Below are 126,916 nucleotides of genomic sequence, written 5' to 3'. Positions count from 1 at the left end.
AGCCACGAGCACAGCAGGGACAGAAATGACTGAGAAGTCTTTCTCTGAAAGGCAATGTTTAGAGCCATGCGTCTAGGGTGAGAAGCTACAACTCAGGAAGGGGCAAAGGAGACACATGAGAAGAGTGAAGAAAAGAGTCCAGGGAGGTGAGATTTTTCAGAAGAGGGAAACTCTAAAGTTTCCTCCTGTCATCTCTGAAGAGCACATTGTGTGAGAAGACGCAGATAGTTCCATCTAGATGATGGGATGGGGCCTCAAGAGGAAAGAAGGGGTTTGAGGGTGCAGTCAAGAAGCACAGAATGAAGGTTTACATGCCTGTAAGGAAGCTGCAGAATGAATGAAGAAGGGATAGCATGATCAATTAATTGTGATTAGATAAATCAGTCTGTGAGTGCAAGGAAAACAGATTGCAGGAGAGACGGTCAGTTTCCCCTTCCGGAAGGGAGCGAGCAGAGAGCAAGTGAAGGAGTTTTGTTTATCACACAAGTGTGGCTACTGAAGCACCAGCAGACACTGAATGGGACAGGCGAAAACAAAGTAGAAGGCGAGGACTGACATTCAGTTATTCTATGACATCCACATCTACATGTGTTTGTGGCAGACATGCAGCTACACACACACACACACACACACACACCACTTTTCTTTTAAAGACAGAATGATGCAGAGATGGAAAGGTTAGGGGAACCAAGGGGAAAGGTGTTTACCAGCACTGAGGACTGTTGACTAGCACTGTGCAGTGTATACAGTTCTTGTGTGGTTTTCCAGCACTGTTTATTTAAATTTTTTATCTGAGGCTCTATCCCAATAATCCTGATTGGTGTTCCACAATCCCTTCTGGATCTTGCCTCTTGGCTTGATGATTCCTCAATACTAAAGAATTGCAAATGGAATCTCAACAGTAAGTGATTTGGGTACTGGAATCTAATGTACATGTTGTTATATTGTTACTGTTAGATTACATTTTCACTGGTACTCTAGTAAAGAAGAAAGATGTATGTAGACACAAGTGCGCTAGGAGAAGCGGCAGAAGGAATGCATCCACATTGGCATTATCATTCTCAATAAATGATAGATCATCGGCAGAAGTCAGTGGAGGGGACACATAAAAATGAAAACCAAAGGGAATTGGTGACAATTTGAAAAAGTTCTGGAAAATAAGAAAAAGGAGCTTCAGTAGCCCAGATAAAATGTAAGACTGGCACCAAGCAATAAAGCAAAGGACTTTGACTTTTTTGTTTTGTTTTGTTTCCTTTGTAAGTAGTCCTGGGGAATGGATGCACTCAGAGACTCAGTCACCCCAGTCAACTGTTTATCTCAAAGATACTCTCTGTTTCAGAACTTGTATTTTAGATAGAGTCTTGTATTGGGTTTTAAATTCTTGCCAAAATTGCTTATGAAATCGGATATTAGCTTGACCTCAGAGGTGGCTGGGCTGATTTAGGATCTGTCTTTTGATGTATGAGTATGGCAATACAGTAAAGGCAAGATTTATGGCTATAGACAAGAGAACTGTTTAAGAAACTGGAGCCCTAATTACCAAATAACAGCAGGTCTTTTTGACTAAGTTTAAAAAGGGTTATAGGAGTGGGTATCAATCAGTAGATGCAATGGGTCCTGGAAAGATAGGAAGCTGATATAGAGACTGAGATAGAGCATAGAGTTTTTCAGTAATAAAAGTCTTGACCTATAAGAAGCAGCGGATTTGGCACGGGCATAATGGTGGTGGCCAAGAGGGAATGGAAGAAAGCTCAATGGCTTTGACAGCTCCAAGGAAACTAGACACTAATTTGAGCATGGAGTGCACAGCCTGTTTAGAAGATCTTAAAAGGCCCTAATCCAATCTCAATCATGATAAATCTTGGCCAAAGACCTGTCATCATAATAGAGTCACTCACCTAGACTTAACCACTTATTGCAAATTCTATAAAGCATGCCCGAAAAATGTCAGTTTTGTATTTAGGCAATGGTTATTTGTAATTTCTTTTTAAAATTTTATTCCAGATGATGAAAAAGGAGTTGACAAATAGTGGATACTTTGATTTTCTCTTAGATAAACATGGGTGATTGAAACTCTTGGAGAGTCACTCTTTATTGCTTAGGCATAAAGTTAGTGGTTTTATCTTGGGTTACATTACTTCAAGTTGCTCCATTACCCAAGCTTTCGAGCTCTACATCCCAAAGCTCCATCACTCTCATGTTAATGGAGTTTGGTGTTTATTATGGCATCGAACATAATTTGGAATCGAATTAACATGGCTGTTCCATCTGCTATCTTAGCATCAGCTGCTGGTATAAAAGCCTCTTTCATTTCCTCTCCAAAATGTGTCAGAATCTAGAACAAACAAAAAAACCCTTTCATTCCAGAGGAAGAAGTGTCATTGGCTCTGAGGACAGAGATCAATAACAGGCTCAATGATTTACAGACAACTGAATCCAACCTTGCAAAGGGGGCTACTTAGTAGGCATCTGAACCTAAAATTTCCTTAGTTTTTAGATCCAAGCCTGTGTTCTCCACCCCCCCAATAAAGTCCTGAATCTGAGAGCCATGATGTGATCAGTCAGATGCCAACCACTTGCCTAACTGTCGCTTTGCTTTGCACTAGGCTTCCCCAGCTGTCCTTAGGGTGTTCTGCCTGTTAGTCTCCTCCACTCTTTTGCAAAGTATCTGAAATTAACCTGTGACTTAAGATTGGGTTTGATGTTTGGATATGTCCTTTGCTGAAAGAGATTAACAAGAACAGAGCAATAACTGTGAAACCCAACCCAAACCTTATAGGAAGAAACACACACCAATTGGATAATGTGTGAGATTAGGTTTTAAAATAGTTAAGCATTGTTACATGTCCAATCCTATTAGTGCATTTGCTGTATAGAAAGTCATTACTATGGTAATTTGTCTTCCCCTAAAGATATTGTGTAGAGGTTAATGCATTACCATTTACTTCCAGGAAGCTGTAATCTTTCATTTTGACTACTACTTTTTATATATATTTTTACTGTGGTGGCACACACGTTTAATCCCTTCACTCAGAAGTCTGAGGCAGGTGGATCTCTGAGTTAGGTGGAGGTGAGCCTAGTCTACAGAAAGACTTCTAGGACAGCCAGGGTTACACAGAGAAACCTAGTATTAAAAATTACACACACACACACACACACACAGAGAGAGAGAGAGAGAGAGAGAGAGAGAGAGAGAGAGAGAGAGAGAGAGAGACAGAGAGACAGAGAGACAGAGAGACAAAGAGAACATAGAGACAGAGATATGCACAGCTTGTAGTGTGGAGGTACTTGGGCCATATGCATGTATATAGTGGAGTTCTCTATTTTTGCCTGTATGGGGTGTTTCCAAGGATTGAAATCAAGTTATCAGAGGTTTGTACAACAAGTGCCTTTATCAACTAAACCATCTCAGTGGCTTTATTTTGATTTTTGAATCAGGCTCTCTTTTGAGCCCAGGCTGTCTTTGGCTTGATCTTCCAAGTATCAGTTTTCCAAGTGCTGAGATTGCAGGTACCAGGAATGAGCCAGCAAGATCTCCTTTTTGCTATTATTCTTGAACCTGGTGTCCATCAATACTCCCAGGTATTTTATTATGGATATGCTAAGTGGGGAAAAAAAGGTTTCATAAATTGGTTTTCTGTCTGGGAATGTAACTCGGTAGAGTATTCACCTAGCATGCAGAAGATCCTTTTCAGTCTTCAACACCATATAAAATGTGTAGTATTGGTACATGTCTGTAATCACAGGACTCAGGAGGTGGAGGAAGGAGGTGAGAGTTCAAGGTCCCTTTCAGTTACCTAACATGTTTGAGTTCCAATCATGGCTACACAAGACTTTAAACATTTGCTATATGCTTATATTACCAAAATTTACTCTGCCATATTTTCAAATGAAACAAGCAAACAAAAAAAGAAAAACCACATCTTATCTTTTTTGCACTAGCTAAGGTGCTGTAGATAATAGGTTTTTTCTTTTTTGCAGTTTTCATAAACCCAGAACAAGTAACTGTGAGTGTTATCCTTTTGTTAATCTAGTGTAGATTGAGTAAAAGGCATTTATACAAACTTAGTCTATAATTGAAGAAAGTTGATACCAACAGTTTTTAAACATTATATGACAAATGACCAGGGATAGAACATAGACACCAAAACTGGGCCTCCTTGGGAAAGTTACTAAATAGCTTGTGCAAGGCTGAACAGTGAAAAACCAAAGCCAAAAGGCACGTTGAAGTCCATGAGAAAACTGGCTTTTGTCCTGGTGGAGTGGTCACTTCCTTGTCATCACTAACTCTCCAGTCAGACCAAACAACTACAGGTTACAATGTGTCACACTCGTCCATAACTCAGTGCCTTTGACTGCAGGGCATGCTATTCTAAGATCCCCTCCACCCATTTTTGAGCTTTGTGAATTTCCATGATTTCTCCATGATTCACCTGAAACAATTCCCATGTGGAAACTCCCTTTACTTTCTGTTTCAAAAGGTCATTGTCTATACACATATTACAACAAATATTCCATTGCTTATTGAAACTGGGATTGTCCTCGTGAAAGCAGGGACTACGGTTTCCTCGTTTTCGTATCGTTAGTATCACATACAGTGCCTGGCACTTTAGAAACAGAAAACAATGTTTGTTTGTGTTTTAGTAAAGGCTGTACTTACAGCAGTGAGATCAAATGGATTACAATACTGACAAAGGAATATTATTTTGTGTCTTTATAAATTAAGAAATAAGATTTGATTATCTGTGACTTAAAATAAATAGAACAAATGACATCCAAACTTAAGAACATCAATCTACACCGATTAACAAAAGGATAGCAAAATGAGCAGGCATTATTTTTGTTTGTGTGTTGTACTTGCATACAACATATTGCAATACTATTTCACGTACCCCATTACTTTCTCTCATTTCTCCTTTCATATTGGTGGATTCCCTTTTATCTAAATAGTCCTTGGAATGTAAGATTAAAAGGCATTTAAAAAGATGGATGGTAGAAAATGAATGGTGGCAAGTCAATGGCTTGGAGAGAAAGGACATGAAAAAGAAGCTAGTGGAAAACTTTCTTTTAGAATAGCTGATGAGCATGTCAAATTTGCAATGTGAATGGATAGTGTATGTATGTATGTATGTATGTATGCATGCATGCATGTATGTATTTATTTATTTTTTACATTCCAGATTTTATTCCCCTCCTGGTCCACCATCTGACTGTTCCACATCCCATACCTCCTCCCTGCCCCCTGTCTCCATGTTTCCACCCCCATTCCCATCCCCAATCCAACAGGCCTCTAAACTCTCTGGGGCCTCCAGTTTCTTGAGGGTTAGGTGCATCTTCTTTGACTGAACCCAGACCTTGCAGTCCTCTGCTGTATATGTGTTAGGGGCATCATATCAGCTGGTGTATGCTGCCTGGTTGGTGGTCCAGTGTCTGAGAGATCTCAGGGGTCTAGGTTGAGACTGCTGGTCCTTCTACAGGGTTGCTCTCCTCCTCAGCTTCTTCCAACTTTCCCATAGTTCAACCAAGGCATCAGCAGCTTCTGTTCATGGGTTGAGTGCATAAATCTGCATCTGATTCTTTCAGCTGCTTGTTGAGTCTTTTGGAGGGCAGTCATGATAGGTCCCTTTTTGTGAGTGCTCCATAGCCTCAGTAATGGTGTCAGGTCTTGCAATCTCCCCCTTGAGCTGGATCCCACTTTGGGCCTGTTGCTGGACCTTTTTTTTTTTTTTTCTCTTTTTTTCTCCAGGCTCCTCTCCATTTCCATTCCTGCAGTTCTTTCAGACAGGAACAATTATTGGTCAGAGTTTTGACTGTGGGATGGCAACCCCATCCCTCACTTGATGGCCTGTCTTTCTGCTGGAGGTAGGAGGTTGAGGGGACTCTCCAGAGTGTGCCAGAGACATGGGAGGTGAGATGATCTAAGGACTCAAAGAGAGGAACCTTAGATGAAATTCCCTACATTGGGGATACTGTTTTATTAAAATGTTTATATTAACAAGGAAACAGGAAAACAAAACACTGTAATATTAAATTACCACAAGAACAATACCTCAAAGACAGCTACAGATGTGAATGATCAGGCAGATGAGGATAAAAAGAAGACTTCATCTCTTTTCAAGAGGAATGGATACCAAAAGCCAGAGTGGTAGGTGACCTTGGCATGTCTAAGAAATATAAAGGTCCACTTAATGAGAGCATATGCTATTCTAGAGGTTAAAACATTCAGGTTGATGTTATAACTTGAGTTGAAATATACAAAGGGTTCTATTGCCATAGGTCTTTAAATGTTTTTCTGTATGCTAACAGCAATGCAAATGGCATGTAACACGCAAGTAAATCTAAAGTTTTTCTAGGAGATACCAGAACAAGAACAAGAGGTGTCCCACAGAGATCACACCCAGAAGTACTTGTACTATGAACTCATACAAGCAATTAGATTGGCTGACAGGGATTCTAGAGCAGGAACAAAAGTGAGAATCATGGATAAAGACTATGCTTACATGTGGGTTTAAGAACAAATGCAAATAGTTTGCTTTGAGATTATGCTGGTTTAGTAAATTAGTGGTTGTAGATTCTCCTTCAAAAACAATGCCTGCACTAGTATTGATTAGCTAGCTAGGTTTTCAGTCCTAGGCATGGTTTTCCTCTTGTTGAACATTCCTAAGTCCAATCAGAGAGCTTTTGGTATTGATAAGGTATGCATGCCACTACTGCACCCATAGGATTATTGTGCCATGCTGGTAGCTAATGCAGTTTACAGACATTCTGGCTGAGTAGACAGCTGGCCTCATCTCTCCTCTGCACCTCATGACATCCACTACAGGAAATTACAACTAATAAAAATGCAGAGTTGTACAGGTCAGTCCCAATGGAAACATCTAGAAAACACACTTGCACCTAAGGCTCAGAGAGTGTTGTGGACAACAGGATAGAAAGGTTTTAAGACCCAGAGGATCAGGAAATTTGTTATGAGTGTCTCCTAGTAATATCAGAAGCTACATGATAATATCTCATCATGACTACTTGAACATGAGCCAAACAAAGATTACACCAGTGGACATGCCAAAGTGGATCAGAAAAGGGCTAGGAAGCATCAACTTGACACAAAAATCTATAGATAATCAAGGAAAAATGGGAGCAGGATAGGTAGTCTTCTCCAGGGAAGAGCATGCCAGAGGTTGTCCAGTGCTAAATTATCATTCCTGGAAACATACATACAAATATCATTATGCAAAATGAACAGGTTGTATCAGGAACACACACACACACATACATATATATGTACATATATATATGTATATGTACCCATACACATATATTTAAATATGCATGTAATAACAATCAGTGAAATAAGAGGCCATGAATTTGAAGGAATTCAGGAAGGGTATATAGAAGGGAGAAGTGTTATATTATAATCGCAAAAGTAAAATTCTGATATAATTAAAAATTCAAAAGATATGCAAATGAGCATGGTAGCAAAATGGCTCAGTGGGTAAATGTACTTGCTGTCAAGTCTGAGAACCTGAGTTCAATCTCTGGGACTTACATGGTAAAAGGGAAGGACTGACTTCAGTAAGTTGTCCTTTGAGTTCTACATATGCATCATGGAACTCTCCCATGTGTAAGTACATGCACATATACAAAATAATGAAATTAATTTTAAAATCTGGTCAGATCACATAGGCAGTATAGAACAAGCATCAATCTTACAGTCAAGAACTATATACCTAGTTTTCAACTGTTTTAATATTATCTAGTCTCCCTTTGTATTTTCTATAGGATGTGGGGACATTAAAGTGAAACTTTAAACTATAAGACATATAGAAAGATGATGTGAAAAAAATTGGGCATTTATTGTATAGAAATAAAAATATAAGTTAGATGAAATTTTACAGTGCTTTTAAAATGTTTGAAACTGAGCTTTTTTTTCTCACCTGTTCTTTCTCTACATCTTTTAGAGCCAGTGACATGAGGAATAATGGATATTCTGGGCTTGAATCAGAAAGCTGCAAATGCTTCATTTTAAAATTAAACAAATTTATTAAATTGGTCTTTCCCTCAGTTTAAAGTCACTTACAGCCAAAATCTATTCTTTACTCCATTATAACATTCACAAATACATGAGTAGCTTCTATTTGCCTCTCTTAGAGTATGTTAATACTTTTCTCACAGATTATGTCACCAAATGTTGTGAACATCATCTCAATGACACCCACTATGTAACAGGGCCTATATATAGTTGCCTTGATTTGATAAATCCAAAACCCAGGATAGCTAAAACTATTCTCAACAACAAAAGAAATTCTGGGGGAATCAGTATCCCTGACTTCAAGCAATATTACCGAGCAATAGTATTAAAAACTGCATGGTATTGGTACAGTGACAGGCAGGCAGATCAATGGAACAGGATTGAAGATCCAGAAATGAACCCACACACCTATGGCCACTTGATCCTCGACAAAGAAGCTGAAAACATCCAATGGAAAAAAGATAGCCTTTTCAACAAATGGTGCTGGTTCAACTGGAGGTCAGCATGCAGAAGAATGCGAATTGATCCATTCTTATCTCCTTGTACTAAGCTCAAATCCAAATGGATCCTGGATCCCATATTAACCTTTAAACCTCTGCTTCATTTGCCCAATTTCCCAACTTCACTCTATCGCAAATAATAATAATAATAATAATAATAATAATAAATGTGAGGTGTGCCAGGAAGGATTAGATCTGAAATCTCCTTAATACTGCTTCTTTTCCAGGCTCTTCTTGGCTTTCCTACCTAGATCTTTCTATTCATCTTTACACACAATTTTATCCTCATGAAATATGAAGTTTGGGTAAGTTTTGAATGCCTGACTCTTATCTAGGATTTCCTAGGGCTCTCCAGATAGCAGGCTACACTTCCAGCATCCTCAGTAAATGCGTGAAGCTAGATGACAGTTACATACTCAGAATTGAACACATTTCTTAGTACAAGATTCTTTTATAAAAACACAATTAACATTCGATGGTATTCTCACTGGAAAAGGAAAGAAAAACAAGATAGCGATGTCAGAATCATAACTGATCAAGTGGAAGGCAAAACAGGGCTGTGCATATTGCTTGACTGCTTAGAAATCATGGAGCTATGCCCCCACAGAACTGGCACAGTGCCACAGAGGGTACCATGGAGACCCAAAGGAAAGAAGTGTTCACACACTGGTCACCTTCCTCCCAATGACTGTATGAGCACTACTCCCTCCCTCATATTATGGACCTTAGACTGTTTAGACTGGATGTTTAGATTGTACATTTTTTAAATACATGGACATTTGCTCTAAACTTTGAATGTTTTAATTTCTAGTTGTCTTATGACATTGTCTTCAAAGCATCATTTTTAGATGCACACACACAAACACATGCACACACACACAAAATCTGTGCAAGTGAGTTACAAAACTTTTAACTTGTACAAGTAAAGAGCTAAGGAAGAAAAGAGCTAAGGAAGAAAATAGAAAATCCAGAGGCAGAAAATGAGAGCAAACAGAATGGGAAAATTGGACACTGTCAACCAACAGTACAGGATCTGAGCTAGATCACCCAACACCCATAAAAACCTCAGAATTGCCTTCTAAACCAGCACAAACTGCTATTTCCATCCCCTTACATTTACAAAATTTGCTAAGGCATCCAAATAAATGATTCCCTTCTCTTAATTTTCTGCAAAACAGCAGCAGGTGGACTAGGTCTTATTATCATTTAAATTCAGTTACAGAAAATGTTACAAATATCTAGAATCTACATATGGTTTACAGTCTAATTTTCTGGATATGTAGTTTATCGCCTCTCTATACTGTAACCACAATTGCTGGCAAAACGGTCATTTGGTTATGCACCAATGTGCTGGGTTAGATATTAACTGCTTGTTGAAGCTATGTTTCCTCTTTCTTGATATAACTCATGTGTTAGCAGAAAACCACAGGGATTGAGGAGAAGGAAGGAAAAACATTGAGTCTACATTATTGCTAAATGTAAGAAATTCTTAAGAGAGATTGTACATGAGAAAACTGATGTAAAATCAACTGTGAGAAAAATGGATGTATAAATAAAGGCAGCCCGAGTTGTCTCAGTGCCACCATGTGTGAACTCTACTTTTTGGTTCAAATATTTTTTTGCTGACTCCTCACACTCTTCTTTAGGTTTTGAACTGCACCAGGACTGGACTCCAGCATGAATCAATGGTACATTTATATAAGTAGTTTAATTCTTTTTCGGATATATATTGTGTAAGTTTTCTAGAGAGATGTAATAAAATGTCAATTCACCTCAGGTAGGGCACTGATGTATAATTTAGTCAATCAGTGACTTTGTTGGGGTTACTAACAACAGCATGGTGACCTGAAAACATCATCCAGAGTTTACCCTAATATGGCTGACAGCCCACAAATCTACATTCCCTATATAGCTTACAGACATCTTGGTGGGTGAATCTCTTGATCCCAGCAATTGTTGCTTATATACCTTGAGGAGCATCTTGTGAAACTTGTAATTTTCTTTCTTTTTTTTTTTCTTAATTTTTTTTATTCGATACATTTTTTATTTACATTTCAAATGATTTCCCCTTTTCTAACCCCCCACTCCCCGAAAGTCCCGCATGAGCTTTCTAAGCCTTGCATGTTTTGTTTACTTCTTGAATCTCATAAGCCTTTCTTTAATTGTTGAAACTGTTCTCATTGCCCTGGTATTTGTAAGTTCAATCTTTTGATTAAACTAGAAGACAGAATCAAGATTAGAAGTAGAACTGATAGTTTCTAACATGCCATTGGGGGTGCCTTCAGCACAAACAACTGCTGAGTTGAATGCTACTTGCAATTTACCAATGCCTTTAAGCCCAAATGTTCCCATTTTTCTATGAAAGCATAGAATTACGTGTACTTTTAGACACAATTCTGAGAAAAACTGAAGTACAATTTTCATAATAATATAGAATGCATGTTTGTAGTAGGTTAGATACTCTATTGTAGCAACTCTACAATCTATGCTACATAACACTATAGTAGTTCCTGAAATTAAAGAGTTACTATTTTCATAAAGGATGTCAATAACAAAACTCTTCTTCATTGCACAGATATTTAAAATTTACCTTTGCCTTAAATAGAAATATAATCTCAATATTGAAACCAAGGAATGGTTCCATAGAAACTATCATCTGAAACTGGGTAAGTAACACTGGTTCAATGAAACCTAAGTCAGTTCTGCTCATTGCAATACAGAATTATCACTCACACAAAGTAGGATATGAAAAAGTAAAAGTGATGGTAGAAGCTAAGTAGGAATATAATACTGCTAATTCTCTATAAGTCCGTGGAAAATTCTATATTAGTTCATAGATGAAACAATTTTCATACATGAAATTCCTCTGTAATATCAGAAGCATTGTAATTTCATGAGACTAATGTTGGTATTGGACTTATTAACTTACTTTTATTTAAAATCATAGTATATTTTTGCATGTGGTTGTGATTTTATCATTCCAAGCTTAGATTATACTCTTAATTAAGAACTCTTGTTTTATAGGCTATTTATATTATCAGAAAATTTTCAGACAATATGAATTCTTTCTTTAAATGCTATCTGCATGGCCCTAATGAAAAGATGCGATAATACTATCATGTGACTTTTTGTTTCCATATCTACAGATTTGTGCTACATCCTGGTGCTAACATCCCTAAGTCCATCCCACAAACACCCATGCAGCTGAAAACCTAACAGAGTTTGAACAATTTGCAGCTAGATAATCATGTGGGTGGTTTACCTGTGTGAACTTTGAGAACCTCTTACTAAAATGTGTCAGGAAAAAATACCTAAGTCTGCCAAAAAACAAACAAACAAAAAACAGAGCATGTCTACCAATACCAAGTACACTTCTCTAAAGGTGGGTAAAGTGGTCTTGCAAGCAGAGCAAGAAATTCTTTAAGGCTTATATTGAAGAGGTTTTACCAACAGATTTCCTGTAATTCCCCATTTCAACTCATAAGATTTTGAAAGTTTTGCCTTCATATTATTATTGATAATGATAAACACTGTCAAATGTGACATTTACAAACTTCTTTAATTACGGCAGCAGAGAAATTAATTGGTTATACCTTTTTTGTTTTTTTCTATTATTTATTTACATTTCAAATGTTATGCCCTTTCCTTGTTTCCCCTCCAAAATCCCCCTATGCCATCCCCCATCCCCTTACTCATCAACCCACCCACTCCTGCTTCCTTGTCCTGGCAATTCCCTACACTAGGGCAATGAGCCTTCACAGGTCCAAGGGCCTCTCCTCTCATTGATGTCTGACAAGGGCATCCTGCTACATATGCAACTGGAGCCATGGCTCCCTCTAGGTGTACTCTTTGGTTGGTGGTTTAGTCCCTAGAAGCTTTTTTTTTTTTTTTAATTTTCTTTTTTTTAAATTTATTGATATATTTATTTACATTTCAAATGATTTCCCCTTTTCTGGTCCCCTACTCCCATCAGTCCCCTTCCCTCCCCTTCATATTATTATTATTTTCCCACCCAACCCTTCCCACTTCCCTGTTCTGATTTTGCTCTATACTGCTTCACTGAGTCTTTCCAGAACAAGGGGCCACTCCTCCATTCTTCTTGTGCCTCATTTGATGTGTGGATTATGTTTTGGGTATTCCAGTTTTCTAGGTTAATATCCACTTATTAGTGAGTGCATACCATGATTCACCTTTTGAGTCTGGGTTACCTCACTTAGTATGATGTTCTCTAGCTCCATCCCTAGAAGCTTTTGAGGATCTGGTTGGTTGATATGGCTGTTCTTCCTATGAGGTTGCAAACCTCTTCAGCTCCTTGGGTCCTTTCTCTAGCTCCTCCATTGTGGACCCCACACTCAGTCTAATGGTTGGCTGTCAGTACCCCTTCTGTATTTGTCAGGGACTGGCAGAGCCTCTTAGGATACAGATATAGTCAGCAAGAACTTCTTGGCATCCACAATGTCTGGGTTTGGTAACTGTATATGGGATGGATCCCCAGGTAGGGCAGTCTCTAAATGGCCTTTCCTTCAGTCTCTGCTCCAGTTTGTCTCTGTGATCTCCTCCCATGGGTATTTTGATCCCCCTTCTAAGAAGGACCGAAGTATCCATACTTTGGTCTTCCTTCCTCTTGAGCTTCATGTGGTCTGTGAATTGTATCTTGGGTATTCTAAGCTTCTGGGCTAATATCCACTTATCAGTGAGTGCATACCATGTGTGTTCTTTTGTGATTAGGTTACCTCACTCAGGATGATATTTTCTTGTTTCATCCATTTGCCTAATATCACTAAATTATTACTTGTGCGTATTTTGCAACTTCGGTTCTTTGGTGAGACATGCGGGGGAGGGGGTGAGATATTCTGAGGATCAACTCAAGGCCTCAGTATGAACAGGATTTAGTAAAAGTCTGAGATTTGAGAGAAATTTTCACTTTCCTTCAAGTTCAACGATATAGTACCACTTGCTACTAATACAAACTCTTTCCAATCTGGATTATCAAAATTCTTGCCTTGTGCTATTAATGAGATAACACATATTACCAATTTAGAAGGAAAAAAAATCCCAGCTTTCATTTGATAAACCAGCTCTGGAAGCACTTGCTGCTGTAGACACTCTTTCTGAAAAGTAAATGAATAAATGCCTTCTTGCAAACTACTTCATTAGAGAATTTAGCCTAAGTATAGAAAATTTTATATCATCCTATTTACTAAAATTGGCTAATAGGCTTCCTGGGAGTTCAGGGTAGGGGATTGGTGGAGAAGAACAACAAAATGCTAAACAAAACAAAATAAAACAAAGAAACAATGATAAGAGTTGTACTTTACATTCTTAATTTGGGGATAGAATTTAAAGATCCATGTTGATGTACTTTAAAGAATAAATCCCTGCATTTAATTTTTATTAAATATGTTCTCACATTTAATACATTCTTTTCACATTCATATATACATACAAATGTTGGGAGGCCTTAGAAACACGTTTATAATGTAAATATACTTTTATATAATACTGTGAAATAAAATCTGAATAAAAATTTTATTCCAACAACATTTCTCTATTTTCAACTTTGTTTATTGTTTTAAGTTTCTTTTTTTTTAAATCACAGTGGAAATTAACTTATGCTTAATCATCCAGTTAGTGCCTATTGCCAACTTTACCAAATGCCAAAAGTAAAATCAACTCATTCATACACTCTATGCTCTGTTACCACCCCACCATTCATTGCCTGATCATTTTCCTTCTTGAACGGCAACATTGTGAAAGATTGTGAAAAGGTGTAACTGACAGGTTTGTATAGATACCATTTCAAGTATTCAGAAAGCAGTATGTTGTATGCATTGTGCATTAAAAAACTATTGATATTAAATCTAAGTATATGAGACTGGCTCCTGGTGGGAGTGTCACAAAGTTGTATGTCACAGTGTATGACAAGGATTTACAGCATTCTAGATTTTCCACAACTCTGCCATGTTAGTGAGTGACATTAAGTAAATATTTCATTTCTCTACTCTCAAGAGTCAAATATGGGATTTCCAACCACAAATAAATAAAGCACACACTCCGCATGTGTAGTGCAAATGCTCAGTAAACAGAGTGACATAGAATAAGCTTACAGTTGCCATTTAGTAAGTGGTTCAACAGGGAGGTCCTGAATTTATGAAAGTTGTGACTTGTCTCCCTGTTCCAAATAGATACTGTCATTGTCCCATGTCAAGCACAATGACCAAAAAGGCTACTGAGTAGGGTTGATGGAGTGAGGAGGGAATGCAAACTCATTTGTACAAATGGGTGGTACAATTTCTGTCACTTCTGTGTAGCATGTGAAGTCTTATTTGCTGACAAACCTCAAACTCCTGCAGCCAAAGCAGGTACCAAGGAAGAGAATCACAAATGTTCTGTTTAAAAGAATTATATGTTGGCACCTATGTACTATATTGTGACCCAGATAATAAAAAGGAATGAAAGGTGATTATTTTAAAGTTAAAATCTTAGAAGTGATGCCTGAATATTCAAAACACAAATTATGAAATATCCAAGTCACATAAGGATTTACACATGGCTCTGCTTCCAAGTGTTACTTAAGCAATAATCTTTAGTACTTTGAACAAATGTAAGAGTGCTATTGCTCTGTCTTAATTTGAAAATTCTTCCAGAAAAACATTACTGGTAGGAGAAAAATATTAGCAAAATGTGAAAATCCTTTCACTCATTTACTTCATTACATGTTTTTCTTCACAAGTATCCTTAGTTGGTAAGAAAAAAGCATATACAAAAGAAACAAATAAAAATGTCTATAATTAACAAAAATACAAAAATTGTGCCACCCATCTTTTCATTTGCCTCTTTACACTGAGTTTAGGAAACATTCTTTTAAATACTGTTACAAGCTAAATACAAATAGAAGCTAAAACTCAATGAAATAGGAAACATACACACATTCTATCAAGAGAAAAACACTATCCCTCACCTGCAATACATACATAACATTTAAAACTAAGGTCTGATGCAATCACTTAATTGATTTAAATAATTAAGGCTTCTAAATGGTTCATCACCAACTTTCTGCATCAGTATTAGAATAAAATACATTTTTGCATTTAGGGTTGTGCTCTTTACAGACATTTCCATGGAATTTCATTAATAAGATCTGATGAGGGCGTGTTAGGATTGTTTGCTGACATTTACTTTTAGTAGCTGTTAGACTAAAGAATAGCACTACAAACTCGATGCCATTGCCTGCGCTGTTGGCTCATTTTACCTTCTTTTCATGTTTGATATGACCATTTCCTTTGTATTTGCCATTGGGGATTCCATTTTGGTAATGTCCATTAACTGTGCTATGCTTATTTCTAGACCATAGACTTTTGATTTTTCTATAGATAAATTTTGTCACATAGGACAATATGAAGTAGAGCAAGACAGCACCAAGCAGAAGCACAAAGGCAATATCCAGTAGAAAATACTGACAGAAAGAGATCTGATGGACAGCCGAACGGAGGTGATGGGCTCCATCATGGCGAAGAATGTAGTCTATCCAATAGGTAGTCCGATTGACAGGGTGGCCAGGTTGATCCTTATGAATTTCCGATAGCTTCTGAGCCCTCTGCCGATAACTGCAGTGGGGACAAACATGACATGATCAGGTATACACAGGTTCTGTACTAATAGATTAATCTCTCAATTTAGAAATGTGGGAAATGACTGATAACCTCTATAAGCATGCAACTGTGCTCTGGTCACTGGGTTAAATGCTTTAAATACTTACAACATCTCCACATATTTCAAGCTGGTGAGAACAAGCAAACCTAGCAACATGAAATCATTCCACAGATGAGAGGTAGATTTGTATTTTCTTACCCAAGCCCTTCCCACACCACACTGCTCACTCTCCCCATCAGATGCTTCTAAAAGCTGTTAAGCAAAGTGTCTCTTCAGAAAAGGAACATTTTAAAATTCTACAAAAAGTATAGAGAAAAGCAGGAACATTCTTCTTACCAGTTCTTAAAAAAGTAGTGTCATTCGGTTATTTAATGTAAAGCCATAATAACTGATAGTGGTAATGCTATTTTATACGGAAGCGGTTGAGGTGCATGATAATGTTGGATGTAGTATAGATGAATGCTGGCTAGCATGTTCATGTTTACAAACCCTTCCTTACATGGCTGATTAAAAAAGAAAGACACAGGTGGGAAAGGGTCGGGTGGAGGGGTATACGTGGAGGCAGGAGGTGAGAGGAGGGGTTGGGGGTCTTTGGGGAGGGGAAAAATCGGGAAAGGTTTTACCATTGGCAATGTAAATTAAGACAATATTCAATAAAAAAGAATGTAAGAACTATAGAACAAGGGGGGGCGCTGTGTTCTGTGAAATGCTGCATTCTAAACATAACAGAGTTGCTCATGCATCTCTGGCTGGCTACACAAGACCTGTATAAGATCAAGCCAGTCAAAGTCTCAGTATGAATGGGGAGGGATAACACCATGGACCCATTCCTAACTTAGGAGCTACTGACAGTTGATGGCCGTTGAGAAATGGTCATTGGGGTGTGTGTGTGAATATAGCCAATAATTCAATAAATTGCCGGTCCTGCTCTATGCTCCCATTGTTAGGCACTAATTGAAGTTAGTGAGTTATTAATAACATTAGCATTTATAATAGAAGAAGACATGAAAATTGGGAGGAGGGTGGGTCGGTAATGTTCTGAGGGAGTTTGAGAGAGGTATTAAAGTGTGGCTTTGATTACAGTACATCGAATACATGTATACATTTTTCAAACATTAAATAAAATATATCTCCTTTAAATAATTAAATTTTAAAAAAGAAAGACAGATAAAGTTATATATAAGATGTAAACATTTAATTTTAATTTAAAATGCATGAAATTTCCAAATAATTAATCTAAAATGTTATGTTGGAGAATGTTTTTAAATGCATAACTGAACTGAACATTTGTGAGACAATCTGACAGATGTATATGGTCTTTGCCTAGACAAAAGAAACAAGTTCCACTTCAAGTGAACAAAAATATCACAGAAGATATGACTCTTACATGGGGTCCTACCAAGGAAGAAAAACTTAGGCATATGTGAAGCCCTGACATACTAAAGGAAGAGTGCAAAGAATGGAAATCTGGGAGAGGAGGTGCATTCCAAGGGTCAACTCGTTCACCGGCAGTGGGTAGTACAAGGGTGTCTGATCTACTGTTCAAGGATATACTGAACAACAAATTATGAGCTTAAATCACAGAACCAAACAGCCATTATCATAGAAATGGCTAGTTTACCAGAGAAGATAGTGAGGGTAAGAGGGGCATGACAAAGATCATAAAAGTAATAAAAATGAGAGTAAGACCAATCAGATTGGGCAGGGCGAAGTTAGCATGAAAGGGGTGGTATGAGTTGGTAAAGATCCTGGATTCAATGTGAAAGCCAGTAAAGGGAAGGTGGAAGCTATTACAATGCTTGCATCTTGCAGGACTCGGGCAGAGCTAGTGAACATGAAGAATCCCGAGGTGCAGAGCACTAGCCTTAGTAACGGCATGGGATGTGATGAAAGGAGAATGCAGAGGCAGGATGAGCTGTATGATGATTGTACCTCTACAGTGCAATAATAGTCTACAGTGCTATATGAACTGATGTGATGATCCTTTTATGATGGAGCTGTAGCTTTAAATATTTAGCCTGTAAGGAACATGGTAACAAGTAAGGGAAATGAATGGAAAGGAATTAGGACTGGGATCAGTGGCAAGCCAAAATAATCACTTGTAGGCTCTTTCTATATCCATGCTATGAGAAGACATAGCTTTTAAAGGCACATTTACTTTGCTATAACTATCTCCTCTATAACAGGTCCTGATGAAAATGACTTAAAATTTTCTCCCAAATTTTATGAGCCATCCCACATCTTGTGTTATATCACACTTTCTGGTTGATGGCAAAAGAAAGTGAAAGATTGGCAAAAGAAAGTGAAAGATTTCTTCTTACTCTATTTTATTTAAAAAAGAGATATATGGGTATATGGATTTTCCTTAAAACAAAAATGAAGCAGAATTTTTTATACATTTTTCTTATTGATTGTAATTAAACTACATTATATTTCACTAATTTATGAAAAAAACTTGAACAGTAAAATCTGACCATGAGTTAGATAAGTGTTATTATAAGGATCAGTTCACCTCTGTTTATTGGTTTACTTATAAGAAGGTACTAGGTTTTCATTAAGCAAAACCAAGCCTCTAGTAAAGGAAGTAGAACTGTAATAATAGCATGTAGGTTTTAGGTTTAAAAACCAACCAACCAACCAACCAACCAACCAACCAACCAACCAATCATCAACAACAACAATAACAAAAACTTTGTTTAGCCAGATTACCTGAGTTTATATAATGACTTTTAGAGAATGGCACAATTAACATATCTATGTGTACTTCAAGACTTCAGTTAGGATTACAGTGCAATGTAATGAGTGTAACCAATCCTTCTCTAAGTCATGCTGGCTCACACCTCAGAGAACGCTGCTAAACTGAGCTGGGAATAGAGCTCACGGAAGAGTGCTTGCCTGGCATGTGCAAGCCCTTGGGCTCAATCTCTAGTTCTACAATCAAAACAAAGACACAAATTACCTTGCTGAACTACTTTTTGTAAATGTTCTTATATAATGACCAAAGTTAGTGGATCTCCAACTTTACCACCCTGAATCTTTCCTTTAGATTTTGAAGGTCTGTGTAAAAATATTTTCCTAAGAACATTCATGTCTCAAAATGCATGAGATCTAACAAGAGAAATTAAATATTATAGAAGGGATAGTATTCAGGAGCTTGAGGCACAGAACATACTGTTCCACATGCCACATTTGTGTTCAAGACACTGGCTGATAGATGAGGGCTATCTCTAAGCCTGCAAAAGGCAGCATAATGAACCTTAGATGATTCCAAAATTTTATATGTAAGCTTCACTATTTTTTTTAAGAAAACATTTTTCCATCGGCATCTCTTATAATATAGAAGTGACCCTCAGCACAGTGTTCAGCTATTATCACCTAGGTATAAGGAGAAATTAGATTACTCTTTTCAGTTATTTAATGATATTTGAAGAACATGATAAACTAAACATCATGTCTTTAAATGAAGAAAATCACTGCTTTGTTTAAAAGTACCCAGGCCAGCTGCCCACTGAGACTCACTTGTGAAGTGGGTTAACTCAGGACACATCAACAATTTAAAAGGCAAAATAAAGATTCTAATTCATCATTCACATGAGCAAATACATCTCAGCAGCAGCTAGTGCTGGGAAAGCCAGGCAGGATGGAGCATTCTGATTAAGAATCAGATAGGTCTGTCTTCTGTTCATGTTTGAATAGCTGTGAGACCATAGGCAGAGTTTCCACTGCCTCATTTCTACAGTAATAGCAAAACCTCTGATACAAGGCAGCAGCCAGTGAGGGCTGATCAAAACTGTTAACGTAGGTGGATTTGGAATTCCCAGAGAAACATACAAACATACTTCTGTGTATGTGTGTGACAACAGTTCCAGAAGGGAACTGAGGGCAGAAACTATGACTATAATAGCACTGTTCTATGGCTGGGGACTTGGGCTGAAGAAAAAACAGAAATTCAGAAGGGTGGGGCTATTCCCACTCTGCTTTCCTGTCAAGATGTGAGGAAGCTCCCATAACCACAGCTGTAGGTACTCCTGCCATCAGGCCGTCCTCACTGTCAGCAGGTTATACTTCCAAACCAAGGGCCAGAATCAATCCTTCCTCTTCCAAGTCACAACTTGTCAAGGACTTGGTCACAGCTATGACATGTGTAACTAGTTCAATGGATATCGAAGGTAAATAACAGATACAAAATCAGACATACCAGAGAAACCCAATGATTCATTTTTGTTTCTCTGTCTGAAAAATCTTGGTGGCAAAACCTCAGGGTCACATCATGGATGGCTAAATGACTGTTACAATTAACTTCAAATTTTAGTAAAACATACATAAGAAATAACAGTGATATAAGAGATATCTTTCCATGCTAGAATTACAGACATCTTACTGCCAATATACTGTGTAATTAAATATATGCATCTATGTGAATAAATGTGATACACATACTATCATCTATCTGCTTTATATGAGCTGAAACCTTACCTGGGATTATTGATAACTTTCACCAGTGCATCATACAGCTCTTCTTCAGTGACTGTATTCCATTCTAACAAGATCCCCATACCTTTTGCCTGTACTCTTGTCATAGTATCATAATGGTCTCCAAAAAGTGGAATTCCCACTACAGGGACACCATGATACATAGTTTCAAATATACTGTTCAAACCACCATGGCTTAGGAAGGCTCTGATGTTTGAATGGCCTAAAGGATAAAAAGGAAACAACTTACATTATTACTCCATATTTATCCAGAACTTCCTACAAGACCAACACAATAGTAAGTTACATTTTAGTAAGTGAATTTTTAAAGAGGTAATTTCATTGATCCATTCTTTCTACCAATTAAAATGATTGTTCCATATATCAACTGAAATCCATTTTAGGTAATTTAAACATATAACATTAATCATGAAAAATAAGACATTCCCTCAAGCACAAATTTCACATAACTAGAAACACACACTTTAATTGCTAAAAATAAACAGAAAGTCAGTTAGGACATCAACTATAAGAGATGTAGTATTGTAATATTTAGTTGTCATAGGAATGGAATGGTTAGCTGGTCAAAATTTTAATGAGGTAGTCCTTTTAATGGGCTGTATTTCACTACAGAGATGAAAATTTTGCATATAAAGTGAAAGAAACAAACTATGCTTAGGAAATATGTTGCTGGCTAGTAAATAAATTCTATAAGGATGCAGAAATTCAAATCTATTAAGTATACTTACCAGATACAAAACTGCACAAATCATCATACTAATAGGCTCTTGGTGCATTTGTCTCTCCTAGTGCTATATAGTTAGTGACTAACCCTTACCTCATACTAACAAATGATTAGATTTAAAAGTATTTTTGGTAGCAGGATTCCTATTTGAACAAAACCTGTACTACCAAGTCCAGCATTAAAAAATACCAAGTAGAGCTGGCATATGAATAAAAGGGGCACTACAGTTTATTGCCTACTTCTAGACCTGAATGAATCTGACTACAGGATTCATGCCAGCACCTGCAGAGGTGTTGCTCAGAGTACTAGGAAAGGACTAATCTTGGAAAAGTCAGAACACCGAGACAAGGAGAACCTGAGGAACCTATCTATCACTCTGTTGCACTGAGCTAGCTGATGGTCAATTTTGCTGTGGATTTTTTCCTAGCTTCTTCCTACCTTATATAGATTCTAAAGTCACAACAACAAAGACAGAAAAGAAAAGGAAAAGAATTCAAGTAATGGGAAAAGAAGATTGTGTTTATTTTTACTCAGTTTCATTTATTAGATTTTGAATGGGTTAGGTAGAAAGGAATTATGTATAAAAGTTTTTTACCATTTTACAGTGAAAAACTGAAATAGCTGGATTTGTGGGTAGAAATGGTAATGGCAGAGTGCTTGCCAATCATGTGAGGTCCTGTACTCAATCCTCAGTGACTGAACACCCCCCCCCCATTATTTAACTATTTGGTGGCATACAACTGTGATTTCAGCACTAGGAAGCTAGAGGCAAGACTTCAAAGATATATAGTTGAGTACAAGTACTAAACTGTTTTTAAATGAAATAATAATAATAATAATAATAAATTAAAAAAGAGTCTGGCTCTTAAGATCATTGTAGCATCTAGAAAATATATTTTAAAGCAAGTTTAAGGTTGTTACTAGTATGTTAAGATAATTTTAAAATGTCATTTTATTTAATATTTAGAATTAATTATGCATAAGTGTGAGTCAATATTGCTCAGAGCAACACCTTTCTAATCATTTCTTTATTACACAGTAAGGGCTGACATGGCATTTAATGAGTAAATTTAATAAAAAATTTAATTTTTACTGTCTGTACTCATTAAACAAAGTAAAATAATTTATATTTAGGCATACTTAAAAGATAAGCATATAATCAATATAAATTTTGTGTTTAAGACCAAAATTACAATAAATAAAAATTTAAAACAAATGTTTATTTACCAAAACTACCTAGTAATTTAGGAATAATTAAGGCCAGTGATCAAATTAAACTTAAATATTTCCCTGACTTTCAGCCTTTTTTTGTTTCAGATAAGTGAATAACTCCAAAATTATCTATGATTTAGATATATCTGTAAATTAATATAAGATCAGTTTGATTTTGTTTTTAATTTAACTGTTGTTATTAACTAACCTAATCAGATATAGCTTTATATATTGCTACTAGCTTATAGAATTTAATGTATGTTTTATGGACATTAAAATTGGGTGATTGTTTAAAATATTTCATTATAGATTTCAGTAGCTGCATTTTACAAATGATTTTATAACAAATAAAATTCTAGATCAGTCTGAATTTTGAGAATTGAAGTACTAGGTAAGAATGACACCACACACACTTTCCAAACCACTCTTGTACTAACATCATGTTCACGTATCAGTCAAGCACGAGCAGCTACTGACTTACCAAGCAGGTCATTTTGAGGCAACCATTCTATGAGCTTAGTGTTGTTTCCTAGGTTCTTTGGTTTGGTTCCAGAAAATCTAAAATAGATACCATACAGGAGATCTTTCAGAAATGAAGCTTTATAAGATGCATTTATTTTGTAAATTTACGAATGTTAGGTTGTATGATAAATTACTGATACTCTTCTGAGTAAAGTTTTGGTTTAGTATCAATAAAAATATACCACATATAGACAGATAAAGTCTACTTATTCTTCTAATAATTCTAAATACATATGTAATTATCTTCTAATAATTCTAAATATATATATAATTATATATAATATATCACATATATATGATATATATAAATTATATATATATGTATATATATATATACATACATATATATATATGAGATGTGGGGACCCAAATGAATATTTGCTAAACTCAATTCTACACAAGTACGCAGAGAGAAGAGAAACAACCACCACTGAGCTATCACTAACTTCCATCCTTGTAAGCCAGTGCCAGCACTGAAAGGCAGCAGAGAGTATGCTTCATTGCCTTGGATCCACAGAGAGTGGCAGAGCAAAGCAATAGTTAGGCTGTTTTCTATGTAGTGAACCTCAAATGTACCTGACAACTATGAAGACAACAAGAATCCTCAATAAGGTACAAGAATGCTCTGAAGTAACAAGCCTGATAGAGAGATCCCAATGGAACTAAAGTAAGAAGGGGGAAGTTCTGTTCAGTCAGTGCCCATTTCCTAGCCCAGCCTGACACAGTTTTTATAAAGCCTAGACAATTAAAAGTATATATAATGTCTTGGTAGACCCTTTTTACTTTCTGTGGAGTTGTATTCACTAATATATCCCCTGAGCTCCAGGATTGCAAATAAATTCATGCTCATTCAAGTATTCAGACTTGATTCCATGCTACAGGGCCTTCAGTGGAGGCTGGAATGTACCCCAGAATTTATCTTAGCCAATATTAATTGGCTGGTAAGGTACTGAGAGTTTTAGAAACTCAGTCTCTTAGATTCAGAGTCTGTAAATATTGATCTAGGTGAGATATTAAAGGGAGAGTACAAAGTACCTGGATTAATGAAGTATTTAAGTCATTTACTCATTCATAATTAACTACCTTATTCCAAACTGATTTGAAAAAAATATATATAGACAGGCATGAAATTACAACTGAATTTTAAAAATAAGAAAAAAATGGGGATTTCGGCTAGAGGAAACATAAAACTAAGTTCAACATAGATTATCTTATTCCACAACGTATTCTAAATATATTCTATGCCATTATCTTAGTAATTACAGACAGTCCTTTATGAATTAGTTTTGGATTTCAATGCAGTAGAAAAAAAATAAAACCTCAAGATCATCTAATCTAGCCAGTAAATCAATATGCCATGCTCCACAAGGGCAAGAAGATTAAATAAGGAGATACTGGGTTTCAACAGTAAAAAAAATCAACCTGAATTATCATGACCTTACCTCCAAATCACTTTCTGAGGCAATCTCCCCAGAGCTCCTGCCAGTTTGTTAGCAATGTCTTCTGACAGATACTTGACACCAGCTCCAAAGGACACCAAGACAAAGCCATGTTCCTGAGCACCATTTACCCACCTTTGCAGATCCTGAAACAAAAATATGGAAAATAGTTTTATGAAGACAAATACAAGTCAGCAAAATTAAAACTGTACTTTGAAAAATCTTCATATAATTTCCTTATACAAACAACAACAAAGTAAGAACAGCACATGGAATTTTCCTCTAAAAACTACAAAAGGTTTATGTCAGGGGATAGAGAAGTTTTTCAGCTATAAAGGACATTTACCACTCTTGCGAAGGACTTGGGTTCAGTTTCCAATACACACACATAACTGTCTATAACTACAATTTCTAGGATATGGCAATCTCTTCTGCTCTATGCCCATAATAGTTATTTATATACTCTGCACACATACATGTAAGAAAAACACTCATAGACATAAAACAAATGAAATTTAAAATTTATTTCTTCTAACAATGCTCACTGAATTAGGATGGCATATGTTTTTGTTCTTTCTCTCCCCACCCCATGTGTGTGTCTGTATGTCTTTCTTTCTTCTCTCCCCCTCCCCTCTCCCTGTCCTTCTTCAAATTGTATCAACTCAAAAAACAATAGCTGAGAGGACATTCTAAGTCCTCAAAAGTCAGAACATTCTAAGAGTTAATCCACCCCCGGTTAGAAATGTGAGAATACAAGCAAATGATTCAATTGACTATGTGCTGTCCCCTTCAGCTATACTCCTCAGTGAGTCTTTTCACATTTTGGCTGGGGTGGATGATATGCACAAAAATGAAAGCAGTTTCTTACATGGGTAGCACTCCTGTTAGTTATGTTCTGTAAGCACAAGTTTTAGGTTAATGGCAGGTCATCCAGGTGAATCAATCTTTCTCAAAGATGTAGAGGCGTTTTACTGTATGGACAGTAATGGGTCCAGCAACATTTGAGGGCACAAAACTCCCTTAAGGACAGCCCTACTGACTACTGAATGGTATGGTGTTGACAGTCATCAAAACAAAAGTGTGACTCAGTTTTGTAGTAGTATTTGTGGTTTAGGCCCTGCTGTCAATACCATTACACAGACCCTGCCTTTCTGTTCAGTATCAGTGGATTGCTGTGGTTTTACAGTTTCATACCACTTTTTAGAACACACTGATCCACAGCCAAGGACCCACTACATGGTAAGACTCATGTTACACTGGCACCACTTGCCTATATAAAAAGAACATGTGACATACAGTTTTCTTTATTTAATGATACTTGTTTAAAGGTGCTTTATGACATTGCATTCCTAGAGGAGGAATGGAAGAATCACAGTTTTTATCCCAAATTAATTAGAGAATCAAATACTGTAAGAGGAAGAGTGAATGATAGAGCCAGTGAACTAATCATACTTTGATTGTTGGGTAGAAACCTATCTTAGCATTACTTTCTAGGAACCTTGATTTAAAATTGTAAAAAAGAAACAACCTATCTTAATTTTCTATCAAAACTACCATTTTGTTACATTTACCAAGCCTTATCTCACATGATAAAAAACCCAAGCTTATCTCTAGATTCTAATCTCTAGATTCTAGGTAAGAAGGAGAAGCAAATCTATTCTCAATTTAATTTTATGCACAGTTCTGAGGCAGGCATATGTGAGATATATACAAATGCTTCATAGAGAATGCAGAAAATGTGGCACCTTTTCCCTGTCTTGCCTTCATGTAAGTTACAACCTACCACTCAATTTTAGGATCAATACTATTTGGAAAAAAGTTTATTCAGAAGCAAGAAGCTTCACAGAAATAATGTCATTTCTGTCAAAAAGATTTAAAAGTTCCAGAATTTTAGTAAAATTTAGTTTAAAAAACTAAAAAACACTTCTCAAGTTTTTATTTGGCACGAAATGAAATGAAACACACGCGCGCGCGCGCGCGCGCGCGCACACACACACACACACACACACACACACACAAAACTCAGCTATTAAAAACAATGACTTCATGAAATTCTTAAGAACACACATGGTATGCACTCACTGATAAATGGATATTAGCCCAAAAGCTTGGAATACTCAAGATACAATTCACAGACAACTTGAAGAAGGAAGAACAAAATGTGTATGTTTTGGTCCTTCTTAGAAGGGGAAACAAAATACCTACCAGATGAAATATAGAGACAAAGTGTGGAGCAGAAACTGAAGAAAAGACCATCCAGAGACTGCCTCACCTAGGGATCCATCCCACATACAGACACCAAACCTAGACACTACTGTGGATGCCAACAAGTGCTTGATGACAGGAGCCTGATATAGCTGTCTCTGAGAAGCTCTGCCAGAACCTGACAAATACAGAGGTGGATGCTTACAGCCAACCATTGGACTAAGCACTTGATTCCCAGTGGAGGAGTTAGACAAAAGACAAAATGAGCTGAAGGGGTTTGCAGCTAAATAGGAAGAACAACAATATGAACCAACCAGACCCCACAGAGCTCCCAGGGACTAAACCACCAACCAAAGAGTATAAATGGAGCCATCACTCCAGCCGCATATGTAGCAGAGAATGGCCTCAATGGGAGGAGAGGTCATTAGACCTGTGAAGCCTTGATGCTCCAGTGTATGGGAATATCAGGATGGAGAAGCTGGAGTGGGCTGGGTCGGGGAACACTATCATAGAATCAGGGGGGATGGGATGGGGGTTTTCAGAGCAGAAACCAGGAAAGGGGATAACATTTGAAATGTAAATAAAGAAAACATCAAATAAAAAAGAAACACACACAGTATCTTTTTCTCCCTTTTCCTTCCACAATTATTAACCATAATAAGGATGTATTTGCTTAGTCTTTACTAACAGGCAAGGAAGTAGAACAAGTTGGTATGCATACAGTTACCTACAACCTACAGGAAAAGTTGTCAGTATTTCAGTAGTACTTCCTTTGGCTTACAAGAGACAGTGTGGCTTCAGGGTGATATCCAAACTGGGTTGGAAGTAAAAGAGGTAAAAAGAATGTCCTGAGTACAGATGGGGAATGGGTAGACACCTGGCTTCTACTTAATTGAACCCATTCACCACAATGGTTTCTGATCCCCACAAGTGCACAGAATATTGACTTGATAGATGAACAATGGGACAACTGAAGGGATTGAGACTTGGATTTGGCTAGAGAGACACACAGAAAACACATTTGAGTTAGAAGTTACAAGGAGGTTAAGGCCGCTAAGCCTACAGCAAAGGCATAAACTGGGATTTCATGAGAAAAAGGTGTCTCTATCTCTAATGAGTTGGGAAGCTCTAGCTAACACCTCCCCTATGTATACACTGACAATATCTTCTAGAATATAAGAATTCATCAATGATATGTTTAAATGATTCTGTGAAGGTTCTTTAAGAAAATTAATTTCAGAATAACACGTGCTATATATAAAAAACCTGACTGCAAAATTTATTATCTTAAAATACAAAAGTACATTGAAACTTCCTTTCTCTGAGGAATGAGGACCGAAATTCAGATCCATAGCTGGGCATAAATCCACTATACTAATCCGTGTTGGGACCGTATATAGAGTGACCCTGGGTATATGCTAGCTACCTCTGTAGCCAAGTCAACCAAAGATCCTGTCACAAAATAAACTTGAGGCATGATTTGTCTGCAGCTGGTCTCTGCATGCATGCAATCACATGCAGGTGTATTGCACACATAACTACACACACATGGGCAAAAAAATCACATGTGCATTACACATATAAACTCATTTAAAAATGAAAATACACAAAAAGACTAAGGAATTTTGGAGAAGCACAGGCAGTTTACTTTTCCAGGTATTATTGTGTCCCCAGAGCCTAGAGCAATTATGTCTCTTAATGTTAGCTCACAGGACAGAGCAATGATGATGGCTGATGGGGGCAAACTGCTGTCAGATGTGAGCTTGAGATTTTCATCAGAGAGTAAAGGAGTTATAAAACTATAGGTCTAGGGAAAATACGTCTTCCTATACTTTCACAGATCATAAATCACAGAAGGATAAAAATGTTATACTGAATAAAACAGAAGATTTATTGGTAGACACAAAGGAATCTGTTTGTCATACTCCAGAATGGTCTTCCTGAGTCAGGGAGAACAGAAGTCACAAACAGATGGAGCTCACTAAAGATCAAACACACTACAGAGAATACAGAGTGAAACAATAAACTAGAAGGAATTTAGAACATATTAAAAGGGTTAGTATAAAAACCAAATAAACAGAAATATACATAAAACTGAGAAACCCAGAGGCCACTTATACATAAACAGTTTTCTTGGGAAAACTGCCCCCAGAGAATGTTAAACTGCAAAAACATTCCAGAAAAATGTTTCACCTTATTTCAGAGGAAAACAAATTCCAAATGTTCATATCATCTACAAGCATTCTATTAAATGCTAAGACCCAACAATGTAACCTTAAACATTAAAAGAAATTATTTTAATGTTCACCTATTTTATAGTTTTGCAATTTTCTTTCAATTTTTTTTCATAAAGAATACAATCTAAGTAGCCTCTGGGTTTCTCAGCAATCTTTTCCCACTGTATGATTCACACTCAAGTGGTATTTTCTTTCAGTAATTCAGCAGTATGAGCTCTTTAGTGTATTCCCTTTCCATCCATATAGAACTTAAGAGAATTTTATTTCCATGGATCTAGAATAATAAGAGAGAGTCCTATATCAGTTTTGTTTTAAGGCAAGATCTTGCTATGCAGTTCCTACAACTCTGTAACTAGTTATTTAGCTATGTATACCATTAATCCACAACAATACCCAGGCCTTAGCCTCTCATTCCTGCCTCCATCATTATTTTCAATCATCCCATTAGTCTGCTTGCTCAGTACAATGCATAGAATATTTCATCTCAAAGATTCAAACGGTCATCATCTCCTCCGTGATTCAAACTGTCACCATCTTGCTTTCTTTTTTTTTTATTCGATATAATTTATTTACATTTCAAATGACTTCCCCTTTTCTAGCCCCCCCACTCCCCGAAAGTCCCGTAAGCCCCCTTCTCTTCCCCTGTCCTCCCACCCACCCCTTCCCACTTTCCCGTTCTGGTTTTGCTGAGTACTGTTTCACTGAGTCTTTCCAGAACCAGGGGCCACTCCTCCTTTCTTCTTGTACCTCATTTGATGTGTGGATTATGTTTTGGGTATTCCAGTTTTCTAGGTTAATATCCACTTAATAGTGAGTGCATACCATGATTCACCTTTTGAGTCTGGGTTACCTCACTTAGTATGATATTCTCTAGCTCCATCCATTTGCCTAAGAATTTCATGAATTCATTGTTTCTAATGGCTGAATAGTACTCCATTGTGTAGATATACCACATTTTTTTGCATGCGCTCTTCTGTTGAGGGATACCTGGGTTCTTTCCAGCATCTGGAAATTATAAATAGGGCTGCTATGAACATAGTAGAACATGTATCCTTATTACATGGTGGGGAGTCTTCTGGGTATATGCCCAGGAGTGGTATAGCAGGATCTTCTGGAAGTGAGGTGCCCAGTTTTCGGAGGAACTGCCAGACTGATTTCCAGAGTGGTTGTACCAATTTGCAACCCCACCAGCAGTGGAGGAATGTTCCTCTTTCTCCACACCCTCTCACACACCTGCTGTCTCCTGAATTTTTAATCTTAGCCATTCTGACTGGTGTAAGATGAAATCTTAGGGTTGTTTTGATTTGCATTTCCCTAATGACTAATGAAGTTGAGCATTTTTTTAAGATGCTTCTCCGCCATCCGAAGTTCTTTAGGTGAGAAGTCTTTGTTTAACTCTGTACCCCATTTTTTAATAGGGTTGTTTGGTTTTCTGGAGTCTAACTTCTTGAGTTCTTTATATATATTGGATATTAGCCCTCTATCTGATGTAGGATTGGTGAAGATCTTTTCCCAATTTGTTGGTTGCCGATTTGTCCTCTTGATGGTGTCCTTTGCCTTACAGAAACTCTGTAACCTTATGAGGTCCCATTTGTCAATTCTTGCTCTTAGAGCATACTCTATTGGTGTTCTGTTCAGAAACTTTCTCCCTGTACCGATGTCCTCAAGGGTCTTCCCCAGTTTCTTTTCTATTAGCTTCAGAGTGTCTGGCTTTATGTGGAGGTCCTTGATCCATTTGGATTTGAGCTTAGTACAAGGAGACAAGGATGGATCAATTCACATTCTTCTGCATGCTGACCTCCAGTTGAACCAGCACCATTTGTTGAAAAGGCTATCTTTTTTCCATTGGATGTTTTCAAACCATCTTGCTTTCTAAATTCTGCTCTGATCCACTTATCTGTCATCCCTGCTAATTCTGAAATTTATTGCTATTTTATAATATAATTTAATGTTTGCATGGTTTAATTTTTCTTATTACATTTATTTTGCAATTTGGTTATTTCTACATTTGATACATTTTAATTAATTTTAAACTCAAAATAATGCTACTTATATGCACTGTGAATATTTATGCACATAGACATAGAATATGTATTCCATTTCACAGGAAATATAAATTTAGAAATCCTAACCATCCTTTATATCCAGTTGTCAGTATAGCACTCTATACCACCAGGTGGTAGAGCAGCATAGAGAAGAGATGCTTGGCTTCAAACATCACTATGTCTAAGACTGATACTCATACCTAAGGGTTCTGGGAATCAAACCCCCAAGGGAATAACTCTCCAATCTTCTAGATAGAAATGAAACCCAATGATCAAAACAATGCACCAAATATTCTACATAAACATAGTAACACAGATGTTAGATCATACCCCACTCTATGTTGAAAAATAACTTCATGTCTAAACAATATAATTGCCAGATTTGTGCCACCTTCTCTTCCTTTCTCTCCTCTCTCTGTGTATGAGCATTCTGGAAAGAAAACCTCACAATAAAAATAAACATATTATCTTCTTGCAGTGTTAAGTAAGTTTCCCTAAAATTTTTACAGTAAAGAATGCATAAGGAAAATAATTATGTTTGCTTATAATAATCATTGCTATATGTTAAAATATCTGCCTTCTTTAACAGCTACCACATAATTATATAGTTATTTGGTTTCTATTTGCCAGATTCCTTTCTCTGGATCAACTATATACCAAATGGCTTCCCTTGGTCATAAGAAACAGGAAGTAGGGAGTTGTGTGTGCTGTTCTCTTACTAGTCCACTTACTTTATCTAGTGCTGTTCAGCCTGGGCACTGTGACAGGAGACTGGGTACAATGGGAGTTAAAGAATATAGCAGAGTAGTGATCTAAAAGTATAACAATTTCAGTATTTTTTTGGTACTACTTCTACATGATGGATGTTGAGAAGTCATGGACAGTATAAGAACCTAGCTAGTTCTTCAACTTTTCAGAGACCATTACTGAATAATTGATGTTCCATTTTCTATCCAAAAGCAAACAGAAGACTACTATTAATTTTAGATCATTTAAACCCCTAGAGTTAACTCTTTCTGAACCAATAAAAGATTAACTAAATATTGGACAGTGCAGTTCTGCCTCCATCTTCACTGAGGTTCCATTCTGATGGTATCAAATCTTCCAAACTTAGAAAGGATATTCATGTCTGATACCTAGGAACAAACTAGCTCTAGGTATGTCCTGCTGGCACCCAGTGATACGAACTTATACCTCTTTCTCTACCCAAAACTGGGAGCCTGGAGAAAGGGTCAGCACAGGCAAGAAAACTTTTAACACTGCATCCTTTGTCTGCCCCATGCATTCTGAGGGAAAGAATGCGTGGACTGTGAGAGAGTCCTACACAAAGATGGCAATAGAAGAAAAGGGGGAGGGAGCTGAGGGCACTTTTGTTGTTACCAACACCAACATCAATAGGGCTTTTTTCCCCCTCTCTTTTACCATGTCTGATATAAAGAATGTTCTGCTTAGATCAGGTGGGCTGCAAATAATTGAAATATTTATTTTGTAAAATTTAGCAACTAAATAACAGCAAATATTTTGATATAAAATCTTTTAAAAAGAGCTCAGGCATCTTATGATTTTGAATACTACCAGAATAGTTTAACAAGACTTACTAAATAAAAATTATCAATAAAAAAATAAAAGTTAGGGTTAGGTAGAAGTAGAGAGCATGAGATAAAGCCCTTACTGCAAGAGGAACTAAGTTCAGAGTCTCAGCACCTCTGCAAAAGTCAGATGGGCTAGGACCTGGCTGTGACCCCAGGACTAGGGGATGAAAGTAGGCAAACTGTGGCAGTCAGCCCTGCCAAGATGGTGATCTCTGAGCTCTGTATCTCTAAGAGACCATGTATCATAAAACAAAAGGCACTGGATGTCAATCTCTGATCTCCGCATATCAGCACCAGTAAGCACATACAAAGACACACACACACACACTCCTCAAAATGAACATGTACTGACCACTGTTTTATGCTTATGAACAGATTTTCCTCAAAGTCCATTTCTACAACTTGCTATTTGATGATAATCAAGTCACTAGAAGCCTGGCTTCTTCTCTTCCATAAGTGTAGGTAATACATCACAGGACATGGAGATCAAATGGGATCAAATGTTTTTAAAGTACTCTGTCAGCTAAAAAAAAAAAAAAAAGCTTGCTCTTTTTCCTAGCTGAGATGTCTAATAAGCAATAAACAAATTAAGGGACAAAAAGACATGCATCTCAAGGAAAGGAAAGATAAGAAAAGACAGTCCTACTAAAACAAGGTATTTTCTTTACATTTTGTTACCATTTTACATTCCTCAGAATAAAGCTAGTTATAATAAATACATAAAGGAAAAATAGTACAATGTTTTTCATATAGTATAAAGTTGTCAAGTTTTTTAAAAAATTCAAATGCTTTCCAAGTTTATCTAGGAATTTAAGCAGCAACTAAAGATGCATTAGAAAGATCAATGTCAAGGTGATAGCTAATTCTTCCTAACACTGAACATTTGAGAGAATAAAAAACCCTGAAAGACATTCATTTCCACCGAGATACTGAAGTATCTTTTTTCCTTTCCAGTACGCTTTCAATTTTTACCAGCACAGTTACAATTAAAAAAGTAAGCAAAATTTGAAACCTTTTGAGGAAAGCTAGATTTTCAAGGTTCTTCAGACCTTCAGCAAACTGCAGATAAGCATTTTTGACATCCCAAGGATATGAGCATAGCAAGGTGTTGAGATGCTGTGGGAAGTACACTGGGTAAACAAAAGAGCAGATACCAAGCAAACAAAGGAAACCCACTAGAAAAGAAAGTCTCTCAAAATGATATGTAAATCTTTCTTATATTGCAGGAATATAAAAAGATGTACGGAGGCTAGTGATCTGGAAACAGATTTGAAATGAGCATGTGCACGAGAGAAGAGACCACGATGCATGAGTTACCTTTCTTCCTGAACGAGCGCCAAGTAAAGGTCTGCAGCCTAGAACACATTCCTTAATCTCCTGTCTCAGTAAACAGCAAAATTACGCTGTAAAACCATGGACATGTGTACTACTTATAGTTTAAAGGGAAAGGATACAATGCCTTTATTTACTCTCCAGGCATATTGATTTCATCAATGATGTAATCACTGTTAAACAAACTTGTATCGGCCACATTTTATGTGTGTGGATCTTTACGCCAGGAATATAAAAGAGCAAGATATGGTTTCCTGCCTGGGAGTTCAAAGTCCAACCCAGATTCCTGGCTTTCACTAACAGGGAATTAACACTGCCTTTGCTGTATTACTTCCTGTGCTAACCAAATGGATTCCTTGGAAATAATAAATTTAAATTTTAGAAAGCTCACTTATGTTAAATACTTGGGGGTTATATCTTACTTTTCTACTGATTTCAAAGTTGTATTGCCAGAGAAATAATTTGATGACAATCAATTCCAGGTTATAGGCTAAATCTTTCCAGAATCCATTATAAAAAATATTTAGACTTAAATAAAATAGTAAAAAGACAAAGCATAAGAACTTCATCATTAAGTATTAGACATGCTTTTTCTAGTATTATGACATTGGTATTTAGTGATTCTAAATTATAAGCCAGCATAGAGCAAAACAGAAAAGTGAGAACTTGTTTAAAACTAGTCTAACACATAATTACCAAGGTAATCACTCAAACAGATCTTTCTAGGTTGATGGTAACACATAAGTCAGTTGGTCTCAAATGCTTTATGAAATAGTCCATCTTCTGCTATACAAAGGCCAGATATCCATAGCTTCATAGATATTTCCACCAGCTCAAGTGTTCCTCTCTAATTATATGAACACTGTATAAACTGAAGGAAGCTGGAGAAAGCTTTGGTCCACTTTTTGGCATGAGTGACAATGTAATATATGCCCTTCTCCCTCTTACTCCTCATTTAAGTAATAGCTTTATCCATTTATACAGGAAGTAAATTATCTTATACAATAAAGGTAATGACCCAGAAGTAATGGTACATTGATTTCAGGATGAGTAGTTGGTCATCTCAGGGGAAGCATGTGTGCCTTGAATAGAAACATGCTGAACGAAAGTAACCACCTGCTGAAACTGTATATTCTTCCATGTATAACCTTATATAAAGAAAATAGTAAACCTCACTGTATTGGAAAAATAATATGATGATTAGGCAAAGAAAAGAATTCTATCTGGATTCTGTCATGGCTATATATGTAGAGAATGAAGTGTAGTTATCTAACACCACTTCAACCCCAACTAGCAATGCTAGATCCTCTAGGGAAATGGCTGGAAAGAACATCCAATCAATATGTACTACACTGCCAATTCTATAGCACTAAAATGTGAATTAGTCTCCTCTTTTTATATTCCATGACCAATTCATTTTGTGAATACTGTAGGGAAGGTAGAGAAGTCTATGGGAGAAATTATCTTTGAGCAGACAATAGTGATGGGCTTTCTCACCTATTTCCTTCATTTATTCTGGGCCTTCTTGTGAAAGATCACTTTCCGATCTGAAACACTATATTCAAAAGTTTTATTCAATCTTTAATCCCTACTTGATGCTCAAGTTCTCAACTTCTTTTTATTTCATTTAAAATTCCGATGGTTCGTCCAAGGATCACAAACCGTACTAAAGACCATCCATTCTCTTAGCTTATTCTGGTTTTGCTAACTTGGGCTCTCTGCTCACAGATTTTCTGCACATGAGAGTACTTTCATCTACCCAAACTCAACAAATCATTCAAGGTCAGCTCCCATGCTACCTACTGTACCAGTCCTTATCTGATTTTGCCAAAATTCATCATGCATTCTTCATTTTTCTACTTTGCTACACATATCTATGGCACTATTCAGACACAAACTGCTTATATATTATTTACATACATCATATCCTTTCAGAGACTTTATTTTTCTTGAACTTAAGACATCAAGAATAAATTTCATCCAAAATGTATCTTCTGTCTTAGATTTTTCTCTATTCATTTATAGAAAATCATTATTTTCTATAATCATTTTGTAGATGGATATACATTACCAAATAGTTAAAGAATTTATTCTAAAATCTTAGGTGTAGCTTCCCGCCCCCCCTCCCTCCCAGAAATCAATGTGCATTTTCCCCATATAATATTGCTATATCTGGTAATTTCAGACAATTTAAGTTATATTCCAGCATTTTAGGTATTATTGAAAGTTAACTAATAATTCAAAGGACACATGAGAGATGAATTTTTAGACATCAAATCATGTTCTCTCCACCAACTTCCAAGGTACCAGTGACCAATGCATTCTCTGCATCACTAAACAAATTCCTTTTTTAACAGTGAACATCTGAGAGTAACTGTTTAGCTGAGGCATACTTGCAGCAAACTCTAAAAGGAATCCCAGTTGGAGCATTTCAATGAGAGAACAGACATTTTATATCTATGTGTGTATCTATGTACCTATGCATTTATCTGTCATTGTTCCTGATTTTGAAATTGTATGTCACATTACCCAAGAAATGAAATGGCATCATGAGACTTTGAATTGGCACCAGACAAACATGACTAGAGAAAAACAGCTTTAGCATTCTAGAAGAATATTTTAAAGAATTCTCATTTAAGACAGGTTCAATCAATCAAAAATTTCAAATCTCTATAGCTCTAAATGTTCACAAATTTTTATGATATACTTCATTTCAGAAGACTATCCACTAGAATGTAAAATTAGAAGAAAAAGAATAATCATCATGTTCCTCTAAATTAATATCTATGATAAAACAATATGTGAATAATGATCTAAAGGCCTTGTCAAGTTCTGACAGAGTTATAGTCCTCAGGATCAATGAACTTAAAAGTTTCAGAGAGGTTCATTTCAAGCAGGGAAATTTATGTTACTAAATAGACTTGGGGGTAGAAGATTTTTTTTTTAAAAAAAGAACTATTTAGAGAAGAAAAGTATGTCCAATGTGCAATTATAAGAACTGTGGAACAGAAAGAAAATGCACATGTCCATGAAAATTGTTTTGCTATACCAATGAAAGAAAAGAGCATGATCAGTTAAAAAACAGCTTATAGAGAATTTAAAGTTTAAAAAATCCCTGAATTTATTAAATGAGTTCATTCTGGATCCCGGTACCTGACAAATAGATTTAAAACTCTACTAACAGAAGTAGAAAGTACCACCAGGACAGCAACTGTAATAGACCTATAAAATGCAATCATAGTAGTAGAAATGCTTGTCTACTACTATTAAGTTAAGAGCATATATTTTAATGTTAAAAATGATTTCATATATTTGTAAGAGATAGCAACAATGAGAATGTTTCAAAGAATGTAAGCTTTTAAAATACATCTCATAGGCACCTTAAGAAGTGCTCAACATCATTAGTCATTAGGGAAATGCAAATCAAAACAACCCTGAGATTTCACCTTACACCAGTCAGAATGGCTAAGGTCAAAAACTCAGGAGACAGCAGGTGTTGGCAACGATGTGGAGAAAGAGGAACACGTCCTCCACTGCTGGTGGGGCTGTAAGATGGTACAACCACTTTGGAAATCAGTCTGGCGGTTCCTCAGAAAACTGGACATGACACTTCCAGAGGACCTTGCTATACCTCTCCTGGGCATATACTCAAAGGACTCCCCAGCATGCAATAAAGACACATGCTCTATTATGTTCATAGCAACCTCATTTATAATAGTCAGAAGCTGGAAAGAACCCAGATGTCCCTCAAAGGAGGAATGGATACAGAAAATGTGGTATATTTACACAATGGAATACTACTCAGCAATTAGAAACAATGAATTCACAAAATTTTTAGGCAAATGGTTTGATCTGGAAAATATCATCCTAAGTGAGGTAACCCAATCACAAAAGAAAACACATGGAATGCAATCTCTGATAAGTGGATATTAATTAGCCCAGAAGCTCTGAATACCCAAGGCACAAATCGCATAACAAATGACTCCCATGAAGAAGTATGGAGAGGGTCCTGATCCTGGAAAGGATTGATCTAGCATTGGAGGGGAATATAAGGACAGAGAAAAAGGAGGGAAGTGATTGGAGAATGGATGGAGAGAAGAAGGTTTATGGGACATATGGGGAGGGGGGATCTGGGAAAGGGAAAATCATTTGGAATGTAAACAAAGAATATAGAAAATAAAAATATTATAAAAAAATAAAATATATCTCATACAAAAGAAGGGTTTGGATGTTGAACTGCAATGGTCCCAGAGGACATCATGCAGGTGAGATTAGAGACTATTTAGGCATGTCTCAATTCCAAAGGCAGTAAGTGTGACCACTCAGCTAATCACCACATATCCTTTGGCCCCCTGGGCAGAGGGAATCAATGATCCTAGAGCCTAAGGTCCTCCAGGGTATAATCTCTGTTGTGAACTCATCTTGGGAAAAGCTCTGCATACCAATCAAGTGTAGCTTAAAAACCCACTGGTCCAAAACACCACTGCTTTAAATGAATAGTTCACAATTTTGAACCATTACTCATTGAATAGATCACTGTTCACTGAATTTAAATAACTGTATATAAAAACAGTTCTCAAAGGGGAGGGAAACAATGTGTACTGGTGCAGCCATGACTAGGAAAACACTGAGAGCCATGAAGCTAGCACAGCTGTTGACACAGTCCAGCAAAGCTGAGTCCAATGTTGTTTTAGCTACTATGCTATCTTTCACTTTGGGTTTCTGATCTCTACATGTTGCCTTGTAGGGAACATTTTACATTATGATTCAGTTATGTTTTTTCCTCAGAGAATTATTTCTGCTCTCAGAAAGCAACCTTATCTAGCTCTACTCAGGAGTCTTCCTTGCAATGGGCACTATGAATAGTACAAAAAAAAAAAAAGATTACTCCCCACTTCTTTTTTGGCACACCAGCCCCTCAGCAAACTCAGAAACAAGAGATTTGGTAACAGATCAGATTACAGGCTTCTTCCTATGTGTAGTCCACAGGATATTGCCCCCAGAAAATAAAAACTTCATAACAAGGTTACTTTGCCTAAAACATTTGATAATATATAAATAATATAAAATTAATATAAAACATAAGAATTTGCCAATCATAAGAAGACTGGTAAGCTCCAGTGAGGTCTTTTAACTAAAATCGAAAGAGAAAACAAATGAGTAGAACAAGAGCCTACAGCCTGGGAGAGTTTTCAAACTTTTAAGCCAGGCTCTCACAAATTGTACTTCAACCACTGTGCACTGTTCAAGGTTTGGAAACTCATCTAGATGGACTCAGATATTTTTCTGTTTAATGGTTAACTTTCCTGAAGAGTAGAATATCGTATTGTCATAAATGCTCACGTAGTCTAAAATGATTTGAGATTGATACTACCTACTTCTCTGTACTTGTAACACTTGTCTAGCAACAAAATGGTATGATCTGTATTTCTTTTGAAATGAAGCTTGTCTCTCTTATAGAATCTGTATAAATAAAGAAACATCCTGGTTGCTAGTCAGTCAGATGCAAGATTCTCCCGGCCAGAGTCTCTGACTCATCCATCTATTACTCCCTTTCATCTGATCACTACAAGATAGCAACTAAAAGGAGGTCATAAGAAGATGTGTATTAAGTTCCTCACCAATGGCCTTTATTACAAAATGCTGATGTGAGCATATACTTTATGAGACAATCTAAAGGTCATTTAAAGTTTCTCACCAGAATAAAGTTCCCACTTACAATGATGAGATGATAACAGTACTGTACAGGAGGAACTCTCAGCCAGTGCTGCAGTGCTGCAGTGCTGCAGTGCTACAGTTAGTAACCACTGTTTCCTATGATACACTTGTTGTTGTTGTTGTTGTTGGTGGTGGTGGTGGTGGTGATTGTGGTTGGTTGGTTAGTTTTTTGGTTGTTTGGTTTTTTTCTTTAGTTGACTGTTTTGCTCTATTTTTGTCCTGCTTTAATCCATAGATATTATTTTACTTTCTATGCTGCTACTGGAGTCTAAACATTTGTTCCAAGTATTTTTTTAAACATCTATGAAATAATGAAATAAATTACATAAGTAAATCTCAGTTTTGTGCCATAATGGCAATATTTAAAAACTAATGTCTTTCCCTTAAACTGCTACACAAACTCTGAGTAAAAGTCTTATTATACACACTGGATCTAACTAAACTAAGTGGGGAAAATGAGGAAGAACAAACTATTTCACATAGGCTGCTACTCTATAAAAATGTATATAAATCATCTAAATACTATTTTCTTATTACAGGCAAGATATCTTCCTTGCACATAAATGTGTCACTTTGATCTGTTCAAATAGCTTCAAATGTAGCAATGACATTCCATCCTACATAGTGAAGAATAACAGTACTCAAGCAAGGAAATCACAGACTAGTCAGGAAAAGGCCTCAAAAGAAAGGCACCATTAAGGTGATGCTACAGATTCTTTCCAAAATGAGAAAAAATAAACAATACTAACTGATACCTACTAACTATTCTATTAAGAATGTCCTCTGAGATGCTTCAGCAAGATCTTACACAGTACCCAAATTTATTTCACAGCTTGTACATTCTGTCTTCTGCTTAAGGACATATGATTCCCTCTTCTGACCTTCAAAAACACCAGACATGCATCCGGTGTGAATAAATACACATAGGCAAATATGTAGACATAAAATGAAATTTAAAAATTAAACAAAAGAAAATCTACTGTTATACTTAAGCTAATCTACTAAGAGCCATAAAATGTTTTCTACCATCTAAGGATTAACATACAAAAACAAAGAAAGAAGTAGAAACTGGAGAAATGGTTTTTTCCAAGTAATAATAGCACACTAACTGGCTATCCACTGCCACATGGTCAGCCCTGAAAATATACATATGAGCAATATTATAAAGACTGAGCAGATTATATTTATGTACTTAAAATCTCTCTCTCTCCCTATACCCTCCTTTCCTCCTCCCTCTCTCCCCATTCCCTGCCATGGAGCCCTAGGCAATAAATACTATTGCTGGGAAACTAATTTGCTCATTAAAGCAGCAAAGGCGTTTTATGTGCTGTTGCTGTGGAGGACAGCAGTTCTGCTGTGCTCTGCACTTTTTATCTCACAATCAAGTGGAGCTGAGGTGTTTTGTACAACACAAATAATCTATGCATGCATTCAGTGCAATTCAATGAGAAGTTACCATTTTCCTAGTAAATTTCACATAGTTAATGTCTTTTATCAACTTTTTTTTTAACCAGTAAAAAGAAAAATAAATGGACTTTTTCACACTAAATGGCACATTTGTTTTAAGTCACTAATAAACTTCATGGGAAATTTACTTTTAATTTTTTATACAATGTCTTGTTTTATACAGCTTACCTTGTTAACCATACTAGTCTTAGATTCACAGCCTTACTGGTTCAGCTGCCTGAGCGCCAGAATTATAGATATGTGCCACTAAAACTGGGTAGTGGAAAGCTCTGTTTAAAGATCACATTACATGTGTATTTCTTCAAAAGTAGCAAGGAAACTTTGAAGCATAGCAGTAAGAATGATCAGGAACAATGAGCCACATGAGAGACACTCCAGGACCTTTCCTATAAATTTTGCCAAACAGTGAAATTTAAGTGTGTCTACCAGAGGCATCTCCAAGCTAACGCTTTTAGAGATCCATTGTGAATCTCTTGCAATATTTCTTTTTATTATTCATATTAAATATGACGAGGAACCTTATCTTTGCATTCTTGTGTGTTTACTCAATTCTCTCCTAAAGAGTCCTTTGGAGGAAATGTACTATTCTTTCTATATCTCTCAAACCCTGTAAAGCTCTAGCTCACAGGAAGAAATTAATAAACTCTTACAATGTTTCTTTGACAAACTGACAAAAATTATAAATGTATTCACTTTTTTTTTTTTTACTGAGTACGTGGTATGTATGTGAACAGGATTCAGAAATACACAAGGAAATAGAGAACTATACTCTAAAATAGTATTACCTAAAAGTCCTTTAATATTATTATCTTCACATGTAGTATAACATTTTTCTCTAAGCTTCACATGCTCCCTCTTTATTAGAACCAAATAGAAAGCAGAGAACTTACAGAAAACTTCTTGTTGCAGAATTTAGTGCTATTTGTCAACAACACTCTTGCCTATTCCAAATAAAAGTCAAGTGATTCACAGGTTGTATCACTGGCTATTATTTAATAACTATTAGATTCCAAAATATATTTTAACCATTGATTTCTGTCCTTTTGAATATGAAAGCCTAATGGTAGACAAAACCATTGTCATCATTTTATCTAAAAAATCTTATTTTTATTATTTAATATGTTTGTATTATTTAATATAAACAAATCAGAAAAAATATGACTCTTAGCAACAGAGTTCTGCCTTGAAAGTTTCTAACCTCAGATTGTGACTAAACATACAGAATAAAATAACACTGAAATAACAAGCACAAAAAATGGTGTTCTATTCCCATCCTTTAAAGAGAAAAATCTACTTTACAGTAATGCTTTGCAGTTTACATAACAAAATAGAGTAAGTTATAACCACAACGTGTAATGGCATGGCTGATACATATTAGTATCCCAATGTACAGATGATTATAATGTAGAGTGTAGAAGTTTACTGATGTTTTCTCTTCAGTATAAGGCTATTCTACTAATTCTAACCTTATATCACCTTGAGCTGTAAATATTTTGCTCCCTCTACTTTCACTTGACTGAACAGCTGCATGTTGTTGAATCACCTACCCAGCATCGACAGCTGAGTAAACTCAGTTCTGATCGTTTCAATAAGTAGAACTTCAATTTACTTGCCCATCCTGCCACAACTATTTAGTTTGTAAGCAACTGGATTAAAGCTTACTGTTTTACTTTTGTTGGTGTATGATAAAGAAAGTATTTATTTTAGTTCAAAAGGAATATATTGTTTTCAAGACTTTTTGGGAGCATATACTTCGTAGAAACATTTAATTACAATTAAATGTTTAAAATTGTTGTAAGAATAAACTTGTATCTGACATCAATTGAGATGTGAAGGTACTAGACTATTTTTTCTGCTTAAAAGAGTACACTTTTCCAAGTCTAATATTTTAAAATATAAAATAACTTTCACATTACTCCTACAAATTAGAATCTATGATTTATACAATATAAGTTAAAGTATGGATTTGGACTGAGCCAAGAGGGACCACATTGTGTTTTGAAGTAACACAATTATTTATAAAGCTATACTACCCAAAAAAAGAGTAGGGGATGGGGTTGGGGGTTGTGCCATCATCAACTGACAAAATTCATTACAAATTAATTTACCTCAAGTACTACCCTCTATTAAGTTAAGATTTTGCCTGTTAGGTTCTTTGAACAATATTCTAACATTTATTAGAACTCCTGCAAAGAAAATATGCTAATGAACAAATTGTCACAACAATCAGGGCTTTGTTTTCAAGATGTGCGTAGCCTATTTTTTGGTGATCCTATATTTTCAACGTTTTAAAGAAATTTTGGTAACATATAACCTGGAGTAATTATATGTTTTTAACATTTAAATTTTTAATTTTTGATGTGACTAGGTATATGATGTTACTAAAAATGTATAACCTCCACCCCCCAAAAATAGTTTGAAATTAGGACCATGAGGAATTCTCTTCTACGAAATATCAACCTATGATATTTTAACAGTGACATGGAAAGTGCACTAGTATGACGTGCATGTAAGCCCAGCAGAACACTGGCCTATCCCAGATCCCTTCTTCTATGTGACTGTCCTGCCATGTTTAGGAAAGAAACTACTTATCAGGCATTGAAAGACTCACTGTGCCAGTCACTCAACAGAACTCATCGTCTATTTTTACAACAGAATTGTTTTTCTTACTTCAGTGATAAAGGCTTCATAGATCAAGAAAATAAAGTAACTTTGCATGATGTACAACTAATAACAGTGAAAGTACTATTAAGCTCATGTTGGTCTGTGTCAGTCTATGCTCACTCTTGCACCAAGCAGTCTCTGCTCATAGAAATACTAAAAATAAATCAGATGCTGGTGTGGGGGTGGAATAAGACACATTAAAAGAGCAGGAACAAATAAAAAAATGAAAAAAACCAGGAAAATTCATGACACAAATTAACTGAAAATTAATAAAATCCCAGAATCTACCTGTTTTAGGTTTAATGAACCATGGACACTGGAAAGCCCATAAAGTCAGGCTTGGAGATAGTAGATCCTCCCCAGACCTTTTGGAGGACTATAGTTAGTTCCGCATTCAGCCAAGGCATCTGGACAATGAATATGCATCTGTTGATATTTAATGGATGGATGAAATGACTAGAATCTGGTAAGGAAGGTATAAGAGATGGCTATCTTTTATTTTCTCTTGTTTCTCTTCACAAATTAGGCCAACATTGGAATCCTAGAGAGTTAGAAACTGTTTAGATCACATGTGAATTGTTTGGAAGCTTCATGCACTAAGGCATCTTACTCTGTATTCTCAATATCTAGCAGTCTTTCATATGGAAGCCTTCAGCAAATATTGTTTATAAAAGAGACAGACTATTTCAAGGATGTATATATGAAGGACTGGTTATTTTGTTCTATATGTAGAAGCATCAGGAAGATCACCTTCAACAAAGACCATGGATTGGAAACTAGAAAATTTATAGTAGAAAATAAATGAGGATAACAGTAGACCTGAGAAAGGATGGAAAATATTGATGCCATGAAACCAACTAAAAACTCCCAAATGATAGTTTTAAAATCCAAATATCAGCTACTGAGAAAGATATACTTTCTAATAAAATAGAAAACTATTCAGCATGCAAAAGATTAGAATGAACTAAAATGTCAGCCATAATAGTAGCAGGAAAAACCCCTTGCTCTTGGTCGTGAGAGAGAGCTTTTAAATAGCAGAGTGCTGTACATGGTGACTTCAATGAATTATTATAGACAAGACAGAATAAGAAAAATAAAGAATGAGTTAGGATATAGCAACATCCCTAAAACCTGCTCAGGCTGGATATTTTTGTTACAACTTGGACCACCCCACAGTTATCTGGCAACAGCCAGGTATGCTCCACCCAGTTACCTGACAACAGCCAGGTAGGCCTGACCCACTCTAAAAGGGGCTGCTTGCCCCCTCCTCCCTCTCTTGCTCTTGGTTTCTTGGTCTCTTGCCTTCTTGCCCCCACATGAACTCAAAAAGGTCAACAAGCTGAAATGCCCAAGTAAGGACAACTCAGTCCCACTTGGGAGGAAGAACAAAGCAGTCACAAATGGGGAGGGAGGGAGGGAGAGACCTAGGAGGGAAAGCAGATGGAGCTGAAGGAGGGGAGTTGGGGGGGGGAGGGGAGCATGATATGGTATTGGGTGAGGGAAAAGGACTGAAGCCCTGAGAGCCAGCAGAAAGAATAGAAACAGGCAGCCTCAGGAGATAGGAGATTGGGGGGACCCTCCAGAATGCAACAGAGACCTGGAATATGAGAGACTCTCAGGATTCAAAGGGAAAGACCTTAGATGAAATTATGAACAGGAAGAGGGAGCTTAAAGAGTCCACCTCCAGCAGGAAGACAGGGCATCAAATGAGGGAGAGGGGGTCTATCCCACAGTCACAACTCTGACCCATAATTGTGCCTCTCTGAAAGAATTACAGGTATGGAAATGGAGAGGAGCCTGAGGAAAAGGTCCAGAGACAGATCCAAAATGGGATCCAGCTCAAGGGGAGGTCCCAAGGCCTGACACTATTACTGAGGCTTTGGAGTGCACACAAAAAGAACTGAGCATGACCATACTACAGAAGACCCAACAAGCAGCTGAAAGAGTCAGATACAGATATTTGCACCCAACCAATGGACAGAAGCAGCCGAACCCTGTTGTTAAACTAAGGACGGCTGAAAGAAGCTGAAGAGAAGGGCAATCCTGTAGGAGGACTGGCAATCTCATTTAAATGGGACCCCCGGGATCTCTCAAACACTGGACCACCAAATAGGCAGCATACATCAGCTGATATGAAGGCCCCAACATGCATACAGTAGAGGATTGCCAGGTCTGTGTTCATTCAGAGATGATGCACCTAACCTTCAAGACACTGAAGGCTTCAGGGAGTTTAGAGGTCAGGTGGGGCTGAGGTGGTGACATCCATGTGGAGTAAGGGGTGTAGGGAGTAGGTACAGGATATGGAACACTCAGAGGGTGGACCAGGGGTGGGGAGGAATAAAATATGGAGTCTAAATACATACACACACACACACACACACACACACACACACACACACACTATATACATATACATAAAACTTCAGAGGAATCAGAAAAGACCCAAATTAATAGATTTACATCATCTTCATGGACTGGGAAAACTCAATAATGCCAATTCTTTCCAAGTTGAATTACAGATTCAACACCATCCCAATTGAAAGCACAGTGAATATTGAATATTACAGAAATGACAAACTGAATAAAATTTATATGGAAACCTAAAGGACACAGGATGGGCATTGCTGATGAGATAGAATAAAATCAAAGTACTTAAAAAAAAAACAAAAACAAAAGCATAGGCTGTTTTTCCTATTTACAGCAAGAATTATGCATTATTTTATTCATATGCATACTCTACAAGATAGGTGATCTTGAGAAAAATGTTAGAGGTTTAAATATATATTAATCTTGTACAAATAATGTATAAGGCTATATATTTCAGCCTACTATTCTTTTTAAAATAATTGATTTAATTTCTTACAATGTATTAAAAATATAAAGATACTTAAAAATTATACTTGCATTTGTAATAGTCCTCCACCAAGAATTTATTCTAGAGAGTATCATAAACCTTAAACTACCCTCTAATCTATTAGCATATGTTCTTTCCTAAGAAAGAACCACCATAATAAATAATTAAACAGTTATCATCCTTTACCATTTGCTTTGCTTATGAATAGGGGGATATTTGAAAAATTCATAAAATATTTGTTGACTTCCATAGGTATTAAAATATTTTTCTGGATAACGTTGGCATTAAAATAATTTGTTGAGGGAGCTGAGAAATGGCTCAGTAGTTGAGGGCACTTGCTAAGAACCTGTTTTGTTCCCATACCCACTTGGAAGCTCACAATCATCTGTAACTCCAGTCACAGGAATCCCTCGCCCTTGTCTCATCTCCACAAGCGTTGCATAACTACTATACTGCACAGCAATACATATAGACAAAAGGGCTACACACATAAAAATGTTTCAAAACATTCTAAAGGCTAGCTTCAGTTTGTAGAAAAATACTCTGGACTTATTTTGATGAGTGAGTCTGGATTTCTTCACCTAAGTATGCAGCCTCTATGGACTGCCACAATCTGGATCCTTCAGTTTCTGAGAAGCCTGTGTGATAAGTAATCTTGATTGCCGATCTGATGAGAATTAGAGTCATAAAGTGGAAACAAGCCTCTTGGTAAGGTCTGTGTTGGGTTTCTATATTTTGTAGTTGGGCTGGGAATATCCACTCTAAATGGGAAGTGGCTGAGGCTTCAGACTGTATAAAAGTGGAGAAATTCAGCTGAGTACAAGCATTTACCTTCTCCTGAAAATAGAATCAATGTGGTCAGCTGCCTCAAACTGGTGCTATAAAGCCATTGCCACCACAGTAGACTCTACTCCCAAAATATGAGTAAAAACAACCCTTCCTTCTAGAAGTTGTTTTTGTCACACATTTTTCCATATTAACAAAAAAAAAAAAAAAGTAACTACTACAACCTATTATTGAGGGAGCACCTGTAGAAGGTGTGTTGTGCCCACATCCTTGATTGCTCAGAGTTCCAAGGTTAAGGATGTAACCTGTACTTTGCTCTGGGACTATGATACTAAATGATACTAAATGGCCCAAGTGTCTTTGTCCTTTTGAATCGTGTATATTTTTTCTTTGTTTTTTTAGAGGAACTTCTCTCCTTCTTTGACAATTAAATTGAATAGAAGCTGTCCCTTTGTTCTGCCTTCAGCATATCACTTTTTTATGGTTGCTGTTTTGATCTTTCCTGGGATTCAGAATAAAAAAGCTCAGATATTTAAAAGACTTACAATTACAACACACTAATTCTGTGAAAAGGCTTAAAAGTGGTTAGTCAAGGATATCAATTCTAGTTGCAACATTTATTTCAGTCTTTTGAATATTGTTTAGACATGCTTTTTAGTTCTTAGTTGTAATTCAAATAAGAGTTCTATAAGGTTTGCTATTGGACTTAGTAGGAGAAATATACTTAAATTCTAGATTATTTTCTACTAAATGTTTTAAAATGCAGCCTATGTGCACTGAGGAGATACTATATATTCATTTAAATAATGTTAATTCCCATTAGAACACTATTGTACTCCTTCATTCTTATAATGCTACAAAACTTCTAAGTACAAACATGTCAACTGGTCTATAACAAATGCTTTTAAATTGAGAAAAATCAGTATTTTTTCTTTGATTATGAAGACAACTTGGTCTAGAAACTTCTCATGAAAATGAAAGTAATTCTTGGTAGCAGACCTGATACTCAAACTCCTGCATCCATCCTAAGCTGATTCCACTCTTGTTTATAGAACACAGGTCAGGCAGTATCAACTAATGAAGCACAGCTAGTCTACAAAGGTAAAGTTCTAGGAAAAAAGAAAACAGTCATTTCTGCATACATAGCTTCTCAATGTTACATGTGTTTGGCCTATTTTCTTTTCAAGTCTTAAATGGAAATTTAGATCCACTGGTCAAATGCTCTGTAACTATGTACAATGACTCAAGTGTGAACTGCATATGCTGGAATTTACTTCCTCCAATAAATTCCACTTATTTCAGGATTAATCTCACCTGTAATCTGCCAGAAATACTGATATCGAGGACACTTTGAGTATTCTACCCAATTGTCCTGAACCACCATCTCCTACCTTTCAGCCTAATTGTGATGCTGGTATTGTTCTGACTCAACACCTCACTGTCATTCAAACTCAAATTTCAGCATAAAATATTTACTACTTCTAGAAAGGTAATACATTAAATTGTTCTCAGCCCTAACCAAATTCAAAACATGAATTTAATTATTGTTCCTTTTGCTATAACTTAGTGCATTCAAGGATGGAGTTTTGGTGCTTTTGCTGAAAGGAAAGGGACAGTGCAGCAGTTGGAAGTGAGGTTGCTTCTCTAGGATTATTGGCTTGTGGCTCTCTCACGAAGTGACAGAAAGGAGGAGAGATCAGTAGATAGTTTCCATGCATGTAAGAGAGCACACTGTTGAAAGGAAAATTAAAATATTGAAGGTAAAGGTCAAATACAGGCAGAATTATGGCTAAGGCTAGTTTTGTTTTAAAGAAAACATGGATTTCTATGAAAGGATTATAGTGATAAATTATTAATAGCAGGTTAAGATAAATTGTTAACATTTCTCTACTTTACACACCAGGCACAAATAGTTATTAATGAAATCCCTAATGTGTGAAGATTATTTATTTATGTTTCTCAAACAAAAATGGTATTGTATCCGATTCACTGGGTGTGCTTTGTCCGGTCTGATTTTCTCATTAGCAATTCTTTGCATGATTAAATGCTAAATACACAGCTGTGTAAAGCCTCAACTGGTAGTAACCAGTAGTGCCTAATACTGCTGTCTTAAAGGAATAACAATGGAGTCAAATACTGGATGTACAAGCTTTAAGGCCCCATTCAGCTGAAAGACCAGAGATTATCAATGTAAGTACAGATTTTATATATAAATATATAACATGTGAATAAAGCTAATGTAGTACTTTTCATCTCAGTTAAAACTTACATGGGATAAAAAGAATATAACTCCTTCTTAAGAACTTCCTCTGTAGGCTAAATCATAGTATGAATTCTATTAAATCATAATTTTGAAAGTGTTTAAATTTATTCCTAAGCAACTCTAGTGTAATGAACTATATAATTTATATTAAAACTTCATTATTGCTTTGAAAAATAATTCAGCTGAAAGGGGGAAAAGGCCATATATGTGCTAGTGCAGAAGTGAGTTCTTTTATCTTTACCTTTCTTCTTTGTAATGGCTACCACATCTCAGCTGTTAAAAATAGCATCTTTACAGGAGCAAGTGGTTCCAAATTACATATCACATTAAATACTATTCTAAAAATAAAAAAAATCTCATAAACAAGCTTTTTACTTTAACCTAAATGTAAATAACTACAAGAAAAATAAAATATGCATTTGAAATTTACCTAAATTATATTTTAAAAATATTGAAGCATTTCCCTGTATTCTAAAATTTATCTTAAAAAGAAAAATGTGAATATTTTACAAAATCTTGTTTTAAAAGGCCTCTATCATACAAAAATGAGATATAAATTTTTTTAAAAATTAATTTTCACATGTTTTCATATGTGTTAAAATTCTCTTTTAAGATTGATTTTTATTGTTATTTATTTCTAGATCTGTGTCTTTGTGAGTATACAGAATGTGTGTTCAGGTGCCCTAGAAGACCAGAAGAGGACACTGGATTCCATGAAGCTGAAGTTATAGGCTGTTTTACTAGGGTGTAATACTCATTCTTAACCACTGAGCTATCTCTTCAGTTGCTCTAAAACTTTAAGATCACATTTCAAGAAAAACTCACAAACACTCCTTGTGTTATAAAAATATAAAATTATTGTCACATCCATCATTAGGTACTTTCTTTTCTATCTCTGAGCTTGTGAAACTACTAGGTAGTAGTTCTCAACCTTCCCAATGCTGCAACCTTTTAATGTGATCCCCAACCACCCAGAGACTAAGCCAAAGAGCTGCATATGTAGCAGAGGATAGCCTTATCAGGCATCAATGAGAGGAGAGGCCCTTGGTCTTATGAAGGTCCTATGAAGATAGATGCCCCAGAGGAGGGGAATCAAGGGCTGGGAGGTGGGAATGGGGTGGGAGGAGGAACACCCTCGTAGAAGCTGGGTGAGGGTGGGGAGAGAGAAGATGGAATAGGGGATTTCCGGGAGGGGAGACCAGAAAAGGGGATAACATCTGAAATGTAGATAAGGAAAATATCCAATAAAATTATTTTGTTGCTACTTCATAAATGTAATTTTGGCACTGTTTAGGCACATGTAATATCTGATGCATAGGATGCCCACAGGTTGAGAACCAGTGTACTTGGGATTCTTTTGCTGTTGATTTTCTTTAATTGCATGATCATCACAGAGAATACACTTAGTTATTTCAAGTTCTCTATATTTATTGAGATTTGTTTTATGTTGTAATATATGGTCTGTTTTAGAGGAACTTTTATGGACTCTAGTAAAATGTATATTCTTTAGCTTGAGGTTTAATATTCCGTAGGTACCTGTTAGGTCCATTTGATGGATTATGCCCTTTAATTCTGTCTCTCCATTCACTATTGTCTAAATCACCTATTTATGGGGAAAAGTAGAGTATTGAAATCACTTACTGTTACTGAATTGGAATTAATCTGTCTTGAAGTCAAATAGTATACTTATTATGAAACTGTTTGCTAGAGTTTGGTGCATATCTGTTTTCCTAAATGTAATGTCTTCTTGGTTAACTTACTGATCTCAACTTGTAATTAGAGGGTTTTAAAATTACTTTATTTTCTATTTTAAAATTTTTATACAATAAATTTTGATTGCATTCTTCCCCTCCCCCAACTCTTCCAATCTACTTATCCAATGAATTTTATGTTCTTTTTCCCTTTCTCAAAGAAATACAAACAAAAACAAACAAAAATAAAGTAAAACAAACAAAACATAAGACAAAAATGCCAAAACAAAACAAAAGCATACCAAAATCATGAAGACTGCTTCAAGCTAGCCAGCTACTCCTGGTCATAGGGCCTGCTCTGGAGTGTGATTTAAGTATACCCTTTGGAATGAAGGAATTTTGCCTTTCCTTGCAGTTATTAATTGCAAATAAATTCTTGGTTATGGGTAGGACTTGGTGTCCATTCCTTCTTTACTATGTTGGGATTTTTGTCTGGTTGAAGCCTGTGCAGATTATGTATGCACTATAACTGTCTGAGTTCACCCTGAATCTGATAGACTTGTAGGGTAAATAGGCTTGAATTCAATGGCAAAGTAAAAGATATTCTGAATAGGACCCCAGGAGTACAGGCATTAAGACCAAGAGTTAATAAACTGGATCCATGAAGCTCAAAAGCTTTGGCACAGCAAAGAACATTTGATCAGAAAAGCAGCCTAGAGAAAGCAGGGGAAATCTTTGTAATTTACAAGTTATAGAGGGTTAGTATATAAAATAAATGAAAACAAATAACAAAAATCTGAACATCAAAGAAACAAACAATCCAATGTAAAAATGGTGTACTAAAGTAAACCAAGAGAATCTTGTCAAAAGCTGAAACACAAATGGCTGAGATAGCACTTAAACAACTGTTCAACATCTTTAGTCACCAGAAAATATAAATAAAAAAACACTTTGGGGTTTCATCTTAACCTGCTCAGGATGGCCTAGATCAATAAAACAAATTATAGCATATGCCGAACTGACCACAAGATTCACCTATACTACTCATGGGTAAATACCCAAAGAACTCTGTATCTTTCCACACAGATACTTGCTCATCTATGTTCATTGCTACTCTATTCATAATAGCCAGGTATTGAAAACAGCCTAGATGTTGATCAACTAATAAATGATTATTAGTTTTTAGCAAATCAATGCTTTCTAATTATTGCACACACACACATATATACACATATATATGTATATATAATTTAAAGCCTCACTAATATACAAATTATAAAGCAGTGTTTTCCATTCTCTTTGTCACTTTCAAGTTCTTTTATGAACTAAAACTATTGAACATATTCATGATTTTTGGCTTTGCCAACAATACATGACCAGAATAAGAATGTAAGTAAGGTACTCAAAATGTTCTTTTTTACATCTTATTTAAAGTAGAAGAAGCTTTAGAAATATGGACAAGAAATAAGAATTACAGGAAAAAAAGAAAGGGGATGAGGGGGAGCAGGTAACTATGGGCTAAGGCTGAGAAGTTCTTACATATATGACATACGGAAATGTCATAAAATGTCACTGTCTTGTTCATAAACTAAGATAAACAGACAAAACAATGGCTCAAACTTCACTACTGACTCATTTTCAATTTGATGATGAATAAATCAGACCTGGGTGAGACATCTCAGCAGGAAATGGCATCTGCTGCCTACCCTGGTAATCAGAGCTTTTTCACTGGGATACATACAATGGAAGGGGAGAACAACTCTTACAAGTTGTCCTCTCACCTTCACACATACAACATAGCATATGCATTCATGCTCACATAAGAACACACACATATACATACACTTAATTGTTCAATTAAAATAAATGAGATAAAAATAATTCAGTCCAAAATTGTAAACTGATTTTTATTATCCATTATTCTTTTTGGAAAATTAAAATAAAATGTAGATCCTAGTGTTTTTTTTTTTAAGGCAATATAAATTAAATCTTTAACTATTATAAATTGACCCTTTCTCTAAATGTATGCAAAGCTATTCCATTTTAGAGATATTTATTTAACAGTTGTTATATTCATTGAACTATAAAATCAGGTCAACATCAGTAAGTTTATTTTACTATATTATAGATCTAAGGAGTTAAATGAAAAAAATCAGAAGGAAATAAAGAGAAAATAGTATTTATGAAGGACAATTGGTTTCACTCTTGTAACAGAACATGATTCTCCTTAAGTACCCATCAAAACCAAGCCATGTGAAAGACTATATTTAAGTCAATGGCCCCTCCACAGAAAGGAAAGACATGCTTATTTGTCTTAGTATGAACTCAACACTCACTTCTCATAGCACTTTCCATAATGTATACTCCGTTAATCAAGTAATTAACTGACCACTGGCTGAATTAGAATACTTAAATCTCCCAATAAAAATGATTCCAACAAATACCTACCTATGCTGCTTTACTAATTACTCCTTGGCAAACCAGGTATGCCGGCTCCTCAAGAGACTGAGGCAGAAAAACCACAACGTTGAGACTACCCTGGGCTACACAATAATTTCTAAGTCAACTACTGACCCTTTTTACCCCACTACTACAGTAAGAAAACAGATATAGGGATCTAGATAGACTAAATGAAATAAAGCCATAGAAATTTACACTTTGCCCAATAAAGTAGAATTTAAGGTCAGAAGTTTAAAGAGAACAGTAAACCAAGAGTGGAATAAAGGGTTTAGGTCTTGACATTTAGATGCATATGTACATATTTTTGTATAGAAAAGCAAAGAAAATCTGTATCTAGCAGAAAAAATGACTCTAATAAAAAATCAGTAAAGAATACACAGATTCCATGGGTTGAGAACCATTGGTTCTCAAGAAGTAGCTTGTCTTCTCCCACCAATAGCTTTAGATCAGCAGGGATCGTGAATAAATTTTTTGAACATCCCAGACTTAGTAAGTTGCCTACTCTGGTATACTGACATGAACATCAAAGGATTCTGAGTGATCAATACTTAAGAGTTAATGAAAATATAAAGAGTATAAAAACACATTCTTGCATGGATGTAAGAACTCAAAATGTAAATTTGGGGTGGCTAATGAGTCTGCACCCTTAATCTTAATAAAAAGAATTATACTTACTATTTCTAAGGTTTCTAGACTAAAATAATCAGTTTGAATATAACGGAGAATCTGGGTAGGTCCCCTGTCTACATCATTAATGTGCATAAAGTTTATGTCAGCTCCCTCAGGACTGAGAGGCACAGAAATGGAGAAATGGGCATGTGTGGAGACAACAGAGAGGAACCTTAAAAATCACAGATCATGCCTCAGAAGCTAAAGAATCTAGCACCTTGTAGCACCATGCCATTACTCTCCCCATACTTAAGTTATTCTAGAAAGTTGCAGCTTCTGCTCGCTATGAAGTTATTTCTAGACAGCCTAAGGACAATGAATCTCATTTACTGTTTTTTTTTTCTTCTACTTCAGTAAGAAAAATGGATATAGGTTACTAGATAGACTGACTAAAAATAGAGCTATAGAAATTTATACTTTACCCTGCAATTCCTTGGCTATCCTTAGATTAATTCTATTTGCCATGGGGAAAACAGGAAGAAATTAATGCTTCAGTAGTTACAGCTTAGTACAGCAATAGTAAGAACATCAACAATCACCAACAAGTATGGCCATGGGTGGTTGTCATCTACTAAAGTGCATTAATGTGATACTACTGTCTTTGCACTAATAAAGCTGAAGACACAGCAGCAACAGCATTAAAACAATGGACCATTACCTACTGAAAATTTCACATTTTACACTTTTCTGTTTCTTACAATTCTGTCGAATAGTATCTGGGAACTTAGTATAAAGTATTCCTCAATCATAGCCAAAGAGTAGGTGGTTAGGCCGTGGTGGTACTGAGTTTTCACAAGCCCAAACTTGCTCTATTCTCTCTGTTAAAATATGAGCTGAAGGTGAAGGATATGCGTTAGTCTAAAACTTAGAAAGAAGACCTGAGCTGTGAAAGAGAATCTAAGGCAATTCTTCCTAGTTTCAACTCAATCATTTCCTTCCTTCCTTCCTGTCTTTGGGGGATATGTGAATTCAACTTTCAGGGTATTGAAGTAGCAAAAACACATTTTGTATTCTAAAATGATCAAATACGTGTCATTTCTGTGAGGCAGTGACTGTAAATTTGGGTTTTCTTTTAATTGCATTGACTATAAGTACCATAGAAATTAGACAAGACTGGTTACTAAGTACATTTGTCACATTGACATATTTAAGAAAATTTAGGAAATATTTGCTTTGGGGTTTTGTAATCAAATTGAAGAATATCATTTTCTTGTGTTTCAAACTCTAGTACAGTATTCTATTATGTTATTTAATATGTAAAGTGAAAAATATTCTTTTCATTTAAGAATATGCACTAAGAAATAAATGTATCAAACTCATTGACAGTAGTAACTTTAATTTAAAATTAGAAATGTTTGACTTGGTATAAGGGTATATGAAATATAGAGCCAGCATATGCTGTCAACAGAAAGTTTTTACTTTAACTAGTAGAAATATCAGTTAAAATACTTCCTTTAACACTGCCAGTGTTTGATCATAACCTAATTGAACAATTCTCAAGTGTACAATAATGGTTTAAGGATTTACATAGAGAAAGAAGACTTAAAAGCTATGCTAAATCTTGTGATATCAAAAGCAAACAGTGGAATCTGGTTATATAATTGGATCTCATATGTTAATACATTTAGTTTATAATGCTTACAGGAGCAAATAGCTTAAACATAGCTTGTATAATGTTACAACACTGTTCAGAAAATGTCTGTATCAGTGAACTGAATGGTAAGTTATTGTTGGCTCCCACTATTCCTGAATTACTTTCTTGATAGATTTTTATTATAGAAAACTTCTGGCTTATTGCTACAAAATAAATATCAAAATGTTATGATCAACTCAAAACACTGCAAAAACATGAATCTACCACTTTCTTCTGAACTCTCATTTTGTAAAAAACATCTGAGAACAAATGGAATCTAACTGCAGTCTCATCAAAAATTATGGTCCTTAACTTTCTGCTTTCTAAATATCAACAGAGCTGTATGAAAACATCTTATAAAGCCAATGGAATTCATATTTGGAGTCTAGTGACAGGGATTTTACATCTTGACTAAGTGACACTTACAAAACCTGGCATTTCAATCAATGTGTTATATAATGGCTATAATCTCATTTCAATCTTTAAAACAATAACATAGGGTCAGATGGTGGCATAGCATATTATTAAAACAGCCTCAATTTTAACAGCTACCTGCAACTTGATCAAGTCATTTACCAAAGGGACATCAGTAACAATACCACAGCCTAAATCCTTAATTCATTACTATATGATATCATAAAGATTCTGAGTCAATAGAAACTGAATACTGTTTATGAAAACCAATGCTCTTTCATTCTGCTCATAAATAGATAGCCTGTCAAACTACTCAGGAGGCTAATCTATTAAATCTGTTACTCAAGTCTCTTTCTCCATAAGGCAGTTAGTTCTGATAAATGGCGAGAAAACAATAAGGGGAGTGTCATGGCCCTATATTTGACACCTCCTTCTTACTTTTTTCCTGTACCCCTCCATGATTGTATTTCTATAAGTTAAAAAAAAAAAAACAAAGAAGTGGTAAAATGAAGAGAACAGTAGTATTTTCTAACTGGAAAAAAAAATAATGCTGAGGAGTACTTAAAGAGCAGCATACCAGACAAAGTCATCTGTCCAGACAGGAACTAAAGGTCTGTTTCATGACCAACCCTCTTTATGAGTGTGTCCCGCATGAGCAGAGAAACATTTTAGTTCACCAGTTGGGTGTTATCAATCAAAATAATTATCATGCCTATTTTTTTTTTCACTAAAACAAATTGGTCTAGAAGTTTTAGTTGCTTTGCAGAATAATATGTAAATAAAAATTTGGATAGTGGTTTTACTCTTTAACACTGAGCCATCAGCTGAATAATCTTATCTTATGGCAGCTATTTTAACTGGCTTTACCTAATATAAAACATCTATTAAGAGCCTGATACTGTTCACACACTCAGGGTACAAAAATGACACCATTTGAGGTATCCACTCTCATGTTAAAGAAACATAAAATTTGTCAAACTAACAATGGTCAAATAGTTAGATGCTGTTAGAATTCAGTATTGTAAAAGCTGAAAATTGACAGCTAGCAGCAGCCTGGCAGAACTAGACAAGTACTTTCAATGACAAAATGAATAAAGCTGTCATAGGAAACATTTCAAGTTAATAATAGATAGACTCCCAAAATAAACATGTCTATAGCATCCAATAAAAATACTACAAGCTGTATCCATTCCATATGTAATTATTTCATTTATATTTAATATTAAAGGGCCAATTTAAGTAGAACTCTGTTCAAAGACCTCTTTCTAGGCAAATACAAACTATCTTTTAGAAAACTGGCATCCATGTTTTCTATTGACTCAGAATAACAGCAGATAACCCTGGGTGAGAATGTGACCTAACCCAGATGTCCTCCCCTTAATCCAGATTTTTACAGCCCTTCTGTGGACAGCCAAGAATTGATGGTATAACAGAGGTAGTTTCTCTGACCACATTTCTAACTTCTTGAAAAACTTGGGTATCCAGGTAAACTATTTCTTCACACTACATCAACACAACATTTTATTACTTAAATTTTGTCTGTGTTTGTATCTATGATCAACATAGAATCTCTAAAACGTAAGAGTACAAATAGTTTCAACTGGTTCTCATACCAATCACCCAAAACCACTAATATCAAGTCAAACTGAAGAAACAGCTATCTATACAGTCATGTAGAAAGTTACATGTGTAAATGAATAATGTGAGTTACAAAAGAGTATAATCACTTTGACAAACTAATCAATAACACAGCAATCCATACTACAAGTGGATTGCCAAACTCTAGTCATCAAAGAGCCATTCAAACTCTTTAAATCTATCTGACATGGAATGAATTATTCTATTCTCTGTATTTTGAAGACAGAAAAATTTACTGAATGGAACTGGTCTATCTATACACAATAATTTATACAAACTCAAACATCATAAAAGTGTTGAATAATATCTTTTAAATTTTTTTCTATTTCTTCCTCCCACACTACAAAAATTCAAATCTTAGTGTCAAATCATTTCCAGACATTTAGAAAATGAAATGTATTCTCAATCTAAAATACAAAGGTAACCAACAGCTGGATAGTTATTACTGAACAACATTTCTCACCAGTTGTTTGTCAGACCCTCTTGATTTAGTGTCATAAATGTGTCTGTAACCTTATGAACACCTGAGAAATTCATTAACTTATATAACACTATTGTATAGCTTATCTCAGATATCAACTACAAAATTTTCAGTAGGAAGACATATTCTAAGCTCATAAAATAGGTCAGCTAGTGTTAATGAATTATGTCTAAAAACATTTTGACTAATACTTTAGGTAAAGTTCAAGAAAATCCAGTAAAATTGTTTTTTTTCCCCAAAGAAACAAGATGGCCTAGAGATAGTGGTTAAAAGCACTGACCACTCTTCCAAAAGACCATAGTTGGATTCCCAACACTACTTCATCTGTAATGAATGCATATAAAATTACAACAGAGTAAGAGACACCAAAAAGAGTGAAATATACATTTGTCAAAATATTCATACTATAGATGGTACATTGAAAGACTAATCTAGCAATTAGAATCTAAGCCTTTTATGCTACTAATGATGTAACAGTATATAACATACACCTTGTATGTTTAACTGTATGTGTGGCCAAACCAACAGACACAAGAAACTGCTGCTAAATAGAAGCACAATTTCGCTATAATCACTGTAGAAAACTCAATGAAGAAAAAAAGAAGTATTTAGCTCAATAAAGTAGGTCAGCTAGTGTTAACAAGTTATGTCTAAAAGCATTTTGACTAATACTTTAGGTAAAGTTCAAGAAAATCCCGTAAAAATGATTTTTAAAAGAAACAAGAAGGCCTAGAAATAGTGGTTATAAGCACTGACTGAGCACTCTTCCAAAGAACCATAGTTTGATTCCCAGCACCACTTCATCTGTAATTAATGCATATAGTACACAGACATATATGCAGACAAAATGTCCATACACATAAATTAAGTAATTTTATTTTAGATTTAAAAAGAAACACAATATTCAAGCTAGTAAGATATGAATGAACAGAGGGAACCAAGATAGTAACAATAAGCCTAGATTATTGAAAAATGCACATATATTTTAATATTTTAATAAAGAGAATGCACACAAAAAAGGAAACATAAATAGTCTTGTATACCTATAGTTGGTTGTTCAAGTTGATGCAACTTGAGAAGTATGCACAGAAATTGAAAGAGTGGAAGAACAATCTGCAGAACTTTCTCTAATCAAGAGAGTGAAGAGACAAAGAGAGAAAGTACTCAGACCAAAAGTGATAAACTATTCTCATTGGGAAATGATGAAGCTGGGGAAAAGAGCAAAGCAATGTCTGTGACATAAATGACCATCTTAAGGTAATGCCAGATTTGCTCACTAAATCCTCGAGAAGCTGCTTCTAAGATATGACTTTAACTATCTTTAGGAAGAGGAGTGATATGTCACCAGGTGGCATAGGAAATGTTTAAGGACTGAAATCGGAGTCAAACAAATTCATGACAGGCTGAGATAAGCTAAGGTTAATTCTCATCCTCTACAGTTGTTAAAGAGTGTAGCTGTGCCCTTGACACTCCAGTGGCTTCAGCAATTCAAGCTGCTAACACTCTACTGTACCTGAAGCCAACTATTTCTGTACTTCCATGTCACATAGAATATACCATATCATCTCAAGTGTCACTCAAATGATTCTCTTATAAAGTGTCACATCAACATTCCAGTCACTTGACTGCACTGTAAGAAAATACTACCTAGGGATCATTTTTATGTAATTCCTACAGAAGACAATATGGGTTTTCTCCCCACTGAGGGCTTGACAGACTTTTATACTATGGTCCACAGTAGAAACAAACCATTTGTGAAGGTGTCTATTTTCAGAGATGAGAGAAAAAATATTATATAAGCTCTAATACTGTTATAAGTGGTAGCAAGAACCAAGCTACCCTGAAGTTAGAAAAATTTTTAATTCATATGTTAGTGATCTATGCTAGTTTAAGTAGCTAACTAAAACAAAGTAGGATGGAAAAGAGATTTCTAAAGAACAATGACTATGTTGATGGTTCAACTAGCAAAAAAAAAAATGCAGGTTTGAACAGATGGATGCTTTTAAAAAAACATTAATTCTGTCTTTTAAATTAAACTGCATTAGGGAATGTTACATTTGTTATTAATTTAAAATAATTGTTTTTCCTACTATGAAATTAATACTCATTTCAACTATAGGATGGGAATGTTCTAGTCATAAGTTCTGAATAGGTGCTTTTCAGAGAAAATATATTTTAGCTTGCTCTGACTTGTTTACCTTAGAAACTACAACAGAAACTTTTACTAAATGCCTTTCAGGTGAAAGGTAAGAAAAATACTATAAATATGTGTTATTGCTCTCTTTAAAGCTGTACAAGGATCAGTAATTCTGAATACCCAGAAAAGTACCCTTAGTCTTTCAATTTTTATTGAGTTTACTAAACACAGACTCACCATATTATTTGAGAAGAACAGAGCATTTAATTAAAAGCAAAATAAGTTATGCTTGCTAAAACTACACAGCTACGCATATTCAACTCATAGACTATAGTTATTACTTTAAAAATCTAATTCCCATTCAATTTGTTGACTCTACAGGTCAGGGAGCCTCTTGATCCTACAGATACTCTCACCAAAGTATATGAATTCCAGGAAGTGAAGGATCCACAGATAAAGAGATCTGATCAGTTATGGGCTCTTAATGTGATACTAACCAATACATTTTCTATCAGAATAAAAATTGACCTTTGTAGTTAGAAAAAAAATTACCAAGGAGTTCAGCAAACCTTACTTCTGGCAGTGGGCTGGCCGGCCTTGTTAGGATTCCTCCAACGTACACAACATTAGGCAGCGTGGGTCTTGGAAACTCCAGTGCTACATCAGTACATAACATCCATAGGCTGGACCCATGAACCAAGTCATACATGGACTTTGCAGGCATCAAGTTGTACTTCTGCATTATTCTCTCATATTTTGGAAGAACCAGAAAGCTAACCCCCATTCTGGATATGAGGTAAACGCCAGTATTTTTCATCCTTTCCAGGAAGTTCATGCGGTCTGTGAGGAGTGAGTTAAACTCTGGGACATAAGCTAAAGGAGCAGGTGCTCCTACTTCAGCAGGATACCAAAGGCCAGTAGAAAATACAGCATACTTAACGCCTAAAAGATGAGCGATCACAAATCCACACATATCATTGGGATCAACCAGTAGCAGGTCAAACTTTTCTTTTTTCAAACCCTGGATTAGGGCTTGGTTGCCAACCATCATGTCACAATTCTTAGTATAGTGATCCAGTATGTCAACGAGTTCAACTGCTGTCAATCTCCCAGAAAATATATTCCGCATTTTAGACTGCAGGAAAGCATCTGAGGTGGTACTGTTGAAGATCCCTGGGTATCGCTGGAGGCTGTAGTGATTAGATGGAGCAATGTCTCTGCCTTCTGAGAGGAGGAACACAGTGTGATGGCCTCTCTCGTGCAAGGCTGATGCTAGAGTCTTGAAAATGTACAAATGGCTTTCAAACATAATTGGCGGCACAATGATGATTTTAGCAGCCCTTGCTATCCCAACAGCACTCCACAGGAGCATGAAATATGGAGTGTAAGACTTCATAGCTGCAAAGACAACCAGAAAATGACTTAGAACATTATAGAGGCTGGCCATTCAAAACAATCACAAATATTTTTTTTCCAAAATATCTAATGATTCAATTCTTATAAAAAATTAGCCTAATATGTTTTCCAAAGATGCCTTCATTTAAATAAACCAATATTATTATGTACAGAATTGGATGAAACTGATACATAATACATATTAAGACCAATCTGAAAATATATAACTTATTTTACCCACACAATAACTTCTGAAAGGCCTAAAGACACTTGATATTATTTCTTTGAATACTACCTGTGAGATAGTACTAATAAATTCTTATTCTTAATAAATGTCATGTTAATTACAGAAAGATTGGCAATTTTAATTTTCAGGTGTATCAGTACACAATTGTTGCTTAAATCATTTTAATTTAGTGGTAATACTCCAAATTGTGGTTAAAGGTTTCCAAGAGAGGACACACTTCAAAAAAATTAAGTAGTAGTTCAATGATTCTGTAGAATTTTACCTTACAGGTAAAATAACCTTTAGTATGTTTCTTATCACTAAGTACACTAAATATTCTGATGGTCTGTATTTATGTAACATTTTATTTGTTATACATTGTGTTAATTTAGGGCATCATCCAAATGAATGTCTCTTAAAAGAAAATTCCAACTAAAGAAGGGTTTGGTGAATGAGTAAGACCCAGACCATACTGTATATGTGCCACCTTCAACCAGAGTGTCAACCTCAAGGCAGATGGATGTGCACTTTAAGACAGACATTTCTCCTACCCTTTCTGGTTAACAGATTAAGTACAAAAGTCTTACTCCACATTAGTGAGAAATAAGCACATTATGTGTAGGAAAGGTAATAGCTGTACACAAAGTCTAATCAATATAATTAATCTAAGCTCTAGGTTAGACCCCAAACAGAAAAAGATTCTGAAGAGTTATGCACAGAAAGTGGACACTTTGATTTCAAGGAAAACACAAAATATATTAGACATACATGATGAATAATGGTTCACTTGTGTACTTGTGTCCATGATTGCATATTAGCCATAGTCTTTTGTCAAATTCCCACCATCTAAACACACTTGCAACAAATATGCTTTCCCAATATTTAAACTCTGCATTAATTTAAAATAATCACATGCCTAATATGCTAGATTCTTCTAATAATAAATACACTGTGTTTTTAGCTTTCTCCCCCTCATTCCCAGCAAAAATAAAAATGGTACATTCTATAAATGTCATGAATATTAAATGTTGCTTGAAATATTACATAGATTTAGAAACAAATCTGTAAGAAACAATGTTTCCACAGTGAAGTTTTCTCTAATTATAGGGTCTATATAGGATGAAATAAGTAGTCAAACCTGGAAGAAAAAAATGCTTTCTAGGTTTTTAATGTATTATGCTTTTGCTTCATTCTAGTGTGTGTCTCTCTAATGCTACCTTCTTCTAATCTTAAAAAAATTAGAGGTTTTGCATTCATTAAAGGTTATAAATTCTGGGGATGAAACTGATGTAAAAGCAGATATGCCATAGTGTCACAATGAACATACCCAACATCTACTTAATGATGCATCAATGGCAGAGAGCTACTCTTCTACTCTGCTGGACTGATAAGTCACATGTACTTTAATCATACTCAATGCCACGAACTGATAAATAACTAAATCATAATAATTAATAATAATAATAAGTAATAATAAATAGAATGAAAACAAACCCTTCCTCTGGTACTTTTCTTTATCTTAGTATTTTATTTCAATCTTACTAAAGATTAAGAAGAAATACATAAAATGTTTTGCTTTAATGAACTTCTATGTTCTAGAATGGTACTGTCCAGGAGAATATTCTGTGAGATGAAAATTTGTGAAACCCTGTTTTCCTTTTAGGCATCATCTATTCACCAGTAACTACTAAGCAGTTTTATAAGGCTAATAAAAGTGAGAGATTAAATCTAAATTGTACTAATAGCCTCACGTAGCTGAGTACTGTCTGAAAAATAATTATAACTACAGATTTTGTACATTGATTCTAAAAAAGAAAAGTTACTATTTAGAAATATCAACATTCTTTAGACAAAATACCTAGTAAAAATATCTACAAGAAAGCAGCATCAATTAGATTACTATATTCTACTAATACAAGCCCAATTATGAAAGATTACAACAGCACCCAAACACAAGCACCAGCATCATAAACATCACTGTGTGAAAAAGAAAGGACCACAGCTAGAAGCAAATGCTTAAATTCTCCTAGTCCAGAGTCATCTGAGCTCATTCACTAGAAAACAATCTTCTGGTATTTTAAACAATATCTTATCCTTTTACTCATTGGTATTTTAGAATGGCTGCTTGTTAAAATCTTATAGGCGAAGGTGGACTGGAAGAGATAGAGGTGGAAGGCAGAAAAGGAGAGCAATCATTGCGGGTGACTGGAGACAGAAGAAAAGCAAAAGGAAAAGGGTGGGGAAGGCTCTGGGAGCCTAGTCGGAGCTCAGAGGAAGAGGTGAAAAGGATGGAGGAACCCATATGCTCCCTGCTGGAACTAGCTGTTGGAAGAGGTGGAAGTTTATGACCTTATTGGATATAGGGAAGGGATGAAAAACCAGAAAGTGACAGAGGGTATTGCTAAGGGTGGGGGAAGATTGGGGTGCCAGGAGGGACAGGAAGGATGGGGAGAAAGCAAAGGGGGACAAGTAAGACAGCAGGCCAGAGCCCTGGAGGGTGGGGGGAGCCAGGTGAATGAATAGTTCTGCAGTCACTGAGGGGACAGGCACCAGGAGAAGGCAAAAGGTAGACAAGGAGGCCCCTCCCAGCAAAACATGTGGTGAGCCTTCTGATCAAGACCTTGATCAGAACAGGGGTCATGCTTCTTTCCACACTGGGTGCCTCTGCAACTGAGGAGAGAAAGAGGGAAGCCCTGAGGATGACTTGATTGGAATTTCATTCCCAGACTATAGATAGCAGTGAGCGCCTGAGGTGCCTCAATGGGTAGCATCAGGACTCAGGTTCTTGAGTATAGCACCCACAAGGCTATGTTGGCTGCCTATGCGCGCGCGCGTGTGTGTGTGTGTGTGTGTGTGTGTGTGTGTGTGTGTGTGTGTGGTTAGTAGTATGTGTAACTTTCCAGCCAGTAAGCATGGAGATAGGTACAGTCCTCACTTCCTAAGGAGCCCCTGAACTATGATGTCTTGAAGGTGAAGAAAATGAAAAGGAGCTGGTATGTACCCCAGCCTAAGGGCTTGCACAGAGGAATGAGCCTCCACTATTAGCAGAGGAGCTGGGTTCAGGTGAAGATATCATTGACTTGATAGCTTACCTAATTTCCCTACACCAGGATCCCTGGCACCAGGCCTAGATGGCCAAGACAAGCTGGTGCATAAATTCACAGATGCTCCAGGAGTGTCCAGTCTATCACACGGTAATCCATGAGGCAAGCCTATGAGTGCCCCCTGTGCCACAAGGCTTTTGTCAAAGAAGGAACACCCACAGCAACAAAGAACACCTGCAGCACCAGTTTAAGGGCCAGAACTGCCTGGAGGTGCCACAATGATGATACACCACAGCACTACCCACCACTCCATCCCTTGCTGGCTTGACCTCTCACAATGGCCACCTGGGCACTTCTGGCCTCTCTTTAGTTTGATATTGGGAGGAATTGGCCCCCACAGGACCCCAGTCACTATGAAAGGGAAACCTGAAGAGGAGGAGGAGGAAGAGGAGGAAAAGGAAGAAGGGATATCTACTATACAGACTAAAGTGTCATAGAATCCTTGTAAAAGGGATGAATAGCCAGGCTGGAGCAACACAAGGCCTGTGACACCATGCCAAGCAACAAGGAAGCACAAAAGACATGTGGAGTTCGGGTCCATGATACTGACACTCCCAGAGCCTTTGAAGGCACAAGCTTTATAGATTGGGGTGATCATACAAGTAGTATTACATAAAATACACTACACACACACTCAGACAGGGAGAGAGAGAGAGGGAGGGAGAGGGAGGGAGGGAGAGAGAGAAGGTGGGTTTCCTATCCTTAGCTGCTACTAGGGAAATAAAAAAAAAAATCTATCTCTGATTTGTGGGGTCCCACTTTTACTACTATGTAGGTTTCTAGGAGACTAGAGCTTAGGACCAAAGCCTTGTTCCTATACCCATGACCTCTGGATTTTGGCTGCCTTTGAGTTAGAAAGACTGGGGTGGCAGGACCAGACCTGTAATGATGAAGCCTCTATCCTCTCCAATGCTCCCTCTCCACCCAGTTCCAATGCTGAATCACAGGGTCTTGGAGAAGAAAGGGGCAGGAAGGCCTGATTGTCTTGCCTGCCCTTGGGGATAGCAGAAGAGTTCCACCTCTTTCCAGGGGTGGGGATTTCTTGTTTCTGTGCTCCCTCCTTAGGGCTAGAAGGCAGAGAGGGCTGGGCCTCTTATCTTCTTCTCTCCCCATCTCCTAGCCCAGGTGCAAGTCAGAACTGTCTCTGCTACTAAGGGTGATGGGTTCAGGTAGCCTTGTGGGGAGTGGGGCAAGCCAACCTGGTGGCCATTCCTGTAAAGGTGAATGAAGCCAGGGATCACTTTGGTGAGCTAATGTCATCCTCAGACATCATGGTAACATGGCTAGGCAACTCACTTGCCCCTGGGAAAAGGAGCTGCCTCTGACCTTGCCTAGGACTGAGTCCACCCCAACACCTTCCTTGCTGGGTGTTGAACCCCCAATGCAGCTTGGGCTCTGCTTTGCACTATTTCCCCCTCTTGGCCTAGGCCTTCCTCCTCCTTAAAACAGGCAGGTTCAGGGCCCCGGTGCTCTCCTCACCCCATGTACCTCCCATGTCCATTTGTACAGCTGCCCAGGTACTCACAACAGTGGGGAAGGCATCAAACAAGAATGTATGGCAGGATAAGACCCTTTTTCTATTTTAAAAGAGATGATGTATTATTATATTAGGAGGAAGGTAAGGTTTCCTGGGCCTCATCTCAGGACTTCAAGTGATAGGGCACCTCAGAGCTGGAGAAATCTGAGGCTTAGTCCCAAAGAGTGGGGACAATGTGGCCTCTACTCTCTCTACTTGTGGCTTTCCCACTCAGTGCCTTAGTGAGGGAATGCATTTCCCCCCTCTCCTATTCCCTTCATCTACCATGCTCCTACCTCAGATATAAGAGACAGAAACAAATAATAATAATTTAAGACTAATTTTTAATAAAACTTTATAGGTAGTTTTATTTACAAAACATGATGTGATAGTAAATACCTTATCTATAGGCATTTACAAATTTTATGTTCCTCAAACACCTTGAGTAAGGATTAGTTGATTCATACATTAGAATTGATGATTCCAGACCATTGTCTGAGGATTTTAGAACTACCAAGAATATAGATTACCTATGAGCCACCAGTTCCAATGTGACAGAGCAGGTTTGAATGGAGCTATAAAGAAGTATTGATAACTTCAGAATCCACTCAAATCATATAATAAAGACATTTATATGGCTATTATCAAGACATTTAAACATGCCTCTCTCAAAAGTCCATACCCACATTTGGGTTTATTTTACTCTTTGGCTGGCACCTATTAAACCTTGTACCTAAATCATATTAAAATCTCTAATAAACTCCAACTCTGCTTCACACTGACTGGTCCTAAAATTATTTTCTGTGGCAAAGTCAAGTAGCCTAAGCTTCACCAAACGATTTCTGAAGATAACTCCTAAGGCTACTCCAATGAAGCAGTGTAGAGCTGTGTCTGAAGCCAGTAGCCACATTGTTGCTGACAGTTAAGAGCTTTTCTTTGAGTTTGGGGGTTCTACTTTTCTTCCTTAGGTAACTACAATAATCATAGCACTGCTATAGACAACCAAGAGAATCACCATTATACTCAATCACTAGTAAATTCACTAAAAAACTTCTGTGACGTGCTAGATGCTGTACTTAGGCATATGAGGACAGTGGCTTCTATTCTCTTTTCAAGGATTAACATCCTCTACTTCAACTTGGTTCATGGACAAAAAGATGAAAGAGAGTATTTCTCAGCATCTAGTTTCAGTTATATAAGAAAGTTTTCCTACAGGAGATGTAGTAAAGCAGGGATCTAAAAACCCTTTTGCTAAAAACACTGACTCCTCACTGGAGCCCATGGGTAGTGAAACAGGATGAAAAGCTTATGTTCTTGCTATTGATTTGCCTGTCTCCCTTATTTTGGCTTAAAGTGGTATCTTTTGGTCATTTTATTCCAGTATAAAATAAAGACCCCTCTCAAATAAAGTGGGAGCAATGATCTAGGACTGACAGCCTCAGCCCAAAATGGAAGAAATCATTACCTTAATTTCTTCATCCTCTGGCAATAAGGGCTTCTTTCTGAGATCACCTTTCAAGACCAGATCAGAGACAATGTCAGGGAGGAACCTTGTTCTCTAAATCTAATGCTCCTGTGAGTTTCTTCAAACGAGGGTCACTGAGGGTCATTGTACCCCTTTACTAGTTCCTCTTCTCAAAATAACCATAATGAACATATCTCTGCTTTAAATTTCTGTCTCTCTAACTAGTATATGGGAACCAGTAGCCAAACCTAGAGTGGTGGGGCTTTTATCTTTCAGGTTTCTACCTTAAAAGCTTTGGTTACAGGAGGATAAATGCTGCATGCTATTTCCATTTTTTGCCTTAACAGTTATCACTCTTACATGCCTCCTATGTAGAATGAGATTGCAATTATTAACACTTCAGACAATGCACTACAAAGAATAAAAACCTAGAAAAGTATAACTACAAAGGTGCTTAGGGTCAGAAAGGCCATTCCTCTCTGGTTATGTCAGATTACTGTCTATGAGGAGCTAAACTACCCTCTCAAGCCACGGTACTGTCTCCGTTTATAGCACCAGGGTGATGAATTATTGAGGTCTTAGCAAATTAATCAAGTGGTTCACCTCTTAGCTCTGACCTTGTTGTTCCTTTACTATGTCCTTGAGACTTAAAAAGCATTACTTCACTTAAACTAAGACAATTGCTCTCATTTTATGAAATAAGGCTGAAAAGGTAAGAACCTGACAAAGGCTAATACCTAGTAAATTAATCCATTTTGTCCTGCTACATAAAGAGGGGATAAAAGCTTACACACATTCATAAATGCATCCAATTCTCTCACATACACACACCTACACACTCAAATAATGGACAATAACCAGCTGTATTTCTATGGTTACTACTTTCACATGAAAGTAATACCTGATGTTCTAAAGTAAAGTAAACTATGGGTAGCTGTTTGCAAAAAAGCCACTAAAAGTAAAAATCCTGTCACAGAACAGCAGCTTCTCAGCTTGGGGTGGGAAGAGAACACACCATTTGAAAGATATGGCCTGTGCTATCAGTTAGCTCCCACCTTGAAGAAAAGAGGGAGGGAGGTCTTGCTCAGTGGTTAGGAGCACTGCTTGTACTTCCAAAAGCCCAGGTCTGATTCCCAGCACCCACATGGCAGCTCACAACTGTTTGTAACTCCAGTTCCAGGGAAATCTGACACCCTCTTCTACATTTCTAGAGCACCATGCACGTTATGTGGTTTTTAGACAAATATTAAACCAAAGCACCTATACACATAAAAAATAAATTAAATTAAAAAATGTATGCTGGGAAATCTGAAATAACTGAATTGCAATCTGGGTGAAAGTCACAGACTGACAAAATTCAGGATGACCATCAGCAGGTAATGAATAGATAACTAGATTTTCAAAATGTACCACTTTTCCAAGTTTTTTGTTTTGATTTATTCACAAAACAAAAGAACAACAGGGCATTTGTATACTTGTTTGCATATCATTTGCAGGTATGTACTTACAGATATGAGACAAAAACTCTGGATAAAAAGGAAGAATGTAGTGTATTTCATGAATGTAAAAAGTAAATTTTGAGTTTCCCTAACAGAAGTTTCTGGTCATAATTTCTAACACATTCACTTTTAAAAGAAAAAAATTTATTTGTGATTAACAACTAATTTGATGGTCATAATGAAAATATTTTATTTATAAATTGTATTACTTACTCTTCATGCTAACATATTCCATTATAGAAAGAATGATATAGCTGTTTGGCAGGATTATAAACTGGCAGATCTTGTTTTATATAAAATGAAATACCAAAAATTATTAAAGATCATCACTACCTTTTAAAAAGGTTGTAAGGAATGCATTGTTACTATTGCTTCTGTAACAACCCAAGTTAGACATACTCACCATTCCTCACTATAACTACCCACAGTTATCTTTTTCCTAACAGCTACAGTACAGGTGGCAAAGCTGTAATGAGAAACTCAACCCTTTTCCTTTATCGGTAGTAGCTGGCTCCTGTCCACATGGAGGCTTTTTTTCTCAACCATCAAGTGGAAGGAAAAATAAAAGCAAGGCTACAGAGAAGACAGGATGATGGGTCAATATGAATATCAACAAACCCTGCACTTGAGACCTCATATCCACTTATGCCCTTATGCACTTATGTAAATTTTGCTACTTAAAAGTCAAATTTTAATCACCTAGATGAAACTATCCTCAAATTTTAGGGTCCAAAGTGCTCAAATGCTAACTAAAATTACAGATTCCAAGGTCTCTTTAGCAAATAGGCTGTGGCTTAGGTAGAAAAGATTCAGTATTTTAAATAAGCAGCTGAAGACTTCTATGTTGTTCTCTGTCAGACTGACAGGTAAGAATCTAGCACCTAACACTTCAGTGCAGAGTTATAAAAGTGACACAACTGAGGAAACTGTAGGCTCTTGATGAATTCAGAAATGTACAATGTACATCCTGGCTCTTAAGGACCATGGAATAAGCAGTTAACAATCTCAAAGCTTCTTCCAGCTTAGATTACCTACAGTCTCCAAGGGTACATGAACACTGCTTTTAGTACTGCTACAATAGTTAACACTTGACCATCCTGTCACTGTTATTCTTTTAGGACTGGGTTTTCCCACTCTCATCTAATTCATTTCACAAACCTTATATTAACTTATGTTGTTAGTGCACCACTAAAATGGAATATCTTTTTTTTTTTACTCTTTAATAATTGTATTTAAACAACAGCTGACAATTGTGCAGCTTTTGGTAGATATAAGGCTACATACTAAGTACTTACAGCAGTTTTAGCACAACTCAACTTGGAGTTCATTAGCATCCATATCAGAGATAAGACAACAGGAAACTCCCAGGAACACATTAGTTTTTACAAAGACACAGCAAGTTGGAAAAGCAACACTGCAGTGGTTTGAAGAAGACATCAAAACCCATTTAGAAATTTAATTAAAATCGTTTTAAATGACTAAGATTTTGGCATGGAAGCATATTCTAGAACCCAAGAATGCTTTTTAGTTAGCTCAGGGGGGAATGATAGGAGAATGGATGGAGAGAAGAGGACTTATGGGACATATGGGTAGGAGGGGGACTGGGAAAGGGGAAAGCTTTTAGACTGTTAACAAAGAATATAGAAAATAAAAAAAAGTATGGAAATAGTATTCTAATCATTTATTATGAAAAAATAAAAATAGCATGTACCCATAAATCCTGTCATTAGCAATCTTTTAAATTAAACCAAGGATTTTATTTCTTTGAGCCTGATTATCTAACCTACCAAGTGACACTATCAAATTGGAAGATCTTGAACATGCTTTACTATTACAAAACTTGCCCATTGGGGACCTTGTGCTCAGTCCAATGGTTGGCTGAGAGCACCCACCTCTGTATTTGTCAGGTACTGGCAGAGCCCCTTAGGAGACAGCTATATCAGGCTCCTGTTGGCAAGTACTTGTTGGCATCCACAATAGTATCTGGGTTTGGTGATTATATATGGGATAGATCTCCAAGTGGGACAATCTCTGGATGGCTTTTCCTTCAGTCTCTGCTCCATACTTTGTCTCTGTTTCTCCTCCCATGGTTATTTTGTTACCCCTTCTAAAAAGGACCAAAGTATCGACTTCCAATTTGATAGTGTCACTTGGTAGGTTAGATATAAGGGGGAGTGGGTGGGTTGGTGAATAGGGTGAGGGGGCATGGGATAGGGTGTTTTCAGAGGGGTAACCAGGAAAGGAGATAACAGTTGAAATGTAAATTAAAAAAACTTGCCCAAACCTCAATTTATGAGTAAATTTAGAAAGGTCTAGGAAAATAACTAACATGCATCTGGGGATGAGGGGGTAAAAAAGAAGAAAAGGAAAAGTGTGTTTAACAAAATTGATATGCTATCATTTGGTTCATAAAATGATTAAGATCAAATCAATGGAGTTCTAAATTTACAAATGAGAAATGAATTCAAATTGACTTCCAAATTTAGATCACATAGACTCTTCAGTATGAATACATACTTCATATGACATGTTAAAAGACAAATTATGCTTTGACAGATCAGGAGCAGAAATCCCAATCTATGTAGATCTAAAATAAGTTTCTTAGGAACATGGGACTGCTGGTAATTTATACAAAGTAAGTACACTGTCAACATAGGCCAGGATCTATCCAACACGTTAACAATCCTAAAGTAGTCAAGACAAGATCATGTTCAAGCAGTCAGAAATGCAAACCTACAAGGAAGCAGATTATTTTTCTATCACAAATACACAGAGGACAATTTGCTTCAAATAATATAAGTACCTAATGAACTTAATATGTAATGTTTTAACTGGCTTGATAAATAGCCACTCTTTAAGCATGTGGCTACAGTTCAACTCTAAGTGGACACTGAGATGCCTTTAAAAGCTAAAGATGGCTAAAAACTTGATTGTTGCCACAATAAAGTTCACAGAATTTCTGGAGACCAGGTCCTCCTAGGGTTTGTTGTTCTTTTATTTGGTTTTGTTTGTTTTTCCTTGACAAAGATCCCTGGCAGTCCTGGAATTGCTTTGTAGACCAGACTGGTTTTAAACTCACAGAAATACTCCTGCCTCTGCCTCCTAAATCCTGGAATTAAAGACAGAGACCATCATGCCTATCTGAGGTCCAGATTTTAATATTTGTCTGCTCCTGTTATCCTGTGATAAAATTGAGAACAACCACCTCTACTGGGTAACCTTAAGAGCAATGTCTACAAAATGACAACAAATCCTAGGTTTAAGACAAAATAATGAGTATGCATTTATTAACTGAACTAAGACTATACAACCTATTAATAAGTGAAAGTATTATATCATAAGTTGAAGTTATAAAAATAAACATGGAACTGTTGATCAATATCTTAAAACCTAAGCCAAAATGAACACCAATTTTCACCACTTGGGAATATGAACCAACTAGGCATTGGGTATCAGATTAGTTAGCCTCAAAAAGTAGCCAACAACAAAAGCAACAGGAAGGCTTATGCAAACAGATGCTAGGTCTGCCCCTCACAAGGTATGACCTCACAGATCTGGGATGAGCCACAGATTCTGTTTTTAGCAAGGTCACAGGAGATGCTGAAAGTACTGACTCAAGAACTATTTTCTGAGAATCACTGGTAATGATCAAAAACAGATAAAAACAATGCTGTGATTAAATCACTTTGAGTGCTTATCATGTCCTAGTTATAACTAACTCTCCACCCCACCACACACACATCCTAAAGACTTAGGTTTCTTTTCTACAATTCTTCTAAGACCAGACCAGCTTTATGTTAATCATCTCCATGCCAGTGTATGTGATCAACATCCAGCAATCACAGAAATTCTTTGCTTTGAATCTGACTCCATCCTTAAGCAAACAGCAAAGTTCCTAACTTAACTGAAACTAAGATTCAAACTTCTAACAAGTATTTATAAGTTTTTAAAGCCTGCTTTATGTTTTAAAATGTTGTGGTATAACATTTTATAATTCCTTAATTAGAATTTTGTTGATAATGAGATGCATAAAAGTCACAAATTATTCCCTGTAAGTAAATTAGAATCAGAGAAATGCATTGGGTCTTCTGAAGAACCTATTCAAGTCTTTGTCCCCTGGGGATTAATGTAACTTTGCTCTTTTTTCAATCTAATAGTCCATAATAATTTTTGTTTTGAGATAAGTTTTCACATATTAGTCCAGTCTATCCTGGAATTCTATATATTTGTACCACTTTGTTTTTTGTTTTAACTTATTTATTTATTTATTTATTTACTTATTAATTTATTTTTAGTGGAAATAGCAGGTAAATCTGAAGGAAATCTAGGTCAAACTTTGATCTTCCACAATGCAGCTCTTCACATAAGTCTTTCCAATAAGCAATTACTTAGAATTTTTTTTTTTAAACTCAAACACATACCTTTATTTTTTTATTTATTTTTATTTTTTTAATTAGGTATTTTCTTTATATACATTTCAAATGCTATCCCTTTTTCCTGGTTTCCCCTCCAAAACCACCCTATCCCATCTCCCCCCACCCCCTGCTCACCAACCCACCTACTCCCACTTCTCTGTCCTGGTATTCCCCTATACTGGGCCATTGAGCCTTCTTAGGACTAAGGGCCTCTCCTCTCTTTGATGTCCAACAAGGGTAAGCTCAGCTACACATGCAGCTGGAGCCATGGGTCCCTTCCATGTGTACTCTTTGGTTGGTGGTTTAGTCCCTGAGAACTCTGGGGTTACTGGTTGGTTCATACTGTTGTTCCTCCTATGAGGCTGCCAACCCCTTCAGTTCCTTGGGTCCTTTCTCTAGCTCCTCCATTGGGGACCCTGTACTCAGTTCAATGGTTGGCTGAAAGCGTCCTCCTTTGTATTTGTCTGGCACTAGCAGAGCCTCTCGGGAGACAGCTATATCAGAGGAACCTGCCTGGAATCTTCAGGACACAGGAACCCAGGGGCAGCTTGGGATGGGATACTTGGAAATTCTTAATGCTATAGAAATGTATTGGAATGCATGGGACCCTTTCTTCTACTTCTCAAAACCATCCTTTACTTCCTATTATTAAATAAGTTTTTAATTGACCTATAACTGGAATTCTAGATATTTCTGTATTTTATTCTATTAAAGTCTTCACTATAAACAAATAAATGTGCCTATTTTCATAAGATTCCAATACAGGCAGTGTGAGAAGCTCCTTATACACTTCTTAGATTGATTGAAAAATAGCAAACTTGTATGAATCCCCAAGGACCAAAGTCTTAGGCAAGATATTCAAAAGACACAATGCACTTCTCTGATGCTCTTTTACTAAACCAGGGAAACATGTACAGTTTTGTGTCTTTTATGCATCTAAGATTATACAAATATATCTACAATGAACATGTGCTGAGCAGTCTTTTGTATACCACTACCATCAGTACTGGTCTATCAAAACTAATGTAAACATACTTAAACATAGTAATTAAAATATTTTCTGTAAAGTGATCCAAAATACATTTAAAAGTATTTTTATCTAAAAATCAATTTAAGTACTAAATTCTGGCCTTTATAGAAAAAGAAACAATGTCTCTATAGAGTATATATATATATATATATATATATATATATACACACATACATATACATATATTTATTACACTGTGTATTCACTATATGTATGTAGGTAGGCAGGTATGTATGTATTTAGAAAGCATAAAGTGTTCACGGTCCATAAAAGCTGCATAACTACTAAAAAGGATCAAACAACAGGTCTCTGGCCATGTTCTTGGCCCTACCACCCAGCTGTAAACCCATCAGTAGAATCCAGTACAAGGACTCCCTAAGAAAGAGAAGAACTTTATCTTCAAAAGGATAATATGCAGATTAAAGAGAAAAGAGTAAAGCAATGATATCCAGAAAAGTATGAATGTATACATTGAGCACAGTTTAAAACATTGGAACAACATTCCAAAATGGGCTTATTTAAAGGATAACTGTTTTAAGTAATACATACCCCTCAGGCCTTTAAGAATGATCAAAACAACACATAACAATTTTTGCTTTTGTTACTGTTTATACTCACTTAGTTCAATTAGTATTTGCTATATATGCACTGGGGCATGAACAACCTACCAATGGCCACTCCCTTTCCCCAAAAGAAAAGTTACTCCCCACCCAATAGCCATCAACTTCCAAGAGCTACAGCTGGGGTCTTGGTAGGCCCTCCTCCATCCATTCTGGAATTTTGTCTGGCTTTATCTTGAGCAGGTCTTATACAAGCAAATAGGTAAGTTCATATGAGCTATAGACATATAGTGACCAAAGGACATTTCATAGCATTCTTTCCCATTCTCTACCTCTGTTCCTTCTTGCAACCTGTTCCACGAGCCCTGTGGGTAAGGAATTCATACACTGAGAACTTGCAGTCATTATTCTCAGCACTTTGGATAGCTATTAATCTCTGTATTAACCATTATCTAGTGCAATAAGAAACATCTCTAGCCAATAAATAAATAAATAAATAAATAAATAAATAAATAAATAAATGAAATATTTCTGACCAAGTTTGAGAGTAGCTTATGCACATAAAGAATTTAGAACTCAGTATGACAAAAATGAGCATTTATCAAAACAACAATAGTAGGTTCCTTCTGGAGCCTATAACCTTCCTAACCATAGGTTTTGAGACTGTTTACAGTAACAAGTATGAATTCTATCCTGTGGAACTGACCCCCACATTCAATCAAGAGGCCTCTTGGTTAATCCAGTTACAGGCCTCTAACTACTATATCAGCACACACATCTTGTCTTTCAGGTTGCCACAGGGACCAGTATGGAATGACTGATATCTTCTCTCTCTCAGTAGCCTGAATACTACCTCCTAGAATTATGGAAGCTAGTCTGGAGGGATAGAGTATCCTACTTATTTACAGCTTGATTTTTCTATGTCCTATAATCAAACTATATGGTATCTTTAACTATAGTGTGCTGCTATCTACCTATAGTAGGCAACTAAGAACAATACCAATAACCTAGATTGTTTTGAGGTCCTTAAGGGACCTTCCTGATTCATAGACAGCGAACTTGTGTGAAAGTTTTAATAGTCTTCATATTTCGTGTTTTTCTTTCTCTCTTTTTATTCCTTTTTATCCTGTGCTAAAATACATTCAAAGTTTGTCTCAATCTTAAACAATATCTTTAATCCCATCCCTTCTTCTACTGCTCTGCCCAGAAAGAAATGGAAGGGGAGTAATTCTAAACAAGAATTTTGGTAATTACCAAGGGAGAAACTTAGAAGAAATAAAGAAGGTTTTAAACACACACACACACACACACACACACACACACACACACACACAGCTAGGTAACCTTTTCAACATCTGCAGCAATTATAAAATGTCCAGGTGAGGGAATTAGAAGGCTTCCAAGTCTTCTTCCAGTATATGTAACCCGTACCCCCAACTACTATAAATATGAAACAAAAACCAAGTCCTTTTAATTACTCCTAATTATTTCTTGTTATTAGCCTCACTTAGAGTTACTTGGAAATACACACTGATCTACAAGAAGCACCACATAATTCAAAGGAAAATACCCATACATGAATGTGATCTTTATAAAGACTTCTGTGATATGACTTTATAAGACCTTCCCACTGTGACTGACTATGCAAAACAGAAGTCTTCAAATATTTAATAGTTCTTAACAGAAAAGTCTTCAATTCCAAACAAAGAAACATTTCAAGTCTGAATGATCTAGCCTGGGAGAAACAACAAAAGTATCAATATATATATAGAAACCTAGGACAACTCTCTTCCTTCAGTACCTTGTGTAGCTAAAAATAACATTCAATGATGTTTAAGTATTGTATCTTTAGTGAGAACTGTTTATCCAAGATGATATATGGACCTGTGTTCTCCTTAGAGAAGGTAGACAGAAGTAAATGTTAAACTGTCATCAATATATGCAGAGTAAAGGTTAAAAAAAAGTAAGTTTAAAGACACAATGGTACTATATAATCTTAAGTGTGACTAGAAGGTCAAAAAATTGTTAGATAAATATTTGAAATTATAGAGGAAAGACTGAGGATGTAGTTCAGTGGTAAAATGTGGGTCTGGCACAAAGGTTAAGTCTTTGGTTATAGTCCCAAAATCTCTCTCTGTCTCTCTCCCACTCTCTACTCCTCAGTTCTCCTCACTTCATTCCTCTTCTTGTAACCTACCTTTCCATAGAAAGCTAGGGCACTTTAGGACTTAAATGTCCCAAAGCAAATGCCTGAAGGGACAGATGCTGTAAGTCTTGTAAGGGTATTCAGAGTACAGCTAGACAATGTATAGGCATGAACATTGGCTAAAGACTTGGTGTTTTCACATGGAAATAAGGGGCACAGTGAAATAGCCCTGAAAGAAAAGTAAAGGATACACAGCGAGTAAGCAGATAGTGATTACATGGGAACCAAGGCAAAGGTGGGAGAGCAGCAATGATGTATAGCAGCTGAGAAGGGAGGAGACTATACGAAGACAGAACAAGTTGAAGGAAAGTTTCAAGCAATGTGAAGGGAGGACTTTATTAAGAAGATAGAATAGAATAATGAGCCAGACTAAATAAGTGAGACAAAAGAGGGATACTCAGAGGTAACTCCAAAATCTGCCACAGCTGATACGGATGGGGTACCAGTCATAGTATGCAAATTGTATTTGAGCACTTAAGATTTTTTAGAATGTAGATGAAAATATGACATAGTTGGAACTCCAGATCATGTATCATATAGAGAAAGTCAGTCTCTGGCATGAATAAACCTCCATAAAGAATTGAAGAAAAAGTATTAAGGCTTGAGAATTTCTTTTTTAAGTTCTGAAAAATACCCCAAAACTACAGAGGAATGCCCAGGAAAACAGACGAAAAACACTTTCATAGAGTAGGGGCAGGAGCCTTCAGCAAGAGACAAAGGAATAGACATGATGTTGGGGCATAAAGGAAACTTTATCATGTAATTTCCACAGGATTTCAGAAAACGATGTAATTGGTATAGCTCCAGCACATAACTCTCACCAAGCCCTCACATCATGCTTATAGTAAAATTCTACTACCTCCTGACAAAATACCTGAGGCAGGTCAAGAATATAATGATAGAACATACGTAAAGAGTTTTATAAACTTTAAAAAGACAAATAATCTAATTTGGAATAGTTACACATATTCCTTTAATCCTAGCTCTCCAGGAAGTGGAAACTGGAGATCAGCAGCAGTTCAAGGTCATCTTCTACTAGTTAGTGAATTTCAAACACCCTGAGCTACATGAAACCTTGTTTCAAAAACAAAACAAAAATCTGTATGAATGGAGTATTTTATTATTTTCTAAAAGATAATTATCATTTCTAAGGTAAGGCTAGAGTCAGAGATACACTCCATTCACAAATATCCGTAGTATAGCTCAGACCTGGGATAACAGGTCCCCACATAGGATGCCAATACCACAGGCAAGCCTTTGCTTTAATTGCATTCATCCCCGGATCAATACTCTGCTTTCTTTGTGTAACACAGCCAGCTCACAGAAAGCATAACACAGAGTCTAGCTGCTTTTCTTTGAATGTTTTCTTGTTCTAATATAGTTTTCATTTTCTCTGTTATCCTAACTTAGATCTTATTCACTGATTCTTATTTCTCCTTCTAGATTCCCTCACCCTAATCATGTCTCTACTAAGACATATTCTTAACATATTTTCAAAGTCAGGAAAAAATAGTTAGTGATTAGCATTAATCAGCTGTTCCTTAAAACAGCTTCAGCCTTGCCCTTATCCATAAAAGCATATCCTTTCCCTGCTTCCCCTATCCCTGTCAAATAAACAGGCAAACCTGTTTGACTAGTTTTCTCTTAAGCCCTACTCAGTAGAAAGACCAAGTGGACAATAGATAAAGCTATGGAAAACACACAAGCCATTTTTCTTAGGCAAAGTTTCACAAAACCTGCAGTGTTGAGCAGGTCTTTCAGAATACTAAGACCTCAGCACATTCTCATTTATGTCATTGCCAGAAATTAAAAAAAAAAATCCTCTTGCTATTCTTCTATATTATCAATATTGTTATGGCAATGGTGTAGAAAGATAGCAAGACTATTTGAAATGGTGTTTAAATTTTATAATGGAGCTAATGGTGGGGACACTCAGTATTCTGGAAGCTGAGGCTAGAGGACTACAAATCTGATATCAGCTGTGCTATACAAAAAGACTGTAAAAAAAAAAAAATCTGATGGTTGAATTACATTCAATTATAGAGGTGTGCCCGGGTGTTTTTGTTGTTGTGTGTGTACTTAAGCAGAATAACAAGCTTTGAATTTCAAATAGGTTACTTAAAGAGGATTCTTCCCATGGATGATGTACTTTGTTGTTGCTTTGACAAACAATGTCCTTTAGTTTATTTATTTAAGATATGAGGTGCTTTTAAATCATCAGCTACATTTTCTTTTACTGAAACATGTATAACTAATATAAAAAATATCAACTATATTATCTTAAAAATCTGTATGTTGTGTATATACATAGTTTAGTGTATAAGTGTGCCTGTGTTCCTGGCACATGAAGAAGTCAGAAGACAACCTTGGATTTCAACCCTCTCTTTCCACCTTATTTGAGATAAGGTCTCTTGGTTTGGGTTTTGTTATTTTGTAACTGTGTACATCAGATTTAACAGCCTGTGCACATCCAGGCTATCCAGGATTCTCTTCTCTCTTCTTCCCATCTCACCATAGGAATGCTGATCTTGCAGGTACACTCCCATGTCTGGGTATAGGTGCATTTTAAAGATCTGAACTCAAACTGAACCCAAGTTGAACTCAAGCTTAGGCTTGAGGAAGAAATGCTTACCCTACTGAACTATCTCCCTAGCTCTTAAATATATTTTTATAAATGTCAAGTATTTGCCCTGTATCCTTCAGGACTTTTGAAAATTTAAAATGCATATGATTCAATTTGCTCAACATAAAGAAAATCTTACAGAAAATGTAGCAAATGTGAACACATAATTTTATTTTTTTAAAGCTATTTTTTTAGGGGGGGTTGGATTTGGTTTTTTTGAGACAGGGTTTCTCTGTGTAGCCCTGGCTGTCCTGGAACTCACTCTGTAGACCAGGCTGGCCTCAAACTCAGAAATCTGCCTGCCTCTGCCTCCCAGAGTGATGGGATTACAGGCGTGCACCACCACCGCCCGGCATAATTTTACTTTTTAATACTTGGACACACACTTCAATTTTTTTCACTTGGAGAAATATCAGTCTCATGGTTTCCTCTTATTAAAAAAAATGGTATACTTAATATAATAGTTAAAACATGACAAAAGCTTAAAATATTCTAAACATTAAAAAAAATCACATAAATAATCTTAAGGCCATAACGAAGATCTCCAAAATGTCTTTACTATACAGTTTTCCCATCTACTAAAATATTTTAAAACTTAGGCAACTGCCCAGCTTAAAACCAGCAACTGACTTATACTATCCTAGATACCATACTGCTCATCAATTCAAAACTAGCATTCTTGTTCTGGCTATTATACAATGCTTAATGCCTATCTACATTCAACACTCCTCTCTAAGTAAATTTCAAATTGGTTTAATGCCTATCTACACGTAACACTCCTCTCTGAGCAAACTTCAACTTGAATTTGCTGTCTCTCTAAGGGAATACTAAAAAAGACAGTAAGTATCAAGTGAGAAAAATTAGGTTTATGAACAACATGGAATAGAAAACAAGTCTTACAAACTGAAATCACACAGTTCTCTACTATTTGCAATTAATAGGACTATGCTATACAGTAAGCAGAGTGGGGAAAAAAAGTCATAGGAAGTCAACTCTGCCAACAAGAGGGTCTGTCTACTGATAGCAGAAAATGCAGCTAGAGACTTTCAAAGAGAAATAGGCAATCCATCAGCATAACTAATTGCATTTCACCTTTAAAACATTACATTTCATCAATTTTTTATATATTCTAAAGCCATGTACTACTGAGAGTGCTATACAAAAAAAGTGAATTAAACATAAGTAGGATAGACTAAAATTTAGTATTTTGAGCTAAATATAATTATATACAACATTATTATACCTTCCAATTAATGTGTAAACAACATGTATTGTGTTCAGGTATTGGCTGGTTGCCAAACCAATTCATGTAAACATTTTACTCCCAAAATATTCACTAGTTACAAAACAAGATATTTATGTATTCACAATGCAAATTTAATTTTATGTGTTTATCATGGATATGAGACATAACTACTTCATCCAAGTAGAGAAAAAAGACTAAGATAGAAAACAAGGATATTTATACATTACTATAATAAGTTTTAGGGGAAGAGAGGACAGAAGAAAAAATTCAATGATCATCCTTCCATGGCCATAAAGGTTAATCATTACTTGTTTACAATGTTGAGTTTAAAGTCCTGGATAACTGGGAAATATCTTCTGAATCATTTGATACATTATAGTTTGTTACGTTTTGATATCTATCTTCACTTTGTATCTGCTTATAGAATGAGATCATCCAAGGCATACTTCAAACACCAAGAACCTTGGTGTTTAAACATAGTTGAGCTGGAATAGAAGCTGTTCTGGAAACTTAGCATCCCCCTAGCACTCTGGAGTCAACTCCTACCCCCTCCTCTAAGACCTAGATGAACTCACTTTTCTGGTCCCTTCAAATTTTTCAATGTCTGTTAATTTATTGGCTTTTCTAGTAAAATAGTATAAATTGAGCACCTTATAAATGTTTATGAAAAAACCTCGCCAGTTAGGATTTTGTAAAGTAAAACTCACTATGGGTCTTCTAGTGAGAAATCCAAGGTTTGTCTTCATTAAAACATATCAGCACTTTGCTTTTAAGACCACTGTCTTTGATTCTCACAGAAGCCTTATAATGCAATTCATGCATCCACCCATTAATCTGCCTACTTACTATCTCACCTAGGAACTGTCTTCTCAAAACTTTGTTAAATGACTTACTGAGTGCACATCTATAGTGGACTTATCAAACTCTGTATGTCCCAAGCTGAACCTGATACCTTTGCTTCTCAAATCTGTTTCTTATCCCAGCCTTACTCCATATTCCATCATCACATCCACCACCCACCCTTCTAGAGTTTTCCATGTAATTGCCTCAGTACTGATACTCTCTTAGTCATTCAATTAACTGGTACTCTCTTATTCATTCAATTAACACTTCCAAAGTAGGTCCTCTTATCAAGGTCATCCCAATACCTAATAGCTGTTCCTGTATCAGATGTCTGAGATCCATCATTCTAGACTCCTATAAAGCTGACCTTTTACCACATCATGCCTCTATTAAAAGCAATTCTGCATAGAGACCCACACCCCTCAGAGTGTCAAACAAACATGCAGGCTCTTATTTGTGCTACTCTGGACTTCATGTTCCCCCTTTCCAGGAATAGTTCGTCCTGAATTGATAACTAGCCATTCTCAAATCCTTACTCAGGCACTCTGATCACACTTCTACCACAGCACTTAAATGACAGTACTCTTCTATAGTACTCTTCTATTTTATTAATATTAGTTTCCTACTTGGTCTCAGATGTGCAAAACATTTGTATTAAGCTATTGTTCAAATGTCAAGACACTGTACTTTCCCATAACTAAAAACAATGTTCCTATAGCCCTTGATCATGTACTACTAGATTTCCCTCTTAGACCAGTAACTACTTCAGTTTGAATAATCTGCATAATTTCAATGCAAAGATTGTAATACTGTTAATAAATACTTGATGAAGGAAAGCATATATGTTCATGAAATGCTTCAAAATAAAAATATAAGACTATCACTGTTTTTAAGATTAATAGACTTCTTTTCAAACTGATTTGATTACGTAGCCCCTCCTTAGGCAGATATGCAAAGTAACATTTAAATAATTTAACAAGCATCCAGTATGGTTTGCAGGATTATCAAATTACACTTTTACTTAGCTTCCAGGATAGGATACTATTAACACTACACCAAGTTAATGAGTCTTAATGGCAGAAAGAAATACATAATATAAAAATAATCCAAGCCCACATTTAAAAAAAAAAAGAAAAAAAGCAAAAAAAATTAAAGAGCTGATTCAATTAATAAAAAAATAAGCCAAATTTTCTAGAGTGAAGATATTTTTCTAAAGATCTCTTGTACAAAATTTTCTGTATATCAACACATTAAAATCTTTCATATATAGGTCACTCTTCTGAGACTAGCAATCATTCAGTCCATAGTACAGCAAAGAGCACATGAACAAAAATTATCTGTCACAGAATCTGTGGCCTTTGTACTTGGCAATAGATATACCATTTCAAGAGGACAAAAAACGGAAGAAAAAAAAAAGGCAACAGATAATACAGCATCAGGACCTACTCCAAGCCTGACAGCAGCAGCAGAAAGTGATAGCTGATAAGAGAAAGGGGGCCCAGACAAAGCATATAAAGATGAATGGTACTTCTGTCTCCATTCTAGTACTTCAGACCAGCAGGCAAAGACCAGAAACTGCAAGCATAAGAGTTCTGAATACCTCAATAAATGGTAGTGTTAGCTCCTCTATAGATTCACACTTACAAATTTCTGACACCCAGCCACCACATACATAAATACATACATACATACATACATACATATATAAATGGCATATGCAATAACTTCTGAAGACAGTTTGCAAAATGCTTAGTCACTAGCTTTTTGAAGTTCTGGTTATTAATATTGTAGGGTAACACAGAAAAAAATTGTATGAAAATAAGCACCAACTCACATATTGTCAATATATATTGCATAAGTAAACAATAATACCCATTGCTATGTGTCTTGGCAATTTTCAGGTGTGCTCTGGAAATAGAGAATTAATAAATCAATAAACTTGCATTATTTGATATCCAGGTTTATAATTTTATAAAGGTGTCTGAGAATTTATGGTAAATTTTACAGCAATATGTAAATGATACCTAAATTCAGGGCTGCTCATGTGTACCTTGAAATGTCCCAATTTAAATAACTAGAAATTTTAACTATAAAAAAACTCTTATCAAAATCAGATCTTACAAAATCTTCTCTTAAAATATATTTACTGAATTTGTCTACTATAACAGGTGTTCTTAGTATCAGTATAAACACAAAACTGTAAAGTTTGAACTCAAAGAGTTCAATTCTCTACAGCAGAAAAAAAAAGTCCAGTTGTATGCGCAGTTGTTCAGATGAGCCAAACAAAGTTGAGTTGTTCTAAATGTCAAGACACTGTTTCCCTACCTATAGTTTAAAAATGTCCCTATAGCAATAGAACAGACAACAACTAGACTTGCACTTAACCTTGCCAGTGGTAGGTAAATCAGACAAGGCTGATTCAGTCACCATCTAGGAGAGTTAAGAGTTGCTGAGCAGACTTGGTCACAGCAAGGCCTCAAACTAACAAGAAACCTTTTCTTCAGGAAAAATTAAACTGCAGACTCACAGTTAATTTGATTAACACTAGTTCTGTTCTTACTACAGACTTAAGTATGGTTTTTTTTTCAATTAATTTAAAAAGAAAACGCCTAGGGACAATGATGTGTGACCCTTAATGCTATTAGAATGCAGATTAAGGAAGACTTTCTAGACTTTCTCTAACCTCTTCTTTTATCTAGGTTAGGAAGCCTGCATTCAAGTGGGTATTTGTTTGTTTAGGGGGGGATGTGGCATTATAGATTGAAAGAAGGGCATATCTGACACTTAGCCAAACTGCAGCACATTCCTGTCATTAATTTAAACAAAGTTGTACAACTTGACAGCCTAAGATGACCACCACCCCCATCCCCCTAACTTAGTGCTTTTCTTGGGATCTTTCAATAGGGCAGCCTTGTGAAATAGAAGCCCGAGCCCTGTCCTGACACTGTCACAACACTGGAGGCTCTACCTAGGTCAGGCTTTCTAGAAAGTCACCCCTGTCTTCCCTTGGGATAATTCCTCCCCCAGCAGAGGAGTTTCCAGCTTTTGCTGAGTTTCTGAGACTCCGTCCCTCCATGCCCTTCAGAACTCTGGAAGAGACGTTGCGCTCCTTGCTACAGCATCCGGGCACGGGCGCAGCAGCGATCCTGCCCCTAAGTGCTGCAGAGTGGCACGCTCCAGGGCGCCCCACTTGAGAAGCCCTCAAAGCCGATGCCCGGAGCGCTCGGGTCAGGTGCTGCCTGGAGACACCTCCGAGCGTCCTTTTGCCCGGACGCACTGCACCCTCGAGAGCGCTCAGCGCCGCGCTCGCCACTCCGCAGCGTCCATCCAGGGCCGCGCGGCTCCTCAGGCAGCAGGCGACCCGCCCCGCGCGGCCCCCGGCCCGCCAGCCCGCGCAGCCTCTCCCCTTCTCACCCGGCCCCGCACTGCCGTCCGCCTTGCCCCTGGGCCACGAGCGACCGTGCTGTCTACTGGCCGCGACTGCGGTCACCGAAAGGTCCCGGTGTGTGCGCGGCCGGGGACCGGTCCCTTCCCCGATGCACCACCTCAGGCACCTTCGGCCGGACCGCGGGCGGCCCGGAGAGTTCCAGGCGGCGGCTGCAGGCGCCCACCCTTGCCTCAGTCAAGTGCAAGGTCCCGCGTCCCGACCGCCGGGCGCCCCCTTGATTCGCTCCCTCACAGAACTCGCCACACAAGGTGACTAGACCCGAAGTCTCCACAGCCTCACAGGGCGCCGGCGCTCCCTCACCTCGGGCAGAGAACAACTCTGTCCCGGAGCCCTCCGTCCCCGCGCCTCTGGCCGCGCCCGCCGCTTACCGCGTTCTTCGGCTGCCGCGCGGGAGTTGGAGAGCGCCTCTGCCGCGGGACGGTGTCTGTGGAGCGCGCGTCGTCGCCCTCGGAGGCCGGGCGTGAGGGAAGCTGCGGCGCGCTTGCCGGCTTAAGACGGGCGCTCTGAGGCAGGCGATGCTCCGCGGCGCGCCCCGCCCCCTCTCACATTCAGCGCGCCGCTCCTGAGCGGGAGCGCGCCCAGCCCCCCCAACCCCCGCCCCCGCGCGCGGCCCCGGCTCCCCCAGCAGCCGTCACTCAAACTTCCTCGCCGCGCGCCGCCAAGGCCGGAGACAGCGATGCGCACGCGCCTCGACGGCCAGCGGAGATGCTGCGCGGCTGCACCTGCCGTCAAGGTCTCCGCTCGCTCCTGACGCGCCTGCGCCCAGCCTCTTCCTCCTCTGCCTCGCCCGCCGCTTTCTTTTCCCTCAGGCGGCTGGAAAGGAGTGGAGCCTGGGGAGCGCCGGGTCTCGCCCCTTCCACTTCCTGTCTGCTGGCCTGAGAGAGCTGCTCGGTGAGGAGAGTGGAAGGACTGTGCGCACGCACGCTCGCTCGCGCACAGGTGGAGAGCCTAGAGAACGCTGGCCGGCCGAGGGCGCCAGCAAAGAGCCACCCCGAGCTTCTGATGAAAGGGCCTTGTAAAGTTCTGTGGGCTTGGGTCCTAGCCTCCTTACTCTGACTGGAAGTGTCCGCCAGCAGCTGTTACTCAAGCTGGTGTCCCGCCCAAGAAGCACCTTTGCCCAAAGAGCTTGAAACCTCTGGTACCTCAGACACCAGAGGCCGACCAGTCCCTTTAAAAAAAAGTGTCCCCTGCGGGGTCACAGCTTCAGAAAAAAGGAAAAGTTCCTTGGCTTTAATTCAGAACCTGTTAGGCAATCTTTTCTACACACACCATACATTAATGTGTTTATACACATATACATACATGAACTGAGCAGAATATGGTCCAAATTTCTGAAAAGCATCATTCAGGTCAAGCCTAAAGTTCAGAACCTAAAAGGCCTCCGTGCAGATTTTGTGTTTAAATGTTCAGAGATGAAAACGGGGCGCCATTAATGTTATTTGCTTGCTTCAACTTGAGAGTCAGGTTTGGGACTTGGCCCTCAAAAAAAACAATGGAAATTTCTGTAACGATAAAGGTAAAATATACTCCTTATTTTTTAAGTGTTTGTTAAGTCTATTTAACAACTGTAGTGCCCAAAGATCATACCTATATCAAAGGAGAGGATGCATTTCTCTTCTTTAGTAACTCCTGAACTAAGGAGAGTAATATAGTTTATTTATTTAAATTGCACTAGAAAAAGTAAAAACAAGTATCAAACATAACAGATAATCAATAGAGAATAGAGAATAGAAGGATCTTCTTTAAAAGCTTATTTTCTAAAATATTATGTTCCAGTTGTAATTGTCCTAATAGTGTGTATATAACTTCTTGATAAAAATTGACATTAGAAATTTAATAAATAATGAATTTTGATTTTATTTTTCCATAATTTGTGTCACAAACAGGTGCCTAATAAAATCGTATGAACTTATCATACTGTAAATTTTTTGTCAAACTTGCAGATATTGAAAAACGCATTCAAGAATATTTTGTGTAATTACGATCATGTTTTATGTATCTGTGATCTGGCCTTATTTATCACAACTCAGCACTGAAAGGGCATTCATTCTGCAACTTAAGTTTAGAATGCCCTTTCATAAATTAGAATTAAATTATGCCTTTGGCTATTGAAACAAAGATTTTATAGAAGTAAAGCTCACTCTCTTTGTTTTAAAATACTCTAGCAATTGGCACTTAATATTATCAACGGGATGGTTAGATAAAATGAATGATGTTTGATATTTCTTTTCAGGGAAGGGAGCATTGTTTTCATGTTTAATCCATCCTTCAAGTTCCCATTCAAATTAACAGGAAGTATCTGTACAGTTTAGGTTACAAACTGTTGCACTGGATAACATGTCTGTGAAGGAAATTTCAGCCACCGTAAATTAAAATTGCCTTGTTATTGCTGCACACTGATAGGCATTTTCTCTCCTTCAGTGACTCTGATATAGGCCAGATTAGACCAGATTAAAAGTAGATAAAGGCAGGTTTGCTAGAAAGAAGCTCTCAGGTGGGTTCACCCATCTCACAGGTGAAGTCACATCTAGGCTAAAGAAAGGGGGAGGTTATAGAGTTTAGGAAAGGAGTTTAGAGTTTATGATGTCATGCCAGCTAGGAGCTGGGATTGTATCCATACATGGTCAAAAACTGAGGCCCTGGGTGGGCACTCTCAGATGGGCTGCCAGAAACAAGAGGAATGATGAAACGTTAGTTAGCCTGGAATTCTCTCCAAGTCAGTGGGAGAAAGGGTTCTGTGTGGGGCAGGGTTAGGGGGAGGAGAGTATAATAAGAAAGGAGAAAGGAAGAGAAGAGAGAATAACATGAGCTAGACTTGTTCTAAGCAGTCTCGGAAGAGAATCTCCTCTCTCTCTCTCTCTCTCTCTCTCTCTCTCTCTCTCTCTCTCTCTCTCTCTGGTTTTTTTCAAGACAGGGTTTCTCTGTGTAGCCCTGGCTGTCCTGGAACTCACTCTGTAGACCAGGCTGGCCTCGAACTCAGAAATCCACCTGTCTCTGCCTCCCAGAGTGCTGGGATTACAGGTGTGCGCCACCACCGCCTGGCTCCCAATAGATTTAAAAGTGAAAGTAGACTTCTGTTTCTTCTGTAACTCAATTTTAATTCCAGTAGGAAACTATTACCTTGATATACTTCCCATATACTTTACCCCCAAGCTCAATTAAAAAAAACAGTATGATGCAATATATTCACAAAAGATTACTGTTATCTTCTGTGTTGAAATTATTAACATGTAAGTTGTGAGAAATCTCCAGGTACTGAGTTTGCCCTCTAAAGCATTTGGAACCCTTTACTACTTTGCCATAAAATTTTATTTCAAGAATTTTATAACATGTAATCTTAATTAAACATCTGCCATCATGTGTCTGTGACATGCTATGGAGTCTCAATTGGTTTGTATTCTTGGAAATGTATACACTACACTTGTGCAACATTGAGGGCCTCTAGTTTTCATAAATTAATTTGGTAAAAAAATACTATCTTCATTCACTCTCTTATAAACTCCCTTTAAAGAAAAGATGACAGTACATCTGCAAGAAATATTTGGTCATACTTGCTGTTGTACCTTTAGTGCCTAGAATACTAGTTGGTTCATAGTCTGCTAAAACGGGGAGGAAATGAATGAAAAAGTAGGTGCATCTGACCTTTCCTAGGAAGTAATACTTCCTAGAGAGTAATACTTCCTGACACAGGACAAATCTCATATGATTTCAAGTGAAGATAGACTTAGGGGGAATTAAGCAGATTCTTTCAACCTTAGACATTTGCATGCGCCATGGTGTCCATGAAAAGTTTTAAGGGATAAAAAGGATATGATGATAAGAAAGGATAACGTACAGTGCTGACAATCAAAGCAGAAGAAAGGGCAAGTAGACCCACTTCTTTCACTCAAATCCCCACAAATGTATGTGCTTGCAGTGTGGGTAAAATTCATTCACCATCAATATTTTTCTATCAGTTAGACAGAAAGACAATGAACAAAACAGAAGCTCATTAGCATTTGGTTAAACTTCCCCAAGATATAGCCTGAATTGATGGTATCCCACTGTTCAATGTTCTCAGTAGCTAGGATGAGTGTCTAAGCTTGGACATGTACTGGGTGAGAGAAATAAAATAAAACTTTAAAACGTACTTCTGTTTCCACTTTTAAAATCCTGACTTGAAATGTCTGGTGTTTTGATGGCTTTCCTTTTGGCACTCTGTTCTCCTTCGTGCACTTATAATTCTTTGACTAGATATTTCTCCTAAATTAATTATTTGTCATTTGAATATGAATTTCTTGTAAGAACTAATAATATCACCTCTTTTCCTTGCAAACATAAACAGGAGGACATAAGACTCTATTAACAGGATTCTGAATGAATAGTATTATCTCTTAGAAGAAAAGCAGATTTTAAATTTCCAAAACAGTGAAGAATGCATACAATATTATGAATACTTGACGCTTTATAGCAATGTAAAATGCTTAAAGCAGACTAGAGAAAAACACACAACAAATACTAAAATTGTGTTAGATAAGTCATAACACAATATTAACAACAATCTCTGACACTGGGAGATACATGTTTAGTCAAACGTAGCAAATCTACTTCTGATAACTATGAAGTCAGTATCACTGAAGATTATCAAAATACATTTTATGTTCTCCTGAGAGATGGACCATGCTACCTGTCTCTTATACCAGTAAGGGTTTTTTCAACTACAGGTATTGTATTACCATTAAATAGCAGAAGCAATATGAATTTTATCTCTTATAAGAAGATGCCTGGAGGTTTGTAGCCTTGTGCATGGACTCATAGAAGCCATCTCTATTATGGGTTTTGTCTTCTGCTTTCATGCTATCAGTTTGTTTGCCTTCCCTGCACACATGGGAACAATGAGAATACAAGAAGCTTATGTAAGCCAATATTTTATCCTTTATTTCTTCTAATACAGGAATACCTTTATTGGAAGTTTCTCAGTAGATTTCTTCTTCTTTTTTATTTTCTATATTCTTTGTTTACATTCCGAATGCTTTCCCCTTTCCCGGTTCCCACCTCCCCATTGTTCTCATAAGCCCTCTTCCCTCCATCCATTTCCCAATGACCCCCTCCCATTTCTCCGTCCTGGTATTACCCTACAATGGTGGATCAAGTCTTTTCAGAACCAGGGTCCTCTCCTTCCTTCTTCTTGGGTATCATTTGATATGCTAATTGTTTCTTGACAATTTAGAGCTTCTGGGCTAATTAATATCCACTTATCAGTGATTGCATTCCATGTGTATTCTTTTGTGATTGGGTTACCTCACTTAGGATGATATTTTCCAGTTCCAACCATTTGCCTAAGAATTTCATGAATTCATTGTTTTTAATTGCTGAGTAGTATTCCATTGTGTAAATATACCACATTTTCTGTATCCATTCCTCCACTGAGGGACATCTGGGGTCTTTCCAGCTTCTAGCTATTATAAATAATGCTGCTATGAACATAGTGGAGTATGTGTCCTTATTGTATTCAGGGGAATCCTCTGGGTATATGCCCAGGAGTGGTATAACAGGGTCCTCCGGAAGTGTCATGTCCAGTTCTTCATTTCTCAGTGACCAAATGAGCTCAAGAGATCACTCAGTGAAGTAGAAGAAAGCTATTGTCATCCTGTGCTTTTATCAGTTGAAATCCATCCCCAGACTTGATGTATCACAGTAAACAGAGTCAAAATTCTGTTGACAGTTTTGGAAAATAAGTAACTTGGAAAGGAGTCCTTGAAATAATACAAAGGAAGTGTCTATAATAATTATAATAATGACAGTAGGTATTTGTTGGACTTGGTTTCATTAATTAGTGAAAGTGCCTGAAAATACTTATTTACTTTAATATTTAACTTTAAATAAAAATCAAATCTAATCTTGGAGAAGCTTGGCCATCAGAGCCTGTGATGTGATGCTTAGTAGATTTCTCTGTTCTAAGAAGTCTGCTTTCTGTCTGCAATTGTGGTTGCTAGCAAGTGATGCCATTTTGAGACAACACAAAACAAAACAAAAACAAATACAAAAAAACCTGGACAAATAGTTATGTTGAATAAAGCCATCATTTGATCAAAATGTAATGACTACTAGAAACATCTTATATGCATAGCATATCTTGTTTACTAGTATGTTTTAGAAAGCGTCCTAAATGGGAACTTCCAAGCCTATAGAGATGGCTCAGTAAATCAGTGTGTTTGTTCTTCTACCAGAGGGCACAAGTTCTCTTCCCGGCATGCATGTCAGGTGCTTCACAACTATTAAAAGCCACAAGTCCAGGGACCTAGCACCCTCTCTTTCAACCATAGGCTCCCCTATACATGTAGCATATATTACACAGAGAGACACATATATAAAAATAATAATATTGATCTTTAAAATATGAAATCATATATATTCAAGCATAACCTTTATACTGTTATATATAAGCTTTTTACAAAACAGAAAACTTGAATTTTTTTAGTAGAAACTTGAAAAGAGATACATAACCATTAAAACCGTTTATTATGAATGTTTGAGGAGACATAACATGTGGTTGATAAAGGCCGCTGGGTAATTGTATGGTATGACTAATAGCAAATAAACAATAAAATAAAGAGTATATTTGGAAGTAGAAATGCATATCTTCTGATAGAAGATGAACTCTTCTTACTAATGAGAGTATTTGAAAACTCAGCCAAAGAGATATTGCCTACTTACAATAAACCTATGTTGTATCCTGCCTGCTACTGTAATTTTCCAAGACTCACTTCTCTGTGGGAAGCTTCATGAGTTTTTATAAGCAATGTAGATCACAGATATCCATAATTACATTTATGTTCACGGAGCTGGCATGCAGGAGTAGTATAACAGTGCAAAGGTCATAGAACACTTAATCACAGCCTTGCCTGGCAGAGTCCTCAAAAGTTAAGAACATTCATTGCTCTGAATTGCAGATGTTGTCATTACTGAAGTAAGTGATTCGAAGTCCATGACTACTTAGAAGTTTAATTGTCCACTTGTAAGTCTTTCCAGATATGTTTAATTACAAGGAAACAGTAAGTGTATACTGTATCTAAAAACCTTGTCCTATTTAATCGAGGCTATGTCTGCTAGGAAGGAGACTCATTCACAAAGAAAGGGATGGTGCTGTCTTTGAGTATACCTCCTGGAATGTGAAGCTATTCCTGTCCTTAACTAAACATAAGATTTAAAAGGTGTAAAATAGATAAAGAGAATCTGATATTTTGGAACCAAGTATAAGGGTGGAGTATTTAGCTGCATTATTTACGCTAATGTGACTTCTATTATAATACATTTTTCTATAACAAATCTTTAAAAGTTGTCCTTCTTGTTTATTATTTGTCCCTTCTTTTACTTTGCATTGCATTGTTAATTACTATCCCACATAGTTATTTTAGATTTTCAATTTATAATAGAGCATACCTTATCTTTCTATAACACATCACTCTGGCTGTCTCAGAATAGTGTATCCTTGCCACAAGGACCCATAATACAGTGGAAAACTATGAAAAGCTAAAAACTGTACTTAATTGTGTATTCCCAAGGAGCTGGAAATTGCACTACATTCATAAAAAGGATGTTTGACACATGCTGAGTATTTGTTGGTTTTATCTGGGCTAGGAGATGAGTGTCTTTCCACCATTTGTCTATTTGAGTGAATTGGGAAAAGAATGATTTCAGCTTTCTGAGTATTTATTTAATTACTAACTAAATTCATATATTCTGAGTCTATCATGATTAGTTATTTTTTGCAGTTTTATAAAGTCTTTACTAAATTTAAGAGATTCATAATGTCTGTGGTTTAGAGCTATCTATTCCATGTTGGCTTCTGCTCAACAGGTGGCTGAACACATCTACATTTATATATTGATATATTTCCCTTTACACAGAAAATATTATAAACTATGTTTATGCTTACGGGAGTCTGAGAGTCCTGAAAGTATGAATGGACTATTGTCATTAATTCTCATTATATATACAGGACATGATTTAATGGCTCACAATAAGCAATAAATAAGTATGGGACTGGATTTCAGCAAAGATGCTAGGTTCTCTGCCAGTGATGTCAAATAGCATATAATGTATGTGATACTGTATATGAAAGCAAAACACAAAAATTTAACCTATTTATGAAATTAAGGTACTTCAATCTAGAAAGAAGCAAAACAATTATGCTAGAGCTATCTAATACTGAAGTGTTACTCTGCAGAGTTATTCATATCAACAGTTCTTTCATCTTTGCCACGTAAGATGTATAATTATAGCTAAAAATCAAAAGGGGGAAATGGGGTATAGTCTTATCCCACTACTACTGACATTAAAATGTACAGCTGTTAACTAATCTGCTAAAAAATAATACTCATGGTATGCATATATATGACATATGGCAGAATTCTGAAAGTGCACCATAGTACGTTATATATGAACAACTGATGCAGTGAGCGAAGTTTCCAGTTGTTAGTGTTCTACACAAAGCAGAACAGCATTAGTTGAGGCTACAAAGAAAGAGCAAATAACAACATAAATGTAACACTTTCCAAATCACAGCCTCTCAAACATTCAGCAGATACCAACTGGGGAAATTGAGGCAGTCAGCTGGAGTTCCCAGTTCAGCTTTCTCTCTATGGATGAGTATGGAGAACTTCCTACTTCTGTTTCCCATGGTAGACATTTTTATATCCTAGGATAAACATTACAGGAAACAGTTTAATCATTTTCAAGGACTCAGTGATTTTTATTCTTGGATTGTTTTGTACTTCTTTTCCTTCTCTGTCTCACAGTTAGGATGAAGAGCCCTTCTGAGTCAAGAAGTCTCAGGGACTCTTGACACAAACATGCGTGATGCGAAGGAGCCCAGGGGCAACCCTGCTTTCAGTGCCAGCATCTCAGTGAGCTCATATAGCACAGGACAGTTTACTCCTTTAATGTAAACTACACAGACATACCCTGCGCCATGATGATGAAAAACCGCAGAAAGTCACGGCACTCTCCAACGAGTATATACTCTGCTTTAACTCAGCACGTCATTCAGTTCCCTGCAAAGCTGGAAAGGAAGCATGTGGCTAAATCTTACCACTGAACAGTGTGGCTGTTCCGCAGTCACTGACATCACCTAACCTGCAAAACTTTCACTCTTAATTTTTTAAAAGTCTGAGGAAAACTGAGGACATGGCTCAGCCGGCAAGAGCATTAACAAACATGAGGTCCTAAATTTAAAATCCTCAATATCCTGGCATAGACACTTAGAGACTTCTAACCCCAGTGTTGGGCAAAACCAAATCGGGAGGATAGGTGGAGCTTGCAGCTGCCAGCCTGGCTTCAGGTTAAGTGAAAGATCTGTGTCAAATAAATAAGGAAGTGTGTGACAGAACAGGATACAAAACAGTTTCCACTGGGCTCTTCACTGCTGCGCATGGGAACATTCATATTCACAAATGAGTGTACCCAGCATAGACATATTTGTACACAAATGCACACATAGGATAATGTTTACCTCTCATCTCAGCAAATTTAACGCAAGTACCTATTATTATCTTAAGGTTCTCTTTTGTGAAAAAACAAACAAACAAACTGAAAGCCATTGCCAAGACTAGCCATTTCTATTATGCTTCCAGGCTTCTGTTATACTAGCCCGTATATACAACTTCATTAGAATTTTGTGTAGTCTATTTCTCCATCTAAATTGTATGTTCTGTATGAGAATGCTGAATGCTAACCTCTAGGCCACTAAAGAGCATTGATAATTTGCATTGATAGGGACATGAAAATAGTGTCATTTCATTACCTAGTTGTTTAAATATCTCCCATTATATATATGCTACTATAAACCTAAAATGTCCCAGGTAGAGAATTGGGGATGTACAAAATAATCAGAAAATTTTACTTAAAAAAGAGAATCAAGGTACTGTCTTGAATATAAGTGAATGTTTTTACTCCCTGGTGCAAAAGGAGCCGGGAGACTCCACAGCCTTCTGTGCATAGCCTGCCAGGAGAGAGTGATCTCCCAGCAGTGCTTTCACTCCTGAACACAGAGGTGAGTTCTCCACCTTCTCTCTGGAGGGGACCTGCTAGGAGCACACAGGGCATAAGATTAGTGGAGCAGCTGAGACTGAAGTCTTCCCACCACCATTTGCACCAGGGAGCTGGGAGCCTCCAGAGCCTTCTGTGCATAGCCCACCAGGAGAGAGTGATCTCCCAGCAATGCTTTCACTTCTGAGCTCAGAGGGGAGATTTCCACCTTCTCTCTGGAGGGGACCCAGCTAGGATCACACAGGGCCTAAGATCAGTGGAGCACCTGGAAAGGAAGTCTTCCTGCAGCCATTTGTACCAGGGAGCCTGGAGACTCCACAGTTTTCTGAGCATAGGGGACAGAGATCTCCCAGCAGTGTTTTCACTTTTGAGTTCAGAGGAGTAAGGACACAGGCTTACAGATCCACAGGAGGAATAAACTCCAGCCAGAGCCAAGAATACCAACTGTCACCAGATGGCAAAAGGCAAGCACAAGAACCCTACCAACAGAAACCAAGGCCACATGGCAACATCAGAACCCAGTCCTCCCACCACAGCAAGTCGTGGATTCCCCAACACACAGGAAAAGCAAGAGTTAGATTTAAAATCATATCTCATGATGCTGATAGAGGGCTCCAAGAAAACCATAAATAACTCGCTTAAAGAAATACAGGAGAACATTGGTCAACAGGTAAAAGCCCTTAAAGAGGAAACACAAAAATCCCTTTAAGAAATACAGGAGATCATGGGTTAACAGACAGAAGCCCTTAAAGAAAAAACACAACAATCCCTTAAAGAATTACAGGAAAACACAAACAATCAAGTGAAGGAACTGAACAAAACCATCCAGGATCTAAAAGTGGAAATAGAAACAATAAAGAAATCACAAAGTGAGACATCTCTGGAGATAGAAAACCTTGGAAAGAATTCAGGAGTCATAGATGCAAGCATCAACAATAGAATACAAGAAATAGAAGAAAGAACCTCAGGTGCTGAAGATACCATAGAAAACATTGACTCAACAGTCAAAAAAAATGCAAAATGCATAAAGCTGGTAATCCAAAACATCCAGGAACTCCAGGACACAATGAGAAGACCAAATTTAAGGATTATAGGTATAGACTAGAGCAAGGATTTACTAGAGCCCACTAAATATCCTCAACAAAACTGTAGAAGAAAACTTCCCTAACCTAGAGAAAGAGATGCCCATGAACATTCAAGAAGCCTTCAAAACTCCAAACAGACTGGACCAGAACAGAAAGTCCTCCTGGCACATAATAATCAAAACACCAAATTCACTAAACAAAGAAAGAATATCAAAAGCAGTAAGGGAAAAAGGGCAAGTAACTTATAAAGGCAGACCTATCAGAATCACACCAGACTTCTCACCAGAGATGATGAAAGCTAGAAGATCCTGGGCAGACCTCATACAGACCTTAAGAGAACACAAATTCCAGCCCAGGCTACTATACACAGCAAAACTCAATCATCATAGATGGAGAAACCAAGATATTCTATGATAAAACCAAATTTATACAATATCTGTCCACAAATCCAGCCCTACAAAGGATAATTGATGGAAAATGCCAACACAAAGAGGGGAAACTATACCCTAGAAAAAAGCAAGAAAGTAATCTTCTTCCAACAAACCCAAAAGAAGATACCCACACAAACATAAAAATAACATCAAAAATAACAGGAAGCAACAATCACTATTCCCTAATATCTATTAACAACGGACTCAACTTCCCAATAAAAAGACATAGACTAACCAAATATTTCTCATGTAAATCTTCAATTTTATTAGAAAGTGTTTGTAATTCTCCTTTTAATTAATTTAGTAATATTTTTATGTCTACCATTTTATCTGCATCATTTTTCAGGATAATCTTGCATTTTAATGTCTTTCTATATACTTCCTCTATTTTATCAGAATAAATGTTTTCAATGTAAATCTTTGATTTTTATCACAAATGTTTCTAATTTCACCTTCAATTAATTTAGAAAGATTATTTAATCATTTAAAATTATTTAATTTTTATATCTATCATTTTATATGTAAAAATATCCATAAAACAGTCAATTTTAACATATTTGTCTATTTATTTATTGAATTTTACCAGAAATATTTTCTAGGTAAAATGTCAATGTTATCTGAAAATATTTATAATTCCACCTTCAATCAACTTAGAATTATCTTTATGACTATCATTTTACCTATATAATTTCCATGATAATCTTTAATTTTAACATGTTTTTCTATATATTTCTTCAATTTTATCAGAAATATTTTCCATGTAAATCTTCAAGTTTATCAGAAAATGTTTATAATTCCACTTTCAATCAACTTAGGAATACTTTTATACCTATCATTATTATATCTATATAAAATTTTCCATAATAATCTTCAATTCTAACATGTTTTTCTACATTTTTCTACAATTTTATCAGAAATATTTTCCACATAAATCTTCAATTTTATCATAAAATGCTTCCCATATTTCAATTAATTTAGCAATGTTCTACATGTCTACCACTTTACTCTTTAACTTTCCATGAAAATTGTCAATTTTAATGTTTTTATCTGAAATATTTTCCATGTAAATCTTTAATTTTATCATAAAGTGTTTTTATTTCCATTTACTTCCCTTTTCAATAAAAAAAAGAAAAGAAGTGAATTCTGGCTACCACCTTCTACACATTTCCCTGTGCTCAGGCTTCTATGCTTATCAATTAGCGAGTTACTTTTTTTGCAACTCCATTGTGTTAATGGTGTTCCAGTTTTACAACTAAGACAAATTGACCTAATCTATAAGCAGCCAAATGATACACATCCTGAGTGATGGGAGCTGAATTAAATTTAGAACATTTTACTAATCTTTCTTAAAATATTTGCTTATCTTTTCTAAACAATAGCCGTGATAATGACACTGAGAAGTAAAAGATAACTAAATAAAAATACAACTTAAAGCTTATAGACTCCCAAATTAAATCTGCATTTGGATATACCAACAGTTAGACATCAATGAATATTCTGTTCCATTCTAATGTAGATAAGTAGCTAGATAGACAGTCGATAGGTAGATAGATTAGATTGATAGGTTAGATAGATGAGAACTAGATAATTAGATAAGTAGGTAGATAGATATGGAATAGTCATAAATAAGAGGATATATTTTTTGTAGATGTATTTGACAAGGTGATTAAAAATATAACTTTTCACATGTAAATATATATTTAGAATTGACCTTTTGTATTACAAAATTACTGGAGCACTAATAGTATAATTTTTATCTTTATGCTCTTACTTTGCTAATCAGAGAAATGTTTTTGATTTTGATTTTTTTTCCTCTGACAATATTTAACACCACTTTATGATAAAATTCTTGGAGTGGTTAATGATACAAGGGACATAACTGCATAATAATGCCACTTTACAGCAAGCCTATAGTCAACATTAAATTAAATGGAGATATATTCAAATTAATTCCAGTACTTCACAAACAATACAAGATGATCTATTCTTTCTGTATTTATTCAATATACTATCTAATTTTTACCTAGAGTAATAAAACATAAGGATACAAAAGTAATATAAATTAGAAAGAAGGAAGTAAAATTATCTTTCTTTGCAGATGAAATGATAGTATGCATAAATGAACCAAAACTTCCCAAAGGTAATTCCTAGAGCTGATAAACACTTTCAACAAAGTTGTTGGATATATGGCTAACTAAAAAATACAAAGAAAAATCAGTGGCCTTTGTATGTACGAATGAGCTTGCAAATGCAAACAAGATAGAGAGTCATCCTAAACTTTGGATTGATTGTTGGCACTTTCAAATTTTCTACATAATAATTTTGAGTAACTCAATGTAAGTGTGTTGGTTAAGAACTTTCCAAATTCTTGTACTCACATATTACTTTTGGTATTCTTGATGGTAATCAAAGTGTATTATGATATGCAAAGACTTTAATAGATTGATGCCATGCTAAAGAATTTGCTCTTGTTTAAAGATACCAGAACGGGCAAAACTTCAACACATTGATTATGTTTCCAAGGTTTCTCTGCATTGTGAGCTCTCACGGTTTCTAAGATTACCACTACATGCAAAGGCTTTACCACATTCCTTACTCGTGTGTTCTTTGTGTGTTTATAGATAACTGTGTTGGGAAAAGTTTTTAATCACATTGATTACATTTGTAAGATTTCTCTCTAATGTCTTCTGTTATGTATTTGAAGATGGATATGATATCTAAATGTTGGGAACAAGCAAAAGAAACTTGTCCTAGGTACAGTGATTTTGTTATTACCCTCTGTCTAACCATAGCTTGAAACTGACTTCAAGTCCCAGATCCTAGGGGACTGGTGTGATTAACAATGTCTGGACAGTATTCATTATTCATGTTTTGTTCCCCAAAACCATTCCCAACCATAATTTCTGTTATTTGTGTTTTATTTCTCAAAACACAGTGTCTGTTTCTAACCATTAAAGAACAAATGGCTATGATAGGCAAGACTACAAAACCTACATTCTTTATCATTTGACATAGAGTAATAACATAAAAAAAATGATTAAGGGGAAAATGTAGACATAGCTTGGCACCAGTGTTTGTGGTTTTCAAGTCTGGAAGCTACATAACTTCCTGGCTCAGGGTGGGGGCGGGGGACTGAAGCATTGCAGCTAAGCTGCTGAGTATATTTTTCTGGCCCTGATTGGTCAGTAGTGATTCTATTACAATAAGTTCTTCTCTCTTGCACTGTCCTGGTGCTTGAGTTGAGTTGAATCTCAGTAGAAGAGTATAATTGATGATGTAAAGGATTCACCACGCCTATGAAATTGTGACAGTAAGTAACATTTAGCTGATGGATTGCCTCAAAAACATCCCACAGATTTGTATGCTAAGCAGGCTTGTTAGGGACTAGGATGCTAGGATTCACATGTTTGTTTAGCAGGTTTGTCTAGAAATCTGACTCGAAACCATAACAAAGGAGACAACTGTGGTATACAACCACCCACTTGGCACATATTCATAGCAAAAAACAGGTCTGTAACTGTCAGGAGCCATATGGGGCAAGCTAATAACTAGCAGGTGATCATCTTGAAATGGCCTGCTCCAGATTATTATATAATATAACCTATGACAGGTTCACTCTTATTAAGCAAGGCTGTAAGGGATTCATTTTAGGAAAGATTCCTGCTATTAATATGCTTTTCCTGTATTATTAAACATATATAACAATCACTAAATAATAGCATACCCCTTTGTAGTAGATCTCTGCAGATCTACAAAGATGTACTAACTTGTAATGATGTTAGATAGACAAATACATTACTTCTTAAGTCTTAATGGTTATCCTATAAGAATTCTTAAAATTATATGTGTGATTATTAAGCTCTTTTATATTGGGACTTCTATTAGGTCCTTTTCTGATAGTCAAAACTGCAATGAGAACTCTGCCAGTCTCCCATCTGCCAGTCACCAGTTAATTGCTCTTAGATGGTAACCAGACTTTCTCCTACTCAGAGCACATTCCAAGAGATTGTAAAACAGTTAATCAAAGGTCATTATAGGGGAACTAACAATTTAATAGGGCATCTAACGATTTATCTGTTTTTCAAAATCTAAGATAATTTAATGACTGATACAATTTTCATTTGATTTGCAAATGGTTCCTTATATGCTAGCTTGCTTATATCTTTGTATTAGCTCTTGGAGGCCCACCACAATATGAAGTTCCTGCTAGGTTCTAAGAATCTAGTAGTGTAGATATAGGTTAAATAAGTAAGTGAATATTTTATATAAAGTATTCAATATTGTGCCATTTATTTTAGTTTTTGGTTTAAATGTCTTATGCCCTAGTTTGGTTTTGTTGTTGTTGTAATTAAACACTGACCAAAAACAACTTGTGGAAAGGAAAGGGTTTATTTGGCTTACAAGACACAGCCTTGGGGTAGGCAGGTTCCTCCCACATTGGTCACAAACAAAACATATTCCCCACAAACATGTGCATCGGTCAATCTTATGGAAGCAATTCCTCAATTAAGGTTCCTTTTTCCCTGGTGACTTCCATTTCTAGTAAGTCCAGCCTAGTGTCAGAACCATTTTATGTTTTATAGAAAACAAGGCACACAGTAGTTGGCAAACACTGCTACTGAATAGTGAAACTCAGTTCACTTCTAGGTAGTTGTGCCAAAAAGTTATTAATGATTACTAGCTAAGCTATTATTTCCCACAACCATTGATATTTTCCATAGAAATAACGTAAGCCTAACCACTCATCTCTTTTGGATGTTTATGCTCATGTGCATTCGACTGACAGACAACAGCCTCCATGTTATTCCTCAAGATCCAACCGCATTGATTTTTGAGATAAAGTCTCTCCCTGACCCAGAACTTATACCAGGTAGGCTAGGTCTTGCTGGCCAGTGAACTCCAGTAACCCACCTGTCTCGCCTTCCCCAGTGTTGTAATTGGCAGTAAGCACCACTGCACTCAACTTTTGTACATTGGTCCTGGAGGTTGAATTTATATTCTTGGGACTAACACTTAACACACTATAAGCCTTTTTATAGCTTACATTTTTGTCTACATTTAGCCCACTTTATTTCTTGAATAACAAAGTGCAATTACATTTACTCAGAAGTCACATCCGTTTTTTATATGTAAGGTTTCTATAGAATAGCATAGCTTCATGTTATAAAATGTGATGCGATTGAAAGAAAATGACAGCAGAGGATTATTTACCCTTTGAACCTCTATAATTGATCATTTTCTCTTTCTGTATGTTCCATGAAGTTTTTAAAGATATATTTGGAACACTTGTGTGGTTAGGAATCATCCAGATTTCAAAAAGTATACATTCCTGATCTCTTCTCTCAAAACCTGGCAACTTACTATGTCTAGGTGCAGAGCAAAAGTGCCCCAGTAGTTACACCATTAAAGAAACATAATCTGATGCAACAGATAAGAGAGTTGAAGATGTACTGTGTACATTATAAAGAGGCGGGGTCATGATTTATAACATAATGTGAATTAAATACATGAATGATCTAAAGATATTTTGAGGAGTTATTGCTCTCCAAGAAAGCCTGGTGGCAAAACAGATCTGACAGTCTTGCCAAGCAAATAAGTTCTGCCTTAATTTCATTGAATTTCCTGATTTTCTCTGCCCAGGAATCTGTTAAAGGGTACTTTAAAATCTAAATATCCAAACTACACTGCCTACTGAACCAAAGTATCTGGAGCTTAGCCCAACATACAATGAGCACACTCACTGTCTCCCTCCCCTTCCTTCCTTCCTTCCTTCCTTCCTTCCTTCCTTCCTTCCTTCCTTCCTTCCTTCCTTCCTTCCTTCCTTCCTTCCTTCTTTCCTTCTTCCATTTTCCTACCATTCTTTCTTCCTTTCCTTGGATTTCAAACTATAACACAAGCTTTGAGCCATTGTACCAGAGACTGATTGCCAAAGTCAGAGATACCTATGAAAAAGATCAATAAACTTGTAGTGAAAGCTTGCTACAAAAAAATTTGGAGATTATTTAATTTGACAGGTAACTATCAACTTCAAATTACTTAAGGAAAGACCCACACTTGAGTAGTTTTAAAACATATAGTACAGGGATAGTTTCTGTGATTCTGAATTAGTGTTATGATATTAACTAGCTGAAATTGTTCTATATTTAAAATGTATCATCATCTCTAGGTGTATGTGCAGAGACCAGAGAATTTATAACATTATATGATGAAATGAGTAAACATACAGATGCTTAGTTATCTTTTAATCTACTTTACTACCACTCTTACTAGTGTAAAGAGTTGCTATTTGCATGAAAGATAATAACCAGGGTGTGGGACTTAAATTTCTTTTCCTGGTTTAAGTTACTATTTACACCTGGCAAACCTTTTAAATTCCAAAGTGGAACAACTTGTTTTCAACGGGAAAAGAACTTATCCTATCTTGCAGACAAACAGTGGGATAGTATAAGCTTTCTACTCAACAGTGGAGAGCACAGGAAGATTACATCTTCAACCTGCCTATGAGGACACAGGATGACAAACACCTTACTGATGCCCAGAAACATTGTCACCAGAGCCACACTGTGGTTCGATTCCTCAAGTCTTATTTTCAATGCATCCTACCACAATCTACCATCACCTCACTTGCTAAATAAATTGGAATAACTGAGGCAGGTTTTTGTGTTTGTTTGTTTGTTTTTCTCTTTCTTTTTTGTTGATTATTTTATTTATTTACACTTCAAATGTTATCCCCGCTTCCCTGTTTCCCCTCTGAAATCCCCCTATCCTATCTCCTCTCCCCACTGCTTCTATAAGGGTTATTCTCCACCCATCTACCCACTCCTGCTTCACCACCCTAGCTTAACCCTACTCTGGGACATCGAATCTCTGCAGGACCAAGGGCCTCTCCTAGAATTGATTCCAGATAAGGTCATCCTTTGCTACCTATGCAGCTGGAGCCATAGGTAAAATGCCTTATGGAAGCATTTTCTCAACTAAGTCTTCCTTCTCTTTGATGATTCTACCTTGTGTCAAATTAGCATAAAGCTAACCAATACACGGCTCAAGTCTCAAACATGAACACATGAGCTATGCTCTGACTATAAAAAAATTTCCATTCATTTGACATATATTTTAATATTTCTGCTTGTCTTGTGTCTGGTCTAGCTATAGTGATGTTTAAACCCTATAAAGATGGTATATGATTCTTGGACTGGAACTCTTTCATCTAAGCCAGAAAATTTCCAAATGATACGTATCCTTTGCTAACCAAGACAAATGGTGAGAAGTTAAAGTTGATATTATCCATTCTATGCTATCTGAATGGCAATCCAAGCCTATTGCCTGGTTTCAGCCCACATTGCTTCACCAGAGTGTTTCATCCCAGGCCACATAGGACAATATGCTAGAGGTAAAAGGAACCAAGCCAGCCTGAACATGGCGAGCACGGCTTTGGCACGCCCTACTCTTCTCCCCTATTCCCTTGTCTTGATAAAAACCATTAGATTACATTCCCAAAGCTGAGTCTTAAGGTCTATTCCCTTATTTGCCAGTTCCTCCTGCTGAGACTGACCACCAACGTCCAGCTATCAAAGTATTGAAGTCTAGTAATTGAAAGCCCTCTTTGACTCTCCCAATTAACATGCTCGATTCAAAAGAGACACTTCATCCTGGCACAGGTATCCCTGTGTCCCCTTATAAACCACCATTTTTCTGTGGGCCCATGTCTGTCTCCTCTTTATCTAGAGACAGTGCCCTGAGACAAATGTCCCTTCCCCTTCTCCCTTGTTCCCTTCCCCTTCTCTATCATCCTCTATCTCCTAGCTTTGTCTCTTATTCCCCACTCTCTGTCCTTCTGGGTCAACTAAAATATCCTCTGTGCTGAGAACTTGGTCTTGGGGGTCCTGAGCTGATACCTCTTATTTTAGGAGGAAGAAAGGATTTACAGCAGATATAGTAAGGAAAAACGAGATAGTAACTAAGTAAAAAAAAAAAATACAGGGCAATATATTGTTTGTGTCAGTTATATTTTTCCTGGAGTTGGTTTGGATCTAAGTTGAAGGAGTATCCTTAGACAAAGAAAGACTGAGTGAGAGAGATGCTATAAAGAGTGAGGGTTGCACTTACTAGGAGATTCACAGAATCAGGGAGCATTGTTCAAATTTATTATGAATGGAGATTTCAATGACATCTTGGGTTCTGAATGGAAGTAAAATATTACTGCCATCAAAATGACATAATTTGCATTTTGGCCTAATGACTTCAATGTTACTGTGATCAAGACACTCTGAATCTTGAGATATTTTTCTGTGGTATCTCTTTCTTGAGTTCCTGCTGTCTCAGATGTGTCAAGACCCTTTCCACACCACATTGAGGCTTTCTGCTCTTTCTGGAAAGCGTTGTGAGTACAATACCACCTTCCATTCCTAAAACTCTTTTACTTATTCATATTTTCATTTGATCATGGAGTTCCCTCTGTTACCTGGAAAAATGGGGAATCAATTTTCTATTATCAAGTCATATTTTAAAGGTTGATAAAAGTATTCATCCTTTTAATGTTTAAAATGTTTAAAAACAGTTCCTTTATCCCCTAGTTTTCTACTTCTCTACCCAGTGTGTGTTAATCGTAGCATTAGAGAGTAGAAGTGACTTACTAAACACTTGCAGAAAAGTTTGCCATTGAACAGAAATGCCAGAAGTAGGTGAACTGAAATCCAATTCATGCCAAAGGTTACATTGTAACTAAAAGAAACACCTGTTATACTTCTTTTTAAAACATTGTTTGAGTATTAAATTAGCCCATCAAACTACTCCAAGGAACATGAGTTACTCTCTCTATAGGTTACAGGATGATTATTTGGAAATGTTAGTATCCTTCACAAGGAAATAGGGTCTGTTATGAAGACTTTCCCACCACAGTGAACCAACTTAAATTGGAAGTGGCAGGCAATTGTCCATGTAAAAATATATGGCACAATGAATTGAATTATTTTAGACCATGTTGTCTGCTATGTGTGGTTCTTACTCTACATGACATACAGAAAACTAGCACCACACAGTTCTTCCTGACCTTTTCAGCAATGAACTGGAAATGAACTCAGGATGTAGAGACCTGTAGAGTTGTCCTCTCATTAGGTTCTTTTACCATCCTTTATTTCTTATATAATTTCTGAAGATAATATGATTTTTCCAGAGCTATTACTTATCCTTCAATGATTCTCTTCTCAGTTGATTAACTGATTAGAACTGGTTTACAAGAGATACCTTTGAGATCTGGTGTAAGCTGGTTTTGTAGGTGTAAATTTCAGTGAGTATGTTCTAATGGCTCATAGACCTTTATCTCCAAATGAGAATTTTCTCAAAAATGTACCCAAGTCATGGCCTATAGTCATTATAAATTCAATACTTGTAAAATCAAACCTGGCATTTCTTCTTGCCTCACAAAAAACAGAGATTATTTTTCTATGTGATAGACCTAGCTGCCCAGTGCAGAGACCTGCTGATCATCCTGAAGGTCTTCAACTTTCTCTGCCTCCTTATGTAACTGATTACTAGGTCTTACACATTTCTTTTTGTATCTACCTCAAATATACACCCGGTGATAAGCTCACAGATTAACTCTAAACTCTCCCAACCTATTCTTCATAATGAGTTCTGTATGTTCTTTCCATGATGCAAACTGTAGTCTCTTTGTTGCCTAAAGCTTTTCTGATGACATTAGAAATACCTTCCTTTGCCTTACAGAGACTTTGTAATTTTATGAGGTCCCATTTGTCAGTTCTTGATCTTAGAGCATAAGCTATTGGTGTTCTGTTCAGGAACTCACCATCAAAAGGGCAAATCGGCAACCAACAAATTGGGAAAAGATCTTCACCAAACCTACATCAGATAGAGGGCTAATATCCAATGTATATATAAAGAACTCAAGAAACTGGAGTCAACTCTGGAGTCAAGTTAGACTCCAGAAAACCAAATAACCCTATTAAAAAATGGAGTACAGAGTTAAACAAAGAATTTTCACCTGAAGAACTTCGGATGGCGGAGAAGCATCTTAAAAAATGCTCAACTTCATTAGTCATTAGAGAAATGCAAATCAAAACAACCCTGAGATTTCACCTTACACCAGTCAGAATGGCTAAGATTAAAAATTCAGGAGACAGCAGATGTTGGCGAGAATGTGGAGAAAGAGGAACACTCCTCCACTACTGGTGGGGTTGCAAATTAGTACAATCACTCTGTTTTGTTTTGTTTTGTTTTGGTTTTTTTTGTTGTTGTTTTTCGAGACAGGGTTTCTCTGGTAGCCCTGGCTGTCCTGAACTCACTTTGTAGACCAGGCTGGCCTCGAACTCAGAAATCCACCTGCCTCTGCCTCCCAAGTGCTGGGATTAAAGGTGTGCGCCACCACCGTCCAGCTAGGTACAACCACTCTGGAAATCAGTCTGGCGGTTCCTCAGAAAACTGGGCACATCACTTCCAGAAGATCCTGCTATACCACTCCTGGGCATATACCCAGAAGATTCCCCAGCATGTAATAAGGATACATGTTCTACTATGTTTATAGCAGCCCTATTTATAATTGCCAGAAGCTGGAAAGAACCCAGGTATCCCTCAACAGAAGAGTGGATGCAAAAAATGTGGTATATATACACAATGGAGTACTATTCAGCCATTAGAAACAATGAATTCATGAAATTCTTAGGCAAATGGATGGAGCTGGAGAACATCATACTAAGTGAGGTAACCCAGACTCAAAAGATGAATCATGTTATGCACTCACTAAAATAAGTGGATATGAACCTAGAAAACTGGAATACCAAAAACATAATCCACACATCAAATGAGGTATAAGAAGAACAGAGGAGTGGTCCCTTGTTCTGGAAAGACTCAGTGAAGCAGTATAGGGCAAAACCAGAACAGGGAAGTGGGAAGGGTTGGGTGGGAAAACAGGGAGGGAAGGGGGCTGATGGGACTTTCAGGGATTGGGGGTCTAGAAAAGGGGAAATCATTTGAAATGTAAATAAAAAATATATCGAATAAAAAAAAGAAAAAAAAAAGAAATACCTTCCTATGGCCAAGAACACTTCATCTTGTTGTCTCCTGGCTACTGGTATCTCTCTTTTTCCTACTTTCTTCTCAACTTCCTGCCATTCATTCTTCCTTTAATTTACAAACAGCAAATGCTCATTTTGTTTCAAAGAGTGTAAACAAAGCCGGAAGTAAGTAAGATGAAAATTTAAAAACCACATAACCCCATGTAAAATCATATACATCCTCGTGCTATTTATAGTGCTAGATAGGAAGGGTAGAAGCAATTCTGAAAGATTATTTTGGAATGATTATCAGGAACACAACTTTCATTATTGGACTATGGCATTCCTACAAAGGTCTAGCCCATGGGTCTCATTTTTGTCTATCAGCTCATATTACCAGCACATTTGTGGCTCAGGTTATGAGGTATTTCTTCTAGGAAAACCTCTCTGATACCCAAGGTCTGAGCTTGATATTTCTCAGTCTATGCAATGTCCTTGTCATTGTAGTGCCTGGTTACTTTTCAATGGTTCAGAGATGCAGAACTCTGCTTTTCCCCTGACTTTCAGCCCCGCTGATGAAATGGAGAAGATCCTTAGCCATCAGTTCTTGACCAATAAAGAAAATAAAAAATGCTGCTACCAGAGATAGAGCGAGAGGTTTAAATCTTAAAATCTCTTTCTTACCCAAAGGTATCCATATCTTAGTCCTGTATATGTTAGTCATTTGATTAATGATGCCTAACCAGAAAACCTGTACATCTCTTCTGAGTGAGACTAGCAAGGTGATTGGTAGTATGAGACTGCAGACATCTGGTATTGGCATTCAGTGGTAGACATCTCAGCCCCACTCACACATGAAGGACCAGAACTTTTATGTACTTATAATTTCCTTCATCTGTGGGAATTCATGAATCTGAAAGAGTATAATAACTCTAAAACCAACCTGTCATAATCATAAAATTACTTTTGAAAATACTTCTAAATAGGAGGCTTATGAGGACTAGTGATAAGATTTATGGACCACTCCAGATATGGTGATATCCCCCCTTAATCCTAGCATTCTTGAGGCAAAGTCAAGCAGATCTCATACAGTGAGCTCTAGGGCAGCTAGGCCTATGTAGTGAGACTGAGTCTCAGAAAAGAGTAAAGAAAAATTGAAGAATGATCTGTCATAAAAGAGTCAGCAGGTGAAGCCAATTATGTAAAAGGAATAGATGTGCATAACTCCAGTGATTTTATTTTTGATTCCAGGTGTGTCACAAGTAGGCCATCTGATGCAAATTATGTTACCTGCTGACAGCCATTTAAACAAATTAATACAAACCAGCCTGTTTCCGTTGCTCTTTCATTACTTCTTGGTTACTAAGTCTATTCAAGTACCAAGCCACTACAAGGCCCATATCCCTGTAATCTCTTAGAAACTTTGGAGTTCTGGAGATGCTCCCATCCCGGTGCTGTTGTTCCTCCTCTACCACATTCTCCTTCCCACACGCCATCTACTCTGCTCATAGCTCCACGGTAAGCCTCATGGAAACCATCTCCCCTCCTTCTCAGTTGCATGCACAAGGTCTATGATGTATCGTGCATAATTCTCATAAAAATTTCTTGCAAGAAATTGAAAGACAACAGGTGAGAACGCAGAACTTAGCTTCGGGAATGATCTCTTAAACCTAAAGGTGAGAATTGGAAAGAGGACAGTTTTGTCTGAAGGATTTTTCTTCAGCCTTTACTCATGCTGATGCTTGGAGTGTCTATTGAGTTCCCTCGATATCATTTCACTGTATGTATTGAAATTGTCTCCACATCCACTAGCTCCACTGCCTATCCCACCACAGAAGTTCTTTTGTGTTTACTCAGACAGTTGTGATATTTCCCTGCTTGCAGTAAACCCTATAAAGCAGAGGGCTGGATTACAAGGGCTGGATTTCTTGAGGGATTGATTCTTTAAATTGATCACAAATATCTATTGAGTGACTAAATAAATGAATTACATAATTAAGTACACTAGATAGTTGCAAATTATGGTGACACTAAACTCTTTAATTTTGAAACAAATATATTTGGAGCTTTATTTCACTAAGGAGCTAAACAATTTAGTTTATACTTTGAACGTTTCTATTATTTCATAGCCTTCTCTTCCCCCTGTTTCTCTAACTATGTAGTGCTGCTGCTACAGTTAGCCATCTCTGATCCCTTTTGAATTTATTTATATTAGTTCTTCCTTGTTCCCAGGATTCTGTTCTTCCAACAAATAGTGATATAGTTGGGATGCAAATAACCTCTGTGATAAAACTCAGATGTTTACCAAAAACTTTGAAGTGCAGGAATGAAAAAGTAGAACCTTGAAGGTTGGATCATAATGGTTTCATCTTTATAAGAGATGTTTCTGTCGTTATAGTAGAGACTTCATGATCATTCCACTATTTCTCCCAGGTTTAATTACAGTGAAAAATTACCATCTGTGAGGCATAAACCTTCAGACCTTTCCAGCCTCCAGAACTATAAGAAATCTATGTTGCTTAAAAATTATCTAACCTAGGGTATATCTTAATACTAGAAAAAAAGTCAAGGAAAATACATACAGCTGTGTTCCAAATAAAATTTATTTATGAATACTGAAGTCTGGCTTTCATTTGTCCCAGAATGTGATTCTCCCTTGGAGTTTTCTTTTTTCAGTTAAAAATCATAAACACTATTTTTTTTCATGGGAACTATACAGTACCAAGCAATGGGACCAGATGTGTTCATGGGCTATAGCTTTGTCAACCTCTTTGTAGGTCGTTTAAATATAATCATCCAGAAGATAGTAAGCACATAGAATTCTGGAGCAGAGCATCCTAAGCAGAAGGACTCATAATTGCAAATAGTCAGAGACAGTGGCACGCTTGTGTTTGAGGAACAGACTGTGGACCAAGGCAATAGAGGAAGCTGAGTTTGAAAGGAATTTAGGGAACAAACACTATTTAGAACTGACAGTACGCTGCTTAAGGACTGACTTTTTGTTTTCAGAAAAAGATGGTGAGCTAGATGATTTTGGTCAGGAGATTTATCTAGAATCAGAGAAAACAACCAAAGCTTCTTGTTGTGGGAAGGAAAAGCTTAAAAGATTATCCTGAGACCCAGCCTGTTAAACAAGTCTGAGAGCCAACTGGAGTTTTGTGCTGTCTTTTTCACATAATTCTTAGATCAATTAGCATGCCTGCCTAAAGGTAATGCCACAGGTTGCCATGTGTTCTCCAGTCTTATCTAATTCTTCCTTCACAAGTTTACTAATCTGTTATAATGGTTTATGCTATTCAGTTGCATAATAGATTTACCAGCTTTGCCAAATTAACATCAAGATTTTTCATCTTGATTGGCCACTCACTGTATCTTTTCTCAATTGTTTTCTTTAAAAACATTTTCTTTTTAAAATCAAAATATAGCTACATCATTTCCTTTCTTTGCTTTCCTCCATCCAACTCCTTTCATATATTTCCAGCCTCTCAAATTCATGACCCCCTGTTCTTTGGTGTGTGTGTGTGTGTGTGTGTGTGTGTGTGTGTGTGTGTGCGTCCGCACGCGCGCATAACTTGCTGAGTCCATTCAGGGCTGCTTGCACATTTAATTTTAGACGACTTGGAATTGAAAAATCAATTATGAGGCTCGTCTCTATTCCTCTCCCAGCAGTTCTTGATTGTCTGGTAGATTGTCTGGTAGACCTTTGTCTACAGGTGGAACCTGTAAGAGTCTCCCCTTCACCTTTTTCATTTAAAGGAGTGATCAATAGACAGCTTTGTTACATGCAGAAAAGATATTAAAATCAAAATGTCTGTTACCAATGCAGATTTTATTCATTTAAATTTGTTTAACCTAAGATGGACGTATAAATCTCTCATCTTTTCAAAGACGAAAACTAAGGTAGAGAACCTTCATTAGCTGGATCTCCAGGCTGCTTGCAACTTGAGCGGCACATATGTATATAAAAGTGTTTTAAAGCACTACAATCCTTAAAATTATATTAAGATTATAATCACAATTATAGTGCCATTGTTACTAAAACATATTCAGGTGCACATAGACCAGAAGGAAGAACCACAGCTTCCAAAAGTTCTGTGCTGCACTTAAAGCTGCTGTTCTTTTTGGTTCTTTCTGTGCATTGTAAGGAAGTGGAGGGGGACTTGGAGCTGAGCTACAGTGATGACTAATGAAATTTTCATTCTTTTCAGTAAGAAGGGCTTTAACAATTAGGCTGTGTTATCATGAAATGTTCATTTGTCCAAAGTCTGATTCCTGGGCCATCAATACTTCTTTGTGAGAGGTACGTCCCTAAAACATGCCTTTGTGTGAAGCGGAATGCAAACAGAGGCGTTTAGTTAAGAAATCAGTGAAACGAACAATGGGGCTTCAGAAAAGCTAAAAATCAAGATTATATATATATAATATATATATCACCATGTGCTATTCATTACCTGTTGAAACAAATATTTCAACTAATGAAATAAAACTTCAGTTTAATATAATCACACAATTAACATATCATATTAATATAATATAATGAAAATCCAAATTATGAGTGAAATACATTTTATATCCTCAGTGGGAGGGTAAAGACCATGTGAAGGCCACTTTCTTGTATATTTTTATTTTATTTATTTATTTATTTATTTTTCATTTTATTTGATATATTTTTTATTTACATTTCAAATGATTTCCCTTTTTCTGGTTCCCCACTCCCTGAAAGTCACATAAGCCCCCTTCCCTCCCTCTGTTTTCCCACCCATCCCCAGCTGTTAAATATTAATGAAAGAAGAACAAGATGACAGTTTTAAGGCTGGACCTCAATTGGTTTGGCCTGCCTTGCAAACATGAGCTAAAGGGCATGGATACTTTTCATCAAAATATAACACTAGAATGTTTCTAGGTGTGCAGGAGGTGTTTAAAAGCAGCATATCATTTTCAATAAGTGAGGGAACCCAGTCTCAAAAGATCCCATCCCTTCCTACTTCCCTGTTCTGGTTTTGTCTTATACTGCTACACTGAGTCTTTCCAGAACCAGGGGCCACTCCTCTGTTCTTCTTGTACCTCATTTGATGTGTGGATTATGTTTTGGGTATTCCAGTTTTCCAGGCTAATATCCACTTATTAATGAGTGCATACCATGATTGATCTTTTGAGACTGGGTTCCCTCACTTATTGAAAATGATCTGCTGCTTTTAAACACCTCCTGCACACCTAGAAACATTCTAGTGTTATATTTTGATGAAAAGTATTCATGCCGTTTAGCTCATGTTTGCAAGGCAGGCCAAACCAATTGAGGTCCAGCCTTAAAACTGCCATCTTGTTCTTCTTTCATTAATATTTAACAGCTGGGGAGAACCAGCATAAGGTTGGATACATAAAGAACATGAATTTAGTGAACTTATATGTCCAACCTGTCAAGAAAGGACCATGAGTATATAAAGCATCCATGTAGTACATAAAATTAAGTCAACGTAAAAACTTTATAATTTGTCTCTGATTCACCAAGGATGCTGAAGGGAAACATTGCCAAGGAAGCTATGTGTATGGGGCACCTTGGAGCCTGAAGTCTCTGGAGCAGGAAGCAAGGAAATAACACTGGGAGAAGGAACTGAGGAGCCCGTGAGAAGGGGCCACAGCTCTGGTGATGCTGGTTGTTGTTTTTTTTTTTTTTTTTCAGTATTGCATGGCCAGTCCAGGGATTGATGGACAACTGATGAGTGTCTCATCTTCATTCTCTCATGTTCCTCATCCTGTATCCCATGCCACACTGTGTGATGGGATGCTAGAACTCATGGGGCTATTTCTGTTGTAATTCACGAGCAATGCAGTTATTTAACAATATTCCATTTTTTTGTTGTTTCCAGACTGAGATCCAACTTTTTCTGCTCAGCTAATTCTAAATGTCCCTTCTTCTCTGAGTCTCCAAAGGTCCCAATTTAAAGATCTCCAAAGTCACCTGTTCTGAAAAAAACAAACAAACAAACAAACAAAACAAAACAAACAAAAAAACAAAACAAAACAAAACAACAACAAAAAAACCCCGAACCCAGCAGCCATACTCGTTGCCTGCCAGGACAGAAAAGGATCACGAGGTACTGTATCACCCTGAGCTTTAGATTTCTGGTGGTGCAAACCGCCAGGGATCTGCCTGCACTCAGGAACTGAGCATATAGGCAGCTTTTGTCTACCAGCCCACCAGGCTTGGGGCCCATGTCCTGCCCAGGGAGCTTGGAAGGAGAGAAGCCCCGCGGACATATTGGCTGCCTGCCAGGACACAAAAGGATCACTAGGTACTGTATCACCCTGAGCTTTAGATTTCTGGTGGTGCAAACCGCCAGGGGTCTGCCTGCACTCAGGAACTAAGCACATAGGCAGTTCATCTGCAAGCCAGTCAGTCGCAGGATCTGTGTCCTATGTGAGAATCAACAGAGGGAGTGACCCCCACCACAACATCTTCACTCCATAATAGAGCAGACAGAGAACACCTGGTTGAACTTGACAACCTAAATATAACATTGCTTGAGGCAAGACTGAGAAGGGCTCCAAAGGCACAAAAGAGGAAGCCAGCATATCAGTAATCTGTGCCAGAAGAAACCCAGTCATCCAGTGTTGCAGAGATAACCTTAAAGATCCACAGTACGTTGAAGCACCAGCCAGTGACAATAAGACCATCTAATACCTGGGAGAACCAGATAGCTAAAGGCAAACATAGGAACGTTACTAACAGAAAGCAAGGCATTATGGCAGCATCTAAACCTAATTCTCCAACATTAGCAAGTCCTGGATACCCCAACACACCTGAAAAACAAGATTTGGATTTAAAATCACTGGTCATGATGCTGGTACAGGAACACATGAAGGACATACTTAAAGAAATTCAGGAGAAAAATGGATCAAAAATTAGAAGCCCTTAAAAGGGAAACACAAAAATCATTGAAAGAAATTCAGGAGAATACAAAAACCAATAAGGAGGAAATGCAAAAATCACTTAAAGAAATACAGGAGAACCTTGATCAATGGACAGAAGTCATGAAAGAGGAAACACAAAAATCTCTTAAAGAATTAGAGGAAAACACAAACAAGCAAATGACAGAACTGAGCAAAAACTTCCAGGATCTCAAAAGCAAAGTAGAAACAACTAAGAAAGCACAGAGGGAGACAACTTTGGAGATAGAAAACCTTGGGAAGAAATCAGGGACCATAGATGCAAATATCAACCTTAACAGAATATAAGAGCTAGAAGAAAGAATCTCAGATGCCGAAGATACCATAGAAACCATGGACTCAACAGTTAAAGAAAATACAAAATTCAAAAAGCTTGTAACCCAAAACATCCAGGAAATCTAGGACACAATGAGAAAGCCAAATCTAAGGATTATAGGCATTGATGAGAGTGAAGATTTCCAACTTAAAGGGCCAGCAAATATCTTCAACAAAATTATGGAAGAAAACTTCCCTAAACAAAAGAGAAAGATGCCCATAAATATACAAGAAGCCTACAGAACTCCAAACAGACTGGACCAGAACAAAAATACCTCCCATCACATAATAATCAAAACCCCAAAGGTACTAAAAAAGAAAGAATACTTAGGGCAGTAAGAGAAAAAGGGAAAGTAACATATAAAGGAAGACCTATCAGAATTACACCAGATTTCTCACCAGAGACCATGAAAGCTAGAAGATGCTGGGCGGAACTCATGCAGATGCTAAGAAAACACAAATGCCAGCCGAGACCACTATATCCAGTGAAAATCTCAATTACTATAGATGGAGAAACCAAGATATTCCATGACAAAACCAAATTTACACAATATCTTTCTACAAACCCAGCCCTACAAAGGTTAATAGGGGGAAAGCACCATTACAACGAGGGAAACTATACCCTGGAAAGAGCAGGATATTGAGCTTCTTTCATCAAACCCAAAGAAGATAACCACACAAGTATAAAATTAAAATAAAAAATGATAGGAAGCAATAACCACTACTCCTTGATATCTCTTAACATCAATGGACTCAATTCCCCAATAAAAAGACATAGACTAACAGATTGGTTATGTAAACAGGACCCTACATTTTGCTGCATACAGGAAACACACCTCAGTGTCAAAGACAAAAACTACCTTAGAGTAAAAGGCTAGAAGACAATTCTACAAGCAAATGGTCCCAGGAAACAAGCGGGAGTTGCCATTCTAGTTTCAGATAAAATTGACTTTCAACCTAATGTCATCAAAACAGACATGGAAGGTCACTACTTGCTGGTCAAAGGAAAAATCCAACAAGAAGAACTCTCAATCCTAAACATCTATGCCACAAATACAAGGGTGCCCTCATTCATAAAAGAAGCTTTACTAAAGCTCAAAGCACACATTGCACCTAACACAATAATTGTGGGTAACTTCAACACTCCACTCTCACCAATGGACCAATCAGGAAAACAGAAACTAAACAGGGAGACAATGAAACTAATTGAAGCTTTGAACCAATTGGAGTTAATAGATATATAGAGAACTTTTCATCCCAAAGCAAAAGAATATACCTTTTTCTCAGCACCTCATGGTACCTTCTCCAAAATCGATCATATAGTTGGTCACAAGACAGATCTCAACAAATATAAGAAGATTGAAATAATCCCATGCCTCCTATCAGATCACTATGGAGTAAAAGTCGTCTTTAATAACAGTAAAAACAACAGAAAGCCCACATACACATGGAAACTGAACAATACTCTACTCAATGATACCTTGGTCAAGGAAGAAATAAAGAAAGAAATAAAAGATTTCTTAGAATTTAATGAAAATGAAGGCACAACATACACAGATCTATGGGACACAATGAAAGCAGTGCTAAGAGGAAAACTCATAGCTTTGAGTGCCTCCAAAAAGAAATTCAAGAGAGCATACACTAGAAGATTAACTGAACAACTGAAAGCCCTGGAACAAGAAGAAGCTAATTCACCCAGGAGGAGAAGAAGATAGGAAATCATCAGGGCTGAAATCAATCAAGTAGAAACCAAGAGAACCATACAAAGAATCAACAAGACCAAAAGCTGGTTCTTTGAAAAAAATCAACAAGATAGATAAACCCTTAGCCAGACTAAATAAAGGGCACAGAGAAAGTATCCAAATTAACAAAATTAAAAATGAAAACAGAGATATTACAACAGAAAAGGAGGAAATTCAAAAAATCATCAGATCCTACTACAAAAACCTGTACTCAACACAACTGGAAAATCTGGAGGAAATGGACATTTTCTTAAACAGACACCAATTACCAAAATTAAACCAGGATCAAATAGACCATCTAAACAGACCCATAACCCCTAAAGAAATAGAAGGGGTCATAGATAGGCTTCCGACCAAAAAAAGCACAGGACCAGATGGTTTCAGTGCAGAATTCTATCAGACCTTCAAAGAAGACTTAACACCAATACTCTTCAAACTTTTCCACCAAATAGAAACAGAAGGAACACTACCCAGCTCCTTCTTCGAAGCCACTATTACGCTGATACCAAAACCACACAAAGATCCAACTAAGAGAATTTCAGGCCAATTTCCCTTATGAATATCGATGCAAAAATACTAAATAAAATTCTTGCCCACCGAATCCAAGAACACATAAAAACTATCATCCACCATGATCAAGTAGGCTTCATCCCAGGGAGGCAGGGATGGTTCAATATAAGGAAATCTATAAATGCTATCCACTACATAAACAAACTCAAAGAAAAAAAACCACATGATCATTTCATTAGATGCTGAAAAAGCATTTGACAAAATTCACCATCCTTTCATGCTAAAAGTCTTGGAAAGGACAGGAATTCAAGGCCCATATCTAAACTTAGTAAAAGCAATATACAGCAAACCGGTAACCAACATCAAACTAAATGGAGAGAAACTTGAAGCAATCTCACTAAAATCAGGGACTAGACAAGGCTGTCCCCTCTCTCCATATCTTTTCAATATAGTTCTTGACGTCCTAGCTAGAGCAATTAGATAACATGAGGAGGTCAAAGCGATACAAATTGGAAAGGAGGAAGTCAAACTATCACTATTTGCAGATGATATGATCGTATACTTAAGTGACCCTAAAAACTCTACTAGAGAACTCCTACAGCTGATAAACAACTTCAGCAAAGTGGCTGGCTACAAAATCAATGCAAGCAAATCAGTAGCTTTTATACATTCAAAGGATAAGCAGACTGAGAAAGAAATTAGGGAAATGACCCCCTTCACAATAGCTACAAACATACAAAATACATAAAGTATCTTGGGGTGACTCTAACCAAACAAGTGAAAGACCTTTATGACAAGAACTTCAGATTTCTGAAGAAGGAACTCGAAGAAGATCTCAGAAAATGGAAAAATCTTCCATGCTCATGGATTGGCAGGATTAATATAGTTAAAATGGCCATCTTGCCAAAGGCAATCTACAGATTCAATGCTATCCCCCAAAAAATCCAAACCTAGTTCTTCATAGAGCTAGAAAGAGCAATTCTCAAATTCATCTGGAATAACAAAAAACCCAGGATAGCTAAAACTATTCTCAAAAGTAAAAGAACTTCAGGGGGATTCAGTATCCCAGACTTTAAACTCTACTACAAAGCAATAGTGATAAAAACTGCATGGTATTGGTACAGTATCAGGCAAGCAGATCAGTGGAATAAGATTGAAGACCCAGAAAAGAACCAACATACCTATGGTCACTTGATCTTTGACAAAGGAGCTGAAAGCATCCCGTGGAAAAAAGATAGTCTTTTCAACAAATGGTGCTGGTTCAATTGGAAGTCAGCATGCAGAAGAATGCGCATTGATCCATTCTTATTTCCTTGTACTAAGCTCAACTCCAAATGGATCAAGGACCTCCACATTAAACCTGACACACTGAAACTAATCTAAAAGAAACTGGGGAAGACGCTGGAGGACATGGGCACAGGGGAAAAGTTCCTGAACACAACACCAATAGCTTATGCTCTAAGATCAAAAATTGACAAATGGCACCTTATAAAACTACAAAGTTTCTGTAAGGCAAAGGACACCATCAAAAGGACAAAAAGTCAACCAACAGACTGGGAAAGGATCTTCACCAACTCTAAATCTGACAGAGGGCTAATATCTAATATATACAAAGAACTCAAGAAAGTAGAACCTAGAGAACCAAATAACCCCATTAAAAAGTGGGGTACGGAGCTAAACAAAGAATTTTGTCATGAAGAACTTCGGAGAGCTGAGAAACACCTTAAGAAATGTTCAACATCATTAATCATTAGGGAAATGCAAATCAAAACTACCCTGAGATTTCACCTCACACCAGTCAGAATGGCTAAGGTCAAAAACTCAGGAGACAGCAGGTGTTGGCGAGGATGTGGAGAAAGAGGAACACTCCTCCACTGCTGGTGGTATTGCAAGATGGTGCAACCACTTTGGAAATCAGTCTGGGAGTTCCTCTGAAAACTGGGCATGTCACTTCCTGAGGACCCTGTTATACCACTACTGGGCATATATCCAGAGGATTCTTCAGCATGCAATAAGGACACATTCTCCACTATGTTCATATCAGCCCTATTTGTAGTAGCCAGAAGCTGGACAGAACCTAGGTGTCCTTCAACAGAGGAATGGATACAAAAAATGTGGTATATTTACACAACTGAGTACTATTCAGCCATTAGAAACAATTAATTCATGAAATTCTTAGACAAATGGATGGAGCTGGAGAACATCATACTAAGTGAGATAATACAGTCTCAAAAGATCAATCATGGTATGCACTCACTGATAAGTGGATATTAGCTTAGAAACTTTGAATACCCAGGACATAATCCACAAATTAAATGATGTCCAAAAAGAATGGAGGAGTGGACCCTGGTTCTGGAAAGACTCAGTGCAAGAGTATAGGGGAATTCCAGAACAGGGAAGTGGGAAGGGGTGGATGGAAGAATAGGGGGACGGAAGAGGGCTTATGGGACTTGCGGGGAGAAAAGGGGAAATCATTTGCAATGTAAATAAAAAATATAACAATAAAAAATGCTAAAAAATGCTAAAAAATCCCCACCAAAACCAAAATAATGTACACACACACACACACACACACGCACACGCACACGCATACGCACACGCACACGCACACGCACACGCACACACACACGCACACCACTCAGGCACCCAGAGTGTAAATCAAATCCTCTGTTTTTTTTAATTCCTATAGTATGTCAGAAATTATTATATCTTACATGATTATTTGTTATGTGAATTTTGTTTCAGATTCAGTGTGGTATAAGGTATATTCTGATTGAAATAAGTGGTTATCCTTTGTGTGTAAGATGAGAAGATTTGAAGCTATTTTCTATGATGGTTAATCTTGATAATTAAGTAGAATCACCTGTCTTTGAGGGCATTTCCAGAAAGATTTGACTGAGATGGGAAGTTTCACCTGGAATATGGGCAGCACCGCCCCATGTCCCAGGGAAGCAGACACAATGAAGAGGAGAGAATATGCTGATCATTGTGTATCCCTGATTCCTGATTGCAGGTGCAGTGTGGCCAGCCTTCTCATGTCCCTACTCCCAGAACTTCCTACCGCAGTAAATTTTGTCCTTTTAAAGACTGAAATAAACCCATACTTCCTTAATTTTCTCTTGTTAGGTATCTCGCCACAGCATAAAAAAGGTAACCATTGTGTCATCTTAGCAAATCTCAACAACAGACTATTAGTTAAAGTTCACTAATGCTGTAGAATAAGTCTTCAGAACTCATGCCTCTCACAGTTTCAAGTTTGTGGGCACTCGCTTCTTACTTTGCCCACCCTCTACCCCTGCTATATCACTCTGCTGATAGGCACTGACTCCGTAATCATGTTACCTTCATCACCTTCCTATGAGGCACAATTTATTTTCATCTGTGTTTTATTAAAAGGGAAACTGATAGTCAGGGGGATCAAACAACCTGTCCAAAGCGAATGAAGCAAATTTCACACATTTTTCAAATGAGGTTTAATTCCATACCCATTGTCTTATGTCACATCACTAAAACTGTGTTTTAACAGGCATACCCATGGGTGCGCGCGCATACACACACACACACACACACACACACACACACATGTGCACACATGCAGAGAGAGAGAGAGAGAGAGAATGAGACAGAGAGAGAAGAGAGACACACAAGAGAGACAGACAAAGAGACAGAGTAGAGAGAGCTTTAAACATTGATTTAAAAAAACAAATTTTGAGAAATATTTATAACGCTTCTGCACAACATTTTACATTATTACACAAAAATTCTCTATATAAATAAAGAGAACAGAAAGGTTCTCTAACGATCTCTTAGCATTCTATCTAAAAATAGAACTGTTCTTTACCCTAATCTAAAACACCCAAGACATTACTGTAGCCACCTTGCATATAAGCCTCATGTTACAAACAACATGTTGAAAAGATCCCATGCTATAGGAAAGATTTTAATCAGGACAATGAACATATTTGTTTTGTCACAAATTTTGGGTGTACATATATGTCTGCAAATAGATACGACAAAAAAAATGTTCTTACTTTAAAAATGTCTTTTAATATATTTTTATTTGATAATTTCTTTATTTACATTTTAAATCTTATCCCCTTTCCTGGATTCACCCCTGGAAACCCCCATCCCATCACCCTTTCCATGCTTCTATGAAGATGTTCCCCCACCCATCTACCCACTCCCACCTCCCAATCCTGGCATTCCCCTACACTGGGGCATTGGACCTTCACAGGACCAATAGACTCTCCTCCCACTGATGACCAACAAGGCCATCCTCTGATACATATGAAGCTGGAGTCATGGGTCCTTCCATGTGTACTTTTTGGTTGGTTGTTTATTCCCTGGGAGCTCTGTGTGGTCTGGTTGGTTGATATTGTTGTTCTTCCTATGGGCTTACAAACCCATTCAGTCCTTCAGTCCTTTCTCTAATTCCTCCATTGGGCCCATGATCAGTCCAATAGGTGGCTGCGAGCATCTGCCTCTGTATTTGTCAGGCTCTTGCAGAGTCTCTCAGGAGACAGATCTATCAGGTTCCTGTCAGCATCCACTTCTTGGCATCCATAATAGTATCAGGGTTTGGTGACTGTTTATGGGATGGATCCCCAGGTGGGGCAGTCTCTGGATGACCTTTCCTTCAGTCTTTTTTTTTTTAAATTTTGTATTAGATATATTCTTTATTTATGTTTCAAATGTTGTCCCCTTTCCTGGTTTCCCCCCTCCAAAAAAACCCCCATAACCCGTCTCCCCTTCCCCTGTTCCCCAATCAACCATCTCCAGCTTCTCTGTCCTGGTTTTTCCCTACACGGTGGCATCTAACCTTCCCAGCACCAAAGGCCTCTTCTCCCTTTGATGTACAACATAGCCATCCTCTGCTGCCTATGTGTCTGGATCTATGGGTAACTTCATGTGTACTCTTTGATTGATGGTTTAGTCCCTGTGAGCTCTGGGGGTGCTGGGTGTCTCATCTTGTTGTTCCTCCCATGGTGCTGCAGACCACTTCAGCTCCTTGGGTCCTTTCTCTAGCTCTTCCATTGGGGACCCTGTGCTTTGGCTTGGGACCATCCTCTGCCAAAGTGCACCATTCTTAAGTGGTACAGAGGGGTAGCTAACCACCCAGGAGTGTGGAGAGGCCTGACAGCATAGATAGAACCACCCCTGCTGCTCAGAGGATCATGTCCTTCAGTCTTTGTTCCCCACTTTGTCTCCATATTTCCTCCCATGAATATTTTGTTCTCCCTTCTAAAAAGGACTGAAGCATCCACATTTGGTCTTCCTTTTTCTTGAGCTTCATGTGGTCTGTGAATTGTATCTTGGATATTCTGAGCTTTTGAACTAATATTCATTTATCAGGAATGCATACCATGTTTGTTCTTTTGTTATTGGCTTATCTCACTCAGGAGGGTATTTTCTAGTTCCATCCATTTGCCTAAGAATTTCATGAAGTCATTGTTTTTAATAGCTGAGTAGTACTCCCTTGTGTAAATGTACCACATTTTCTGTATCCATTCCTCTGTTGAAGGACATCTGGGTTCTTTTCAGCTTCTGGCTATTATAAATAAGGCTGCTATAAACATAGTAGATCATGTGCCCTTGTTATATGTTGGAGAATCTTTTGGGTATATTCCAAGGAGTTGTATAGCTGGGTCCTAAGGTAGTACTATGTCCAGTTTTCTGAAGAACCACCAGACTGATTTCCAGGGTGGTTGTACCAACTTGCAATCCTACCAACAATGGAGAAGTGTTCCTCTTTCCACGTTCTCGCCAGCATCTGCTGTCACCTGAGTTTTTGATCTTAGCCATTCTGACTGGTGTGAGGTAGAAACTCAGGGTTGTTTTGATTTGCATTTCCCTGATGACTAAGGACATTGTACATTTCTTCAGGTGTTTCTCAGTTGTACATTTGATATTTTTCAGTTGAGAATTCTTTGTTTTGCTCTGTACCCCATTTTTAACTGGGTTATGTGATTCTCTGGACTCTAATTTCTTGAGTTCTTTGTATATATTGGATGTTAGCCCTCTATTGGATGTAGAGTTGATAAAGATCTTTTCCTAATCTGTTGGTTGACATTTTGTCCTATTAACAGTATCCATTGCCTTACAGAAGCTTTGCAATTTTATGAGGTCCCATTTGTCGATTGTTGATCTTAGAGCATAAGCCACTGGTGTTCTGTTCAGAAAAATTTCCCCTGCGCCCATGTGTTTAAGGCCCTTCCCTACTTTTCTATTAGTTTTAGTGTATTTGGTTTTATGTGGAGGACCTTGATCCACTTGGACTTGGGCTTTGTACAAGGAGGTAAGAATGGATCGATTTGTGTTCTTCTACATGCTGACTGCCAGTTGAACCAGCACATTTGTTGAAAAATGCTGTCTTTTTTTTTGCACTGGATGATTTTACTCATTGTTTTTGTAATGAAGATCTTGGAAAGATTTTATTTCAAGTCTGTAACAATGCTGTTCCCTGAGGAAATATTCAGCAGTCCTCTTCATTGCTACTAAAAACAATGGTGCATGGGAGTATGTTCTCCATCTGCTTCCATGCTGCAGGGCCACAGTGATCTAATGAAGTAGTAAGCCAAATTCCCCATGGAACTGGTAACTTAATGTGAAAAGCTGATAGGGACAATCTGTATTTCTCTGCATCCTCCAAGCTTCCCGACGGAGGATCTCCGATGATTTGCAGAACTGCCTAACTTGGCTTCCTGGACAGATGAGCACTTGCGTCATCTCACATACTTGGTCAATACTTTCTGAGCTTTGTAACAAGCTATATTTCGTTTGGTGGATAAAAGGTGTTAACATTTACATTTCAAGAAAAGTCTCTAGTTATTAGAACCTTACTCCAGAAAAAAAAACCATAAAGAAAATATTTAAAATACCAATTCACTACATCACACATTTTAAACAAAAAAAGACAGAGACTTTCACCAGAATCCCCACTCACTCTGGCGATAATTTTGTATAAATTATGAAAAAATGGTATTACAAGTTTCTGTTTTCCTAAAATTGTTCCTATGAGTATTAGACTCTTTAATGACTCTGATAGAAATATTCAGATACTTTTTAACTTGCACAGTCACATGTACCACCTCTGCCTTATTGTATTATTTTCCAACCTGTTTCTTTGCCTAGAATTCTCTCCCTCTTACTGTTTTGGCAGATCTATAATCATTTTCAATTCCCATCTAAACCCTCACCTATTCAGAAGTGATTTTCTGACCTTTATTGTAACATTCATTCATATATCTATTTATCTTCCTATTTTGTTTAAAATTTGGGTTTTTGTAGTATTTCTGTTGTTCTCCCTAAATTATTTCATTAGAAAATTTTATCTTTAATTCTTATGTGGCATAAACTCCAAACAGAGCACTGAGCTTGAAACAGTGAGAATGAGGTTTAATGGAAGGAATAAGTGGAAAAGAATATTCAATATTTTGTGTTACATATGCCATGGTTTTAAACATAGTCTTGGTTCAGTATGTAATATATTTAATCTATAGCATAATAATTAGAAGTTAGCCTCACATTGAATAAGACATTAGGTTTAAATTCACTATTGGTGTCTGAAAAATAAATGCACGAAAAGACAGTTATTAATATTCTATAGATATGCCAGCATATCTCAGAAAACTTTCATACAAATCATATGCATAAACTAACAGGGCTTAAGATCTGGGAAGCTATTTTGTTTGCTTGCTTGTTTGCAGTTCTGGAAATGATAAGCAAAATGACATGTGTGGTACACATGTGCTCTCACCAGAGCAATGTCCCTCAAGAGAAAGAGTTCTCAAGTATATTGATCTTAAGTCTAAGATCCAGATTATAAATTTTAATATGCACACAATTTGAAGTTACCCATTTTCACTTCCTGGCATTAAGATATAACATATTGAAAATTTTGACAAAGAAATGTGAAAACAGAAATAGAAGCAATGATAACAATTCTATTAATCCATCCAATTGTCAGATGTCCACGTGGCACTTTAAAAAATGCAGCTCTTTCTCTGTACCATTATTTCCTACAGCAAGATCCCGTATTCTCTGATATTAATGAACACTACTTCAGAATCCATTCAGAGTGCTCTAGTCTACACCAGACAACTAGTTTTGTCCATCTTCCTAACTCACCCAAATTTAATCTTTTAAAATTCAACTTACTTTTATTTATATATAAATGTCTGTGTGTATGTATGTATTCATATGTGTCTATATCCATGGAAGTCAGAATAGGGCATCAGATCCCCAGGAGCTGGAGTTACCAGCTGTTCTGAACTACCTAAAAATTAATATTACCAATAATAGTTTCAGAATAGCTCTCTGGGCATTCTTTGACTGGCCCATTTTCTTCTTTTTTTTTTCATTTGTAAATATCAAGAATAACTGTAGCATGTGCTAAAGATGCAACAATCTGAG

At 36.9% G+C, this 126,916-nt stretch overlaps 1 protein-coding gene across 3 annotated transcripts; it reads right to left on the bottom strand.

The window, feature by feature from the left end:
* Window positions 1-13,888: 13,888 nt before the first annotated feature.
* Window positions 13,889-86,973, bottom strand: Ugt8 (UDP glycosyltransferase 8). Of its 3 annotated transcripts, none has more exons than XM_052179297.1 (6): window positions 86,736-86,973; window positions 61,434-62,257; window positions 24,577-24,719; window positions 23,094-23,170; window positions 20,659-20,878; window positions 13,889-16,136 (listed from the first exon to the last, which is right to left on the bottom strand). In XM_052179297.1, the coding sequence occupies exons 2-6, from the start codon at window positions 62,253-62,255 to the stop codon at window positions 15,773-15,775; spliced, it is 1,626 nt and encodes a 541-aa protein (XP_052035257.1). In that variant the 5' UTR covers window positions 62,256-62,257; window positions 86,736-86,973; the 3' UTR covers window positions 13,889-15,772. The 3 variants fall into 3 exon arrangements, with proteins under 3 accessions (XP_052035257.1, XP_052035256.1, XP_052035258.1); XM_052179296.1 differs by having other exon boundaries at window positions 86,804-86,972; XM_052179298.1 differs by lacking the exon at window positions 86,736-86,973 and adding an exon at window positions 86,402-86,479.
* Window positions 86,974-126,916: the final 39,943 nt, after the last annotated feature.

This window comes from Apodemus sylvaticus, chromosome 4, assembly GCF_947179515.1.
Source record: "Apodemus sylvaticus chromosome 4, mApoSyl1.1, whole genome shotgun sequence".
Lineage (NCBI taxonomy): Eukaryota > Metazoa > Chordata > Mammalia > Rodentia > Muridae > Apodemus > Apodemus sylvaticus.
The sequence above is the reverse complement of the archived record's forward strand: the minus strand, read 5'-3'. Positions and strand labels throughout refer to the sequence as shown.

What these genes read in the sequence shown, in the direction of transcription:
- Ugt8 (XM_052179297.1), bottom strand. Translation starts at nt 62,255, where the DNA reads ATGAAGTCTTACACTCCATATTTCATGCTCCTGTGGAGTGCTGTTGGG. An exon ending in CGGCCAGCCCACTGCCAGAA is followed by an intron (nt 24,720 to 61,433) that starts GTAAGGTTTGCT and finishes TTTTTGTTTCAG; the next exon opens with GATCTGCAAAGGTGGGTAAA. An exon ending in GCCTCAAAATGACCTGCTTG is followed by an intron (nt 20,879 to 23,093) that starts GTAAGTCAGTAG and finishes TTTATCCTTTAG; the next exon opens with GCCATTCAAACATCAGAGCC.